Source organism: Dermacentor silvarum, chromosome 1, assembly GCF_013339745.2.
Source record: "Dermacentor silvarum isolate Dsil-2018 chromosome 1, BIME_Dsil_1.4, whole genome shotgun sequence".
In the NCBI taxonomy this organism is placed as follows: domain Eukaryota; kingdom Metazoa; phylum Arthropoda; class Arachnida; order Ixodida; family Ixodidae; genus Dermacentor; species Dermacentor silvarum.
In genome coordinates, this window is record NC_051154.1 from 58,873,939 (window position 1) to 58,982,635 (window position 108,697).

The window sequence follows — 108,697 nt, forward strand, 5'->3', positions numbered from 1 at the left end:
TTTGCGAAATTCGAGGCTGGATTTCGTGGCACCGCCCATGCACCTGGAGTCACATAACGTAAGGAGCCCCAGCCGAGCACAAAGTTTCAAGGGCTTTCGATAGCGAGCGGGCGCGTCGCGGCATCTCGCAGCGGCACCGAAATCTACGGAGCGCATGGATTTCAATTCCGAAACTTGATGGGTATAAAGTTTCATACACTTTGACGCGAAAAGTGCACTGACATTTCCAAAGGCGTGCTTCTGATTTTTAATTCTGGAGCTTTCTGGGTTTAATGTTTTTATAAACTTGGGCCAACATGCACGCACTCGAACGCGCGTGTCCAAGCCGTTCCAGAAATGGAAGCACGCGCTCGCAATCTTCCACACACACGAAAATATTAAATATCACCGTGACTGTCAGCTGGCATCTGATAATTTTCTCCAAACATTTTCAGGAAGCGCGCCAAATATGATCGATCAGCTGGACCAGGGCAGGCAAAGTAAAGTAAGAGAAAACAGAAGAAAGTTAACGGCCTATTATTGAGGCAGTTCTTTTTGCGGGCGAAACGATCTGGCTCTCCGTGGCCATATAGGGACAGTGGTACTATGGATTGAAGCCAAGCCCCCGCTTAAAATATGGGTATTCTCAGAGCGATTCTTCGCATGCGAGCTGATTGTGGACATACCTAATCTGAAGAACCATTTGGAAGTTGCCCCAATAATGCCTCGTATTTACAACCAGACGCTACAAAACCAAATTATAGAAATTTTGGTGAAATTATCAAGAAGCCTAGATGCAAAAGTGAACGCTGCAGGCTTGCTTCTCCGTACTTGCTGACGAAACGACCGGATATTTCTGGAATCGAACGAGCTTACTGTTTGTGCAAGTACGTAAAAAGGATGTCAACGATATCGAAGGAAGGAGGACAGAAAATAAGAGGTGAAAGGCAGAGAGGTTAACCAGGTTAAGTGTCCGGTTGGCTACTCTGCACAGGGGGATGGGGTAGGGCAGAAAAGATTAGGAAAACAAGAGAAGATTAAAAAGAAGAAAAAAAAAACCATCATCCGCACATTCTATAGTTTTTCACTAAGTCCTGTTTCTTTTAAAAAGCGTACTAGCGCTTTTAAGCAGTTCGTTCCGACGTCGGCTGGGACCAGGGACCAAGACTTGTGGATTCCGTAAGAGGACGGCTGTCTACCTTGTCGAGCGTGGTGCTGAGGAAACGATATCGAAGTTGTTTTGTAGGTTTTAGCACAGGAATAGATGCCCTCTCTCATGGAGACTGCCGGTTATATGTACATTGTACGAACTGCTGCAGATTCTAGTCACCCTTCCAGTGCCACTGGCCAGGCAGAAAGATTTTCAAACATGAGATTACTAAAAAAACCACTTGCCCTTTACAATGTCTGAGAACGCATGGTTATGATGGCGCTTCTATACACCCACAGAGACGTCGCCATCACGTGTCCGAAGTTATTGAACGCTTCGCTAAACCTCACCGATGAGTGAAGTTTATCGTTTAGATAGCGAAGCAGCAAAAATCAATGCCTGTAAAATGTTTGTTCCTTCACGTCCTATATAAGCTCGTAATTATGAAAACGTATGACTGTTCATTAGCTTTTAAACCACAGAAGTTATCACGTTATGTAACAGTTAGCATGATGATCAAAATTATCCTGGGAATACAAAAATTACGGGGACATCAATAACCAATTTTGACAACCTTGCTCATTGCAAGGCCCGGCACACGCGGCGTTTCCCCAAAACGCACTCGGATGTTGGGTAAATCAACTTGCCGCATCATCGGTGGCTTTCGTTTGTCACTTTCTTTCCTTTTATCTCCCGCTACATGTTCTTACTTACTGTTTTTGAAACGAAGCAATACCCTCTCTTTAAATTTGGGGGTGCAGACTAATTGTTTGCCGCTTTGCAGGAAGTGTTTAAATGCAACAGTTTTCGTATTGATTTCTGCATTCTTTCTGCATTTCTGCATCTTCGTCATTTATGCATTTCTGCATTTCGATTTCTGCATTTCGTACGCCACATGGTGCTGTTGCGATCGCAGCATGGCCCAAATGCATATCACGATTCTGAGATCATAGTTTGTTCTTGCCTGGATCGTCTGTCCTTTATACTAGTATGCGTGAAGTTTACTATCTGTGACTGCACAAACATGTTTTATTGGTCCCTTGTTGACGCATTATATACAGTGACGTTTCCTTAGATACGTAGGTTTGTTGCAAACTTATACGTATATTTAAATATGTTGTTGCGAGGTTTTGTGTACACAAGCAGTGAACTTGGTTTCACGCGACACTTTCTTGCCGTTTATCTTGGCATTTGTATATTCCATTCTATCTTCGCATTTCTAATGTATATTTTGCGGAACTTCTGCTTTTTATATTACTCACTGTTGCGACTATAATTTCGGTGCAGTTACAATATACGACCGGTAACATCTGCTCCTACGCAGTCCATTGCAACGAGGACAGCGTACATTGAGTTTTTTCCCTGGTCGTTGGATATGCTACAAAATGTAAACAAGTTGTTGAATGACAAACGATTCATCAAAATATTTTTCCTCAACTTGTTCATTTTATGGCCTTTACGTTTTTCATATCAGCTGCATGCACTGCTTTGCTGGTTTCGAACTGATATAGTTCTAATGTTCGCGTGATATTTTCTTTACTTATAGATAGACCAAAAAAAAAAAAAGAACTCGGAAGCATTGATATCAGCTATTTCTGCCCCCAATTTTTGGGACATACGAAGCTATTCTTTTATAAAACAAACATCATAATTTACTAGTCGTGACAGTGCGTAGCGTTCAATAATTCGTTTTCAGCATCTAATATACAATGGCATTGGCAATGGCAATGCAGTTATTATTCATGTATTGATGCCTCGACAACTTTTACAAGGAGGAAGCCGCGTTGCAACTTGAGCCCCCCCCCCCCCCCCCCCGCCCCCCGAACAAATTCTGGCTACGCCACTGGCGCTGGTGTTTCTATTCTTGCGAGAGCTTCCTTTGAAACATTTAAGCCTGTAGGTTTGCGGTGTGTTGAGTTTGTGGATGGGAATAAGACATTTTTTTTGTTCCTGAGAGAACACAATACTACTGCAGGCTAGGTATAAGTATTGTCCGGAAAAGCAGCCCGTTGCCCTGACGAAGACAAGTCTCCTCGTCGAAACGTGGCTGCAGCGTCGGCCCCTTGTTCGACCAGTGTTGATCATTTGGAGTACTTCATACAGTAACCGCGGCTATAGGAAGACAGATACGGTGCATGTACGCTCATGCGGTTGCGCTGCAGTCGAAGCTGGATGCTGGTTGCCCGTCGTAGGATGATGTGACCTTTGCGCGACAGGCGCATCGTGTTTCTGCATAATCACGGTAAGAAGACGTTTATGCGCGCAGGTTGCGTGGTCCGCGTGATCTGGTGCATGGCCTTCTCTTAAGTTATACACGTACGCAAGACCGGTAATCAGAAAATTGTAATCGCATTCTGTAACTGAGAGGAATAGGAAGCCACGCCAATAAAGATTACCCGTATTCCAATTCGTTTCTGAATTCGCATGCGGGAGAGAGAGAGAGAGAGAGAGAAATAAGCGAAAAAAAAAGGAACGGTATAGGAAAGTCGGATAGATTCGAGAGCTCCCGTTGAAACATTATGCCTGTTGCAGTCATGGGGACAAGGGAATATAAAGAGGAAAATGTGGAGAGAGTGAACACTGCGCGCACAGCAGAAGGATGCACAACATGAGACGGTCACTCAGGCAGGTGCACATGAAAAGCTGCAGTAGCGTGCGCATTAGCACGTATTCCTTCCTTGCACAAGCGACCGGATGTGGGCAAGGTTCCGAATCTTCGCCTCTTGAAACGTTTTGGAGTCCAGGTTTAAGGCGGTCTGTGGAGAGAAGTGTTGGGCGTCATTGCACAGCAGATGCTTGATGCCTGGAGTCGTGTTTCCTAGCGATTATTTTCATTTTCCTCAGACAAAACCACGACCCTGCTAGCGCCGGTATCGGCAACTCTGTAGGACGGATGATATGAAATGAATGAAATCAGAGGAAAAGAATACTTACAAAATACGCCCCTCGGCATCCACAACAGGACTGGTCCAGTGGTCATTGCAATACGGAAGGAAAGAAGAAGCCTTCGTCTAATCATGGTTACGTAGTTGTACATTACCCAGAAAAGCCACGAACCACGCTTAGAGGCAGTTGCAATGAAGAAATGGCGATAGAAAGAGAGAGAGAGAAGGCAGGAGAGCATGGAATTGCATTCGATATGATAGCATTGGCGGGGATGATGCACTGGAAAGGCTTGCGACATTTTATACGCAATGTCCCATGACTTCAATTGTACCAGCTGCAGACACTTGGAAGAATCCAAACATGATGTTAATCTATAAAGAATGACGTTAAATAAATCAGGAATTATATGGTAATTATATGAAGCTTTTGGTATTGTACAAACTATTCACTGAGATCATTTCGAATAGAATCACGGCAACACTTGAATCATCGTTGAACAGCCGGCTTTATACAGGGTGTCCCGGCCAGCTATCACGCAGCCCGTTAAAAAAAAAAAAAAAAGAGGAACAGCGTTACGGCGAAGCAAATCTAGTGCGTATTGATTCCAGTGCAGGGGAGTAGCCGCCAGCAATTTTTTGGTTACTGAGATTAAATTAGGTAATTGTAATTAATTATTTAACTAGAGAAGTACTGTCCTAATTATCAAAGTGTGAATGAGAAAGTTGTAGAACAACATGAAAAACTCCCGATACAGCTTTCTGTTGCTCATATGTGCTACATAAGTGGTTTTCCGAGCGTGAAAGAAGCCCGCGAATACACGCAAAGTGCCTCGAGCGGCCAGTCGCGCGGCAATTCTGCGTGTATTTGCGAGGTTCTTTCACGCTCGGAAAACCACTTATGTAGCACATAATGAGCAACAGAAAGCTGTATCGGAGTTTTTCATGTTGTTCTACAACTTTCTCATTCACACTTTGATAATTAGGACAGTACTTCTCTAGTTAAATAATTAATTACAATTACCTAATTTAATCTCAGTAACGAAAAAATTACTGGCGGCTACTCCACTGTATTGGAAACAATACGCACTAGGTTTGCTTCGCGTAACGCCCTTCCTCTTTTTTAAAATCGTGCTGCGTGATAGCTGGGACACACTGTGTAAGGATATACAACAATGGATCACATCCATGTCATCAATAAGGCAATTGAGAAGTCTGCAGAATATAACGAACATCTCAATAGGGCCTATGGATTATGAAAATGCGTTTGATTCAATAGAGACAGCAGCAGTCATGGAGGCAGTGAGTAGTCAAGGAGTAGCTGAAGCATACGTGAACATCTTGGGAAATATATCTAACGTGATTTCACAGCTACCGTAATTTTTCCCGAGAAAAGGAGGGAAATACATATTAAGAAGGATGTCAGGCAAGAAGGCACAATCTCTACCATGCAATTCACTGCGTGCTGGGAAAAAAATCTTCAACATGCTAGATTGGGAGAGATTAGGTGTGAGGATCAACGGGGGATTTCTGAGTAACCTGCGGTTTGCAGGCCTCCAAGCGTTGTTGAACAACAGTGGAGGTGACTTGCAACCAATGAGCGAGAGACTTAACCAGCAAATTCTAAAGGCAGGTTTGAAGATTCATTTGCAAATACTAAGGTAATGTTCAATAGCCTGGCAAGGGACAAAAGAGCTCGTGATTGTAAGTCAACCTGTTCAAGCTGTGCAAGAACATATACTTATCTGGGCCAAGGAGTCATATAGGAACCCGGATCATGAGAAGGAAACTTCAAGACAAATAAAAATAGGTTGCAGCGCGTATGACAGGCGCTGCCAGGTCATGACCAACAACTTACCGATATCTCTGAAAAGAACCCGCCGCGGTAGCACACTAGCTATTGGCGTTGCGCTGCTGAGCTCAAGGTCGCGGGTTTGATTCTGGCCGCTGCGACCGCATTCGACGGAGGCGGGATGCAAAAACGCTCCTCCTGTGCTTAGATTTATATGCACCTTAATAGAACCCCAGGTGGTCAGAATAAATTCGGAACTCCCCACTACGGCGTGCCTCATAATCAGATCGTGGCTTTGGCACGTAAAACCCCAGAATTTAATATTTTCTTAATCCCTGAAACGCTACGTACACAATCATCCATTTTACAACGCGGATGAAGTATGGAGAATAACGAAGAAGCTTGAGTAGAAGCTAAGGAACTTGGGAGCCTCTCCTCTGGGACATTATCATAGGGATGGTGGTGCAGCTGTTGTAACGTATATTACTGAATCAGGATGATTTCCTTGCTAAATTCTTAAATTTTATCTGACTTCATTCTTTTAACTATTCAAAATTTCTCAATAGTGCCTCTTTTAAGACTCGTGTAATTTTTTTCTTAAATCACCCGATTCTTGGCCTATCCCCCATGAGCCACTCTCGGAGGCAGGCAGGCAAGCAAGCAAGCAAGCAAGCAAGCAAGCAAGCAAGCAAGCAAGCAAGCAAGCAAGCAAGCAAGCAAGCAACGGACCGTGCAAGGAGCAAAAGAAAGGCCACAACAGCAACAACTAAAATTATGGGTGTTAGGTTTAGATACGGGAAGACATGTATAAGTTGGAGAGCGAGCAGGTCATGTAACGCGTATGAGCACATAACCGGCGGCCTATAAGAGAAACAGAATGGGCGCCAACTTTCAAGGAAAGGGAAACGCAGTCGAGAACGGCAGAAGGTTTGCTCGCACAAGATAGAGCCGGCAGACGCAAGACAGGGGTTAGTGGGTATTTTTTATTTTATTTATTTCGAACTGCCAGCTTGATTATCAGGCCTTTGGCATGCGTGGGTAGTACAAAAAATAAGTAACGGGTAGTACAATGGTACAAAAACAGTAGGTATACAATACAAAAATATGTAGGAAAAATAACAGCTTGTGACAACTGAAAAAAAAAAAAGCTATATCTCAATAAAGAAAGTAGGATATCGCAAGTAGAAATAACAGAAAATTAAAAAGCCCAAGCCGAAACAACGCCATGGTAGAAAGCACCACGGTACGTATAAACACCATGGCAAATAGAAAACACTTCATCACATGAGCACAAAGCGCTAAAAGCACAAAGAGCGTCTCAGGCGAAGTACAGATGCATGTCTGTATTGTTTATCTATATCGTACACTATCTAGTATGTAGCAGATACCCCGGTAAACCGTTTAGGTCATAGCTTTGCGAGTGCGTGCACGAATTAAGATGTGGTTTAGTGGGCTTTCAAGTATACAGTTTCAGGCAGGGCGGGCGGTCCATTCATGAATGAATCGGGGAAAACGATTGTTTGAATAAGTTAGTTCGGCGCGAATACTAGTTTAGCCTCAATAAATGAGATGAACGGGTTGGGCGCCGGTTACACGGTTTTTATCACACATGTTTTTATCTGTTTTTACGTGTTCGCGATTAATTAAGCGTAACATTTTAAGCTTCTCGCGATACCGCCATATGCCTCTATAGAGTTTCGAGGCTCACACCCTGTAGAAGAGCGCTAACTGATGTGCGCCGGCGATAAGAATTAAAAATTCACCGTCGACTGCGATACTCCCTAATGCGAAATTCGAGCGCAGCTCTATACATGTTTTCATTTCGCAGTATATTGGCTGGTGCGGACATTCTGTCTCGTGCGGCACGTTGCAGCCGGAGCGACGTGTGAGGCACGACTTCCTTGTTAATCGGGAGATCGCGAGAAGCAGCGCGCGGGTGACGCGTGGGCGCGATTCACAGCAGTCGCCGCAGACAGACCTCCATCCATGCAGCGCTTTGTTTTGACGCGCTCGCCGCATGCCTTATCGATGGCGTCATCGGTGAACAGACGACGCGCGCTACTCTGGCGCCATACTCTCCGCCTCATGCTTCCGCTGCACCCTCCTCCACTGTCTTTCTCCTCGCCGTCTTTTCTATATTCGCGTGTTTCTCCTCGCGCTCCGCGTTCGCTCTTTCATCTTTCGCTGTGCTCGTGCGCTCGGTTACGCCGAGGTAGGACGAGGGACGCCGACGCTCAACGTAGGAACGGGTGCCTAGATAGCTGCGCTCTAAAATGAATCTAACAGATTTCCGCGGCATGTTTTCGATTATGCTTATGTTTGATAGCGTGTAAGGGTCCCAGAAAGGAGTAGCATATTCGAATAATAGTCTTATAAATGTCATATATACTAATAATTTAATGTCGCTGGTAGATTTAGCCAAAGTTCTCCTTAAGTATCCAAGTTACCTCATGGCCTTTTTTAATAATGTAACCTATATGGTTACTCGACCTAAGATCTGACGCGATCACTAATCCGAGGTACTTATCTTCACTAACAGACGGCAGGTCATGACCACTAATGCTGTATACAAAAGATAACGGCTTCTTTTTGCGTATTATGCCATTGATACTGTTTTCATTAGATTAATAGCCATTTTACATTCTAAGCAAATTGTTTCTATAGCGGATAACGATGAGTTCAGAATAGCCTGATCTGCCTTAGTGTGGATTTCTCGATATATTATGCAGTCATCTGCGAACAGCGGAATTTTAACTGGCATATACTTCACAATGTCATTAATGAAAACTAGAAAAAACAGGGGGCCCAAGACGGATCCTTGCGGGATTCCAGACTGAAGACAACGACTGTCTGTCGCCTGCCCGTAGGGTACGTGCGCCTCTATCCACTGAAACTGCCGGTCGTTTTTGAGAATAGGTTTTCATTTTGATAGCAATTTCTGGTGGGATACGCGGTCGAACTCCTTCTCGAAATCTAAGAATATCATGTCTTTGTCTAGTGCGGCCGCAATTTCATGTGCAGTTTGTAATAGTTGTGTTAGCGTCGACTTTCCGCAGAGGAAGCCATGTTGGCGCGTGTTGCAGAGATCGGTGTTTTCAAAGAAGGCTGATATGTTCTTAAATATTACATTTTCTAGCAGTTCTGATGCCGTATAAAGTAGGGAAATAGGACGGTAAGAGGAGAGTAGTGAGGTGGTCTTCTGATTTAAGGATAGGATAGGAATACTATGTACCAAATAGTAGGCTGATGGTGATGAAGAGCTTGTAAAAGCCATCCCCAGACGGTACAACAACGTTGCATTTTGGCGGGAGAGGCTAGTTGGCGCTGGCAACTGTAACAAAGGGTCTAGGTATATAGATGCACTCGGAAAACTGCAGAAATGAGTCTATGAAAACGTAATGAGTCTATGAGGCGCAGAAAGCCTCATTCCGACAGTCATTAAAGTGGGTTAGTTCCGTGCACCATCACCATAATTGGTGCTGTCTGGGCGATCAAAGAAGCATTGTCGTGCAGACGTTCGTCGTTTTCAACAGCAAAACATTTATAGCTATATCGGTGCTGTTCTGGAGAAGCGTTGCGTGTCATGCTTTTTGGTTAAATGCGTCTGTGGCGAAATGCGTATTTTTCGTTAATAAGTTAATAACAGAGTTTAAGTTAGCATCATAGCCGCTTGTTTTAAAGGATTAGTTTATAAAACCTGACATTAAAAGAACAGTTGTGTTGTGCACACAGGTCATTATTATTTATGTGTTTTCTTTCTATTTCTTTTTGGGGAGGTAACAAGGGAAGGATAACCGCAATATCCACGTGTTGGGATGATGAACCCTTCAACTTTGGTTTGGCGAAAACAGGCAAGTTTGACTGCGATGGGACAGTTTTCGTTGTCCTGAAATCGGCCTAAGGCCGTCAAGTTAGCTCGATTCTTTCTTTGCCTACCTTCCCCGGCTTTGACGTACGTCTCTCACCAAGTAAACTGGGCCGTTCCCGGAGACCGCGTAATCAAAGGTGGGTGGGAACCTGGTGGGCCGATCCTGACACTGCGATTCTTACATGAGTGTGCGCAAAAGTTAGTGATCACCGTTAGCGTCTGGTACCTTATTCGGACTATAAAAAGCCATCTGTTCAATCAAGAAAACTTTGGACAAGTAGGACTGAAAAGCAAAATGAAGATATCAAGTGATGTTAACTTACGTTAATTTTTTTTTTCACTTTCTTCTGCCCGCTTTCTTTTAGGGCCTTTTTTCTTCCTTCTCCTCTTCCCTTGCAGAGTAGTATGTAGGCGAACAATTCTACATCGGCAAACCTGTCTGTTTTTCAATAAGGAGCTCTCTCTCTCTGGCGCCTCGATGCAGATTAGGTTACAACGTAAAATGCGATTGTCTCAATCATTGCACTTTGCAGTGTGTACCACGTCGACAGTTCACAACGGCTGAAATCGTATTAGCGTAAACAAGATGGTTAAAAAAAAAAAAACAAAAAAAAAAAAAACCTTCAACACATGCCAGCAGCCAGAGAGGCGACTGCCTGTTCCGCTTGTTAGAATTTGACTTTGTCGCCGAGCCGCTTGTAATAAAAATACGCAATCGTTTGTAGCGAGTTTTTGGGTGTTTCTGCATTCCGACCCAATCGGAATGCGGCCACCGCAGCCGGGGTACACGCCTGCCACCTCGTGCTGTGTAGGCTGTGTAGCAAAACAGCTTATAGCCATTTAGCAAACATGGCAGGTCGCCATCATGGGACTTGCCCACACGGTCAACTTTTATTACAGGTTAGAGCACTGCACGGGCCGGATTTTTCGGCCCGAGCCCGGATCGGGCCCGCTTTACGAGGCCCGAGCGCAGCCCGGGCCCGTAATACAAAGCCCGAGCCCGGCCCGGGCCCGGGCGTACGTGACCGAGACCAGCCCGGGCCCGGCCCGGGCCTTCATTACTAAGCTTAGCTAGGGCCCGCGTGTGCATGACAAGGCCCGGCCTGTAAGAAAAAAAATTTTTTTTTTTTACTTACAGATTGTACCGTATCTGTCAGCATCACCGAGGTTTAATCAGCTGCAGTATATAAGCAATAAAATGCCGAAATCTTTGTTTCTCCCACAGGAACATCAATAATCCGGCCCATTGCCTGTGATACTATTTTTATGGTGGTGGGCATGCAGTTACCTTGATTTGTACGATATGGTTCTATGATGTCATTTAGCATGCAAATATACAGGGCGTTTCATTTTAGCTGAACCAAAATTTTAAAGATTGCCTGTGGCAGCTAGCACAGTTATAATCCTTGACCGAAACTACTCGATGAGGCGGCCATTACTTCCACGAGAAATCAAAACGCCTAATTGAAGAATTAACATAATTACTCTAATTAACTTTTTCATTAAATATTTTACGGCACATCTTTCAATCTACGAATTATAGCTGCCGAGTTCGCAAGGCGTATCCACTTGGAACGAATTCTCAGCACTAAACCAGTTTCGAGATAATAATTTTTAAAGTGTCCGACGAAATGCATGGGCGTTCCAGTTAACTTTTTGAGGAAAACGCTGTTTTATGCATTGAAGCACAAAAGTAACTGGCCTTAGCGCCAATATAATGCCATAGTATCGACACTGGTAATAGTGCGATCGCAAAAGCGGTAACATGGAAATGGTTTCAGGAGTGGTTCTTTGTATAATTTCTTTTTCCTTACGCGGAAACAATGTTCGTTTTTGCGGAAAAGAAAAAAAAAATTAGCGTAGCTTGCACTGGCGGCGCAATGCTAAAGAGACAGCGGAGATGATAGGCACCTAGCTAGTCCTGGCTTTTGGGATAGACTAAGCACTACCAAATCATCCCCAGCATTTCCCGGAATTTATTTATTGTTGATTGATTATCGATCAGCTATTTTGGCTGTCGATTGGCTATCGTAAGGTATTGGCCACGTATTTGGGCTAGGCTAAGCACTACTAAGTCATCCCCAGCATTTTCGGGAATTTATTGATTATTGATTGATTATGGACTAGCTATTGATTGGCTATCAATTACCTATCGATAGGCAATTAGTCCCCACAATTATTAGCTAGACTTATCCAGGCTCAGCTTCGCTAGTTCACAGGTGTATGTGCCATTGCGCTTGGACCCTTTCTGCATTGCTGCCAGGATCGGCCCGCATTTTTGGACTCAGCGGACACATTAGGCGCGGCTGAAACAGCTCCGCTGTTAAAAATGAGAACTTCATCTGTTTTACTATTTTCTTTGATAAGATATAGTCATCTGATAAGATATACAGTCAAGAGAGCGGTGTGGATCTGAGAACAAATGGGGATAACCGATATTCTAGTTGACATTAAGCGGAAAAAATGAAGCTGGGCAGGCCGTGTAATGCGTAGGATGGATAACCGATGGATCATTAGAGCTACAGAATGGATACCAAGAGAAGGGAAGCGCAGTCCAGGACGGCAGAAAACTAGCTGGGGTGATGAAGTTAGGAAATTCGCAGGCGCAAATTGGAATCAGCTAGCGCAAGACAGGGTTAATTGGAGATCGCAGGGAGAGGCCTTTGTCCTGCAGTGGGCATAAATATAGGCTGATGATGATGACAGTCATCTTGCACGTGTCACTTCAGCTTGGCACAGAATGCATTGAACCATGCCATGCATAACGGTCGCGTGTGCTCGAAGGCCTACTTAGGCCCTTCAATGAGATGGCCCGAGTCTAGCCCGGGCCCGTGGCTTCAAGCCCGAGTCCGGCCCGGGCCCGCGGCCTCAAGCCCGAGCCCGGCCCGGGGCCGCGGCTTTAAGCCCGGGCCCGGCCCGAGCCCGCCGAAAAACGCTTCGGACGGCCCGGCCCGGCCCGGGCCCGTGCAGTGCTCTATTACAGGTAGCCTGGACAAAATGTCACAGTTTCGCCCTAAGGGCGAAGCAATGAATGCGATAGCAACACAGCTATGTCATACGATGTAAGGTGAGCGGCTTTGGTAGCAATATAAATTGTAGTAAACATGAGCTGATTAAGTAAGCAGGTGTGCTGCGGCGTGACATGAAGAGAGACTCGATGACCACGAGAAGGCGCGTGTGAAACGGTGGTGTTGATGAGAAGCGCTTCCCGTGGGCAGCGCGTGCGAAGGGACACACATGTAGCGCTGAACTGCCGATCCGGGCAGCATTACATGTGAAGCGTGCGTTGGAAAATGTGGCCCGACTATTACTAACTGAATGAACAAGCGTGGTGTGAGCGCGCACAAACAAACATGAATAGATCACACTGAATGACTGCAGACAACGACTGTCAAAACGCTGGCAGCAAGCGCATATATACGCCGCAGCAGCGGGCGAAGGTACGTGCGGTCTATCGCTTCAACGGAAACTGAGCGGCGAATGCACAGTGCATAAAGGTCAGAGCCGTGTGGAGATAAGAGACGGTGCGGTCGAGCGACGAGCGCGGTTGTTGGCTGAGTAGAAGTGCGCCCCCCCCCCCCCCCCCCCGCTCCCTCCGGCGCTGGCTTCCCGCTTCTTTACTTGCGCGTGGGAGAGATAAGAGACTGCGGACGAGCGACGAGCGCGGTTGTTGGCAGAGAAGTGCCCCCCCTGCTCCCTCCGGCGCTGGCTTTCCGCTTCCTTGCTTGCGCGTGGGAGATTGAGTGCGTTCGCTCTCCGTGATAGCGCGCGTCCCCGCACGCTTCCGCTGGGGCATACGGCGCGCGGCAAAGATTTTATCTATACGGAACCTCACGGCGACGGCGACGCCGACGGCAGAAATCCGGTTGAAGTGTCCATATAATTGCTATCGCAATAAAAAGCGCAAACCAAAATCATTGTTGTTTAGGGTTCAGGGCAGGCTCCATGGGGGGGGGGGGGGGGGGCAGGTAGTTTAGTATAGTTATAGTAAAGCGTAGTTTATTCGGCGAATGGACCATAATGCACTTAGTGTGTCAGTATTTAATAAACGTTGATTGTCATAAAACCACTTCGAACAGCGAGTAGTTTGTTGGACACGGTGTCGTGTAAGAATTGAAGTGTACTCTGTAAATAATATCGTAGTATCATCTGCATACATTAAAGCTTTTGATGACTGCGCAACACTCGCGAAAAACCATTCCCATATAATGACAACAGAATAGGGCCTAATACAGACCCCTTATAGCTCGCCACATGTGGCGTTTCTAGATATATGGACTGATACCCATCTGATACTGATGGGTACAAATACTGATACCCAGTATTTGTACTTTTTTGCTTTAGCAACTTCATATAACCAGCAATGAATTCGTGAAAGCTACCAACGAAAAGTTACGAAACCATAGCATTTCCTCCGGCTACCCCAGCTACTACCCAAGTTTACTGAGCTTGACTGGGCCGCACGGTGAGAGGAGGTAGTGGAGATAGAATCTCGAACCTCACGGGAAAAAAAAAAACTAATTTGAAATAAGGTACGTTTTCACACACGCAGCCCCTCTCCTTTGCCGAGTAAGAATATATTTGATTAAAACGTCATAGTAAGTTGCCTGAAGAATACTTCTGTAGGTGCGGAAAGCAAGAACATATTACGGCAGGTCCAAAGCACATGTTGGAATCTACGTTACGCCAAGCTTTCTTTAATCATTTCAATGAAATAATACGCAAAGATACGCACAATGCGGGCAATTGTATTTTATTTCCAACTTGTGTAATTGTTTACCCCCGCCGCAGCTGCATGGGAGAACCCCCGGCAAGTCTACCATGAGAGAGATCCACCTTAAACTCGTGACAGAGGCAGAGAAGCAAAGGAATTTAAGCGCCCCCAATGACTGATTCGTTCCTTAACAACGAGCGCACGTAGCGATGCCGCTGCCCTTCGTAGCCGCCACTAAGCCGCTATAAGCTGTGATGCGAATAGGGGAGCATCGGTTGACGCCATAACAAAGACCGCGCGGGAGGGGCCGGACTGCAGTGGCTATAACGTAGTAGTGACTTTTATAACGAAGGATTTGGGAGATCCCAATCGCTCCGTTGTAAAGTAGTTTGATTATAGCTCTTAACTGCGGTCGCAGTTCCCCGCTACTCCTCTGCTCATAGTGAATGCATCACCTCGTCGATCAGTAGTATTTAGGCGTGTCTGATTTTTTAAAAAGAAGTTTGCATGTAATTATAGGACCCGGCCCTGCACTCCGAGGGAGGAGGAGGAGGAGGAGAGAAAGAGAAGGCAGGGATGTTAACCAGAAATGCGTCTGGTTGGCTACCCTACTCTGGGGGACGGGAAAGAGGGAATAGAAAGATGAGGTAGAGAGAGGAGGGGGGAGGAAGGACACGGTAAGCTCGCGCACACTCGCGGAGGGCCTGAGCAATTCAAAGGCGTTCACATAGGCCAGTTGTCTTCAAGTAAGACAACAGTGCCTTCACAGCTTTGTGGGCTGACGAGCGATGGGGACGGTCTTCAAGGAGCACCTGCATGGACAACGGTCGATCGTCAAGTCATCGCAATGCGTTCGATAAAGTTTGTCTTTCCGACTGAAATCGATCGCAGTGACACAATAGATGTTCTATGTTCTCTTCGCTGCCGCAGACGTCGCACGTGGCACTTTCGGTCATTCCAATCAAAGCACAGTACGCCTTCGTGAAAGCCACTCCCAACCACAGCCGGTATAGAAGCGATGCTTCACGTCGGTGAATCCCGGGTGGAGGTCGGAGTTGGAGCGAAGGGTTCAGTTCGTGTAGCCTCGTGCGCCTTATATTTGGGGTGTTCCACTCTGTTAAAGAGAGTTTGCGTGCCAGGTGACGAAGCTGCCTTCCAGCGTCTGTCCTGGAAAGAGGAATGGGAACGCTGTGTTGTTATTGATGTGACTCTCGGGCAGCTTTGTCAGCGAGATCGTTTCCACTGATGCCGCAATGGCCAGGTAGCCATTGGAAAATAATTTCGTGGCCTTTCTGTTTGACGTCGTGGTGAAGTTTGACAATTTCATACGTTAGTTGTTCGTGAGCTCCACGTCGGAGAACTGCCTGCATACTTTGTAATGCACTCCGAGAAGCACATAAAGACATATAGAGGTGAATGAACAGATCGAAAGTTTTGATGTCTACACGGTAACGACAATGTTTCCACTAATGGGTGTGTTCAGATAAGAAGAGGGGGGGGGGGGGGGGGGAATGTCTCTAGAAAGAATCAAAACTAGCACGGATTTCCCGGAAAAAAATTCTTATTTCACTAAAGGTGGAAAATAGCGTTTTAATGACTTGCAGATTTTACAAATCCGAAGGCCTAAACTCTAAAATGAACGCATTGTACACCCCGACACATTTTTTTTCAGTAAATTTACACCGCTGGTACTATTGGCCCAAGGAGGTTAAAATAAAACTTGCTGGAGCGGAGGAGGCGCCCCTGAGCTGAAGCCGCACAGCGCCATCTTGCCATAGACAGAAAGCGCACCTTCTGCCACGGCAGCCGCAGTGCGTAGTCAGCGCGGTGGCGTCCCGACGTTGTAATTAATGGTTGCATCGTGCGTTGCGTAGCGAAAAAGGACTCTGGGATTACGTTTCACTTGTAAGTAGCACATTTTGAGCTTCATGAAAACTTCTCTGCCTGTCACAACGCATGCTGACAACTCGCGATCTGTCTCCAATTTCACATCTAACGGTCATTGTTTTTTTCCAAACAGCTTTCCTAAGGACCCAAATGTGCGAAGCACGTGGGAGCGGGCTGTTCGGCGGAAAGGCTGGAAGCCGAAAGACGGCGTTCACATATGGTCGCGGCACTTCACGCCGTATTGTTTCGACCGGACCGGGCAGACGATACGGCTGCGACCGGGAAGTTGTCCGACCGTGTTTGACGCATTTCCAAAGCACCTGCAAAAGCCGGTGAGTACACATTCTTGAGCTAGTTGATATCGCCGGTGCGGAGCGCGAATAGCAAAAGAACGCACCGTGTGCTATTCGCTGTAATTAGACGACTCCCTAGATTGCGTCTTCGCTCGGTATGTTGTCTTAATTAAAAGGGTTGCTCGCAACTACGAGGCGTTAAGTAGCGTCGTTTGGGCAATATACGAGCAGCTATTTTGTCTTACTTTTGTGCCTTTTCTGTTCTTATATTTTTGTTTGCTTTACGCAGTGCAGCGAGTAAAGCCAGTAGTTTTGACCTGTGCAATTCCCGTTCCAGCTGAAAAGAAAGCGACCACCGCCGAGTTCCCGAGTACTCCAGCCGACAGAGGTGTTGAATTTGACAAAGTTGTTGAAGATGTGGCAGTTGCATCACCTACAAAGCAGTATTACAAAGAAATGCTTCATGTTTATTAAGAGGAGATAACACAGCACAAGATCAAAATTCTGCAGCATAGCAAGCGAAAATTGACCAAAAAGACGCTGCACTTATATTCTGCATCAGCTTATGAGTTTGTGTAGCACTGTCGATCAGCAGAGCGCACTATACGAAAATGCTACAGTTCCATCAAGGGGATCCTGGCTTCACAGCTAAGTCACTGTATTTCAGGAAAAAGTTTGTCCAATGCCGCACGGAGATTCTGTACTGTACTTTGACTGCCGATGACATGCGAATCAGGAAACATATTGAGCTTGTGGGCGACAAAGTGGTTGGATGTGTGGGCTTTGGGACGGGAATGCATGATGACAGTCTGCCTGAAGCCAAGAATGCTTGTATGCACATGCTCGTTGGCTTGAACTTGCGACTGAAGTTGCAAGTTCAAGAAATGGTTCTCGAGCCTTGACTCCTTGACTGTGTGATATCCTTGACTGTGATGCTTTGGACAACCACATTTATATTCTGGGCAAGAAAGGGCCAAGGTGGCTGAACTTACATAAACATCAGACTCTATCACACGACGAAAGAAAGAAACAGGGAAATGAGTGCCGAAAAAGTGAGGTCTGCTAGCTATTACCGAGGCTGATTATTTTTTAAAAACCAGTCATACAGACCCTTCAACGGTATTCATGCTTGCAAGGAGAACGCCCAAAGAAACTAAATAAAGTTGATTGCATTGTTATATGCCACTCGACTTCTTATTATTGACTGCTCTCCTTAGTGCCCGCCATAACCGTTTAAAACCACGGCGGGGAGACGCAGTCAGCGCGGCGGGTGCGCTGCGGGTGCGCTGCGGCTCCCATTTCTTGCCTATGGCAAGATGGCCGCCGCGCGCACTGCGCGGCTTCACCGCCGCCCATTGGTACCGCTCCAGCAGTTTTATTTAAACCTCCTTGTATTGGTCCACTGGATGTCCCCCCACAGTATGTTTTTCAAAAAATTGCCACACTTTTGTTTTTGAGCAGCTTCCTCTGACTTATACCCGAAATCGGGGTTTCCTTTTAGGCCATTTTAGCTAAGGCGATGAAGCTGAAAAAGGTTTCTGACAGATCTTCAAAAGGCTTTTCGCAAACTAAAGAACAAGTATGCAACTACATCACGTATTTATTTCGTTATAAAATCCCCAAAATGCCAGAATGGCAAAAATAGCAAGCATTGGAACATTTTAGAGACGTTTAAAAAATAAATCATCGCCGACGTTCATGAAAATTTTATAGAATACCCACACCGCGGGACTGGTAAATATAGTACTACAAAAGCATGTTGCATTATTTTATTTTAAGTGAGAAAATTGAGCCTATTTTAGGGCCCATGTATGGTCATCCCAACGATGTTGTCTCGTTCTAATAATAAAATAAAGATCACACTCACATTGAATTCTGAACTCATTCTTTTTGTTGTAGTAAAGAAGGGTGACTCAGATTGTGTCTTTTTTTTCCCTCTTTTTAGCCATGAAATTGAGCTTGAGTTTTCAGGGCTCCTGCATCCGCGCCATTTCTACTACGGTACGCTGAGGTAACAAGTACGCGAGAGAGCGTACAGCAAGTTTCTTAAGACTAGTCGCGGGAAAATATTTCTGGCATTGATCTCTAATTACATCCGCACTCTGAAATGCTCCCCGTGTACATGAACGATGCACTAGCTTATAGTGGGAAAGCACGATGACGCCACTGCAGTGGATGAACCAGCTGGGTATGTTCAGATGAGGACAGCCGCAAAAGGCATCCGAAATATTTTTCATTTTCACTTAAATTTTTGCATTAGGCATAAAAATCCTTCCACATTGCGGAACTGCGACTACTTTTTCAACCCACCCCCCATCTTTCTTTCACATACAGGAAATTTTAACTGAGAGAAGGTGCAAAAATCTCGTTATCGAGTCGCAAGACGTTGTAAACTTTAAGAACGCTTGGTATGGAGAACACAGTTTTCAACACGCTAACCGTTTTACTCTAAATCTATACCACCTCTCACACGAAATTAAGGCGAACTGATGTTCATTAATCTTTGCCTGACAATACGCGATTAAGTTAGAGACTTATTTGGACGTTTCTTTAAGGCGCCTTGGATTAAAGGTTCAGCTTCAATTTTTTTTTTCACTCAGTTGTTCGTTAAGTGCTACGTAATTCACAAAATAGCGCGTTCACCAATATCTTGCTTGTGCTTGAAGCTGGATGGCAAACTAGAAAGAGAGGGCATGAAAAGTAAGGTTTGTGCCTATTGTTTTGTTTTTTTCTCTGAATAAAAAATTTCCAACTTCTGTAAAATTACTTGAGGACCATCTCTTGATGAACTTCCTGGAAACTGTGTTATTATATTTCATTCATAATAAAATTATTCGATGTAAACTAGGAATTTTATGCGCTTCACTGTTCAATGCCGTAAATGGCGTACTTAATTATCCTGATTTTGTTTATAAAGCAACGGACTTCACAGTGGCTGGACTTGATTACAATAATGCACAGGCAGCCCGAGCATTATCGTAATACGGGGTTATTTAGAAGCTATCACGAGGCTAATAGAGATTGACCAATTTATCATTCGCAACGTGGGTTGAAAGGGAGCGTGTGAGGAAGTCATACGAAAGTGCTAGAACTATGCTTGAAGTTTAGCATTTCTGAAAGAGTTTATTTGCGTTATCCACAGCCATTATAATAACCATTTAGGCAAGCAAGTTTTGTAAATTGCAGATTCACAGATTCTTCCATTCTGTGTTTGCGCACCGCACAAAGAATTTCCTCTGTCATATTTTACGTTGTTTCACATGTGGGTTGTCTGAATTCCTGGCACCTACCTGACACCTTTACATTCGTTTTTCTTCCGTTCTCTGAAGGATTCTACATCATCCTTCTTCATGTGCAGTAAGAAAACATTTTTAAGTTTAGGAGCTGCAATCTTCACAATATCACTTGCGCATTGAATGACCTTGATGACTGGCGATTGTATAGTTTATGTAATGCGGCTTGGTGTTTGACAAGCACACCGACTATCGCAGGCATTTTTACTATGTCCTGTAGCGGTGAAAAGCCACTTAGTCCTCTTAAGCTCACTGCATTGAAACTCGTGCAGTTGGAAGCGATTCCTAAAGTGGGCGGCTGCTCCATTGCTCATGTGTGTTAGTTGGATGTAAATTGGAGCATAATCCTCAATGTGCGCCTTGATTTTTCGCAGAGCCATGCAAGCGTGTGCGAACTCGTGGCAGACGTCGTCGCTAATCAGGGCGTAGTTCCATGTCGACTTTCTTGGCGATACAACGCAAGTGAAGATGCTAATTTGCGCGCTTTGCCAGTGATATGATTGTACTTCATCCGGAAGTACGATGGACCAATTTTCCGCAAAGTCGAAGTGAAAAACAATGGAACCCCTTTCACAACACTGCTTTTCTTCGTGTTTCGCATTTAATTGCTTGCGTCTTATGTGGTTATGAGGGATCCATTTCATGGTGACATTTTTAAATGCCTTTGGGAATGCTAGACGCATCATCATCAGCAGCAGCCTATTTTAATGTCCACTGCAGTTGAAGGCCTTTCCCTGCGATCTCCAGTTACCCCTGTCTTGCGCTAGCTGGTTCCAATTTCTACCTGCAAATTTCCTAATTGTCCAACTCAAGAGACCAGATAGAACTCGCTGAACCGTCAAAACTGATCAGCAAGATAAACATAAGGGATATTCGAAATTATAACATGGGAAAGTTCGAGGAAGCAGTAAAATATGGACGCAGCATGAAATCAGTGGGAAGAAAACTTGGCATAAGGCAAGGCAAGGAGTATGCACTGAAAGATAAGCAGGGTAATATCATCAGCGATGTAGATTATAAAGTAAAAGCAGTGGAAGAATTCTACACCGACCTTTACAGTACCCAGAGCAGCCACGCTACCTTCATTCGAAATAGTAATGAACAGGATACAGAGGCTCCTTCTATAACTAACGATGACGTTAGAAGGGCCTTGCAAGACATGACCCGAGGAAAAGCGGCAGGAGAACATGCAATAACATTCAATTTAAACAAAGATGAACAAGATATCGTGCTTGAAAAGCTTGCGGTTCTTTATACGCAATGCCTCACGACTTCAAGTACCAGAGAACTGGTAAAATGCCAAACTCATCCACAAGAAGGGAGACGTTAAAGAATTGAAGAATTATAGATCCATTAGCTTGCTCTCAGTATTGTATAAAATATTCACCAAGGTAATTTCAAATAGAATCAGGGCAACACTTGACTTCAGCCAACCAAGAGAACAGGCTGGCTTCAGGAAGGGATATTCTACGATGGATCACATCCATGTTATCAACCAGGTAATAGAGAAACCTGCGGAGTACAATAAATCTCTCTATATGGCTTTCATAGATTATGAAAAAGCATTTGATTCAGTAGAGATACCAGCAGTCATAGAGGCATTACGTAACCAAGGAGTACAGGATGCATGCGTGAATATATTGGCAAATATCTACAAGGACTGCACAGCAACCTTGGTTCTCCACAAGAAAAGTAGAAAGTTACCTATCAAGAAAGGGGTCAGGCAAGGAGACACAATCTCTCCAATGCTATTCACTGCATGCTTAGAAGAAGTATTCAAGCTGTTAGACTGGGAAGGCTTAGGAGTGAGAATCAACGGCGAATATCTCAGCAACCTTCGGTTTGCAGATGACATTGTCCTATTCAGCAACAATGGGGACGAATTACAGCAAATGATTGAGGACCTTAACCGAAAAAGTGTAAGAGTGGGGTTGAAGATTAATATGCAGAAGACAAAGATAACGTTCAATAGCCCGGCAAGGGAACAAGAATTCAGGATCGCCAGTCAGCCTCTAGAGTCTGTAAAGGAGTACGTTTGCCGTAGAATTGCCGCGCGACTGGACGCTCGAGGCACTTTGCGTGTATTCGCGGGCTCCTTTCACGCTCGGAAAAACACATTTATGTGGCACGTATTGAGCAACAGAAAGCTGTATCGGTAGTTTTTCATGTCGCTCTACAATTTTCTCATTGACACTTTGATAATTAGGGCAGTACTTCTCGAGTTAGATAATTAATTACAAGTAGCTAATTAAATCTAAGCAACTAAATATTACTGGCGGCTACTCCACTGCACTGGAAACAATGCGCATTAGGTTTGCTTCGCGTAACGCCGTTCCTCTTTTTTTTAACCGTGCTGCGTGATAGCTGGCACACCCTGTATATATATATATATATATATATATATATATATATATATATATATATGCAGTAAGGAAGAGAAAGCGCACTTACGGGTATACAGGACCAGGGAATGGAAGACGACACGGATGAAATGTTGTTTGCCATCGCTTGAAGATGCTCAGATTATTTTTTGCATTCTAACTAATCACATAATTAGTCTTAATTAGTTAACTTCTCAAATATTATAATTAGATGAAAAGCGTCAATGAGAAAATGATCAATATCAATGAAACGTCAATGATCTGAGTAACTCCAAGCGACGGCAAAGAACACTACCTATACCTTGGTTCTGTCCACCTACGTGGCATTTGCATATTTTCAAATCTTGGTGCATGATAGTTGGTGCACCCTGTATATTGCTTATACAGTGTGTTTCAGTGAACACTTTCAAATTTTAGAAAATTGTCTGTGGCAGATAGCACAATTCTAGTCCATGTGCTGGTCTACTCGAAGAGGTGTACATTCAGAACGCTGGCGTGATGATGAGCGGCAACAGCGGCGAGCGAATTTCCCTTCATGATGCCTCTCGCTTCTATACGAACCAGGCGTGCGAGAACAGATCGCACACGAAGCCATAAGATATCTCGGGTCGCCTAGCCTTCGAAATCACGGCAGATGACCTCCATGATCGAGCGCGTGCGGCTGCACTCAACCGCCACAGCCGGAGTAGAAGACGAGATGCGCACTAACCTGCCCCCCTTCCTCCCCGCTTCTGGTACTTCTAGCGCGCACCCTCCCGCCTTCCTCCCTTGCACGCGCGAGAAGACGCTTCCGCATGAAGCCATCATCCTTCTCGGCTCACCCTCGCACCTACAGCATACAGCGCGCTGCCGCGATGTTGTCGCGCTGACGGTGGAAATTCTCCCGGAGTGTCCGTATAACTGCTATCGCAATAAAGAATAATCCCAAATATCCATTCAATGCTATTCACTGCATTCTTAGAAGAAGTATTCAAGCTGTTAGATTAGGAGGAATTAGGGGTGAGTATTGACATTGAACATTTGAGCAACTGCGGTTTGCAGATGACATTGTCTTGTTCCGCAAGACTTGAGATGACTTGCAACAAATGATTGAGGACCTTAGTTGGCGAAGTGTAAGAGTAGGTCTGAAGATTAATATGCGGAATACCAAGGTAATGTTCAATAGCCTAGCAGGAGAACAAGAATTCTTGATTGGCAGTCAGCCTCTAGAATTGGTGACAGAGTACGTTTATCTATAGACCAATTGCTCGCAGGGGACCTTGATTGTGAAAAGGGGATTTACAAAAGAAAGAAAAAAAAAAACTGTCAGCCCTTCCACTGGGGTGGAGATGGAATCCCAGCGAAGCTGTACTACGGTGGGAATTATGTATTTCCAATTATGACCACCTATTAAGATGTGATGATGTAATTGGTTATTTGCACTATATTGGTTATTTGCACTGTAATTGGTTATTTGCAATATATATGATCCGGTGGTTTTCATTTATTTAGTGCCCACAGGGACCATGGCCTTATGGTCGCTACGGTACACCACCATAGGGTGTACGGCAAAGGTTGGCACGTTCTTCATAAACACATCACCAACGCCGCCCGCGTTGTTTGTGTGACCGCACACAACCGCTGTCAAAACGATGGCGTGAGCAAGCGCGCCAGCAGCAGCGAGCGAAGGTTCATGCGGTCTATCGATTCAACGGAAACTGAGCGGCGAAAGCACAGCGCATACAAAGGTAGAAGCCGTGTCGCAGATCGCTTTCAAGATACGGTGCGCGCGACCGCCCGGTGCCGCGCAAAGTACAAGTTGCTCGCAGAGCAGAAGCCGAAACTACGGAGGAACCATACCGCAACCCCCCCCTTCCCGCGCTGCCTTCCCGCTGTCCTCCTTTCGCGTGGGAGATTGAGTCGCCAGTTCCCCTTGCGCCCGGTCGCAAGATACGAATTAAGGTGCCGCAGCTAAACGTCGGCTCTCCTCCCTCCCATCCCCCCACGGCCTTTCGCGCGACGGAAGAAGTGGCGTTTGCTTTCCGCCGTGCGTTCGCTCCCCGTGAAAGCGCGAGTCCCTCGCGCGCTTTCACTCGCACATACAAGATACGGCCAATGAGAGTTTTTTTCTACATCCGGACGCGATCATCGAAGACCGAGCCCTTAACAGCTTCGCTGTAAAATGACTATATTTGGCTACGAAATTTTTTGCTCTTTTTTGTGTTTGACTACATTTGGGCTACAATTTCTTTATAGCTTTGGCCTACGCCGCCTCATCCGACCTGGCAACACTGCCTCCGGGTTGCATGACCACTACAGTGTACTAGAATATGGTCGAGTGGGACGAGCGGCTGGGGCGGCGCATGCTTTGCAGTGAGGCGCCCGACGTGGAAAAATACTGGGGCGGCGCTGCGGTCGAAGTGGATTGGGCCGCATCAAGGTCGCGCTGTTGGAAACTGCTGGCGATACTGCTCGACAGGGTCATTCGTACTACTTCGCGCGCTGGTATTTGCGTTCAGACCGATCAAATTCGGTTCATGATTGCATATGACATGTATTTATGCCTTAAGAATAAATTGCTTTTCTTTCTCTTCTTTATTTATTTTTTATTATTTTCTAATGCCGCTCGGTGATTGCGCGTGCATTGCGGCCGCAGTGTCGGATTTCATTCTACTCTGTTTATTGTACGGTTCCCTTTGGAGAAAAAATATTTTTCTCGTTCTTCAAGCAGCATATATCTCTTGTGAATTGTTGCGCATATAGTTTTCCATCAGTAGGTCTCGTGAAACGCAGACGGAGAAACACATGTAACCTTCCTGCTTGCCGCTTCAAACAAGTAAAGCATATCTGCCTCATCCGGCGCCTTGCACTCAGATTTACGGGAAGCATTGTTATAGATTTAAAAAAAAAGAGTAAACTGCAGCGCAACATTCCATTCAAGTTTCCGCCTTCCTCGCGTAACAGAGTGCGGAGTAATAGGTACGGGTCATTTATTGCGGTAGGACCTCGAGCGCCGAAAACAGTTTTTGTTAGTCATTCTGTATGCTCATGTTTGACCATATAAGCCGTACGCGGAAATTGTTTCCCCTGTCAATACTTCAAAAAAGAAAAGAAAGAGAAGGAAAGAAAGAAAGCGGAGTGATTGGTACGGGGTTATTTATTGCAGTCGGACCTCGAGCGCCGAAAACAGTTTTAGTTAGCCATTCTATATGCTAACCTTTGGCCGTAAGCCGTACATGGAATTTTTTTCCAGTCGATACTTCAAAAAAAAAAGAAAAAAAAAGAAAGAAAAGACCTGCGCGGTAGCCTAATTAGTGCCTATATCGTGGATACGGCGTTGCGCTGCTAAAGTGGAGCTCGCGGGTTCAATCCAGGTCGCGGAATTCGATGGGAACGAAATGTAAAAAGACTCGTGCACTTTTATTTAGGTGCACGTTAAAGAACCCCAGGTGGCAAAAACTAAACCGGGTGCCTCATAATCATATCGTCGTGGTTTTGCCACGTAAAACCGAAGAATTTGCTTACATTAAAAAAAGAAAAAAGCAGGTGACTGCGTTCTTCGGCTTATTTCTGGGGGTGTAAACAACATAAATTACTCTCGAGTCTTATTTCCGAGAAAAAACATGTTACGCTTATCCTATATTTCATGCATAGATGTATAGATGTAATGCCGTTCCCAAATGTATGACCGCTCATCTCTGCAGCTTGTATATTATAAACGGCTGCGTTCAGTTTATATATATATATATATATATATATATATATATATATATATATGTGTGTGTGTGTGTGTGTGTGTGTGTGTGTGTGTGTGTGTGTGTGTGTGTGTGTGTGTGTGTGTGTGTGTGTGTGTGTGTGTGTGTGTGTGTGTGTGTGTGTGTGTGTGTGTGTGTGTGCAAGTGTCATTGATATACTGTACGACGACGAATAGTAATTTCCGTTCGAATGTAACGCATAGCAGCACTATCGAAATCTCAAAGGTGTGTGACTGCATGCAAGTGAGGACTGTTATTCCGAATGATTTTGCTGCCGGAGAGTCGTGGCTGTTGCGCAGAGGCGCAGTTCCTGAGAGAATTAACGGACGGGTGTAATGAGTCCTGCTTAACAAGTTCGTAGCTCTCATTCAATATAATCGCCCATTTTTTGGGCCAGCCTGTAAATCTGCTAACTTGATTCCGACAAGGAAAACTTTTTTTTTTTTTTTTTTGACAGTCTCACCATGTTTGCAACCCATTAAAACTGGGTGCCCCATGTGGTACGTACTTCTTCAACGAACGCAACAGATCTGCACATATCTCTGCGTGTATGTGAGACATGCCGTTCCTTTGTTTCATTATGGTCGATATGATAGTGCACCGGATAACTGAACGCAGCCGTTCAGTTATCCGGTGTTCAGTTATCCGGTGGTTATATATATATATATATATATATATATATATATATATATATAAGATGGTTTTGCCTGCTATGAATATTATTGCTGCGAATGAGAGTTTTATTTCCAGTATTCACTAATAAGTGTGTTTGTCACTGCAAACACGTGCGCTTATTGCGGTCGGGAGTTCTCACTTTTTAAATTATTGCATTTATAATATTTGTTATTTTTCCCCTTACACACTATATATATATATATATATATATATATATATATACATGTCTATGTACCCTTTGATTTAATTACCTAGAAATACATTGGTCATTCTTGGCGCCACGCAGTTAATAAACCTGATTTATTTCACTCTAATATTGTTTTCTTCGATCATTGTCCCTGATCAATATCCACCAAGAAGAAGCGCGTGTAAAATGACACGATATCAATAATAAAGTTTTCTTACGTAGCCTTCATGGTGCGGATATACCATTTACATTTAGAAGACAGTGGTAAAAACAGCAGTTTACCTAGCTAAAACTACATTTGGCACAGGCCGTCAAGAGTCATGGGCGCACTGAAGCAACTAAACCATTAAAAAAATGTACTGCACAGAGGTTCTGCGAGAAAAACTGGGCGTCCGCCAGCGTCCGCGTAGCGAACGTGCGCTCGCTAGCAGACGACGCGCTTGACAGCGACAGCAAAATTGAAGACGTCGCGTTGTATAATCTATGCCTGAAATATATATGTTTGGAAAAATGGTGTAAACATAAATTTGCAGTTGAAATAAAGCGCTATTTTAAGAGCGTACTATGCGCAATCGGCCTCAGCGCCCGCAGCGAAAGTACGTTGAATATGCCGCGGAGCGCGTCTCCGCCCCAATCCAGTTCGCTCGCAGCGCCCTCGCACTATTTTTCCACACGCGGCGCCTCAGCGGCAGAGCGCCGTTCGGCCCACTCGACCATTGTCTAGTACACTCTAATGACCACCACGCTGATTCAGCCACTGTCGGTTCATCATACGCGCCCTTTAAAGCGGGGTTTTATATTCATGAATAGACGCCCGCAGCTGGCGCGCGCGATCATGCCATACCCCCAGCCCACCGTGCCCCAGCCAATCACAGGCGTCCTCTCCCTCCGGAGAAGGTAAAGGGTGTGATCGCGTGTTCGCTCGCCTCGCACCCGCCGTTTCCCGCCAGTTCACACGTTCAGGCCCGGCAGTCAGATGAGGAGGCAACGTTTGGTTCGTTCTGCCGAAGAGCAGGTTGCGTTTAAGGAACGGCAGCGGCAGCGGGCCCGTGAACATCTCAAACCCTCAAAAAACTAACCAACCCCTCCCCTATGGTTGGACAGGCTTCGCGTGCACCCCTGTTCCCGGTAGCGTATTTCTATTTGCGCCCCCGTACAGCGCTCGACCGCTGGCGCCACGCTGCGCCGCTCGCGCGTACCGCGTTTCTAGGTGGTTGCTTTCGCCGAGGGCGCTCGAACGCAATCATATGGTTTGCATGCTTGCTGTCTATGCAAGTGTGGCTGTATGGCTGAGTGGTTACGGCGCTCGCTTCGGGATAGTGCGTACGCTGGTTCGTTTCCCGCCCTGGCTCAAGCTTTTCTTCTTTCTTTTTTTTTATTCTATCACGCTTTTTCTTTTTTTCCTGTCTGTTTGCCAGCGCGGTCGTTTGAACCCCGGCGCCACGGCGGAAGCCGTGGTGCCGGGCGCCGACGCGAAGCGGCGGTCGTTGGGGTGTTGCGGAGCGCAGCGTAGCAACACCCCAAATAAAAAAATACTGCTCCAGTCAGGTAGACTGCTCCCTCCCTGATAGTGAGATTATATTTGGATCATCAAAAGAGTGATGCGTTTATTTAGGAATACCACCGATCCCCTAACAGCAGGCTAGTCAGCCCCAACCCAGCGTGTTCTCCGTCAACGCCTCCTCCGTTCCAACGGCGGCGGCTAGAAACATGGTACGCGCGAGCGGCGCAGCGCGGCGCCAGCGGTCGAGCGCTGTACGGGGGCTGAAATAGAAATACGCTTCCCGGTAGGGGTGGGGTTATAAGTTTTTTATTGAGCCCCAACAGCCAAACCTATGAAGAGAGCGCCGCGTTATCCCTCATACTACGCAAGCGAGACGCTCCCGACAGATGGCGACTCCGTAAGTCCTCGCTCTCACTACGCAAGCAAGGCGCTTCCGACAGATGGCGACTCTGTAAGTCCTCGCCCCCAATATGCAATGCGGTCGAAAAGGTCAATTTAGGCATTTATGAGTTATTTTTATAAAAACTTTTGAATTAACCGCATTTGTTTTGCTAATTATTCCTGGCAGTCTTGTGTCCAAATAATTGGCTAAAATAATTTGGCATGATATATTGGAGAAAAAGTTGCTGAAATTGCATTTGTTTCACGTTATTATTAGCTGTGAAATCTACATTGAGATGGTCCACCTAAAAATATGAAAGGTTGCGGACTTCATAGGACAATTAACATTTTGTTTCATAAAGTTTAATCGGAGCAATTCTTGTTTTAGGCTAGATTTTTTTTAAAGTTTAATCCCTACTTCATACGGCGTCGTTGACTAGCAGTGCATCTTCGCTGCAGTGCGCGCCTCGGGGTGGCTGAAAACTCAAGTTCTGGCCACGTTTTTTTCACGAGGGCATTGTAGAAGTACTTGAGACTGCCTATGTCTCCGTTTATTTAGCCACCTTCATTCAACTCCTGTGTCGATGAATAGCAATTCAGTCAGCCAGCATATGAAAATTCATCATTTCATAAACACACAGCAAACAAAATAAATTGCAGGAGCTGAAATTTATTACCAAGGAGAAGCCATTCTCATTATGGATATTGCAGAAAATCGCCACTTCAATGTTCAGGACAGGATACCGAACCGGAACTGAATCGAAAACCGTAATTTTTGCTCGAAGTGGAACTGAACTGGAGCGTTACGATTTTTTTCCCTCCGGGGCGAAACCGAAAAGAAAAAAATAACGGTTTTCGGTTCAAGCTGGCCACCTTTTCTAGAACTTTTCATCCATGCATTGCCTGCACTTGTGTGTAAATACGAACCATATGTTCCCCTGATTTTAGAAGTTGCAGCACCATTACGGCTTTCAACGTATTGCGTCGGGAGGAAGATATGTTATTTTTTCAGTGGGCTCCCTCTTTCCCTCCCTCTCTTTCTATATAAAGGATATTTTCGGATTATCATTGCTTTACAAGAGGCTGAATAATTCCTCAGTGAGAGTTATAGTTGTCATTGACAGACATGATTATCAATCATGATTATCAAGACTATCCAGTGCTCAAAAAATTTTTTGAAGCGTGTTGCTGAAATGAGATAAAAATCACTTAAGTTTCCACTTTAACTGTCGAGTGAATTTTATACAACGCAAACGTTTTGGAACCCTAATTTAAGCTAACGTGAAGTAAATTAGTTACCTAGACCTAATTCACGTTTGTCTAATAGCGCCCGCAGCAGCGAGCGAATTCACCTTCGCGCTGCCTCTCACTTCAGCGCCAACTAAGCGGCGAGAACACAGCGCGCACGAAGCTATCAGCACGCGCCGCACTGTGTCCCCATCGCACATCGCTTTCAAGATATGAGTTCGCGCAGCCGCGCCATTCGCAGCCGCCGCCAGAGAACCGCTGGTCACGTTTGATGGTTCGACGCGGATGGATAAGGCGCTGAAGAGCGATACTGGCTTTTAATGACCGGAACGTCATCAGCGCTGGCGCCGCCACCTGCAGTAGTTTACTTGCCTCATCAATTCACCTTGTGCGCCGTCTGGAGCAGTTCGTGTCGCCGCAGTGCTGTCGTTTATACTAAAATCCCTATATAGTAAAAGTACCGCCAACTATGCTCTCTCCTCCGCCGTCTCCTCTCCTAAAACGCATTTTTTTCTTTACTTTTTGCTTGCGAAAGCAAGTCGACGGTGGCGCCCCTCGAAAGCCCCTGTTGAAGTTTTCAGGCCGGGCGCGCAGCGCCTCATGCCGCCGACGACGGTGGCTGCGCAGAGGGACATTCGGCATGGCGCTGCGGCGGAAAAAAACAAAAACAACATATAAACAAGTGAAAGCGCGCGCTATCATCGTCCAATCGGAGATACAGGAGAGAGAGAAGCGGCGCGCGCAGCGCCTCATGCCGCCGACGACGGTGGCTGCGCAGAGGGACATTCGGCATGGCGCTGCGGCGGAAAAAAACAAAAACAACATATAAACAAGTGAAAGCGCGCGCTATCATCGTCCAATCGGAGATACAGGAGAGAGAGAAGCGGCGTTGTTCAAAGGATGGCGGTACTTTTCCGAAGGTATAGGGACTTTAGTTTATACTAGTCGGATCAAGTTTCATAACATTGATAATGACAACAGGCTGCGTGGATGTGAGCAAGTGGCACAATGCTTACGCATACTTAGACAATTCCCAGAGGAGTTTCTGCGTGAATTTATTTATTTATTTATTTATCTAAAATGGGGAGTTTGGCAGGGGAGGGGGTTATAATTAGGGCTCCGTGTTTTCGAAGTTTATTTTTTCTTGAAATTCGGAGGGTGTTTTTCGGAGTTTACTTGCTGGTGCAAATTTGGAGTTTATAAGAGTTTATTTCTCGTAAATCCTCAATTCTCCGAAATTCAGAGTTAAATTTTTCATTATTCTCAATACTCCAAAATCTTAGATGAAATGATATCTGAACATGAAAACATCAGAACACACGAAGCGTATTTTTGTTGTCTGGAAGGTCTGAATGCACTAACACATATACACACAAGCACAAATACTTGAATACAAAATACCTACGTTTGTGCGTATTACAACCTCAAAGGTTGCTGTAATACACGCAATCATACTTTACGAGGTTGCTGTCACTGATGGAAGCACGGTACTTTCGATTGATGATTCTCAGCTTTGAAAATGCCCTTTCAACATTTGCGCTAGAAAACTCAGCGCGCAGCGAGAAAGCACTGGCCACTGGACAGCGTGAAGTCTCCAAAGCAACAGGGGTTCAACAGTTACTGATCAATTAGTTCTGATAGTTCGCAAAATCACCCATGAGTTGGCTCATGTCGTCAGTTTCAAGAGACACTAACTTAAAAATCGGCGCATAGGTTTCGAACGCGCGGGGTTCACATATAGATTCACAATTTAGATTCACACTGGTGTACTGGAGTGCATCGAAAAGGTTCCTCTCGACTGTCTGTCTCCACTTTTCAGCGACAGCAGCTTAGTATCCATGAAGGTCTGCGACAGTCGTTGAGCGGTCATACGTCTCTCGCTCTAAAGGGTTAAAGGGAAACTGAGACAACCACCCAAATGTAGAAATTTGCTACAATGGAAACCAAACCGGGTTCCTCGAAAGAAAGCCTCGCAGTTGAAGAAAAATTCGTCCTGGTCCGGGACTCGAACCCGGGACCACCGCCTTTCCGGGGCAGCCGCTCTACCATCTGAGCTAACCAGGCGGCTAGCAGATGGCAGGGCGAAGTCGAATTTGTCGACAACTCGAAGCAAAGGCAAGTGTATGATGTAATAGTTCAGCGGAAATCCGCTAGGTGGAGATAAGTGATTAAAGGGAAACTGAGACAACCACCCAAATGTAGCAATTTGCTACAATGGAAACCCAACCGGGTTCCTCGAAAGAAAGCCTCGCAGTTGAAGAAAAATTCGTCCTGGTCCGGGACTCGAATCCGGGACCACCGCCTTTCCGGGGCAGCCGCTCTACCATCTGAGCTAACCAGGCGGCTAGCAGATGGCAGGGCGAAGTCGAATTTGTCGACAACTCGAAGCAAAGGCAAGTGTATGATGTAATAGTTCAGCGGAAATCCGCTAGGTGGAGATAAGTGATTAGAGGGAAACTGAGACAACCACCCAAATGTAGCAATTTGCTACTGTGTGCGACAAGCCCTTTGTTAAATGTGTGAGGGGTGTGGTCTACGAGATATTGTTGACGTGAGGTAAAGTTTATATTGTTACGGTGAAGGGAAAGAAGAAGGTGACGCGAACGAGAGGAAGACGAAGTCTCTGGCCGTTGCCTGAACGCCATATTTCTTCGCTTGTAAATATACATCCTTCTACACTCATGGGCCTGCTTTCTTCCTGCAACATTTTGGTGGAGGTGCTGGGTACAATCACGGAACTTCGCAGTGGACGTCATCTACCTGCCGCCACAATGGCAGATCAACCGACACAACCGACAACGCCTCAGCAGTCCACGCCAACGGTCATCCTCACTCATCTGCGGGACCCGGGGACATTTTGTGGCACGGACAACACCGACGTCGAGGACTGGCTTGCGATGTACGAACGAGTGTGCGACAACAACAGGTGGGGTCCAACAATGATGCTAGCAAACCTCATGTTTTATCTGAAAGGAACTGCGAAGCAATGGTACGATACGCATGAAGCTGACCTAACAAGCTGGGATGTCTGCAAAGAAAAAATGCGTGACCTGTTTGGCAGACCTGTCGGTCGTCAGTTGGCAGCAAAAAAAGAACTTGCATGCCGCACTCAGACGTCCACAGAATCCTATGTCGTGTACATACAGGATGTGCTGGCTCTCTGCCGCAAGGCTGATAACACCATGACCGAGGCGGACAAGATTGGTCACATACTAAAAGGTATTGCAGACGACGCCTTCAATCTCCTGATGTGTAAGGATTGTGCCACTGTGGATGCAATTATAAAGAAGTGCCGGCGCTTCGAACAAGCGAAAGGCCGCCGCGTCCCTCAACATTTCGACAGGCTGCCCAATACCGCCGCGACATCTTCGTGCGCAGACCCGCCGCGGTTCGTTCAGCCGACAGGATCAGAAGATCTAACACGTATCGTTCGCCGTGAGCTTGAGGCCATGGCTCCGGCTCCAATTCGTTCCGACTGTCGGGAAAGTGTGCCCGCTATCTCGCTTATACAAGCGGTCGTTCGGGAAGAAATAGCGAGTTTGGGCATTCCATCTCTCTGCTCGGTCCGCCATACGAACACCTACCAGATTTCTCCGGCCCCTCGCTCCCAGACGCAAAGCTTCCCGCCACTCCGCCACAACCCCGCTGACTGGCGCACACCGGATGACAGACCCATCTGTTTTAATTGTTCCGGTATTGGACACATCGCCCGTCATTGCCGTAATCGCTGGTCGTCATCTCCTCGGTGGTCGTCTCCGAGTCACTACCGCCAAGTACCAGACAATCGCACTTTCTCGCCCTACACGCCGCCTCGGAACATCAACGCCAAGATCCAGCCAGATCCAGCCTTGCGGAGACGGGGAGCGGCTGGATCTTGGTGCTCCACCAAGATCCAGCCGCTCCCCGTCTCCGCAAGGCCGTCGGTCCCGTTCGCCTCTCGTTCACCGCTCTTCGTCCCCATCTGCAACCGGTCGCTTCCCTTCGGGAAACTAGGCGGTGCAGCTCCCGGAGGTGAAGCTGCAACTCCGACCCGGCCCACAAATCCTCTGTTGACCCTGCCTACACGTGGAAACCTACTGGACATTGAAGTTGATGGTGTTCCTGTCACATCTCTCGTTGACACAGGAGCGCAGCTTTCAGTTATGAGCGCTGCTCTCTGCCGAAGGCTCAAAAAGGTTCTGACTCCCGCCGTACCGTGCACTGTGCGAGTCGCCGATGGGAGTACTTCACCTGTTCTTATAATGTGCACAGCACGTGTGACCATTGCGGGCCATTATAGCGTTGTTTTATTTATCGTCCTCGAGCACTGTCCACACGACCTAATTCTCGGCCTCGACTTCCTTTCGAAACACTCTGCCCAAATTGACTGCTCCGCAGGTGTTGTACAGCTGGATCTGCCGCTTCCTGCCGACGCAGACGCAACAACTTGTGCTTCACCCCGCTTATGTTCTGCTGAGTTTGCACGGCTGTCTCCACAGGCGGCTACCAATGTCCTCCTGACGCCCTGTCCTCCCGTACCTGATGGCGAGTACGTCGTGTCTCCGCTTACTGACGTGGTTTTGTCACGAAATATTGCCCTACCGAGCACCTTAACCTGGATCTTCGAAAACTGCGCTCGGGTGCCCATCCTCAATTTTGGATTTTCGACGCATGTGCTGCCACACGGCATTGCCGTCGCACTTATCACTCCTTTGGATGAATTTGAGATTTCTTCTTTGGCCTCCGAATCCTTCCCGAGTACCAACGCACCTGTAGGAAGAACGTGACGGCGGCGAACGAGCCATGCCGTCGTTCCTACTGAAAAGGCGGCCAGCCGAGCGGAGGCCGCCACGACCAGCGTCTCAAGCTCCTGGAACAACACTGCGCGTGCCGAGCTTGCGCTTCGAGCACGCGCTGCGCTTCTTTTTATTGTTTACTTCCTTGACAGTCGGCGCGAAGGCACCGGTTGGGAGTGCCGACCAAAGCGCCCCGCGTTGCAGCGTCGGTGGGCGCTACACACCTTTGTCACCCATTCCTTCGTGCTCGACGCCTGCGGACGATGTTTGTAAGATGATCGCCCCTGACCTTCCTTCTGAGCAAAGAACAGCTCTTCGTCACCTCCTGTCATCTTATCGGGATATCTTCGATTTGGACGACCGTCCACTTGGTCAGACATCTGTTGTCACGCATCGCATCAACACCGGTGACGCCAGCCCCATTCATAGGCGGCCATATCGTGTCTCCATAACAGAAAGGGCCATAATCCAGAAAGAGGTCGACAAGCTGATGGACAAGGACATCATTGAACCTTCCAGTAGCCCGTGGGCATCACTGGTTGTCTTAGTAAAGAAAAAAGACAACTCGTGGCGCTTCTGCGTTGACTACCGTCACCTCAACAAGATAACAAAGAAGGATGTTTATCCTCTGCCTCGCATTGACGACGCTCTTGACTGCCTTCACGGATCCCAATACTTTTCATCAATTGACCTCCGCTCCGGCTATTGGCAGATTAGCGTCGACGAGATGGACCACGAGAAAACCGCCTTCGTCACACCGGACGGTCTGTACCAATTTAAAGTCATGCCCTTTGGATTATGCAATGCGCCAGCTACATTCGAGCGCATGATGGACTCTCTGCTGCGCGGCTTGAAGTGGTCTACATGCCTCTGTTACCTCGACGATGTGATTGTGTTTTCGTCGAACTTTGAGAGCCACCTGAGGCGCCTCACGACCATACTCTCCGTGTTTCGCAGGGCTGGCCTTCAGCTAAACTCCTCCAAGTGCCATTTCGGTCACCGTGAAATTACCATGCTCGGCCATCTCGTAAACGCCGCCGGAATCCAACCTGATCCACAGAAAGTCCACGCTGTGCGCAATTTTCCTGTACCTTGTTCAACAAACGATGTCCGTAGTTTTCTGGGCTTATGCTCTTATTTCCGGCGATTTGTGAAACAATTTGCCGACATCGCTCGCCCTCTCACTGACCTTCTTAAGAAAGATGCCTCTTTCTCTTGGGGACCACTGCAGCAGCAAGCCTTCTCTACCCTGATCGAGCGGCTTACAACCTCCCCGATTCTGTCACACTTTGACCCTTCTGCGCCTACTGAAGTACGAACTGACGCGAGTGGTTATGGGCGAGCTGTCCTCGCTCAACGTCAACAGGGCCACGACAGTGTCATCGCTTACGCCAGCCGCCTTCTTTCCACGCCCGAGCGAAATTACTCCATCACTGAGAGGGAATGCCTCGCGCTCGTATGGGCGGTCGCGAAATTTCGGCCGTACCTTTTCGGTCGGAGCTTCTGCGTCGTAACCGATCATCACGCCCTCTGCTGGCTCTCCTCTTTGAAGGACCCAACTGGACGACTTGCACGTTGGGCATTGCGTCTACAAGAATATACATTCTCTATTACGTATAAGTCAGGGCGCCTGCATAAAGACGCTGACTGCCTGTCCCGCAATCCCGTGGATCAACCGGACGATACCGATGCAGACTCGGACATAGTATTCTGTCTCTCTCCGGCTTTCTCCATATTGGCGACGAGCAACGCCAAGATCCTGTTCTTCGAACACTTATGGAACGCCTAAGCTCCTCGCCTAATGACCCGTCTCTGCGGATGTTCACCTTGCGCGATGGAACTTTATACCGTCGTAGTGTTCGTCCTGATGGCCCGGAGCTGCTCCTAGTCGTTCCAAAGCACCTTCGACTGGCCGTGCTCCAGCAACTTCACGACGCTCCTACTGCTGGACATCTGGGCATCACTCGTACTTACGACCGCCTGCGGCGCCGCTTCTTCTGGCCCAGCATTTATCGCTCTGTGCGCCGTTATGTCACTTCTTGCGACCTGTGTCAGCGCCGCAAGACGCCTGCTATGCCTCCCGCTGGTTTGCTTCAACCAATTGCTATCCCTACAGAGCCCTTCTTCCGTGTGGGCCTCGACCTCCTTGGCCCCTTTCCTATTTCTATGAAAGGAAACAAATGGATTGCTGTAGCAACAGATTATGCCACGAGATATGCCATTACACGAGCGATGCCAACCAGCTGCGCTACAGATGTCGCCGACTTCCTACTATACGACGTCATCCTGCACCACGGCGCCCCTCGCCAGTTACTCACGGATCGCGGCCGCTACTTTCTCTCGAAGGTCGTCGATGATCTGCTCCGCTCCTGTTCTACAGAACACCAGCTCGCTACCGCATACCACCCTCAAACGAACGGCCTCACCGAACGACTCAACCGCACACTAACCGAAATGCTGGCCCTGTACGTTTCCGACGATCACCGCGACTGGGACGTCGCTTTACCGTACATCACTTTCGCATACAACTTGTCCCGTCACGATACTGCTGGATTCTCCCCATTTTACCTTTTGTATGGCCGCGACCCCACCTTGCCCTTCGACACGTTGTTACCTTCCGCAGTACAATCACCCAGCACTGGTTACGCTCGCGATGCTATTGCCTTAGCCGCCCAGACCCTAGAGGTCGCCCGTCATCGCCTCACAGTCTCGCAAGCTTCTCAAAAACGACGCTACGACCTTCGGCACCGAGACCACTATTTTTCACCTGGTTCCCTTGTCCTTCTCTGGACGCCTTCACGTCGAGTCGGCTTGTCGGAAAAACTCCTTTCCCGTTATTCTGGCCCATACCAGATCTTACGACAACTGTCCGACATGACATACGAGATCGCCCCAGTCGGTCAGCCTTCAGTGTCTCCCAACGTCACCAGCGATGTTGTTCACGTCGCCAGGCTCAAGCCCTGTCTCCCCATTAAGCGACGCTCCATAACCTGCACCGGGACTGAGCTAACCCCACCGGGGGGGGTGATGTTACGGTGAAGGGAAAGAAGAAAGTGACGCGAACGAGAGGAAGACGAAGTCTCTGGCGGTTGCCTGAACGCCATATTTCTTCGCTTGTAAATATACATCCTTCTACACTCGTGGGCCTGCTTTCTTCCTGCAACAATATCGACCAAACCAGCCGATGTAACAATGACTGCTTAGAACATGCCCTTTCGATATAGAAGGGAACAGGGTCATATTGGCCGTTAAAATCGGAGTTTATCGGATAAATCCGAATTGTCAAAAATTTTACCGGCGAGTGTTTATAGGATTTTTTCGGATTTATCCAAAAACACGGAGCCCTAGTTATAATACAGAACTGATTACAAGATTTGCAATAAATGTAACAACAAATTTAACAAATACCAGGCCTGCCAACCTTAATATGTAAAAAATGCTACCGCCAAAGCCAAGAAATACCAAAATCTTGTGAAAAATACTAAACGTTATTTCACTAGTCAACACGCATACAGTTTATCAAAAAATACCTGACATTGTTTTGTAGGGGTCCTTCAAAAATGCATAAAGAATTCGCATAAAAAATAATTTGCATCACAGAAAACCCAAAATGTTCATGATGTGTATGCTTTTAAATATCCATATAATGACGGCCAAGATTTCACCTGTCATTTTAGTGGTGGCACTGCCGCCGATAGGTCATAATAATCTAGTGAGTCCAAAAAGTAAGGTTCTGAAACATCGCTCGACGATTATATATTTGCATTCTGTTGAGATCAGATCACCCTTAATAAGGACGCAAATGAAAAGTAAAATTATTGGCGTCAATACAACAATCGTAAACAAGCTCTAGAAATCGGGCATTTTAAGGCAATATCGTAAAAGTTGGCAGATATGAAATACAGATACAAATTACAGCATACAAAAAGAAAGAAAGATAGGAAAAAGAGGAAAAAGAACACAGATTCCATCACACTAGTTTCGAAACAAAAGAGTCAACACTTGGTTGAAGAACTGCATCCTTAGTTAGACTGTTCCACTCCTTAAACACTCTCGGAAAGAAGGAGTACTTGAAGAAATTAACACGTGAGAAAGGGAGCAACTGTTAAATTATGCCTTTATTGGAGGCATATCCGGATGACAGAGATTACTTCTGATGTATCAGTGCTGTAGTGTCCATAAAATAGCTGGTAACAAAAATTAAGAAGGGAACAGAGATTCCTCTGGGACAAGGTAGGTAAATTAGGCTTGGCCAAAAGAGCTGTTATAGAAGAGCGCCCAAAACATATATGTTAAGTGGACAGCATTTTTTTTTCTCTATCTTGTCAATATCAGTTTTAGCTAAAGGGACCCAGACTGTAGAAGCATGGTCTACTAGTGGTAAGCCAACAGTTTTATAGGCTGGAAATCGAACAGCATGGGGTTGATAATTTTAAAGCTTTTCGAAGAAGAGTTTCAGATTTGTTTTAGCTGTCACGTGGTCAATGTGCTTTGACCAATGAAGGATGTTGCTGATCCGATGTCCTAAGTATTTCATGTGAGTTGTTTCAGCAAGAGGCGAATTTTCTGGGCAGAAGCTAAATTTTAAAGGCTTTCATTTCAGAGTAATAGTCAAAAAATGTATTTGCAAAATTGATTTCCATTTGCCAGAATTGGTACAATTTAATCATCTTCCGGAAGTCCTGATTCAGCTTGTATCAGTCAGAACATTTGATCTGTGAGTAAATAATACAATCATCAGCATACAATTTAATTTTAACTGAAATATTGGTTACTATGTCATTAATGAATATGAGAATTTATATCAGCCCTAGCACAGATCCTTCTGGGATGCCAGAGCCCACTGAAAGTCATTCTGAAGAGTGGCCTTTGTAAACAACTGGCTGCCGGTTTCTTAGGAAGGCTGACACCCATGTTATCAATTGTGTGTTTCTGAGGACATAATTTAATTTATAATATAACTTTTTGCGGGAAACATTGTCAAATGCTCTGTTAAAATCAATAAAAATTACGTCAATTTGGTTACCATTATTAATTGCTACAGCAAAATCACGAACGATTTCAATTAGTAGCTGAGTATATGCAGAATAACCTTTCCACCCGTGTATCATACTAATATACTTACATGACGGATGATGACAGGTTAAATTCTGTGTATACTTTCAGATTGTAAGATTGCAAATACAGCACGAATCAAAAGAACACAAATAACCAAGGTTACCTATAGGAAGCATGAAGAGGCACTATAGTCTACATTATCCCTAAATATTTGTGCTTTTCGATGTTCGTAATAGGAGAACTAAATTCTTCGCCGAATATTGTTAACACAGCGATGACAATTACCCCAGCATTATACACGTCAAATACTACGCTTCCACCCTTTGACATAAAAGCCACCGTGAAGTATGGACTAGCCTGAAAGCCGTGAGAAACGGAAGCAATTTGGTCAGATTCGCGTGAGCGAGCTCAGCCACTCTGAGATCTACGGTTCTCTATACGGTCGATCCGAGCATAAAATTTGTTCCAATTGGTTTTGGTAAATTATTTACTGCGACACTTGTGAACGTCCTCCAGACTAATGCATTTAGTGATGCCGCCAAACTGGCAGCGTTTCAACCCATTAAAATCGATTTTGTAGAGAAAAAAATGTCGCAATTTCGCCTGAAAGGCGCAGCATGGATTGCGATAGCAAATTAGTAGACAACTATACGAACTAAGGATACTAGTTTTATTGGCCGTATAAGCTTGTGAACATTTGCTTACTAACTAAATTAACAAGCACGGTGTAACGCGTGCACAGGTAAACATAAACACATCTCGCTTGATTACCGCGGAAACTCTCTGTCAAAACGCTCGAGTGAGGAGGCGCGGCAATAGCACCGAGCGAATTGACCTTCGTGCCGTCTCTCGCTTCAAAGCGAACTAAACGTCGCTTTGAAGCGACTTTTCCACGTCGCAGATCGCTTTCAAGATGCAGCGCCCGCGCAGCCGCCGCCGGAGTAAAACGCCCCCCTTTTCCGCCTGCCCGACTCCGTGCCTCGCGCGCGACAGAAGAAGCGCGCTTCCGCCCTGCCTTTCTCCCTCGCGCGCGCAAGATGAGCCGCATTCGTCGGCTGACCCTTGCAAGCTTTCACTCGCACATATAGCATACTGCGCGCGGCGACGATGTTACCGTGTTTGTACTTTATACGGAACCTCACAGCAACATCCACGACCACGGCAGAAATGCGCTTGGAGTGTCCATATCGCAATAAAAAGACCAATTATGTGAGCAGAGTGTGAAGTCTGTGATTGACCATTGTGCCGTGAAGCATAATTACAATGTGAAGACTACCAATGTGAAGGCAACCGTTGCTTCATCATGGTCATGGAGCCTATGCGTCGTACAGCAAGTTTCGGCCGTTCACATGTAGCTTTTGAATAATGAACTGCATTCTAGAAGGCCACTTTTTAAGTGACTTTCCTAGTTTAAGTCGCTAAAATGTCACCAATTGTTCATTCAAGTCAGCCAAAAATGTAATCGGTTGCTAAATAGAAAACTTTGTCACTAAAGAGACAAGAAAATCGATAAAATGGTATCACTAATTACAGACCATTAAATTACAAAAAGCAAAGCTTACCATCTTGTCAAAGATGGTAAGGTTAGACAGCCCCAACAAGCACTGGAGTGATGCAAGTGGCAGAAGATGAAAATTCTTTTGGACTGCGCGCGACAGGCCTCCTCAGCAATGCAGGTGGCTCGCACCGCGAAGAACCGTACCCTGCTTAGTGTGGCCGGCCGAGCGTCATCTACAAGGCCCGAAAGACAATCCTCACTGCCTAAGCAGAGAATATGGCGTAAAAAAAGCATACTTGCGAGGGCGCTATCTTGAAAGACAACTGGGCCTCTGTTATTGTTTTGTTGGATTTTCCAGTGTGCAGCCGACAGTGACCGCTTTCGAAAGTGCGTGTATATGTGTTTGAGGGAGAGGGGGGGGAGGCAAAAAGTGCTCGCGGTGATGTTGGCACGATTGAGAGCAAGCCTTCTACTATAAGGCCCTACAGAGACCACATCACGACCCCCGTATACCAGCTCTTTGAATAGTCGAAAGAAAAAGTGAGAGGGATCCTGATCTTTTCATCTTGAATGAAAGAATTTAGAAAGTCAATTTAGCACCTCACTTTCAAAGAGCTGTATCAGTCACAGGTACACGACAATTCCACCACTGCCCTCCATCGTCAGTATCTGTGATCTTCGCAAGCCTGACTTTCTGTTCATCGACACAGGATTTGGAGGTGATTAAATAAATTGAGGCATGAATGGAAGCCTCAAGCACCTTGGCAATGCACTGGTGAGAAAAACCCAAACAGCACATAAACTCTCCCGCCACCCCCGAGGTGTGCATTGCAGTGAAAATGCACTGCTGGTCAACGGCACTGTGTACAGTAGGGACGAAACTTCGAAAAAATGTTTCTTGCCTAAAACAAAAATTACTGTAATTAAAATTCCCACAACAAATTTTTAGGCGGCCTTCTATGAAATATGCAACCTTTCATATTTTAAAGTTATCATTAAGTGGCCCACCTCAGTGCGGACTTTGTAGTTGGAAACATGACACAAATGCAATTTTTGCAACTTTGGGATCATTTTTCTTCATTATTTCGAAGTTGCTGCATGTCAAAATATTTTAGCCAATTATCTGGACACAAGAATGCCAGGAGCAGTAAACAAGACAACTGCGGCAAAACCTAGTTTTTATAAAAAATCTAGAGAATGTCTTAAATTGGCCTTTTTGCTCGCATGATAAATATATTAAAAATAATATTGGGGCCTACAAAGGAGAGTGCATAGTAAAGCACAATCTTTGTAAGGTATTTGAGATGAAATTTCCGCTTTCTAAGAATTAAGACAAATTTTTTAATATGCTTTTTTGTTACATCATGTTTTGGTTTGAAGAGTAGAATTCAAATAGAACTCAGCAGCCGAAAAATTTCTTTCAGATAAAATATATTGGGAATCCATTTTTTTTTTCAGACCTAATAAATGGCCACAATTTTTTAAAAAGGAATCGGAGAGGGTCGAGTTTGTGGCTGGTCCATTGGGCATGGAAGACCCATATGTGTGCAGCCGATGTATCGGATCTTGCCATGCGGGCATTTTGCCCATTGCATCTGTCACACAGCGTGCAGCTGCTGTGAAGTTAATATTCATTATAGCGATTAAACATTGTGCAAAAGGGCCTGACATGTCTGTGCAATGAACCTAATATGTCCCCATGATGTCCCTTATGCACATGCAAGGGATGTCCAAAGTACGCGGAAATTGCGATCAAACGATCAAGAAAGGGGCATCCACTGGACAAATTTGGCACATCTCAGGATATCCAGATCCCTACCGGGGATGTCCAAAGGATATCCACTAGGTTGGTGCTTGACATCTGAGTCTGCACCCTTCAAATAAAGACAGGACAGGAATGTTTCAGCATGCAAACATTACTTTTTATTTGACGCTGGTGCCGTGCTGTTACACAACATTAGTGAAGCGCAGAGAGGCAATAAATGGCATCCAAAAATATGGCTACCCACATTGGCTCAAAACTAAGACCAGATATTCATCAAAGGCAGCTTACCTTTCCTTCATGAACAATAACTAAAAAATATCACAATCTATACACAAAAATATATTTATGTGCTATGTGTAAGTAAATGTCACTAAACAACACAGCACTGTCACAAATCACAATGATTAAAAGACCTTAAACTAAAGTGATTGAAAAGAAATGTCATTTAAGAATGGGCAGTTGTGCTTGTAAAGCTTGTAAATATATTGTAGCACTGGCATGCCTGAGCAGACAAAAGCACTTTTATATATTTTCTATATATTTCTCATGTCTCTGATAAATTATGTTAGCCTGAGAACCAGTTTCCAGCAAAATAGAGCTATGAGAATAAGCTGTATGACTCCAACAGTGGACACATTCTATATGCACACCCACTATGAATAGAAAACAACAAGATCAACAATATTCACCGCGCCTATTGATGAACACGTTTGTTCTGAGCAAGTCTAACATTTCAGCATGTGAAAGGCATGGCATACGTCTGAATATATGCAGTACACATGCAGTCCATCAAAACGAGACTTAGCTCACATGCAGACAGACAGAGAGAGACGTCTTACAAGAGACTTGAAACAGTGAGACACCATTAGTGTGAATGCAGTACAATGGAAAAAAAATATGTTGGGCCACTGTCCTCAGCACATATATACTATATATGTACAACTGGTCGTGTATCTATTATCCATGACTAGAGGGAGCATTGCTTATGCAGAGTTAAACTGCAGTTACATAGAGTATACATAACTTGAATCGGAGCTGATCACATGAATCCTGGGGAGATGCTGGCATCAATAGAATCACAAGTGTACCAATTGCAAACAATAAATACAATGCTTCAGATTCATTGCCAAGAAAATATGTACTATTGCGAACAAAAGTTTACAGACCATGACATCCTGTGAAAATTTCTTCGCAGTGTAAGAGTGAAGCCTTGAATTAATAAGCGCTGTTGTCTTCAGTTGCTTTTGGGACCACCAGTATGTACAGTTGAATTCTGGGCTGTGTGTAGATTTTGCGTAAATATATATATATATATATATATATATATATATTTTAATCCCAAGGTCTGCAAACTTTTGTCTGTTCAAACATTCTACACGAACGATGAACTTGGTGTTTTGCATATCATTTCGAACCAGAACCAAGAGCTGATATTTACTATGCCAGCTCAACTTTTTAAAATTAACAAACCAATCAATTCAGCACTTCTAAATAAACTCCAAAAGGAAAATGTAAAACTGAACCACGACTGAAAAAATTATCTGCATTGAAATGACACGTTTATTATGGGAAATACAGCAATTTGCACAGCCATGGAGGTCCAAAGAACATACATACTGCTGGCATACTTTAGCTAAAATTTAACTAAATAAAGGTAACTGCTTAATATTTGAGTAAACAAAATATTTTAGCTTCTTTATTGAAAAGAAGTCAAACATTGTTAAATTTGAATTAACTTTGGGATTTTACGGGCCAAAATCACAATCTGATTATGAGGCATGCCGTAGTGAGGAACTCTGGATGAATTTGACCACCTGGGGTACTTTAACGTGCACCGAAATTTAAGTACACAAGAGTTTCTGCATTTTGCCTCCATCAGAATGTGGGTGTCGCAGCCAGGATTGAACCCGCGACCTCGAGCACAGCAGCGCAACGGCATAGCCACTGCACTATCACGGCGGGTATCAAACATTGTCACTGTGCTCTACATTTACAGCTTCAATAGCTCAGATAACAAATGCTAGCTGGCTTTCAGAGCAACATTTCTTTTTTTAATGCAAACATAAAATGCATGCCACTATGACTTTTATGCAGCACTTTTTAAGTTAAAACCATTCTCAGACACTACAAAACACTTGGAATAAGTTAAAATGATGGAAGATATATGTTGCTTACTGCAACTTCTATTTACCTGTAGTGATGCTGGCACAAAATGTATGGTGAACATGAGCAGAGAGCTTGATATGCACAGTAAAAAATATAAATTCATAGCACAGGTTAAAAGGGGAATGTTTCCCTAACAGCACACCAAGAACAACTTGCCTGAGAGAGTTACTATGCAAAACAGCATGTGGTGATTCACAAAAGAAAGGACATAAAAACTTTGCAAGTCCATTGTGTCAAAACTAGTTACTCTATTATGTCACTACTTGAGGGCACATAGTATAAAATGCATTTTTATGCATTGTGCTCTACCTTTGACACATGTACAATAATGCGTATGGTTTATAAAAACACACACATATCAATAAAGTAATATATGCAACAAGTGCTGCAGTAAAACATGTTCCTTTGAACCACAGTTGGGCATGTTGTTCTTCTATAGTTAAGTATTTCAGAAGGTTCAACTGCAGGTGCACCTTTTGGACTCCAGCACAGATTAGCCTTACAGATCACTGCTCTATAATACTAATTGTACTTAATGCCTTGAAACTTCACTTAACAGGCTTCACAAATCTACAAACTTCAACTGTCTAAACATACAAGGCATGCAGTAAGAAAATTTATTTCAATGAATGTAAGTTACATCCTTAAACCCCACATCAACAATGCCACTTAAACAACCTTATAAATGTGAACTGAACAACAGGATCCTTTTGAGGTAACACAATTATGGATTAATCTAATCTTTTTAAAATAAAGTAACTATGCATTATGTGATGCATCCTGTATGTAGCATTGCTGCCCCTACACCTGGGTACAAGTATTTTAAGTAGCCGATGAGAACAGACGCAAGTTTGTGAAATGTAAGGCGAAACAAATTACATGTGCCAATGGCACTTTTCAGTGAATTGCAAATGCTTGTTCAAGTGAGGTTTCAGTGCAAGGAAAAAGAACAAAAATAAAATCGAATAGCTATGGCTACTTTAACTGTAGAAAATGAATAAGGTAAACACGGCAGTGTTCACACGTCTGTTTCATTCAAAATGTTTACGGATTATTGTGATGGAAGCTAATATCGCTATAAGTCACACATAGTGGCATAAAATGATTCTGTCATTCTCAGCCTAAAGTGACAATGCTGACTCCAGCAAGGACTATTGTATGATCTGATGATGAATGAGCTTGATGCTGATACTATCAATTTGGCATTTTAACAAATAAGACTGAATCAACAAAGACAGATTTACCTTGTACATATTTTAAAACATTGCCCATAATTTACTTTCTGTGCGTGCAACAATATACAAGAACATGAAATCCAGACAAACACACACACAAATACATATACGCATGTCCAAAGGAAGTTCCACATGTAAAGTATCCACAGACATTAAAATGACCATCCTTGTACAGGGTTTAATACCATGAAACAAACAGCAATTGTGCACACAGTAATTGCAATGCAAAGTAGGTGAACAGGAACAAATTAATTTGCGTAAGCCAGTTTACACATTCGGTGTTGTACAATACAATAGATTAAAAACATTACAATTTTGTGGAAGGTGTACAACAATGCTAGCCTTTAGACCAGACTGAATGCAACATGTGCCTCTTCAGCTATTCCAGTTCAAAGAAGCAGCTGACGAGAATGCAAACAAGAGAGTGACAGCAACCCTTTAGCTTTTTCCTGAGTGACCTAATATCACCGGGGCTCTGTAACGATATCAGCAGACACTTCAAATGTCTTACCACAAGGAATGGAAGCTGACCTGACAGCCCAGCGCTGGGGATCACCATCCGGCGTTTCAGGCAATCGAGATGACAGGGTGAACACTTCACCCTCCGCATCAGCGCTGGACACTGTTGTAGCAGCAGCAGCAGGTGGAGCTACTACGCGTTTGGCAAGGGGTGGCAAGGCCCTGACATGCGGCCGAGCTTCCCGTGGGCTCTCCTTGTACGAATCTGAGTGGTGCTCTATGAGCAACTCTCCAGGTGTGGATGCTGGCAACACAGCATTTTCAGAAAAGAGCAAGTTGCTAAGGCTTCCTCCACAGGCAGAAGTGCCCAGGCTTAAGGCTGCATTGGCCGCCACGGGAACCTGGACTGCATCATCAGTGTCCAAGGATGACTGGGAGACCGAGCGGCTGGCTGAGGTGATGCCAGCCAGGCTGATGGAATCGAGCTTAGTTCGGAGATCAGGGGCCCTTGCAGGTGATGTTGTCATCCCTAAGTGCATGAGAGAGCACAGAACTTTGACGCTGTGGCCACTTGAAGTAGCATCACCAAAATGAAGGCACATGGAGAAAGCACACACAATGCTTAACCTCTTCCCTGCCCAGTACAACCAAACAAACTTTTAATGAAACACAAAACAAAGACTACAGGTCTATGACCCATGGATGCTTTTGAAGGTCAAACCAAAAATGGAGGGAAAAATAATTAAAACAAGAGAGTTTCCTTTGTACTATACCATTTGTAGCTAATATTTGATTGTGCGTTAGTACTATACTGCTTGGGGACGTGTTAGTAGCACTAATCATTTTGAAGAAGAAACCTAACTTTGTACACAAGTACCACACTACCATGAAAAAAATTTGGTTCCTGCAAAAAACAAACAATACAATAAAAATCCCATCTTACTCATTCTAGAAGACTATAAATAATTTATGCTAAACAATTTGTTATTCTAAAGATACCTGTACCATGCCCAGCGCAAAGTTTTCTTCAGCTGCTCCTATGAGCAAAGCTTTTCTTTTTCTTTGTGCTTGAACATTCTACGACTTGTGGCTGTCACTAAATGCCAACTGATGCACATTTATTTTGAATGAGGAATATTTCACCTGTTTTAGCAAACCAAAAATGAAACCAAGGCAGGTGCTTCAGAGCCATAAGTGCATCCAACTGCTGTACCTTAGCCTCAAGTAGTGAAGTTTCTTATATCAAACAGTGCAATAAGCATTTAAAGCACACCTTTGCTTCAAACCATGAAGCTTAGCTGTGTGGGAATGCGCGACTCTCGCGTGTCCCCTGATGTTGTTTTTCCTGCATAGCTCGCGTCTAGCATCGGGGGTGGTCGTAGTGGTTGCGGCGCATTGCTAGAGATGGCGCGAGTGTTGCGCTGCTAACGCCACCTGACGGCGGGGGGTTAGGCAGGCGCAAAACAGAGAACGCGGTTGCTCTTCGGGTTGTGATCGGTACTGCAAATGGAATGAACCCCAGCACAGCAGCGTCTAGATGAGCCAGGGAAGGGAGAATACTGTGCTGTGCACTCACAGCATATGCACACCACATAGCCAATCAGTGCAGCACAGTGCCTCAGGTTTATCTTATGTTCACTCATGTTCGTTCTTTAGGCTCGTGGATGTGCTGCCATTGTAGTGGCATCACACAAGCAATCACAGCTGTGTGGTTCCTTGCATTTTCCCCCTTGCATACTGTTGGCGCTCCAACAAAAAGATATTTCTGGGGTTTTACATGCCAAAACCACTATCTGATTATGAGGCACGCCATAGTAAGGGACTACGGGTGAATTTTGACAACCTGTTCTTTTTTATAAATTATGGGGCTTTGCCAAAACCACGATCTGATTATGAAGCACGCTGTAGTGGGGGACTCCAGAATAATTCGGACTACCTGGGGATCTTTAACGTGCACCTAAGTACACGGGTGTTTTTGCCTTTGAGCCCTACTAAAATGTGGCCACCGTGGCAGGGATTTGATCCCGTGACCTCGTGCTCAGCAGTCCAACACTACAGTCCCTAAGAAACCACGACGGGTAACCTGGGGTTCTTTAACGTTCACCTAAATTTAAGTACACGAGTGTTTTTGCATTTTGCCCCCATCGGAATGTGGCTACTGCGGCCAGGATCGAACACACGACCTTGAGCTCAGCAGCGCAATGCCACAGCCACTGGACTACAGTGGCAAGTGCGTTGACGCTCCTTAACAGTACGTGGAGCAATGCTTTTTTTTTTTTCTGCAGGGGTTTCAAACTCACTTGAAGGCACCGTTACCGCCAGCAGTGCAGCACTTGAATTCTTCATTCGCACATGGTTTGCAATGTCAGAAGGAGCCTCAACATCAATGAAGTGAAAAGTGATTGACATCAGCACTAGAAATGCTACTCTTCAAGAGTTTGCCAATGGTACTAAGAATGGAGATTTGTAATGTGGATTGTTGAAGTCTGCAAACTCAACCATTCTGAAGGTCAGGGTTCTCCCCACGGTGGGCGGCGGTGGTTTTGCTGCCCACCACTCACCACTCCGGCTGACCGCCCACCCCTATAACCACCCGCCCACCTCTCGGGTTTCAAGTTTGCTGTACTCGGGGACAACTTTCCATGCCTATGCAGTGGAAGCTACGAGCGCAAAGGGCCGGCTTCCATAAGTGCACTGTTACAGCCAAGCATGGACGCCGGCGGGAAGCAGCCACACATGCTCACGAGCCAGAAACAGAGGCTGGGAAGCTGGCGATAAACGCGGACGAAGTAGTACCAGACCTCGGAAAGTGCCACCGTGTGGCATCCCCGAGAGCACGCAGGTTACATTTACAGCGTGTAGGTGGTACGGCCGTGGAAAGAAGCGCAAAGGAAAGAAGGGGCGTACGCAGAAAGAAGGGCAAAAGAAGGAAGAAACGCACCTCCATTGCTAGGCAACACTTCACTGGGTGGAGCAGGCGCTTGCAAAACTTGATGCGCCGTCGCCTTCGCAATAAAGTAAATAATAATAAAAAAAAAAGAGATGAAGTCCCCCTCCAGCGCCGTGTCGGGTTTTCTGAACTCATGCGCGGGGGCGTCCACTTTCTTGTCTGCTAACCTACTATACCGACTGCCGTAAATTATACACGGAAATCTAAGAATCTCCAGATGTCGGAATATTAGTTCGTAGTACTGAGGCGTTACAATGACACCCCCCCGGTCCTCAAATGTCCACCTCTCAAAGTTTTCTGGGGAGAACCCTGCTGAAGGAGAAAGGGAAGGTAAGAAGTGCAATAAATAAAGACAGCGAGTGCAAAGCTCAGAATCAGCTACATCAAGCCACATACAAAGATGTTGAAGATGCCCTCTCCAAACACTTGAATGCCAGGACGTTGAATGTTCTCATCAGTAGTACTGTAATACTTGCTAAAGTGAAGGACTTGGCTTCTTTTCTGGGTTCTCTGGAGGATGACTGGATTCATCGCTTTAAAGAGTGTCATGGCATTGTTTACAAGTCTGAAAGTGCACTGTGTGCTTCTGCGGATGCGAAAAAAGCAGAGCAGTGAAATAAACATAACTTGCAAGCAGTTCACCATTACGAGAAAAAATATGATTACAAAGTGGATGAAACTGCTTTATTCTACCAAATAAGACCATCCGAAATACATGCACTGAAAGGTGACAAATGCGTCAGCAGTAAACACAAAAAAGTCAGGATCACCATACTTCTGTGCTGCAACGTGGACAGGACTGCCATCAGTTACAAATGTAATGCCAATGGATGACAAGAGAACTATTTGCAGAGTGGCTTTCTAAGTTCGAGAGTATTGTGGCTTCGCATTTCTGATCCTGCATAACTGCTTGGTGCATCATAAATGCCAAAGGCTTCATGGAAGGAGGTTAAAAATGGAGGAATAAAAAGCTGCTTTCACAAAGCCGACATTTCCTTCTGCTTCAACTATTTCTACTAAGACGAAGTGCGGAACGTCAGCTCAGGCTTGTGGACAGAAGCCGTCGATGCAGGCTTTGCCAACAGTGGGCAGACATTGAAAGACCTTGTTGCTGCAGCTGGTGGCGTTGATGTGTCAGAGAGCATGATGAAGGAATCGTTCTGGTGACAAGTTCATGACAAGGGGAGGCCTTCAATGATGATGAAGCTGACCACAAAACCAGAGAGCCTTCAATTGTGCCTCTAGTGGTCTCTAAAAGTGCCTTAAGCTTAGAACGACTGAAAATTGAGCAAGTTGGTAGGGATTCATGTTACTCAAAGGCAGGTGTGCGAACATGCACACAAGTGTAGGAACGAACAGGACAACACAAATGCTGACTATCAACTGAAAGGCCACACAGCGGTGGAAGCTTCATAGCCTTGCTCAAGCATCTTGTATATGCCAGCCCAGTAAAAAAAAAACAATTGACCACAATTAGCTTTTCCAATAGGAATCAACTGGGACCAATAGGAACCAATTGGAAAATCCTTACTTCCAACCGGTCACGATTGTGTCAGAGGAGAAACCAATTGGAGTTGCCAATTGAAATGAACTGGACCCAATTGGAACTGATTGGAAAATCCCTAGTTCCAACTGGTTACGATTAAGTCAAAGTGAAACCAATTGAGTTCGATTGGACTGGCCAATTGGAATCAACTGGGCCCATTTGGAAATCCTTACCTCCAATTGGTTATGATTGAGTCAGGGATGCAACCAATTCAGTCCAATTGGACTTGCCAGTTTGAACCAGCTAGGCCCACCTTACATTCCCAACTGAGTCTAATTGGACTACCAATAGGAATAAACTAGCTAGAACGTAACCAACAGGGAAATGATACTTTCAGTTTATGAACCCATTCAAGGAAACTGGAATGAGTTATAGCTATATATGCATGTAGTACTAAGGCTATAGCAAACCTGTTTCTGACAGCTGGAATCCTATTTAGGTTTGCTTTGTGGGGTATATATGTGTATTGGTATTGCCCATTGGTGCAATTGGTCATTCCAACCAATTGGTTTCAAACCAATTGGCACCCATTGGGTACAATTGGTCACTCCAATAAAAACCAATTGGTCACGTTCCAGTTGGTTCAATTGGTCCAGTTATGTACTAATTTATGACTGGAAATTTTCCAATTGGTACCAATTGGAAATTTCCCAATTGGAGTTTTTTTGACAGGGAGTTGCTTGACCTATGACTATGAAAACAGCCTGACAAATTTGGAGAGCGCTATTATCGGGTCAACACAACTGAAACAGACCTCAACCACCAATGAGTAAGTGCAGTATGCACAATTTTTTGGAAGAAATTGTCTTTTCTGCATATTGCTCAGTTCTTTGTAAGCAGTTTTGAGTTCAAGTACAATTATAACAAACTTCTGATATAGCAAAGGCCTAAATCCTAAATTGGAATCTACAGGACCTTTTCAGAATTTATTGGTAAATGCCGAAAACTCCAATCTCTAAAAATAAGGTTAGTATCATTCAGCTTCCCTCTGACTTTTTCTGCATACTCTCTCTTTTTTTTTTACGAATTATTTAGCACTCAACTCAACATATGAAGCCTGTCTTTCCAAACACTAGAATTTTACAAAAATATTCTACTGCTTGAACGCTCTCATATCACCATGTAATGTGGAAAAATAAATATACTTCGTAATGGAATGCATCTTTCCAGGAACAAGGACAACTAGTCATAACAACAGTGTAAGCTAACTTTAAACTAAGTCTAGTGAAAACAAAACTGCCTGTTTCTATAACCATAAACACACAGTGATAGTACAGCACATAAGGTCCTGAAAGAAACACGAGAGCCGCACCAACAAGTGCAGAATATACACAACTTACAGATCACACACCTTTTTATCACCCATCAAAATGTATGAAATGTGCATAACTGCTTTATGTAAAAGAATGCGAGGCAAGAAGCTTATGCGGCTTGCAACTACTGCAGTGAAAAAGGCATAGAAAACAATAAAAGTCAAATGATATTTACAGCTTTCAAGCTTGGGGAAAAAAATAAATGGTGCAGCTTCAGCAGTGCAGATTGAACTACACAAAAATAATTAAACAATGCCACCAAGGAATGGCATTGGCAAAAAGAAAGTAAAAAAAGAACACACACTAGATGGTTTCACTAGTATATAAAAAAAATTACAGGGGGCAAATTACAGTCTGACAAATGTAGCTTCTACTCAATGACAGGAAGTGTGACGGCTCATCTAGTCCCAGGGCCAGTATTTTGTAGCGATGCCTTTCCGAGGCTAATGCCTTTTCGCGCTTTTCGCGCTTGGTCAGTGGTCAGAGCAACGGTCCGCTCACGTTATCAACGGGATCAGCCGGCCGTGAGCGGTGGATGATAAGACTAGTATAGAATAAGGCATAAGGCATCACTGCAAAATACCGGCCCTGCACACAATAAATGAGGCAAACAGAGCCATCAATGTGTCTACTGACTAAGCTTTACGGTGACATTAGCAATCATGAAGTCTCTATACTGAAAGCTTTTTTTTTTGTAGTTGCCACCTGTTGTCATAGGCTTCAAGAATGGCAATTTTCCAGCTTACACTGCCTCCACGAAAGCTAATGTTTCTTAAGTGTGTTGACAACAGTGTGGCAAGTGGCAACAGTGTACAGTTTTAAATGTGCACTTCGTATTTTGGCACTATATGGACTTGACTGCAAACAATATTTAGCTGGCAGTTTGTCAAACACTAGAAATAGTCCTCTGCTCTCGTGAATCTCAAAAACTAGGGCCTCATAGTTCTCAAACACCAGAAGCTTATCTGCTCTATCATGCAGGAGAATTGCTGCATCCACAGTTTCCCAGAGCTCAACTGCACTTTACCAGGCACTGCAGTCAGCTTTGCACCCACTGTTTGCTACTCAGGAATTGAGGAGCAGTGTGCTTATGCTTGCCTTTGGCAATTTCTTCAGCTACCTTGACACGCTCTGGAAGAACGGCAACTTACGCTACCACTATAGAGAGAGAGAGAGCCTTGTTAGTAGACACAAATGTGGAGTGGCAACATGCATATTTTCTGCACATGTAGCTTTTCTGCACTTGAGTTTCATGATTGCAGAAACTGCCAATTTCTTGAGATAGTACACCATTGGGATTGAGGAGGAAGGAGAGTGCTGCTGCAGAATTGCCTAACAAACAGTCACTATAAAACCTCCGAGTGCCAAGAAAGAGCACCAGTGAGTGTATTGTAGTCTTACGACAACTTTTTAAGTGAATCACATTCGAGTGCTGTCAGCCCAAAGACAAAGCGGTGTCGATCATGCAGTCAGATTTTGTGGCTCTACCAGTGTAACCGATTCATAGGCGTCTTTCCTTGATTTGCTGCATATTTAGAGATGAGCACCAAAGCAAGCTTCTCATAAACGGATGATGCGGTAAAATGTTAATACTATTCAGTCAAGCTTTCTTTTTTTCTCGAAAACAGAATGCGGGGAACTAGGTGCCTCACATCTGATAAAATTGTCAACCTTGTAATATTGTCCAGTGAGATCCCGAGTTCATGTTGCTTGACAGGGACTCTGAAAGTAACAGCAGTGAAAACGAAAGAAAAGTTTTACATAATCCTGTTTCCTATCTTCAAGAGTGTCCCTCGAGACTGATTCATCTGTATGTAGTCCCCATAAAGTCCATCAAGTCTGCTGTTTACAGGAAATAAAATATTAATCTTGTTTGTTTAAATTACAAGACAATTGCAGTGCTTCACATGTTAGTAAAATTGTTGCTAATTAAGCTCACCTTTCACCCAGTATGTTCACATTAGCAAAGTCAAATTCGTGTATTTGGCACACGAAAAGCTTTTAATTCCAATTTCGACAACCGACTAGGGCCAATGGTAATTATAATAATTAATAAGGTCTTAAATGTCCTGGAATGAAACCTCATGAGAAATTCTGCAGTCACACTGTAGTAGTGAAACTCAAGCAATTTATTGAGGTCAACAAATCTTGATCAAATTTGTGTTGTAAATACTCCCCCCCCCCCCCCCCCCCTTGCACTCATTATTAAAAATATTTTCTATATTTAACCTAAAGCTGAAACGCTGCATCACAAACCATGACCCACCTGTCACCCTGCAATTATGCACAATACAGCAGTCATTCATATTGATTTCAGTGAACAGCCAGTTGCATGGCTACAACTTACATCTAAGTATGCACATTAATAAACTGGAGAAGCACAATAGTATTATAAAAAGAAGTATCAGAGTGCTGAAGCAGATCTGCTGATTTTTGGAGCAGTATTGCGTGAGCGTAAGATAAAGAAAGAAATAAAGGAAAAAACGAACTTCATGGGAGGATTGTGCAGAGCAGTCCATGAGCCTAAGGAAACTGCATTCTCTCAGCTGGGTTTTGAGAATGGCACTAAAGCAACAGCTGGAACTGTGATTACAAGGGGAAGAGGTTTGTGGGAAACAAAGGGCCAGGAGGTGTGAGGAGAAAGCACAAGAAGCCAGTACCTGCAGAGCAGCCAAGGCAGGTGCAGTGTAGTAGGACATGCACGCTCACAGCCTCACAGCGTCTGTGCGGTGACCCCAAGAACCACTACCTTGCTGATTGGCGAGCCCCACAACTGGAGCGGCATGGCTGCCATGCTCTGACACTTCCATCAGCTTGCCGCCCCGGTTCTTGCGAGCCACCTAAAATAATTTTAAAGGTCTCATCACAATGGAACAAGACCGTTATGCATTCTGTTAAATGTGCGACATTCTTCATTGGAGAGCTAAACACACTGTAATTTTGCACATAAACCCACAAAATTTTTTTTTTAAACTGAGCATGAGACTTATATGCGAATTTTGCTTACAGTTATGGCTTCATGGCCGTGCATTCTCAATTGCTGTGCAGCTGCCTATGAAGGCAAAACTCGCATTTAAGTGTGCACATTAACCAACATCAGCCTACAAACAAATCGCTTGGCAGAAAAGTGGGACTATCTCAAAACTAGAAAGCACTTCGATTACCTCCAAAATGAGTGGAAAGAAGCCCGCGAATTCCAGCTACGGCTACAGTTCATGTTCTGTCCTTCTACATTTCTGTCCAGCTAGATGGCATTTGCGTATTTTAAAATCTTGGGGCATGATAGTTGGGACACCCTCTATATATGTGTACACGAGTGAAGAAGGTACACCGAGGGGCTCCATCTTTGTTAATTATGATTATATAAAGCCAACAGACAATGAAGCCAAGGAAGCCATCGAGAAAATTAGTTGTGCTTGAAATTGAAATGCAGAAAATAATAAAGAAAAGGGGCATAAACGCAGACAAAAGGATAACTTGGCATCGCTGGGAGCCGAACCCACAACCTCCGCATTATGCGTGCATTATACTACCCATTCTCATTGTCTGTTGGCTTTATTATGCGTGCGTTATACTACCACTTCTTATTGACTCATTGTCTGTTGGCTTTATATATATATATATATAAAGCTGAATGCAGTCATCTTATAGTAATGAACCACTTGAATAAGTCTGGACTTTGGCTGTACTACAATGCTCTTACTAAAGCCTGTTGTCCACAGATAATGTTGTAACTTCTAGCGCAGAAGGCTCAGCTGGAATGGGAGACTTCAAGCATTAAAATTATATACGCATATATTAGAGGTGCGCAAAATTTCAAACGCAAATTGAATAGCTCCTGCTATAAGATTCATATACAATGTAAGAGTTTGCTATTTGAAATTGTTGAATATATAAGAAATAAGAAAACTTATTGCACTTCTGAGAGAGACAAAACAGAGGACTGTTGCGAATTCTTATTCTGCTGCAAGGTAGTTGTGCAAGGTAGACTCGCTGAAGGCCACCATTGCTGACTCAATGGCCAACATCTCTACGGATCACCTGATCCGTGCATGCAGCCGTTTCCGAAGCCAAATTGAATCGGTTATTGCTGCGGATGGCAAATTCATTGAATAATTGTGGAAATAAACTGTAAGAGAAGTATTTCCCAAAGTTTGGTGAAAATATGTCTATTTTTGCTGGATATATTCTTCTCTGCCTGAAGCCAACATTGTGTTCTAAAATACCTCGCACACCCAGTATATAAGCCTGATTCCTTTTTTTTTACCAAATGAACTCTGCGCAAACTTTATACTATGTTGCTTTACAAATGAAAAAATATTGAATATTCGATTCTACATTTGGTGACCGTTTTTCTCCATATTCGTATTTGATTCAATTCAAGAATTTCACAATTTAAACACCCCTTATATATATATATATATATATATATATATATATATATATACTGTGGAACTCTCTTGATATGTTCCTGGCTGTTTCATTTTCCCCACTGCTATGTCGCGTTTTCATGGTCCTGACCATGAGGTGTAGACAGAACTGATGTATTCTGGCGGTAATGTGGCATCTGTGGCGAATAGGAAAAAGCAAAGTCAGCGGTCAGACATCATCAGTATTATGTTCCCATTTAATACGTCGCCATTCTGTAATGTTCCTGCATCTTACGTTGCGTTTGAATGTGGCAGTCACGTAAGTTTAGCGCTGCAGGGGCAAATTTGCTCTCGCACGTTGATAAATATATACTCGCACTTAAGCTCGTCAAGCCCTGCCCATGGCCCCACTTCGATATGCCGGAAGTCCGTAATTAACAGTCCTGACAAGCGAAGTCCCGACAGTCTCGGCATGATGAAAGTTTCTTTCAGTTCCCTAAAGTCAGCTTCGCCGCCATACAGCCGTGTTATGTCGCGAAGCATATTAAGAGTGAAAAGGGGTTACTGTCGCTGAACTAGGGTGGCTAGAACTGGGAGGTGTGAAGATCGGGGAGCACATCTCTTGCCTAGAAGTGCCACCTTGCGCGATCCCTCCGCTAGGTCGAAATAGGGTGCTGGTGTTTTGCGCCTCAATGTATTTGAGGGTACAAATCATCACCAGAAAAAGTGGTCCTTTTCCATGTGCCGGAATGCAAAGAGCAATTTACGAGTTGCGAGCGGGCTATCCTAAGGGCTGACAGAGCTCTACAGGAGAATTCCGCTGTGTGTGCACAGTAGAAGATGTCCTACAGCAAAATGAGGCTTGAAAGGAAGGTCTAATGCTACAGTTCTCATGGAGGCAGCAGAAGTGGCCGTGAAACATATGTCAACTACACAAAGCAACACAGCAGCGATGGTCGCTTTGTGTAATATTATATTGCAGTCAATATGACAAGAAAGTGGGCTCTGCCAACAAACTGAATTGTGATAAATTCCAACAAGCTGATATAGGAAGGCTTCTGTGTTCTGTAGCCATCAGCGTTACTGTACAAATTGATTCATTGCTGTCAAGAGCAATCCGCGGATGTTTAGCACAATATGCACGCATTCAAAGATTGTAAGCAGCCTAAGTACTGCAGGCAGCAGTGAGCCACAAATTGGCTGCTAAGCATTGCACAAAACTAACCTGATTAGTTGTTAGATTTTATTTTTCTGTTATCAGAAGAATTAATTCCCTTTTAAAGGGGTGCAACCAAGCAGCAAGTGAAAAAAAATCCCAAAATCAAAAGTCTGAAGCCATGCGTAGCTTCAGGACAAATCCACCGAAGACTAGCAGATAACTAAACTGTTGCTCATAAAATTGTGTTATAAAGCTATGAACCAATTTTCAGTCTCAATTTCTCTACGACACTGAGCGTATATACATAATGGCTTTGCGATTTCATGACATTAAGCGCCCCTCAAAGGTGCATTGAGAGTGAGTGAGTGAGTACGAACTTTATTGAGGTCCTGAGGAGAAAGAATTAAAGCGGGGCCGGAGGCCCCGCCAATTAATCCGGTGGCTTAACCAGAAAGAGAATACATAAATGGACACAATCATTCGCACTAATCAGATAAATGTAAGTGACTGCCGCAGTAAGAGCCATACCTAATAACATCTCGCATGTTAATGCACGCTAATTTCAGAGCAATGAAATAATGAAATATTGGCGAAACTCCCACTGGAACAACCTCGAGCTACTCTCCTTAACTATGTTAATAGTCATATAAAGATTTGTAGAGATCATTTTGGCATTTGCAACAATTGCAGTAGAAAATGCAGCACCTTCAAAATATGCTTTATCAAAGAATGGTTGCATTATGGCTGGATTATTTTGCTGGTGCAAGGTTCGTGCTGATGCCACATTCGGAGCTTGTCCAATGCTATAGGTACACATTGCGAAAGGGCAATATAGTTGTTGAATGCTAACGTAACTTACGCCTGCAAAAAAGCAAGGAACACACTGTGCGAGTGCAATGCCACAGAAGCCGCGAGCAGCTACTGCGCCAAGGTGACAATGCCACTATGACTGGAACACGCATCCCGGCAAGCTTGGAGCGGCTGGTTTTCACACCTCCCAGTTCTAGTTACTCTAACGAAACAGGGTACGTGTCCCTTGATTACACACACACGCATGCGCTGTCTCCGGTCACAGTATGAGCACCGCAATGTCTAATAACTGTACTGGCAACCATTCAGTGCTGTTACGATTCACTTAGAGCTGCGATGCCCGGACGACGTGTAGTAAATTCCGATTCACGTTGAGCGACCATGCTCGGACTCCGTGCAAACGCATGGTAATGGGCGTGGCTAACGATCGCGCTCGTCAGCATGAATACATGTATCAGTCGTGAGGGTCAGAGACGAAACCTGTCATCCAGCCCTCAACCTTGCTTCCCCGCTGAGGACATTCACCCCGTTCTGGTCACCTACCATCTTTGCTTCCTTTGGATTTCCCTATCCTGCCGTAGGGGAGAGGAGAGGGAGAAAGTGCCCGGATGGTGGAGGGTATAAGAAAGCCAGCCAGCAGCCACGTGGAAGAACACTTTTGCTTTGCCCTAGCGTGCAGGTGCAGGCACGCTGAACTTTTCTTGAATGTTTTCTTTGGAGCACACCGCTCACTCATAACCATGTATTAAACTCTGTTTTTACGTCGCCTCGTCTTCCCTGTCGGACCCTCTCCGATGGTCAGCCTGGTTCGAGCTCCAAGCAGACGCTGTTGAAGGTACCCACAAACCTTGGCCTGCAACAGCGCTGTTTCTGACGTTGCTATGGCGATTTGGAGCCTTCCTCACTGTTATGTTTCCCCCGCAGTATGTATTTTTTTAGCGTTCCCTTGAAAAACGTATCAACAGGGCTTTACTCTCTCTCTCTCTGTGTGTGTGCACATGTGTGGAGAGAGAGAGAGAGAGAATAAACGCAGCAGTGAGCCTGCAGATGAGATTTTGTTCAGCAGAATTTTCAGAGCAGGCAGTTGAACATTTTTGTCCAGCCTCACCTTAAGCCTTGACTTGTGTATCTCTCGGAGGACGTAGCGCTGTCGTGATGGGCTGTTGGATTGCTGCCCATCTCGTGAGTGCAATGAGCCACCACGGGTACTTTTTTCATGACCATTGGGAACGTCGATTCTGTTTTTGCGCAGATAACAACAAAATGCAAAAAAAAAAAAAAACAGGAGGCAGTTGGATTATGCAAGCATGTAATGGCAATTGAACTATATGCAACCAGTTAAAAACCAAGAAACAATGGACATAACCTGTCACACAGAGGACAACATATGCTATAGCAAGAAATTGGATCGAAGGTGACAGTTCATTTAAATATAAAGTAGTACTAAGTCAAGCTACAAAGTGTTTGCTTTTATCTTCAAATGAGTAATTAGTAAGATGCACGCATGCCCACTTGTATAACATGCAGAAATACAACACACTTCTAGTAATGCTACATTTCTTTGTAGAACTCCTACAAAGATATGTGTTGCAAGTTCTTGTGATTCAACTGTTTGGTTTAATAATTGATAGCAGCTTGTAGTGACTCGCATATTCTAAAAACAAAAGGCTTTGCTCATGTTTAGCCCTTGTCATTGCTCCTCATGCCACTGAACGTCATACATGGTGACTTGATGGCAATGGCGTACCAACTATTTCTCGATGGGGGGCAAACCATTTCTCTCTCTCTACTATATATATATATATATATATATATATATATATATATATATATTGTTACGAGCACGGGGAAAGGGTTTATTTAGGCATTGAACAGCAGGAACAGCTACGAGCAGCAGGAATGGCCGCTGCTCAGCCGTCATTCTTTTCTTCCTTTTTTTCCAATCTCCACGTCCTATTTACGCACTTGCACACAACATACCTCGCCCCGCAGACAAAGCCCACTGGGCGAGTCAACTAACTTCTCGCGGCGTGTATGATGTCAACCTGGCGACATGCGTGACTTGTGTCCTAGCAGAGCGTCTACCAGTACTATTCGTGAAGCGCGAGAGAATAGTTCACTTCGCTGATTTTGTTAATGACAACATACGGTCCATCGTAGTTTGCCAGCAGCTTTTGGCACAAACTGCGCTTCCTTGTGGGAGTCCAAAGCCAAACGAGATCACCAGGGTGATATGTAAAAGGCCGATGTCATGCGGCGTAGCGTGCTTTGAAGCTTTCTTGCGACGACAAAGTCCGCAGACGAGCAAGTCGCCGAGCCTCTCCAGCGAGGCATAGTGTATCGGTGAACGTAGGATTGTCGTGGTGGTAAAAAGGGAGGACAGTGTCAAGCGTATACCAGGGCGAGTGAGCATATAGAAGGAAGAAGGGGCTGCAGCCGGTTGTCTCATGTTTGGCGATGTTGTATGCGTACGTAATAAACAATACAACTTCATTCCGATTCTTGTGATCGGACGCAACATACATGGAAAGAATATTGGTGATCATTCGATTAGTGCGCTCAATGAGGCGTTCGTTTGTGGATGATATGGCGTCGAGTGCCATAGGTGTGAGTTACATAAACGTAGAAGCTCTTCCACGATATCTGCTGTGAATTGATGTCCCCGGTCCATTATAATAACACAAGGAGGTCCATGTCGCAGAACAATAACATGAAGTAAGAAGAGCGACACTTCGGTGGCAGTGATTGATGGTATAGCTGCCGTCTCGCAGTAGCATGTGAAGTAATCAGCGCAGACAATTATCCAGCAGTTCCCCTTGGATGACTGAGGAAAAGAGCCTAAGAGATCAATTCCGACTTGCCGAAAGGGCAAGCTGGGAGGTGGCACAGGTTGAAGGAGACCAGATGGGGCAGTGGTTTGACGTTTCTGACGTTGGCACTGTGTGCAGCTGGCCGCATACAACCCAACAGAATGTCACATCCGGGGCCAGTAAAAGCGTTCTTGAATGCGATAAAGGGTCCGCAGAGTGCCTAAGTGACCGGAGGTAGAGTCATCGTGCATAGCCCGAAGAATTGGACGCCGGAGACGCTCCGGCATCACTAGAAGGAAGCGTGCACCCGTGCTTGAGTAGTTCCTTTTATACAGGAGCCCGTCATGTTCACAGTAGCTGCTTGTCGCAATACAACAAGCTGAAGTTAAGAGTCGCTCCAATTTGGTGTCTGTCCGTTGTTCGGCTTTGAGCACATCGATATCAGGAAAATCAGATGACACAGAGGCAACGAGATGATCAAAATCATTTGCGTCACAGTCCGTCATGGTAAGGGGCATACGGGAAAGACAGTCTGCGTCAGCATGTTTTCGGCCACTATTGTAGGAAACAGTGAAGTTATATTCCTGCAACCTCAAAGCCTACCCAAGCAACCACGGATATCCGTGGGACATCCGCCACAAGTCCGAACGTCCATCCTTTTAAATATCCATCACGGACGTCCATAGGACATACAAGAAATGGCGGCGAAGCGCCGGCGCAGTATCGGTTCGTTTGCCATCTTCAGAGCCTGCCCGTAGTCACCTGCTCAGCTGTTGAGTGACAGCTACATCTACCTCTATTTGAGCCATTGAAGTATCTGTACGTGTTTTGTTCACAGGTGCCATCAAGCCCTAAAGTGAGGGGAAAGCCATACACACCAAAGACTTCGGATCTCGGCCGGCAGTTAGCAGTCAATAGCTGGAAAAATCGCAAATCCAGAATGGTGCAGCGGTGCATGTACATGTACGTTACATACATGCGTTAACATGTGTTGTTCCCCTATCCGTGCGAATGTTTGTGTGCCTTGTGATGTTAGCCATTGTACAGAGGCAGCATCAGAATTTAATGCGGATTGTAGCATGACGCGAACCCCAACCTTGGGCTCGGCAGCAATATGCTCTAGCCACTCACTAGCGTAGCGGGTATTAAAGATCCTTATAGCATTAAATTAAATGTATTTATGTTTAAAGAGGTCAAAATCATTTACTATTCTGCTGTTGCTAAGTGCAAGTACTGGCTATACTGTCATAAAAATTCATTTGAGGTGGACGTTTCCGCACACAATTATGGGTATGTGTAATGGCTCTCCCGATATATCGTTCTTGTAGTGAAAGCATGAAACATTCGCAGTTCCAAGTGTCATGCATGTAATGTTTTTCTTTCCAAGCTGCTGAGTGAAAAAAAAAAAAAAAATGCTCCTCGTATGCAAACTCAACTTCCGACTCCGACTTTCCGGCACTATCCGAATCAAGCAGTACCTCACTACAGAGTCCACGAAGATCCAGAAGTGACTCCAAATCAACAGGCGGTCAAGCAGACGAAAGAACCCGGTCAAGATCACGGTCCGGATCACGTACCCGCAACCCACAAAAGCGAGTTACGTATGCAGACGCTGCAGGGGGAAACACACGAGCACAAGAACCCACGGAAACCGAACGAGATCTGCGAGCACAACTCCAAAATCAACAAGCCCTCATTGACAAGCTCATGCGAAGGTGCAAAGAACAAGACACCGCCAATCAAGCCTCGAAACCTCAAGGAATGCCCAACATGCCACCGCCCCTTACGGAAGAACGAATCAAGGAAATTGTAACAATGGAGGTCCGGAAGCAGATACAGGAGGCCATGACCACTTTTGCAAAGGAAATAACCCAACAGCTACAGCAACACATCACCACTCAGCTTGCCCCTATCCATGCTACCCTCCAAGACCTCAGCAACTTCATGTCCTATGCCAAGCAGAACCACGTAACGAAAGCCACAGTAGAAAAGTTGCTCAACAACACCGACACGGCTCGCAAGAAAGCACGTAAAGACCTCCATAATGCTGCCAGACCGGAATCCATGGCCTGGGGCGATAACACCGATATTGATCAAGATGGCGAGTAATCCCAAGAAGAGATTCCCACAACTTCCAATGAAGTTGTGGCAATGGAACTGTCGCTCTATACGAACCAAAAGAACAAACCTCCAGGAACTGACCAAACAGGAACAACCAGATATCATCGCTATCCAAGAAACTTATCAGACCAATCTACGCATACAGGGATATGATACACACACCGGATCTCAGAGAACAGCCATCCTGACGAAGAAAAATCTCACCACGCAAGATCACACAATCCAGGGAACAACCGTGGAACACACCCTAGTGGAAGTGCTACCTGAGAAGAAGACACACCAAAGTCTATATGTCCTATGCTTATATAGTCAACCCAGGGATCCGTTATCTGACTTTGTAAAGTTCATCACGGAAGCCAGAAGGCTATCTAAAGGCCATAAACTTGTAATTATGGGGGATTTTAATGCCCCCCACACAGTATGGGGTTACCAGCACACGACCAAGAAAGGAGCGCGAGTGCACGATTCGGCACAACAGAATCACCTCACACTCTGGAATGATCCTAAACTAAAGACTCGAATAGGCAACAGTGTATCCAGGGATACAAATCCCGACCTCACCTTTACAATAGGTATCTCCAAGGCCGAATGGACCCGACTGGAAGAAAATCTCGGCAGCGATCACCACATCCTTCAGCTAGAAATCCTGCACCATAAGAAGCCGAGCAGAACCGGAACGGCAAGGCACCACCTCGAAGACTCAGGACTCATGCCTGACACAATGTTTGGCTTCCGACAGCTCCTCTCAGCCCAAGATATACTTTTACAGCTCAAGGAAGACCTCTTGGACTACCTAGAACGCCACAAAAAGTTCTATATTTTAGCAATAGATGTAAAAGGAGCCTTCGATAATGTGAAGCATGATGCAATCCTCCAGAATCTCCAAGACACAAACTGCGGAATCCAGACCTACCAATACGTACAGGACTTTCTCAAGGATCGCACGGCTATGGTGGGCATCGGCAACATCCGAAGCGACAAATTCGAAATGCCCAACAAAGGCACTCCAGAAGGGTCAGTCATTTCACCTTTGCTATTCAACCTCGCTATGATTAAGCTCCCGCAACAACTCGATGACATCGAAGGTTTAAGCCATGCAATATACGCCGACGATATAACATTATGGACAAAAGCGTCGACAACCGGCCGACAGCAAACTACCCTCCAAGAGGCAATCGATCTGATAGAACAGTACCTATCAAGATGCGGTCTCCAGTGCGTCCCCGAAAAATCAGAGCTACTTATACTCAAGGCAAGGACACGGGGAAGACCACCAGCCTACATCGACCCAGATCCCAACGTCACACTCAATGGAATCGATATACCTCAAGTTGACTCCCTCCGCGTCCTTGGCCTCACCCTACATAAAGATGGTTCTGGCGCAGCTACACTTCCGAAGCTTCAGAAGACCCTAACACAAGTAACTCATCTCATTAGGCGTATAACCACTCAAAGAAGAGGACTTAAAGAGCAAGAAACCGTCCAAATTATCCAAGCACTCCTTATAAGCCGGATAACATATGGCACCCCGTATCTACTCCTCAAGAAAGCTGAAATTGAAAAACTCAACATCGTCATCAGAAAGGCAATCAAGAGCGCACTAGGACTTCCCAGTACGACCTCAACCACGACAATACTCAAACTTGGCCTCCATAACACCTGGGAAGAAATGAGTGAAGCACACAGGGCCAGCCAGCTGGAACGCCTTAAGCTGACTCAAACAGGAAGAGCAGTACTTCGCAAACTCGCATACAGCGAAAACTTTATAGCAGACTCAGACGTGAAAGCCCGATTGCCACCACTTCTCCGTGACTCTATTTCAGTCGCTCCAATACCTCGAAACATGCATGCAACACACCACAAAGACAGAAGACAAGCAAGAGTTCGAGCGCTAAGCAAGAAATACTCAAGGAACCCCAACACGAGATATACAGATGCGGCAAAATACCCAGGTAAAAGAGCCTACGCAATTACCGTGACCAACAACAAAGGGAATGAGCTAGTCGCTGCCACCATACCGGCCAGAAATCCAGAAACGGTGGAGGAAGTGGCCATCATCCTCGGCATCGCCACATGCAAGGGCACCGCAATCATCTTGAGCGACTCGCAAACGGCATGTAGAAACTTACAAAAAGGCCGAATCTCTGCCGCAGCCGTGAAAATTCTAAAAGAGCTATCAAGACGCCAAGAACTACCCGAAACCTACGTCGTATGGACCCCAGGCCACGAACACCTGGCAGGAAACGAAGCAGCACATGCTGTCTCCCGAGAACATACCAGCCGGGATTTCCTGCCGCACGGGATCCGGAAATCGACGAGGGTGGAGGACATTCCCATCAACTACGCCATAATACTGCAACATTACCGACTCGAAAGAAGAGAATATCCTTTACCACATCCAAAATTAAGCAAGGAAGAAGCCACCGCCCTCCGCAGACTACAAACTAATACATATGTCCATGGAATTATCATGCACCGGATGCATCCCACTAAATTCTCATACCTATGCCGATATTGTGATGTACCAGACACCCTACAACACATGGTGTTGGTGTGCCCACACCGCGAGAAAAACAGTCAAGACGATGCCTCAGAAACGATACAAGCCACTGAAGAAACGTGGGAGGCAATGTTAACGGCACAGAGCCTGGATGATCAGCGAAGTCTGGTGGACCGGGCCCGGGCTGCGGCATTAGCCAACGGCTTTCTGGACTGAGAGAGCCGCCCACCTAGGGTGAAGAAAGAACACTTTCTCGCTGTTTCTAGCAATAAACGTTCATTCCTCCTCCTCCTCCTCCTCGTATGCAAATAATAAATTTAATTACTGGTAAACAATACATATATTACTCGAACTAGCAGAAGTGGCAGGGCTTTTTGTGTTGAAACTTCCCATTCCAATGAGTTTGCAGGTGCACCCCATTTTACGTTTTTCATTTCTTTGAAAATGCGTTCTATTCCTGACATGTTATACATAACTGTGCTTGAGTGATATCTTACATTATTCTGTGTAGACTTGTTTATGTCTGTATTAAGTAATCCTGTTTAATCAGTGCAAAATGAAACAAAGGACGACAAAGAAGGTGGGACGAAGACAGCGTTTGTCTTTCTCCCACCTTTTTTGCCGTCCTTTGTCTAGCCCATTCTCATACCCTACTGAATTAGGTAAGCCTTGATGCTTCCACTTCTACTACACATTGTGCTGTCTTTTTGTGGTTTCCGCCACACGTTTATTCTTGCTTGAGAGTTTTTTTCTTTATTCTAAAGCCTATAATGAATCCTCCTAGGGTTTGACAGTACGGAAAACTAAATTAGTATGATAATCACATGAGACTTCATTTAGTTGTCTTTCCCACATTTGTTACACTGTTTAACATGTTGAAAGGAGTTTCTATTTTGTTTTCTATGTCTTCGCACTGTTCTAACTTCAGTCATGCTATCTAGGTCTGTAAATTTCCTTTATACTATCAGCATGTATACTTATGCTATGAACAGTATTCATGCGTACTTTGTGGACTTTTTAACATAAGGTGGCAGTAAATTATTTGTATTTTGAAGCTGGTGTGGGCGCATTTTTTTGGTTTATTTGCAGCATAGCGGCAACAGTGGAATGCATTGAAGCACCTGACCGGTTAATATATAATATTGGTTGGGTGCCTGAATGCATTCCACTATCGCAGCTTCAAGATGTGTGTGTGTGCACACACACACACACACACATACATGTATACACGACACACATATATTATCCGAAATACATCCGCCACAGGATCCCATTTCGGATGTCCAATGGGTGTACAAATTTGTTTTTTTTTTGGATGTCCACTGGACATCTGATGGACGTCTGTTGGAGATTTGCGGACGTCCATCGGAGGTCCGTTATATCAGAAAGGGATATCCATAGGACGTCCGACGGATATCCGTGGTTGCTTGAGCAGCACGCAAGGTGACCACAAGGGTCACGAAGGATCACGAGCCAGCACAGGGAATGGTTGTCTGTGACGACTATGAATCGGCATCCGTACAAGTAAGGGCGAAATCGCTGAACCACAAAGATTACAGTGAGACATTCTTGCTCTGTCACCGTGTAATTGTGTTCAGGTTTGCTTAATGAGCGGCTTGCATAAGCAATCACGTGCTGACGGTCGTCATAGCGTTGAACCAAGACGACACCCTGACCAATGCCACTAGGATTTGTGTGGATTTCTGTCGGTGCTGTAAAGTTGAAGAGGCGAAGGATAGGTCGGGAGGTCAGCAGGAACTTCAACTGACAAAATGCAGAATCGCACTCAGGTGTCCACTCAAACTGTGCGTCTTTATGCAGAAGACTTGTCAGAGGATAGGCGACATCAGCAAAATCAGGAATAAATCTGGAAAAGTAAGAGCAAAGGCCCAGAAAACTACGAAGTTGCTTCAAAGACTGCGGTGCACTGAATGCCTCAACAGCTGCCGTCTTGAGGGGGTCAGGCCGGATATTGCCCTTGTCAGCAAGATGACCCAGCACAAGGGTTTGATGGTCACCAATGTGACATTTCTTGGAGTTAAGAACCAGGCCAGTGTTTTTTGATGCAGTCTAGGATAATATCCAGGCACATATTGTGTTCATTGAACGTGTGCCTGAATATAACAATGTCGTCGAGGTAGCACATACAGATGTTCCACTTTAACCCATGCAGAATGGTGTCCATGAACCTTTCAAAGGTTGCTGGAGTGTTGCACAACCCAAATGGCATTACATTGAATTTGAATAATCCATCTCCTCCTTGTCTGCCGGGTGCATTGGGATTTGCCAATATCCTGAGCATAGGTCCACTGACGAAAAATAAGAGGCCAAATGAAGGCAATCAATTGCATCATCAATCCGGGGCAGCGGATAGACATCTTTCTTAGTCACGGCAGTTAATCAACGATAATCGACGCAGAATCTCCAGTTACCATCTTTCTTTCTGACGAGTATGACTGGAGCTGCCCAAAGACTCGAGGACTCTTGTATAATTTTATTTTTCACCTTGTCACTCACTTGTTCCCTGATTATCTTGCACTCGTTAGGCAAGACGTGATAAGGCTTTTGTCTGATAGGGTGCGCAGATCCTGTATCGATAGTATGGTGTGTTCGAGACTCAGGAATCGAGAATGTTTTGTCTGGCTGCACAAATTCAAACAATGACAGATGCTTAGAAAGCGTATCTAACAAGGTATGGTGCTCCCTTGTGCTGAGCGACTTGTTTATCATAAGACAGAAGCTTGGTATCTGCATGACGAAGGTCAGCCGGTTCACATGGGGATTCTGTTAGTATGGCTACGGACGAAGATGCGTATTCTGTAAAGTAGGCGAGTTTCAAGCCATCTGGAAGCAAGAAGGGTTCTGCGGAGCAGTTAGCCGTCCACAAGCCAGCACGCCCGTTGCCGACAGGTACACACACACGCACTGGCCACACACACACACACTGCATACTGGCCGAAAAGCAGACTATATGTATATACAGTAAAACCTCATTCATTCGACCCTCGTTAATTCGGAAAATTGAATAATTCGGACTCGCCCTCTGGTCCCGGCAGGCATATGCATTATTCAATGTAATCAAACTCTCGTTAATTCGGACGTATTTGGACGCACATCGGTTAATTCGGACAACTTTCAGTGCTCAGCGAGCAAGGAGCACCACAAATGTGCGACGCAAAAGAGCAAGAACGGCGCTAGCGTCCAACCGAAACGAAGCGGCAGAGTCCACATTGCCACAGTCATCAGCGGAAATCGTACGTGAATGACAGCATTGCTGGAACGCTTCGTGCCTATTTGTGCCTTTAAAGCCTTTATTCTTGCATGTACCGCCACACATAACACGGCGTTGGCTGCGGGCTTTCATAATTGCGTAGTCACCATCCATGATTGCGTCGATAGTGGCTGCGGTTTCTTCCGCAGCGGTTGCGGCAAACAGCAATTTCATTTTGACTCGGTACGTGCATCGACCGCATGGCTCAAGGCTGCCCCACATTCAGCATTTTCCCAGCATTTTCTGGCCCCGGCGTCGCTCAGCGTTGTCGCTGAGGGAGGCAGCAAGCCGAAACGCCGTGCTCAACACACACTAGATTTCGCTGCCACCGCCGGAATTGCGGCTCGATGAGCGCCGACCAATCATCGCGTGGCCGCGGCCGCACTGCAGGCAACTTTTGTAAGCGACTTCCGCAGCAACCACTTCGCGTGCGTGCCACCATGGGGCACCAGCCTCGTCGGCGAGGCCGCGCCGTCTGAGAAAGCAGCCGCTCGTACCTTCGTGCGTGCTACCGTGAATATTATTTTTTGTCTGCCGTAAAACTATAAATAAGGCATAAAAACCTTAATCAGAAACATTTCTCATAGTACACTTGAATGACATTGCACACTGCTTCTAGTTAAATCTGTCTGGTCACATTGTGCGAAACTGGGCTGGAGCTGTTTGCGTGCTTCTCATGTGGCTGGGTGACCTCTCCGGCACCGTTGATGCAACGACGCTGAGAGATGCAACGGCAGGAGACGTTGGTAAAAACGCTGAATGTGAGGCGGGCTTAAAAAACTGCGTAGTTGCCATTCACGATTGCATCAGTTGTTGCAGCGAATGGTAGTTTCAATCTGACTTGGTGCATGCGGCGGCCGTGTGCCTTCAGCACCGCAAAGTTGCCGTTCATAATCGCGTCGATACCGGAAACGGTTTCCTCCACAGCGGTTGCGGCAAACAGTTGTTCCGTTTTGACTCGGTGCAAAGCTGTCGAGGACGAAGAGCACTGGCTACATCGTGATTGACGGACGATCTGTTAGTGATCAGATCACTGGCAAAAAAATAATCGGGATGTACGCGCGGTAGTGCAAAGCATGTCGCGAATGAAGATGCACGCCGCGGCCGTCCTGCGAAGGAAGTTGTGAGGCCTCGATCGCCGCTGAGAGCCATTAAGTTATGAGATGATGAGAATTGCAGCTTCCACATTGCTTTTGTGCAAAATAGCAACAGAGTTTGCTCATTCATTCACTAAATAAAAGCGTGTTAGTGTAGTAAGGATTTGCTTATTGTTTTCTAGATACCCTCGATAATTTGACATCGGGTCAATTCGGACATTTCTTGCGGTCCCATGAAATCTGAATTATCGAGGTTTTACTGTACATACATATACATATTGCATTAAGAGAAGCGCCTGGAAATGCACCTGTCATTTACATTTATAATTAACAGGAACACACCTGATTATCAATCACATATGGTGAACCATGGGGGATCAAAAATGTACTTGAATTTGAATTTATTCCATGAAATTATATAATATCACAGATGATGCCGGGACAAAAGGCAATGAGTGCCTGGCAGAGGTCCCCGAACCCACACAGTAGCAGCAGCACAGCGCATACAAAAAATACACATTTGCAACAAACAATTTTAATAATTAAACAAATAATAGTACTTGATGTCTAAATCTACAGCACAAGTTTATCGCTAGTTAAGGCAACAGTATTGTGGAGGTTATACACAACAAAGTGCAATCAACATAAAAGACTTGCAATATTCACACACAAAAAAAGAAAAAAACTACAGCAGATGTGACATGGCAGAATTACAACCCAACTTCCAGAGAAGCTGTTTCTTTCGAGCAATTGTAATAAGAGTTTCAGTTTCCTGTAATTATATTGCATACGTACTTTAAAATTTGCCAGCATATGACTGTGCCATTTGAAACCTTGCCCACATGTAATCTTTTCGCGCACTTATTGGTGGGGTTCCCTAGGAGCTAACGAAACTTTGAATGGCGGAGAACCTTGCCTTGAAATGTGGCTTCACGGTAGCGCGGTGCGCGCTGACATCACACCTCAAGGTAAAATTCGCATTATCTTGCACCCCAACTTTACTGTTAAATTTAAAAAATTTGGGGGGCGGGTTATACGCGCGAAAATACAGTATTTCGAGTAAATAATAAGGACATTCACACACTAAAAGATCAGTCTGCTAGTGAAGGTGGTTGCAGTCGAGGGCCTGACGAAATCTTGTTTGCTCGGAAAGAATCATGGTGAAAAACAGAACCGATGCCGACCAAAGAGAAACAAATTCTTCAAAAATTTGACGTTTTGACCGCCACAAGGTGCCTTGTTCACAATCATGAACAAGGTTCCCATGTTTACAGGACATCCATATAAATCATATATAATCATGGAAGTGTTACAGGACATCCATATAATTTAAGTGGGCCGCAGCACTTCTGGTAAGTAAGCAGCAGCTTGCACACTCTACCTGAAGAAACTATAAAACAATAAACAGGGACATTAAAAACCTTAAAGCTTGCAATAAAAGTAGCAAGGCCCTGAAATGTTTTAAATTATTATTCCAAAATGTGTGACGGAGGCAAAATTATTGAGAAGTCAAAGGCACCGTCTATATAAGAAATTATGCCCCACCTTTTTAAAGGATAAAAGTATTAATTTAAACATCACAGGTACAGTAATAACTACAGCATGACTACGTACTTGACACTTGTTCTTCCAGCAACGTCAACAGCATCACTTTTTTGAGCTGCGGAAGCTTTCTGCTGCACGGGTGAAACCTGGTTGACCTGTGCAACCAACATAAAATAGTCACGCAGGTAATCACCGAAATAATGCTCTGCCTATAAAAGACACAAAAACTTTACAAAATATCTAATCGGAAGGCTGATGCAACAAATGTTGGCACCCTATGAGAATGGAAGGGATGGTTAATAATTTATCTGCAAGCATTATAGTTACAAGTGCTCATGCGAGCCATAGGCTATGTGCCAATGGTTTCCATGAGTGTTTACATATACAGGGTTATCTATTTTGATGAAAACAGACTATTAAAGATCTCGTGTAGGAGATATCGCAATTCTGTCACATTGGCAGATTGCTTGAAGGTGGACACTACTTGCAAGACAAATTGCAAAGTTATGTTAGCTTTTTAACCCTTTAAGTGTTTTGTTAAGGTGAAAGCCTTAAGTGGCTTGTAGAAAACAAACACTGCAATAAACGCGCCCCTCCAGCTACCATCTATGGCTGCCATCTATGTTGTAGATCATGAAGACTGAATTAACACAGCCTTCAAACGCTGAAAAAGTGATGGCATCTATGCAGTATAACAAAAAAGAGTGAAATTACTGCAGATTTCAAACATTGGCGCTGTAGCTGTCTAGCAGTAGAAGAAAACCTAAGTGGACATGCCGAGTTCGTCCAAATCACTTTGAAAACCGGATTATTGTCGTTGATGAGCTGAGCTCACCCAAAACACTTAAGGGCTTAAGAATATTTCGCTAATTAGCATTGTAATTATTAACTTCAATGCACATGTCTCAAATGCGGAACTGAGGCCAAGCAGTAATATAATAGAAATCCTGTGTTTAGCACCAGTCTCAATAAATACATCCTCAAACTCTGTAGCAAAATGCATTGATGTTTCAGTTAACATTTATCAGCACTCTGGAAAATGGAGCGCTGGTATAAGTTAGCTTGAACATGATGGCACTTTAGACAAGCCTGGGATTATCAGTCAGCTGAGGCTCAAGGAGTTAGCAGTTGAAACAAAATATTTTTGGTGCATACAATTATTGCACGTGCACTTGAGAAACATATCCCCTTCAGGTGCCCATTAATTCTGTCTATATAAAATTTAGCTTCACCACATTTATTTCACCTTGAGAATCATGGAAGACATAGAGCCACAGAATTGACTGAGAATTTACAATTCTTCTGCGACTTTTGTCTTTTGGAAAGTTTACAGAGACTGGACTCTATGCGAGAACTTTCTACACGGACGTCAGATATGAGAACAACTACAGTTAAACCTCGATATAACGAACTTCAACATAACGAAATTCATGATATAACAAAGTATTGAACTTTTCATAACCTCTTGTCCATAGATGATGTCAATGTATTTAGAACCTCAATATAATGGAGTATGTTTGCACGCAATTTCAATATAATGAAATTTCACTGCCACCGCAAAGGAATACCGAGACAATAAATGGAAACTTCCACGGCCGCAGATGGTAAAATCACTGAATTGCAAGCGGCTGTTTCCGAACACACCTCTCAAATCGCGCGCCGTGTGACAAGAGCAACCGCCGAAGTTCCATATGAAGCCCAACTGCAATAAGATTCTATCACGCTCGCAACACTGAGAGCAAACACGAACAAACAAATGATACTGAGAGCAAGCACCAAGCCATCTCCCTTCCAACTTGTTTTACTAAAACACTTTAAACATATTTAAACTTTCAGCACAAGTCCAATCAGAAGTGTTTTCAAGACGCATCTGAAAAGTTTTAGATATAATTATTTCCATAAGTGCTTTTGTGTTTGATGCACTATTTTGCTCTACACACTTGTGAACACAGCACCTGAAGGTGTGGGATAAGCTACAGTTTAGACAACCATAAAAATTTGTTTTACTGATGCTTTACCTCAGTAATTTTGTGCTTCTCTCAATTTCAATAGACTGAGGTTTATTTGTATTACCATAATGAAAGGTGACAATGTAGATATGAAGTTAGATCTGTAATTACAAATTATATCATTCTAAGTGAACCACAGAAACAGGACACTGCTGTGGTTCTTTGACCCAGATTGTGCACATGAAGTTTGTGTCCTGTACTTTATAAACTACATCATAAGCTTACCTTGTGCTTGCACCACTTCAAGAAGAAGTTTCTTTTTTCTGCTTGCGTGCCTCCGTGGAACGATGCATTACGCTTGAGAACAATATAATCATAGGTTGATAGCCCTTTGAATGCTGCAACAAGCCACGAAAAATAAGTTCATGGAGATTCCATAAAACCTTCTCCCAACAATACTCACTGATAACATTTGAATTATATGTTAGCACATGCAATAAAGAAACAAAAAGAAACTAATGAAAACACCTACATACATGACTTATTTCAGCCCTATATGCATAAAACATGACCTTATTTAGTGGTAACCACTATAACTTGAGATTTCAAAACACCTCACATAGAAGAAAAACATTCAGCATTAACACATAGAGTGAAGTCCACTTTGAGCAGAACTGCTCACAAGGATGGGCTAATTTACTACAGGGTGCAGTAAAAGTATATACACCGTTTTTAATGCATTAGAATTAAGAGTGTCAAAGTGAAAAAAAGTCATTTTGTGAGAAGCCGGTCTCTTGGCAGAGGTGTGTGTGTGTGTATGTATGTATGTGTATATATACATATATAGAGAGAGGTGTGTGTATGCCTGTATGTATGTGTATATATATATACACATACATACATACACACACACACACACACCTCGGCTCCCACCGGCAACAAGTTATCTTTTCATCCACTTTCATTTCTCTTTCCTTTAACCACCGCTAATTTCCCCAATGCTTTCCTTTGCTTCATTGTCTGTTGGCTTTATATGGTCATGATTAACAAAATCAAGCCCCTCGATAACCCTTCTCGCGCGCACGCGCACGTGCGTGTGTGTGTGTGCAGTTCCCGCAATAAACTGGACTAACCTGACATCAGCAACTTCGCAACACAGTACCGAAAGCGATTTTGTTAACTCATGCCTAACCTTTGGATTAACGCAACTTGTCACCTGAACCTACACGCCAAAGTTTTAATTCTTCTAACATACTCAACCTCATTTTTGCTTCTGATCCTGACAAAGTATATGCAATGACACATCTGCCTGGTCTCAGTGATCATCTCATAATCCATGCATCGTACTCCTGTCAGCTTACACAACCTACAAAGATAACCAAAGTGACCAGACTGTATGACAAAGGAAATCACTCGCCAATTAACTCGGAACTCGCACATTTTGCTGCTTCATTTCACACCAGTTTTTTTCATGCGTTCTGTCGACACAAACTGGCTGCTTTTTAAAAACAAAATGCCCGATGTGTTTGCAAGATACGTACCCGTTATCACCCTAACCGAAAAACAGTCATCCCCGTGGTTTAACATCACACTAAAGCGTCTTAACAATAAAAAGAAAAGGCCTTTTTCGCTCGGCTAAACGGTTCAACAATGCAAGCACATGGAATAAATACCTTGCAGAAAAAGAATTCGAAGCTCTAGCCAATAAAGAAAAATGCACTTTTTTTTCGCAAACGCTGCCTACTATGTTAAAGATAACCCCCGAAAATTCTGGAAGGTTATTAACCCTAATAACTCCCAGCATTAGCTCTGTTTGATAAACAAAGCCATCGTATTCCCGATCGCGAAACTGCTGAACAACTTAACCGTACTTTTTCTTCCGTCTTCACAACTGAACCTGTTAACATATTACCTCGCTTCCCTTATTTGGATCATGCAGTCATGCCTGATATTACCTTTTGTCCTTACGGCAATGAGAAACTAAATGATTCATTAAAACTTACATCATCGTCTGATGTCGATGAAATAAATGCTAAAATGCTGAAAAACACCAAAACAAATGTAAGCGCCATTTTATGTGCTATTTTTCAGCAGTCATTGTCATCAGGAGTGGTGCCGGAAGACTGGAGAGTAGGCAAGATTGTTCCAGTCCCCAAAAAAGGTCCTCTATCGTTGTGCACTAGTTATCGTCCCATTTCACTCACCAGTGTTTGTTGCAAACTAATGGAACATGTTATTTACTCTCAGATCGTAAACTTTTCAGTATCCAATAACCTATTTCATCCTGCTCAACATGGCTTCCATAAAGGTCTTTCATGTGACACTCAACTAGCTTTATTTCTTCATGATCTAAGTTCTAACCCCAACTTGAACGTACCTGTAGATGCCATTTTCTTAGACTTTTAAAAGGCATTTGACAAAGTTCCACACCAACGGCTACTCCTAAAATTTTCCCGTCTCAACATTAATCCATTTGTACTAGAGTGGATACGTAGATTCCTCCCTAACCGGCAGCAGTTTGTATTGCTAACATGCTGTCATCTAAACGACCTCCTGTCCTTTCGGACGTACCACAAGGCACAGTTCTCGGACCACTACTCTTTCCAATTTACTTAATGACCTCCCTACTGAGATCTCTTCTAATATTCGATTGTTCGCAGACGATTGTGTAGTTTATCGACGCATAACTAAGACTTTAGACATGGATTTGCTTCAAAATGACCTAAAATGCATTGAATGATGGTGTAATGAATGGTTGATGTCTTTAAATACTAAAAAAACCTGACTAGTTTTTTTTCCATCGCAGACAGCATCACCAATCAGGGAAACACACCATATACGGCTCCAAAAATATCATCCGTTGACTCATATAAATACCTCGGCATAACCTTTTCAACTACCCTAACTTGGTCACATCATGTCATTAACATAGCCAATGCCGCAAATCAAACCCTTGGTTCTCTCCGCCAGAACCTAAGACTTGCTCCCCCATCAGTAAAATTATTAGCTTATGTTGCATATGTCCGCCCTAAGTTAGAATATGCATGCTCTGTTTGGGATCCTCATGAACATAACCTATCTAATACACTTGAATAAGTTCAGACCCATGCAGCCTGGTTTATTCATGCAAGCGTGTCTGAACTAAAAACCCATGCCGGTCTTACTAATCTAGAATCATGGCGTCATATTTCTAGACTGTGTCTTTTTCACAAAATTGTATCATTCACCACTCCAGATTACAGCTATATTACCAGCTCATCGTCAGTCCAGCCGCATTAAACACAGAAAAGCCGTGTATCCTCCCCCAGTGCAGACTACCTCCCATCTACGATCATTCTTTGTGAAAACTGCAAGGGACTGGAACGGTCTGTCTGGCGACGTCACGCACCACTCCGACGCACATCACTTCAAGGCTGCTCTCGAATCACTGTTTTGTTAAACTAAGCCCATCCCTCATGTAATACCCCATCTCTGGGTCCTTTGAGGTATAATGAATAAATAAATAAATAAATAAATAAATAAATAAATAAATAAATAAAAAAGCTGGCAGATCCCACTCCCTGTAGGAATCGATGTTATGCAAAGCAGTGTCTGTGGAGCCTACAAAGTTAACGAAAACGACTAAGGGAGCACCGAGGAGTAGGCAGCTGTTTCATGACCTACATGGCACGCATGTCATGACACACATGTCATGACCTATCATTTACGTTCGAACCCATTTCAGTGGTTTTTGAGTGTTAATCTTTTTTTGCTGAGTCATTGTCATTTTCGCTGAGTCATGCTTAAGACTATTACTTCTACCATCATCCTTTAGTGTTTCCTTCAATTAGTGCCCACGCCTGAGCCCATTCTAGAGGTTTTTGAGTGTTAATCTTTTGTCGCTGAGCCATTGTTGCTGAGTCATGCTCATAACTATAGGTTTCTACCACTATCCTTTAGTGTTTCCTTCACTTAGTACCCATGTCCGAACCCATTTCAGTGGTTTTTTAGTGTTCATTTTTTTTCCGGAGTCATTGTCATTTTTCCTGAGTCATGCTTATGACAATGACTTCTACCATCATCCTTTACTGTTTCGTTCACTTAGTGCCCACGTCCGAACCCATTTCAGTGTTTTTTTAGAGTTCATTTTTTTCGCTGAGTCATTGTCATTTTTGTAGAGTCATGTGCATGACTATGACTTCTACCATCATCATTTAGTGTTTCCTTCCCTTAGTACACACGTCTGAACCCATTTCAGTGGTTTTTGAGTGTTTATGTTTTTTTGGCAGGGTTATTGTCATTTTAGGCGGCTGCTTCATGACCCTATATGACACGCATGTCATGTAATTCACGGTATGACATATCATTTATGTTCTTCATACACTGTTGTCATATTATGCCAATTTTGGTAACTACCAAGTTAACGGAACGACCATGAGAGCACAAAGACGTAGGCAGCTGTTTCATGACCTACATGACACTCATGTCATGATATTCAGGTCATAACCTATCATTTATGTTCGTCATACACTCTTGTCATACTATGCCAATTTTGGTAATTACAAAGTTAACAATACGATTATGAGACGTAGGCGGCTAGATGGATAGATGCAGTCAAAGCAGCAAATGTTCGCCAAGAAATGCTTCGCATTTAATAGTGCAACTGACAGTGGTCTTCTCCGGACCACCGTCAGTTGCACTTGGCTCCTCTAAGAGGCAGGACGTGTGTTTAGTGAGAACCTAAACAAAACTTTGCAATGTAGTGAATGGGGGCGGTTTAAATCATAGATCTGGAAACTCAAAAAGATGTGACTTAATGCCCCCCTCTCCCAGGCATTTCTCTTGCATCTACTACTAAATCGCCACTGATTTTTTTTTTACTTATATGCACTTATGCTGCAATCTTAATGCAATAAATTACAGTGAATGGACAGGAAAAGCCTACAAACTGAAAAATTTCTATGCAGACAAATGCAAACACAGAAATAACATCAATTTTATTGTTCTGCAATCAGTTTTCACAGGGGTGCTGCAATCATGTGTAAGTGGCATCACCTAGTGTCTCGCTGGTTCTGGCCCCCATGCTGTAATGTGTGGCTGGCAGCAGCAGCATTTGATTGTGCGAAAACAGCTGTCACTCTTTTCTGCATCTTTTGCATACTTTTGTGCTTCACTGCTGGTTGTATTAACAAAAACAAAAGTGGTCCTGCAACATCTTTCATGAAAGGCATGGAATGTGCCTGGCATTAAAGGGCATTTCCTCACGAATCTTTTCAAACAAAAAAGCTTTTTAGTGTGCTTCAGTAAACGGAGTTATCAGCAGTCAGAAGCTGCCGCTGCCACGCTCTAGCTGCTTCCACCTCCTTTTCGTCATTACAGTTGTACTCAAAGCTGTGCCACTGTGCTCATGCAGCCCAATGTGTTGGTGTTAGCATGGCCTATCAGACCGTGTCAGTGACACTAACACAGCACTGAACTCTGCCACTAGCCACTGCCTCATGTGATCAGATGCTGATTTTGCTGGAGCCCATGAAACACAAAACTTCTTAAAGGCATCTAGAAATGGCTAAATACAGCTAAGGAATTCTTGGTCTATATAAGACCTTTAATAAATGATGGTGATGACGTGCTGCTTTCAAGCTTTAATTATGAGTGCTCATTGAAAAGAAGTTATTTGGGACACCTTCATGACGACACAATCCTTCAAAGTCATGACATTACTGGCTGCTGTGTAAACCAGCGTGCTTGAAGCAATGTTTCAGCTTTTTTAATGGGTGTCTGAATAAAAAGCACTCATATATCACTGCTAAAGATGCATAATCATTCATGTGGGCATATTGTAGCTCCTCACTTGTCAACCCGTATAAAGTCAACCCGTATGCATGACATATGCTTATAACTAGGAGTGTGTGAATATTACAAATTTGGAGAATCAAACATTTTTGCTACTCAATTCAAAGTAATTTTGAGAATTCACAATGGAAATTTTTAGAATATCCGTTTCTATTTGAATCATAAGGAACAACAACGTTTAATGGAGTCTTCAAGAAGTAGGATAGATGCATATGGAGACTGATTTAACTGTTTCTGCTGCAAAGAAACCGCAGTAGCTGTACAGAGGCACCAGTTCCTGAGAAAACATGTGGAGCAGCTAACTATTGCACAATAATTCCTGGTCATTCAATAAAGGTGCCTTCAGTTTCAGTTTATTATCCATTCAATACAATGATTATGTAAACGATACTATACAGACGAGGGTCCCAAAGTCAAAGACTGCAACAGGACCCTCGGTGCTTCTAGTCTGCCTGCGAATTAGCTGTTTCAATCCAGGCAGAGTAATCTTATTTGGCCAATCTCACCACGTTTGATTTCCATTCTTTTAAACCAATGTGTGGTGCAGTAGCGCTTAGCCCCTTCAATGAACACAACACTCTACGTGCATTATTTTCTTAAAGTCACTGTTATAATGTATCAGGTGTAATCACCTTTCAGCACTCAAATAACCGAACACCCTATTTTGAACAGCATTACATGTAGTACCAGAAGCATACGTGAATATATTAGCAAATATTAGAGAGCTTTAGATTAGGGGGACGCAAGCGTCGGGGCCCGCTAGCGCTTGGGGCCGCGGTACTGCGCACGCGCAGACCGGTGCGCAGTACCGCGGCCCCAAGCGCTAGCGGGCCCCAACGCTTGCGTCCCCCTAATCTAAAACTCTCTATTTATAAAGATTCGACAGCTACCTTAATTCTTCACAGGAAAAGCAGAAAAATACTGCTCAAGAAAGGGATCCCAGGCAAGGAGACACAATCTCTCCAATGCTATTCACTGCATGCTTAGAAGTATTCAAGCTCTTAGACTGGGAAGGCTTAGGACTGAGGATCAACGGCGAACATCTCAGCAACCTTCGGTTTGCAGATGACATTGTGCTATTCAGCAACAATGGGGACAAATTACAACAAATGATTGAAGACCTTAACCGACAAAGTGTAAGAGTGAGGTTGAAGATCAATATGCAAAAGATCAAGGTAATGTTGAACAGCCCGGCACAAAAATTTGTGATTGACAGTCGGCCTCTAGATTCTGTGCAAGAGTATGTTTATGTAGGCCACCTATACACATGGGATCCTAAACATGAGAAGAAAATTTAAAGAATAAAAAAAAAAAATCGGGGTAGCTTGCACTAGTGGCGCAAGGCTAAAGACACAGCGGAGCTGGTCGGTTCCTAGCTGGTCCTGGCTATACGAAGTGATGCTAAGTTAAACAAAGTAATGCCCAATGATGCTAAGTTATACGAAGTGTATAAGCATTTCCTCGTGGTCCGTGGTATCGGGGAACGCCTCGTGAAGCACTTGCAGTCCGAGCACACGTAGGGGAAGTGGGGCGAAAGCTATGCACAGTGTACGGGCGGCACGCAGAAGATGACACGCCGGGATGACGTCACAGCACATGTGCAGTAGCGTGCAACTGGTGGGAGCTCGGCCGAGCCGCCGCCAACAGTGCCTACTGCAGTCACGGACACCGCGAGCATTCGGCACTAATGCGGGGAAACGGAGAAGTGCAGATGGTGTCGGGAGCACCTCTGCGCATTGCCTCGTTGGTGCTGCTACAATTTGTTTCTCTCTCTCTCTCTCTCATTTTCTCTTTCTCTCTCCCGAGCATAGCGAGCAACGCACGCACTCTCATTTTCTCTTTCTCTCTCCCAAGCATAGTGCGTGATGCTCCGCGAGGTGGTTGCTAGGCAACGTAGTGGCAGGCGGCACACATTACGGCCAGCATAAACAGCTCCGCTGTTAAAATGTGTTGAAGCGCAGATGGCAGGCATTACCAAGTCATGACTGGCTGCTTACCGCCTATTCTTGAAAAGAGTGTACAATCATTGCATTCTATCGATGCTAATTAACATATGGGACAGAAACTTGGAAGTTCATTAAACGCTTGACAAGAAACTAAGGACCATGCAATGAGCTATGGAACTAAAAAAGGATAGGCGAACTTTAAGAGATAGGAAGACAGTGGTATGGATTAGAGAGCGAATGGGGGTAGCCGATATTCTAGTTGACATATAGAGGAAGGAATGGAGTTGGGCAGGCCATGTGATGCATAGGGCAGATAACCTGCAGTCTATTGGAGTTACAGAATGGGTGCCAAGAGAAGGGAAGTGCAGTCAAGAACAGCAGAGAACTAGGTGCCGTGATCGAATTAGGAAATTCACAGGCATAGGATGAGGTAGCACAAGACAGGGGCAATTAGAGATTGCTGGTCGAGGTCTTCATCCTGCACTGGCCATAAGTAGGCTTATGATAATTTTGTTAACATCAATATAAACAGACCGCAGTGTATTTCTTCCTTAGTTTACAGCATCAAAAAGAAAATTTAACACAAGATACACAAATGTTTTAACCCCATAGTGCAAAAAGTAGAAATGTGTGCAGGCAACTCATGGCATCAGTACCGATAGGAAGCACTGTAATGTGGGGTGTAGGAAGAAAAAAAAAAAAAGTATACTGCACTGTGATGTGTAGGCAAGAAAAGCTGACAATACAATGGCTCTCTGATTATTCTTCGATATCCACCACTCCGAGTGACAACAACTGGCAGAAAACTTTAGGAAACTTCCCCAAAGTACCAACTTTTTTTAGAGAGAATTCTAATGACACAAAATTAGTCATCATTTCACTAATTATGCTAAAATTTCATTTGTACATGTGTAATTGGGAGCGTAATGTCCTTTGCTTACACTGAACAGACAGACTGATTTTTCAGACACTTTTGCAGTTCCCGGCAGGTCCGAAAAATCAGTCAGCTGATGTATACCAAGTGATTTTAAGTGCTGTGTCACTGCAAGGTCCCCTTTCCCTCAGCACTTCTGCTCACTGGGATGCACGCAATTGACACAAAGTCACAAGGTGACTGCCTCAACCTTCTCTATCTTTTTTTTCCTTATGCCCTCTCCTAAAGGGCGCTGAGCCGTGCCCCCTAATGGGTTGCAGAAAATAGAACCTCTTCCTCTTCACAATCCCTTTCTGTCTCTCTCTCTAACCACTTCTTGCACACGGAGACGTGCGAGAAGTGTTTTACAGTTGATCTACCTGGCCTACTGTTTCTGGAAGTAATTGAAAATTGCTTTCAACTGGGGTGTAAATGTGAGACCTACCTGTGTCACATCTACTGTCACATCAAGTTACTGTCATGTGCACATTGCTGTATACATGACACAGACAGCGTACAGTGTGTGCAGAAAATATTTATGTGACAACCTGTTTGTACAACATGTCATGCACAATCCACAGTGTATAATCAAGCGGTAAGCAGGTAGAAGTAGGCAGCGAACCTGACTTGTGGTTGGCAACACCACCACCACACTCTGTGGAAGGAACCCTGGCGTCTAGCCTAAGTATGTAATTTAAAGGGACGAAATGGTGTGATAATCCAGCTGACCAGCCATAAATGAAACATCCTATGTAAAATTTGAAGGTGAAGACTACATTCACTATATTTTAGATTACTTTAACAGCTCAATTAAGTTATCCCCACACAACAAAAGTTACATGCATCGTGTATGTAGACAGAAACTCTCAATAGCGGCAATGAAGACAAATACTTACCAAGAAACAAGTGAAAACCGAGCAAGTGGCTTAGAAGGGCAATAGCAAGGAGTGAGAGTGCTGCACATATTTCCACCATGAGGAGCCAGATGGTCTTATCTACTGGCACAAACACATAAAATAAACCTGTAAAAGCAAGCATAAGTTGTCCTTACTGCACATACAGGAGCTTGCAAAATTCACCTCACTCTATGGACTCTGCGTGTAAAAAAGATGTGATTAAGTCTATGTACACATGCAGGCCAAGCAGTCCCCCCATATTTTAACCTCATATGACTTCACTTTCCTTTTCACCATTCTTCGTTTCGTAACTAACATTCAAATTTCACATTGCCATCTATATATGCCTTGCTCTCCAATCAAAAGGAGTACCATTACTCGAATTCCCATTGCTATCCAGTCTTAAGCCATGTGAAAGCTTCGCCTACAGCCTGTGTGTGTGTGCCTGGGGCACCAATCTAAATCACATTAGCCATGTTATTCCTTCGTATATGTTTCCTGCAATGCACACAGTAATCTGTGCACAAAGATTAAAAAAAGAAAGAAAGTGACATTTTAGTGGCACAAACGGCACCAATCATGAGTACGTTGCAGCATCAAAACCATCACAGCAGTACACACTGCATAATACATCTGAGAAAGTCACACCTAAGGCAAATAGGTCACTTCAGATACTGCATGTCAATGGACATGTCGTATATGGCAATTCATAGTGGCTGGAACACAAGTGCGCAAAGGAAGGAACTACACCAGATATGCGAAGGGCATTACAATAAAGCTTCACACTATGACAGGCAGTAAGGTTTAATGGTAGCTTTTGAAACCATTCTTAGGACACTGATGCACTGCAAATATAAGAATTCACACTATTAATTAGATGAACAACACAAAAACAGGTGAGAGCGTGTTGCTCATCGTCTTGAATTTCCATCTCCCGCATTCCCTGCGTTTTCCCTGCACTATTAATTGGAACACTCAATAAAAAGTCTTCACAGGTTCAGTTCAATTTTCATTTGAAACCACCATGGTAGTTCAGTGGCTATGGCATTCTGCTGCTGAGCACTAGGTTGCAGTTATGACTCGTGGCCGTGGCTGCCAATGGGGGTGGAATGCAAAAATGTCCATGTATGTAGGTTCTAGGCACATATTAAGATACCTCCAGGTGGTCAAAATTAATTCAGTCCTCCACAATAGTATCCCTCATAGCCCACTGTGCACCTCTGTGACACCTAACCTAACCATAGATCAGAGAATTCACTCATGAGCCGATTCACTCAGACTCAGACCAACCTATGAGTCTGAGCCCCTAGTGAGCCGAGCCCTAAGCAAAAAATGTACTTTGTAAGTGAGTCAGAGTAAGCTCCCTTTACTTTGCCGACCTATGCAACTAACCCCATCTTTAAGCTGACTTTGTTCATTCAATACTGCATGCAGTAAGAAATGAGATCCAGCGTAGTGAGTCTATGTAGAGGTTGGAATGCGCAACATTTTAGACAAGACACACACATGAGGAACACACACGACAGAGCGCTCTGTTGTGTGTGTTCCTCATCTGTGTGTCTCGTCTAAAATGTTGCGCATTCCAACCTGTAGTATGCTATACCAACACACCCAGTCTTCAACCTTGGCGAGTCTATGTAGCCACAAAAAAAAGCAGGTAGGCCGAATTTTTTTAACAAGATCGACATTTATGGTCTTGGTTTGAAAAACGACATTTATGAGGCTTGGCGGGCTTGCCATCATAACACGCTAGCCAGAACACTCACAGGAACTTAATACCAGTTCAGCTAAACTAAAAGGGGGCTCTGAAACACTTTTCGAACATAGTAAGAAAATGTTGCCGATCTGCAGACAAGGCTCCTGTGAATATGTGAGTCAAATTTTACTGCATTGAGTGCACCTTAGAATTTACAATCTCCCATATCAAAAACAGTAAAAAATCCCTTGTGCTCTTTTTTGTAATGTCGTCAGCAGCCATGTAGACCATAGGAGTAAGTAGCTGAAGATGTGCTGGCGAATTTTGTGATTGCGAGAAAATCCTCAGTATAATACTATTATTGGTAATTTTCAGTTAAATAAATGAAAAATACACATCTGTGATATCAAAAAGACCCAAAAAGTACTTCATTCTTGCTCTTCCGGTCTAAATCGACAGTCGCCTGCTTAATGTTGCATTTTCTCTACCAATCATGTGAGGTGGCACCGGATGTACATACTACATGCGTGCTCTTTCAAACATTGCGCGCCTGAGTTGGTCTGTTGCCTCGCACGGAATCTACTACGACAGTAGTCACCAATGCATATCATCATCTCCCAGACCACACGTATGCTTGTCTGCATGCGCTAGCTCGCTTCTACATGCCTTGCACCTTCCGTGCTTCATGAGCAACAGCGCGTGCTCACTCCTAACTAGACGCCCTGGTAGGCATCACTTCATATTGAGTTATTGACAGTGCTCGAAATTGCGCAATCTGGATTTGGCTACTATCCGTTGGTCAAGCTGGTGCAGGACAAAGCCGGTACACACAATGTTGCACGGCCAGACTAAAGCACGCGAGCATGAGTGTGCACTCCAGCCCTGTCATGCACATAGCAAACATTCCGCCTTCCGCTATAAGCATGACAGTTGCGCACAGCTGTGTCTACTTTGTAGCATAGATACTGCATCCGCGAAAAAGGGTTGCGATGAGCCCTCTCGCTGGTGAAATGTTCTGACAACTGCATGCCTCAATTGGTCCTCTGCAGTCTATATAACAATAACTGCACTCCCAACTTTAGCCCCGTGGATTTCCACAAAATAGTGGACGTGTATATTTACTGCAAAACTAAGTTATCAAACACTTTTTTTTTAAACATTACCATCTTGCTCTTCAATTTTTGCTCTTTTGAAAAAGGTCCCATAGAATTTACACCACATATTTTACAACTCCCACCCTAACTGAAAAAAAAAAGTGCGTTTATAATGCAAGTAAATAGAGTACAAATTTCTCAGTACATTCGGCTTTTTAAAGCCATGGTATATGTTGGGCATGAGGTCAAGCTCTGTGAGAGAATCAGTGGTGCCTATTATGTGCAGACATACTAATTCCTCCACCTTAGAAATGACATGAAGCCTGTTATAACATGCAATAACTATGTCAAAAGGGTGCACGCTGTGATTCATGGAAACCATCCTTTGACTATCTGAAATGTTTTTGATGGAGCCTCATGCATAACTCATTTCGACAGAGGCCATAAAAAAATTGGGGAGCCTGTGTGGACTATGTGATAAAATTCTGAGAAATTTAGGAACACTGAGCCAGTGAGACATCATCTGGGTTTTATCTGTGCCTTGTCTGTTAAGTGACAACCAGAAAGAGCCCCATGTCAAAAACAATCACACGCTGCTTTTCACTGAAAATGGTAACAAAATATTTTTGGAAGGAAATTAAAATAGGAAAAGAGACATGGGTTTACAGCTACAAATGTTGTGGTACATGGAGAAAGGATCTCCACATTAAAAAAAGAAAAAAAAAAGAAAAAGGAAAAGGAAAGAAAATTATGGATGAGGGGGTGGCATATTGAAGTGACAGAAGGCATTGTCTGTCTTGAATATGTACCAAGGGATCAGACTGTAAAGAGTGTTCTACAAGGAAGTTGTGCATTTAAAAAAATGCTGTATGCTGCAATGGGCCTGAACTGTGAAGACTGGACCTGGATGTTGCAGTTACCTCTCAAAATGTCATCCCAACCATTGTTACCTACTGATCATGCTCACTGGATATATCTCCCTTGACTTTTCTTAGTTTCCCAGAGTTCAAAGGACTTTGAAATGACATACAGTCCAAAGCACATAAAACACTCCATAAAAATGTGATGAGAGAAGTACAAGCTATAAGATCATTTTCAGCCACCACAGGCCCATATTTTGCGATGATCCATTTCATTTTCCATTCTTTTCACCTTTGTAATTGGCTCAGACGCTGCTGTATTGCTGTTATAACCAGGATTGGTCTCATATATGACAGGACAGTTAGTAAACAAAGAGGAATGGAGAATGAAATGGATCATTACAAAATTTACTTCAGAGGGGACTGCATTAAAAGAACGGTGTCAAAATATTGAAAAAATAAACAGCAAATTTCATATAAAGAAAATTTTCTTTAACAGCCTGATAGTACGTAAGGGCCATGAGGTCCCCTTACACACCAGGCTGTTCTGTTGCCATATACAGTTAAACCTGGATATAACGAAATTGACAAATTCCCGAAAAACTTCGTTATAAAGAGGATTTTGTTCTATGCAGGTTCGGCACGAAAATTCGAAAAAGAAACGCTTACCGTATTTACTCAATTTTAACGCGCCCTCGATTGTAATGCGCACCTGTTTTCCGTTTTTGTCAAAGCACTCATCCTTGGAATGTCACACCAGGCACTGGATGTCGTTTCACACAAGCGCAAGGCATAGGAAACGAAGAGCGAGCGACACGATGGTGTCATAGCGTCGTATAGTGTCACCTAGTGTCAGGTTAGTGAAGTGAAGTGCAGAGACTTGCGCAGTAACCAAAGAGTGGCGCTGCCAGCGCGTTGAAAAAAAAATGTTTTTTTTTTCTTCGGCAACATCAACTGGAAAAGGAGAGTGCCGGCTTGGCGGGCTAGGCCAGCTGCAGCAAGCGGCGGGATCAGGTTTGAATGAATGGAGGGGGAAAGGTCGCGACTTTACAATTGCTACCAGGCACAGCGGGGGCATGGCACTGCGGGTCACATGACTTCCGCTTAACACGTGTTGTCATGACAATCGTGGAGCTCCTAGGTGCCTAGGGACATAATCGCTTATGGACTTTTGAGGCACTGGTCTGCGTGGCCGCTCGTCGGCTGCTAGTTACTGAGCGTGGCTCTCATCTCCGGGACCGGGCGCAGCCGACCTTGCCGAGCGCAGCTCCTACATGCGTAGGGAGCGCATCGTTTAAGGCGTGTTGAATGTCTGGCGGTGTCTGGCCCACGGCGGCCGCACTTTATTATTGTAGCGTTTGTTCTAGTGGCAGAAATCCTTGCAGCAGTGGTGGTGTGGCACGACGGCTTTTGATCTCAGTGAACTGTGGTGGTGTAAACAAGCAGATACTGCTCGCGTTTGTGCCCCGGTGCCGCGGCGGAAGCCGCGGTGCCGGGCGCCGATACGAAGCGACAGTCTTTGGGGTGTTGCGGAGGGCAGCGTAGCAACACCCCAAATAAAAAAATACTGCTCCAGTCAGGTAGACTGCTCCCTCCCTGATAGTGAGATTATATTTGGATCATCAAAACAGTGATGCGTTTATTTAGGAATACCATGGTTTCTCTCTCGCAGGCGTGAGGACAAGCAGATGCGAGATAGAAACGATGGTATTCCTAAATAAACGCATCACTGTTTTGATGATTCCAATATAATCTCACTATCAGGGAGGGAGCAGTCTACCTGATTGGAGCAGTATTTTTTTTATTTGGGGTGTTGCTACTCTGCACTCCGCAACACCCCAACGACCACCGCTTCACGTCGGCGCCCGGCACCGTGGCTTCTGTCGCAGCACCAGTGTACAAACGCGAGCAGTATCTGCTTGCGCAAGAGCGGATGCAATTTTCTCTCTTGCACCCGCTTGTCCTCGCGCCTGCGGACAAACGACTGGCGGTCCCTCCAAAGGGATGTAGGTCCGCCTCGCGCACGCTCACACGCACGCACACGTGCACTCGCTCTTGCCTCACAGTCGCCGTGAATTCAAGCGCACTTGTCGAGCGTGCCAAGCGCGCTGCCGCCGCTTTGCATTTCGTCGCGGCGGAGAAGGTGCTTCCAGTTGCTGCTCGCGCAAAAATGACAAAATTTGGAGCGAAATCTCGTTATTTCGAGGGGGTCTCCCGCTGCCACTTCATTATGTAGAGGTCTCAAACACATGTGCTTCTATGGAGTAATGGCGGGAAATAGAAAAACTTCAGTATATCCAGGAATTCGTTATGTGGAGGTTCGTTATAAGCAGGTTTAGCTGTATACCATATGGTCACAGCATTTAAGATCCTGCAAAAGAACAAGTTATGCTGACATGCAACCATACTAGTATATTCCCGCCCAGTAACGGAGAATAGCTTGATTGCATAGGCTTGCCTTTATAAGGGATACATTTGTGATTATGCCATGGTATATCCATTAGTGTAGCGGCCCTGTAGCCCAAGGCTCAATCTCTCTGCAAAACCACATCAGCTTACCATGATGACTAGCAATATTAATGGCAGTGCCACAAAGCATTCGTTTGGGCTTACAGGACTATTTTTTAACATATCTGAGAGAAGAATATGACAAGAGCTGTTTTAGGAATGATCGACTGTCACCTGTCATAACAAATGGCAATGGCAGTGGCCCCCCTACACAGCACAATTGCTCACCAAAACCCAGAACAGTGATCACCACTGCAAATCAAATCAATTTTTACCCAATTTATCTGAATGTCTCAGCAGCAGAAAGACATAGAAAAGATTCCTGAAGGACTTTGAAAAAAGAAAAATGTGCTTGGCGGGTATAACCAAAATAAATCACCTAGTGCAAGAATAAGAAAACGAACTGCTAACCTGCATAGTCATCCCCTGAGCCAATTGCAGAGACAGTTGAATTTCCTTGTTGAACTACAGTGACAATTATGACTTCAGTCAGCAAATGCCACATTTCACAGCTGTCTAAGAAATTGCAATTTTTTTGTATATATGACAATAAATTTGTTTACTGGCAAAGAAGCACTCTCAGAAAGTCTGGTTATCTTTATAAGTGTGAAGACAAAAGACACCTCTGAAGTACCTGAATTTTAACACTTTTCCAAGAACTGCGATTACCGAGCTAAAGAGCCATGAGGGGCCTTTGATAGCCAATAATGCAGCTTTTGCTGTTTGCACATGCATGCTTTGTTGCACATGCACATTTTGTTCAATATGACTTTTTGGCACAACTTCAGATATGAACTCAGTCGCCTTATTCAAGAGCACAATCCAATTAACAACCGATTTTTCGGACATGCCTATAATTCATCCACGTTCGCAGCACTGCCACGTACCCCTAGAGCCAATGTACCAGGACATCTGTCATTTCGGACGCTGAAATCCTTCGCCATTCAATTTTTCGGCCTTTTTGCCATGACTGCAGGCCCAAATCAACATTAATTGAAGCCACCACCGCTGCCATTTTGATTATCTCGTAGCCTCGAATCGGCACTCTCACACGCTGATCCACTGGCAGTGGTAGTAGTAGTAGTATTATTGTGCTGTCGTTGGCCCCGCTGCTTTGACGTTCACTACCAAGCTTCCTACTGTTCGGTGCTGTGTTTTTCATATTTAAAGAATTTGCTGCTGTTGGCAATGGAGCTGACTCCGCCTTCGTCATCCTTGCAATTGACGTCGAAGCACTGAAAGCACCTAGGATCTAAAGCGTTGCATAATGACGGTTCACAAAAGTCAGCTTCACCGCAATACAGTGGTGTCACGCGGTCAAGCCTACCAAGAGTGCAAAGGAGCCACTGTAACGTGACACAAAATGTGATGCTTAATTATTCATGCATGCACCCATTGTTTCCTGTCACAGTATGAGCACCAAGACGCCTAATAATTGTACTGGCAAGCCTTTAAAGCTATTTCGGATGTGAATGTGGCAACTTGAGCCCTTGAGGGAAGTTAAAGGCATGCATTTACTTTTTCGAACTGCCCGATTTTTCGGACATTTTCGCAGTTTCTAGGGAGTCCGAGAAGTCGGACGTTGACTGTATAGTAATCTGCTCCAACTGTCGTGTACTTAAAAAAACTGCACATCACTCACACTTTGCACTGAGTGCCACTACTAAAATGCAACTAAGAAAACAGTCCTGTTGAAAGTGATAAATCTGAGGTCCATTTCACTCTGACTAACAAAAATGTGAAGTACTGTCCACTCTCTTCATTCAAAATGAACATATACTGTCCACACTAACCCTACCAGAATGATCGAGATTGCGTTGTCAAAAAGGGTGCACAGAGCATTACTACTCCTTGCTAGCTTATGAACACTACACGTTAGTGCGCATTTTCTCTGCTTAAATGGTGTTCACACTCACCACTAGAAAAATATGTGCCGTGTACTTCGGATAAAACGCTGTTAAATGTAATCCTATTTACGACTTCTACAGAAAAAATTTGTCGGCCCTTCCACTCTGTTAAGACGGTTAACCAGCAAAGGTGAAACGTGCGGCCCCGGTGTCTATCACTGGGTTAATCCCGAGGGTTCATTAAAGTATTTCTAAATTATAAGGTTACACACATGTTCGGCTGCGACAGAGAGAACGACGTCATTGACAGTATGACCGCAGTCCGCCGTTGTCGCTTGTGTTCGATGTCTCGAGTTTGCTCGGCGGCGTGGTTAGCAACATTCGCCAGCCCATTGCCGCTTGCAATTCTTCGAAATTAAATTGCTGCAAAATTAAATCTGTCTGTTACATAAGACGATGAATGGCTCATACCCCCTTAAGCAATGGCTCATACCCCCGTAAACGCGGCCTCCCCATTACGACGACAGAAGAAAAGTGAAATTCTACGCTGGAATGATGAGCAGCAATGCAGCCAGCTGTGGAAGATGACAACTACAAACACGGGAGCAGTGGCATGAGCACAACCCGAGGGGCGTCAATGAGCCAGCTGCGGAAGAAAACGACGATGCTCGAGCCAATGCTGATGATGATAGTTTGCTGTACACAGGCGATTTTGCCTAGCCATATACGATTTGGCCTAGACATATAAAGCTTCGCTATAATATAAAACACTTCATGTAAAGCTTGGCTTTAATATAAAACACTTTTGAAAGCTTGCCAAGTGCATTTCTGGAGCTGCTGTTAGATTTACAGGCACAAAAAGACTCTGTCATAATTTTTTATTCATCAGACATTTCGCTTTCAACTAAGATGCATCATGATACCTATAACATGACAATGCATTTCAAAAACATCATATTCTTGCCACAACTGGAGGATGGTGGCACTGCATGTATGGCTCAAATATGCAGTGCATAAGGCCCATAGCGCTTAATATGAGACAAGGGACTAGAGAGTAATGACAAACACATGCTTCCCTTGTCCTGTGTTCAGTGGTATAAGATGAAATGAATCGTAACCATCAACTCGTTCAATGTATCGCATTATTTGGTTTGTGAAGTTTAATTTCCTTGCAGACTGTCTTTCTTATGAATCAAGGTTGCTATAGCATGATTACAAAAGAAGCTATGCAGTAGCACTAAAATTCTGCACCAGGAACCATAAAAGATGAATTTCCATGGTTTTAACAATGTTGCTGCTGTGGTTTATACACAAGTAAAATTGCAAATAAGTATTTTAATTTCGATACCAACTTTCTCTTTTTTTTTGCTAAACAAAACTAAAAGCGCTCTAAAAGGGTGATGTACAAGTTTAGCCTCTATTACACTTTCCATTACATCCCTTTACCTTTTCTACATAAGATACAAAACATAATTTGCACAAATAGAGCTTAAAAAGAAGGCACTGCAATAGAAGAACAAATATGGAATGGCCATTTCTGAAAATTTTACCTATTTGCAACTCAAAAATTATTTTTTCACGCAAGAAAACCACAACCATATAAAGACAACAAATACTGAAGCCAAGAATATCTACTGGCTTCATATGGTGGTGGCTAAAAAAATTGAGCCCCTCAGTTCTTTTCGTCCAGAAGAAAATCAGTTACTTGAACACTAGACACACTTCAATATGACAGACACTCAAAAGACTGACAAATGAATGTAGGCTACCTTAGTTTCTAATTCTTGCCCACATTGTCACAAGTTGCCCAATTGCACTAGATATGTGCACTTCACTTTTCTGGTTCGTTATAAATTCTGAACTTTCTGAGCCTTTAGACAGCCCGTGCCTGCCACCTATGCAGATTTGGCCAACACATTGAACATCCACCTGACCTTCACCAATGAATGCATGGTTGTTTGTACCGGCCGCTCCTGGATTTCATCCAGGAAACAGGCTTTTACATCTTCATTTGAATAATGCCACAAGGCGCAGTTGTGGGGAAAAAAAGAAAAAAGCTTGCATAATAAGGCTACATTTGGTAGTCTCTGCTCACATTTAATTTTGTTTACTGTCCTTTTGTACTTTGTTATAATCTGCAAGTTAGCACACCAACATAATTATGTTATTCCTTGGCTTGTATTCCAAACTCATATACTTTCAGAATGTCCTGGCTTCATTAATGACACCACAATAAGCCAGCTATTTCCTGCAGTGGTGTCTTTGGCCATGTTTGTTTCCCACAGCATGACAAAGGCCACTGTAAATACCCTGGTCAACACTCCTGCTGAATGGTTGATGTTTCCAGAGATTGCCTAAATGTACTGCGATTCCAGGAGAAGTAACCTAAAGAGGTTTGCCTCAAATTTGACAATGCAGAAATCCCCAAAATAAATGTAACAATCATGCACTTGGCTGGCAGTCAAACATTCTTATGCCATTGTTGTGTTGCCATTGCCTTTCAGGGACGTTTTACTCAAGTTCTCAGTCTTTATATGTGTAAGTTAATTACCAACCAGACATATTTCTGTCAGACGTCTCCATTCATGCAGGGTTCGTACAGGTTATGAAGGAAAAAATTCAAGGGTTTTCAAGGACTTTCAAGCCCCTATCAGAAGATTTTCAAGGCCCTTTTTGAGAGGTTCATTTCTTTTTTCTTCTGTGCTGAAGATATTCAAAAAATGCTCACGAAAGGTCTCGTGCATTAATTGCACAAATAAAAAACATATCACAACGCAAATTTGCTTGTATTGCACACAAAAAATAATAAAGATAGCTTTACCAAATATCACAATGCAAATTTTTTTGTATCACACAGAATAGAAAATAGTTCTATTGTCCAAAATTGCTTCTAGTGCACAAAGCACAGAAGATTCTTAGGAAGCAGCTCCTCATAGCCATCCACTTCGGAGGAGCTCCAGTAGCTTTTGCTGCATTTGGAGCTTGATAGAGTGCAGCTCACCAGTCTTGTCCTTTACGGTCTTTCTAAGGCTATTCGACTTGACAATGTTTGCCAAATCATTTTCTGCCTCTGCTTTTTCAGCATAGGCATCTGCACAAGCCATCAGATCATCAATTTAGCATAGGCATCTGCAGAAGCCATCAGATCATCAATTGTCGATTCCAGCTTTTTCTTCTTTCTTTTCATTGCATCAAGCTCTTCCTCTATGCAGTGCTTTTTTCTGTGCTTTGAAGCTTCAAGGTCCTGCTTTTTCTGCGCTTCCAAGTATGCTCCATACTTTTGCCTAGCGGTCGACACAGCAATCTGCAGCTCCCTGGTGATTGGAATTTGTAGAATACCACCTGCCTTCTGAACCGCATCACACACAACCCATTGTGAAGCATATGAAAGGCCCTTCAGATTTTCTACACACACCTGTCAGTTCACACTGGACCCACGTTCAACTGTTGCCTGGCCATGACTCAAGACAAGCAGAAGCTTCACAATGAGCCACAACTCGGAGTAGCTTGAATTGAATTTAAGGAGATCGATGTAGAAGTCATCCAGTCTATCAGCAATCTTGTCAAATTGCTTAAGTTTATGCTTCTGCTCATTCAAGAGCTCTGTGTACTCTCAGCCAACACCGTGTCTCGAAGGTGATTGGCCATTCTACCTGCAGTGATGAGGGTATCTAACACTTTTCTGAAACATGCAACGCATTCATCTTGCTTGGAACACATCTGTCGTGGGTCCCAGTGAAGAAAGACCCCTAACAAATACAAACTTTGAGGGGCTACTCTCTAGAATTTTGTTAGTAGCATTGATTAAAAACTGTTTACATTTCATCCGGAACTGAAACCCATCCTTCGTGTTTACTCGAGAATTCTTAATAATTTGCTCTGCTTCGTAAAGCTCTGATGTCCACCTTCTCAAGTGAAACGTGGTTGTCAGGATTATCAATTTCAACCTTTAGCAGGCTCACAATTCATTTGGCAGAAAGGATAGAATACTTCAAAAACTTCATGAGCAGCTTCCTACAGTTTCTAAATCCTTAGCAAGAAAAAAGCCATTGCTTCGTCTGTCTGGTAACTCTACCAGAAAAGGCTTCAGTGCCATTGCTACACGTAACGCAAAATTCGACTTTGCTGACAGCAAAACATCACAACTGTACTCCCACAACTTGTTAAATGAGGCACATTTCGACAGGTTCACAACTTTTTTTCTAGCAGCCTCAATGTACTTTTTGATGTCAGGCCACACCAACAACGCTCTGTCAATTACAGGGACATTCTCCAACCCCCAGTGAGCGACAAACTTGAGAGGAAAGGTGTATTGGACTGAGACTGCCGAAAAGTCCTCTCTCCGTGCTGGAGCATCTTCAAAAAGTGCACTCTGACTGTGGAAAACAGGCAATCAAGTCCCCATTTAGTCGCTGCAACTCCCGCCCTATAAGCGATGTGTGAAGTCCACAAGTGCCTAAATCCACACATTGCACTTGATAATTTTGTTGCAAGTGCTCTTGGAGGCCCCTGAAGAACTTCAGATTAACATTGGGACCATCCATAGATATCTGAATAATCTTTGCAGGCTCAAGGGTGCTTAGCAACTTTTCCTCAATGTCATCAGCTATAGAATGCCCCATAAAAACGGAGGTATAATACCTGGCCGTCACTTTGTGAGCGGAGTCCCAACACTTCACATGCACATCCATTTGATTACTTTGCAGACAGTCATTTGCCAACTCATCGAAAAGTACAACAAAATTCACACTGTTCTATCTCTTGCTGCAAGGCCGAAAGAAAGAAAAGCCTGAGACCATGACATGTCACGTAGGCACATTTCTTCTCACCACAAGAAAACGCCTGTGCCACTTCACTGTCTGGGAACATGCGCTGGATTAACTCCCCTGCTTGGGATGAAGGGCAGTACGAGATGTGGGATGTGACAAATTTCAGAGTCCAAAGAATTTCGGCGTCAACATGCTCGTGCGTTTTATAAGCATCGTTTATAGGCTTGGTGGCTGCAACGGAGACGCGGTACTTAACTGCTGTCACGACAGGAGTCAGGTAACGTTTCAACGTGCTCCCTTGCACTATATTCATTGCACCAATATGCTTGGCACTTTTCATGTGACTTTTCAAAGCTGATTCACCCATGGCAGTCACATCAAAGGTTTTGCCGCAAAGCTTGCACTTAGCCCGATGCAGACTCGTTGTGTCGGGTGCAATCCACTCCTTGTAGTCATCATGGTGGAGCCATGTAGTCTGAAACTTGCTTTTCCAGGGCATTGTTTGTCAGCACATCACTTTGTAGAAGACACGATTATTCCAAAAAGTGTCGACAGCACGGAGGCACGACTACGGTAAAGCCAGCGCACAGACATGACCGCGTGGCTTGGTTAGGCTCATTGAGTGATCGCACGGCACGACCAGTGTTGCCAGCTGCCTAACGAGAATGGTCTAAATAGGTATGAAAACCTATACTTTTTGTTCGCTGCAGTTCAGAACTCAAACAAAAACAAAAGTTCACCAACAAAAGCCGTCTTTCTGTTGATAAATACAAATTAAAATTTACTAGTCCAGAAATGCAAGGTTTTTCAAGAACTGATCAGAAATTCAAGATTTTTAAGGGCCTTGAATACAGACTTTCGAAATTCAAAGGTATTCAGTTGTTTCAAGGAACTGTGCGCACCCTGTCATGGCTTTATTTGATTTATCTGTGGCCAACTCGCTGTTATCAGTCACATAAGCCAAATGACATAAGCATAAGTGCTCACTGTTCACTTACTTGCAGGATGGTTAAATAGGCTACCTTTTGCAAAGTATGCCACAATAAGCCCAGCAGACACCAGGAAAGTCAGAAGGCAGGCCATCAGAGCGCTGGCTACACACACGGCAAAGTATCTGAAGAAAAGAAAAATAAGTCAATGAGCACCCACTCACACACATCAACAAAGCAGTCTAGCATCCACTTATAGCAATATCCACAAAACTCAGAACTTTCATTTATACATCTTGGAGCACTGCACGGGTATGGGCCGACCCAAAAGCCCAAGCTGTCTGAAGCGTTTGGGTCTGGGCCGACCCAAAAGCCCGAGCCGTCTGAAGCATTTTGTGGCGGGCCCGAGCCAGACACGGGCCTGCTCATTAAAGGGTCTAAGTCGAGCCTTCGAGCACATGCGAATGTTATGCATTGCATGATTCAAGGCATCCTATGCCAAGTTGAAGTGGCACGTGCAAAAAGCTAGCTTAGTATACCTTAGCACAGAAAATAGGATAACAGATGAAGTTCGAATTTCTTTTTCACAAAAATGCACATTGTTTCTGTGTCAGGCAAAATAAATTATGCAAAAGACCACCTTCCAAACCAATTCCCTGTTACCGCTTTTGCGATTGCAATATTACCCCTCTCAACACTATTATATTACTTTAGCGCTAATGCAAGGGATGTCTCTGTCTACATGTGCATTTATTTTATGCTGTAAGCTCATGAATTTGCCTGTCTATATATATATATTCGCATGCTAAATGACCTCACAGGACCAAGTCGCACAATCAAGGTAAATGCAAGCGCACCAGTGGAAAAATAACAGCACAGACAATAATGTTCCCATGGGAGAAACAAAGATTTCGGTCTTTTATTGCTTACACACTGTAGACCTGAATTTTGTGTGTGTGTGTGTGTGTTTTGAAAATCATACAAGACTATTAATTGTTTCCGCAGCATGCCCTCCCATTTAGAAGGTGAAAAAAAAAAAAAGTAATGCTGCAATGCATTAGATTCTTCACATAAAAAGTTCACCATGCATAAAGCTAGTGAACTAAAACGTGTGGCCAATTTTATGAAGCATGTATTTCAACGGTTTACCCACTTGTAGTTTCTTGATCCAACACAGTTGTTCAGCCATTTGCAATGATGATCAAATTTCTTGATGCACTTGTTACAACTGCTGCAGTGTTTTGATCGGTTTTCCCTGAAATAAGGAGGAGGAAGGACTTAGTTATCAGAAAAATGTGATTTTGGCAACTCTACAGTAAGAAAAATATAAATTGGAATGAAAGACATAGTACAGGGATGCCAGTGGTAAGGAAGTTGTTTGTAAACTCTGTGATAGTGGAGGTGCCAATGATTCCGTAATATATGGAATATTTTTTCACACATCTCCAGATTGCAGTATATGAGCATTTCACAAGACAAAAGCAAACACTGCTGTGCGGGCACTTCCAGAGCTGTCTCCAGCTCTGCAGCTAGAGACTTCATCGCCCACGGGGACATGTGATAGCCCTTCGGGACAATTCAATCTTTTTTTGTTTCGGAAATTTTTTTTGTCTCATTATTTATAATAGCTAAGCTGCAAACCACAGGGTGGCTAATGCTTCCCTGGAGTTGCTAAAAACTTTAATTCTCAGCGTGCTCCCCTACTTCTGACGTGGCCATCTCGCCAGCTGTGCCACCGTGATCCCTCATGACACGTCACGCCAACTACAACACCAGTCTTTCCAGCTGTGGCTCTCACCCTCAATACAGTGTCAGAATCATTATACTATTACATTTACTTGTTATATACATGTATGCATGACTTCCATTTTTCAGCAGCTTGACAAATTACCCATAAGGGATCACATTATAATCTTGCTACTATAGCTTTTCATATAGTAACTAATCCCTTTATAGTTCATTATTGGTCAGAATAGTCTAATCAACACAAATAACAAAATATTTGCTTTAGAATATAACATTTTAATGTCTATAACTTATGGCAATTATGCGCAACAGACTGTTGGGTTTGTCCATCTAAAGTTATGGAACTCACTCCCTGTGCATATATCGTGTGTCACCTGTCATTTTTCAAGAGTTGTCATTATAATATATAAAGCATAGGTAATGCACTTTCATAAAACGATTATCTGCAACTTTTTTTTTTCATAACACTTATCTGTTACTTATTTTACGACTGCTGTAAATGTTTTTATGATGGCAACTGCCTTGAACGGCACTAATATATCTGAACCAGTTTAGTGCTATAAATATACCAGCTTCATGCTATTAATAAGAGGTCCCACTTCACTATTATACTGTGGAACGTCTTTCTGTATACTACTCTACAATTCCATGTAATATGTATAAAAGTTGTGGGGTGCCCGCCTCGGCTGCGGGTTCGACTACCACCACCGCCGGGGACCCACTGGTTCAAATGGGCACAAGTGTACCCCGGTCTGGCATTCGGCTTCCTTCAGGGGTTAAATGCTTAGGAAAGGAGCCTGTGCCCTAAATTTCCGTCAACACCCTCATAAGCACAAAAAAAAGGAGGTTTGGGCTGCTCCCATGGCAACCATTTCCCGAATGTGGCGCCCCAAATGAACCTATTGAGGTGGTAATGCCTTCGGGTTGGGATCACACACCCCTTTCCAAGCGTTGAGGTCCCATAACAGCCGAGCATTAGGCCGGGAGCTCGCTTGTACTTATTTTACCGGTGGGTACCCGGCAGCAGCCACTTGCCTCCCACAGCTGCGGCAGATGCTCTTCAACAAGGCCGTCTGTGGCTGGACATAAAGCGCCCAGAGACAACTTGTGAAATCTCTATTGGGCCCTCTTTCGAGATGTGAACCCCCACGAGAGCCAAGCACCAGGCCAGGGGACATGTCTACCCATTGCAAAAAGCCAGTCGGTTTCCAGTGACACCGGGATTTGAACTCGGTACCTCCTACATACAAGGCGGATCCTCTATCGCTAGGCCACCACCGCAGTGGCGTGTCCGTCTTTCCTTCTGTACTTCTACAGAAGGAAAGGGATACCATTCTAGAGGTGCGGTGCTCCAGTACATTAAAAAAATTTTGGGCCACAGGGCAGGCACAGTTAAAAAATGGTACAAGTATCTTATCTTGATGGCACTTTTAATAAAGTGTAAATTAATGAAAAAGACAGCATGATGAAATGAACAACAAACATTATGAACATCTTATATGGCTAAAATTGACAGGTTCAATGCTACATAATAAATAATTAAGAGGCATCCTCAATCTTTGAAGACTGAGGTGTGCATTGCACAGATTTGAACACAGCCATTTCACCTCATTTTGAAGACACACAAGAGCTTAAGTATAACTGAACACTATAAATCATCACAGCCACCAAACTTAATACACCATTTCAAAAATCACTTACACTCTCCAAGTAAAGAAATAATGATGTGTTCATAACAGTAACAAAAAGCAACTTGATAGTATTACTAGCAACACACAGGAACACACTATAGAAATTTAAGGTGCATAACAAGTTGGTGCATACTTTAACTACATGAACAAGCCTGCAGATGATTCGTAACAGCAGTTAGGGCCTCGATTTTGTAGCGACGCCATTTCACGATGCTAATGCCTATCAGTGCTTTTCGCATTCGTGAGTGATCAAGTGACACTCCACCCCACGCAGAGCATCGAACGCGGCCACTCAGTAACACGAAAAGCACCGAAAGGCATTAGCATCGAAAAAGGCATCGCTACAGAATAGCGGCCCAGGTCTGTTGGACTCACTAGCTTAAATCACGTAGCTGAAATATGGAATAGCAACAAAATGTTTAAGCTTTTTGTTTCTATGGTGATCAAGGTGGGTCAGTGAATGAAAATACATGTGGTGCCACACGTTTTTACACTCGATCACTTCATTATTGCATCCAGAAAGAGGTAAGCAATATGCAGAACTAATTATCCCGATGCAGAAGAAACAACAGTATTTATAAATAAAGGTACCATCTAGTGTGTAGGTATTGTAGTTATAGTAAAGGTATAGCACAGTGGCACTAATACACCAGTGTAGACATTTGGGCTTGTTGGTGTAACATGTTTGCAGATTTTCTTCTTGTAGCGCAAAAACACATGGACGTAGAAGAAGAACAGAGACACACACAGGTTGTTGGAAGTTAGTGCCTCTGTGTGTCTTCGTTCTTCTTCTACGCCCGTGTGTTTTTGCGCTACAAGGAGAAAAGCTGCAAACTAATACACCGAGTACATGTTTGAAACCACAGCACCACGCAGAATATAAAGTGCCAGCTGAGCACATAGCAGTGGAACCATGCCAAGCTACACATTGCACTGAAACCAGATTCCCAGCCTGCTCTTGCTCTCTATGGCAGCTGTGTGTCACAACCTCATTATGTACGGCAGTCTTTCCAGTTACAAGCAGTTTAGACACAGCCATTTGAATTACCTGCATGTCTATCATTCCTAGCTACTGGAGTAAAAAAATAAAGTGTGATGCACTAAGAAATGATGTTCATGCAACTAGCTATCTCTCTTTCTTTTTTACCACAAAGGCAAATAATGTGCTAAAGCTAGCAGAAAACATGTTTGCTGCTAAAAAGTAAGAATAAGGCTGACTTTGAACATAAATGCATTATAAATTAGATCACTGTCAAATCAAACAATGCAAGTAATGACATTCTGGAAGTCATCATGCCCCAGAAACAGTCACACAGAACCAACATTAAGCTATTCACAATTTAATGCTACTGTGCCTGCAATGAATTAACAGAAGTAAGCTCTAAATGTAACACCGTTTACTCAAGCGGCAAGTTCATCTTTCATGAAAGGTTGATTGTGACTGAACATGAAGAAAGATGAATACCTAATACTTACACTTTTACTTCACAGATGTAGCAGAACTGATTCTCAATCACGTGAGCATGCTTGCTTCGATCAAATTGAGGAAGTGGACCTTTAATATTTTTAGCCCGCACATTGGCATCTGCTGGGTCGATGGTAACACTCAAAATGTGGGACACTACATGAACAATGCCAACAGCTGCATTCACCTGGCATAAATGTCAAGGAATAACAATGGAAAACAATGTTGCAGTACACTGATTGCGAGAAATGAATCATAGTTAAGTAAAGAAATTAATAAAACAGCACACTATTGAATTGAACAAGCAGCTCCAGTACATAAATTGCACATTCAATAACGAATGTAGAGCCATTTTTCATGTGAACATGTTCCATGCATTTCTAAATACACCAGGAGAATTACCCCTTAAAGGATACAAGTGATAGGCCAATCTGCCAGCCTCCGGTTGGACAGCTGGGCACGAGAACAGCAAAATACATGACCAAAAAGTATGCGAGAAAAAACCAGGCCACAAGCTGCAGCGGATGCAGAGGCAGACTCCATCCATTTTGGCGACTCCATTCACCACCTTTCGTGGTCTTCACACCACAGTCGACAAGTACCTGAAAACATTCGCACAAGCGCAATTAGTGAGGCACGCGGCTGCTCTGCGCCGCCCCGCAAAATCAGCCGAGGGAAAGAGGGCCTCGGATGTTTGTAAAAGACGCTCCTACAGAAACCGATCGTGCGTGCTTCGCAGCGGACTCCAGCCGCCAAGAGTAAGCACAAATACATTGGAAAATACGGTTTAGAAATGTGAAAAACGGTAACACACTTTCGCTTATAAACACCAGGCGTAAACAATTGATCTCACTAGTAAACTCAGTTTCTTAGCATAATTAAAGGTCCATTTGATCTGAGGTCGTAACGCTATAACCTACCAAAATGAGCGAGTTGGTGTAGGAAGTACAAACCTGGCATACTCCCAAAAAGTGAGCACAGCGGGTCTGCAGGATGTCTCTCTTCATAGCAGCCCTCGAAGCGCTTCAAGGCTACAGCCAAGCGCTAGGCAGAGGTGACTGACGCACGTCTATGCGCAGTAAAACGTGCACAACATGGCTATGAAACAAATCATAACTATTAACTACGAGGTCAGTGCCTTAAGTCAACAGGCTACCGCTTTAGGCGTAAACGAAGAACCAGCCAAGGCACCCTAGCATATTGATGAGATCAAACAAGAGGAGAGCTTCGTGCGCGGTGCCCTTCGGAGTTGAGTAGCCGGGCAAAAACGAATCAAACAGAAAGTCAAAGCCTACAGCCAACATTTGCACTCGTAGGTTGCTCCCACCAGCATCAGTCGCATCTTCCCTATTTTGACACCGTATCTTTAGATGCGAGCACGCACGGATACATGGCCGCGCATGGCTGTGACCCTGGTTGCCTTGGTTGCAGGCAGGGAAGGGAGGGAGAGGCCGGGAAGGCCCGGGAAATGCTTCGGGAGAAGCCGCTAGGGGCGACACCGGCGCTGCAGGCGCTGCCGTTTTCATTTTTTGCTGATTTCTCGGAATTCGCTCGCGCGACGCGGAATTCCAGTCTGGCGCACAGAAACGCTGGAAAGTACAGAGTGACGTTGTATAGGATCGACGCATAGCAATCATCGGACTCCAAACGAATTAACACAGAAAACACATTTCTAGCGGTTTAACTAGGACACACACTGCTTGAAAGGACCAAAAATTAAGTGTTTTGGAAAGAATAAGCATTAAGCTGGGAAATGCAAGGCAACCTATCCAGAAACCATGCACTAGCACCTCCCGCAGCAAAATTGAAATGGCGCTTGAGGGGCGTTCGGGGTAAGTCTGATGGCGGAAAAACTTATTAGGCTGTGTTTGCGTTAAATGGAGGTTCTAGTTGTACACTCAGTACTCAGAGAGGAACCGTGGCTCTTATTCGCAAGGAAGCCCGAACGGCCGGCCAATGGCGTAAGAGTTCTTATATACGAACGAGACGCTTTGGGAATTCAACCCCTTGTTATAATAATAATAATAATAATAATAATAATAATAATAATAATAATAATAATAATAATAATAATAATAATAATAATAATAATAATAATAATAATAATAATTTTTAAAAAGAGGATCATATGTATCGTCTGTTATTAAGGATGAACGGATGGATTTTATCAGCACCCCTTTTCAACCGGGGTGGTGGCTGGTGGCATCAGGCTTATTATTTTAGCGTTTCTTCTGCATCTATTATCGAATCTTAAAGAGAGAGAGAAACAACTTTATTGAGCACAAGGATGGCTTGATTTGCAGGAGTGGTTCCAACTTCACGGGAATCATGCGCCGTCTTGGCTGCGACCGCCCTCTCAACCAACATGAAATATTTCCCTAAGTAAGCCATGTACATACTTTCAAAATCACACAGGGTGTTTTATTTTAGCTGCACCAAATTCTTAAAATTGCCTGTGGCAGGTAGCACAATTCTAATACTTCATCTGAACTACTCGATGAGACGGCCATTACTTCCACGAGAAATTTGTCTAACTGAATACTTAACATAATTATGCTAATTAACAGATGGCACAATTCTAATCCTTCATCTGAACTACTCGATGAGACGGCCCTTACTTCCACGAGAAATCCAAGTGTCTAATTGAATACTTAACATAATTATGCTAATTAACTTTCTAATTATTTATTTTACGGCGCACATCTTAATCTTCAAACTGGTGCAAGTGAGTTTCCAAGGTGTATCCACTGAATAGTAAAAACCAGTCAAAAGACGAAGGACAGAGAAGAGACGTGGCACACACGTCCAGTCGTCGTGTGTGCCACGTCTCTTCTCTGTCCTTCGTCTTTTGACTGGTTTTTACTATTCAGTATGTACCAACTGACCCAGACTGCTACTCTAGTGTATCCACTTCGAACGAATTTTCAGGGCGGCGCTAGTTTTGAGGTATTAATTTTCAAAATGTCCAACGAAATGCATTGGTGTTCCAGTTAATTTTGTGCTTCAATGCATAAAACAGCGTTTTCTTCAAAAAGGTAACTGGAACGCCAGTGCATTTCGTCGGACACTTTCAAAATTAATATCTCGAAACTGGTTCAGTGCTGAGAATTCGTTCCAAGTGGATATATCGCCTTGCGAACTCACCGGCTATAATATATAGATTGAAATATGTGCTGCAATGAAATTCATTAAAAAGTTAATTAGCATAATTATATTAATTATTCAATTAGGCGCTTTGATTTCTCGTGGAAGTAATGGCCGCCTCATCGAGTAGTTTAAATCAAGGATTAGAATTGTGCTATCTGCCACAGGCAATTTTTAAAAATTTGGTGCAGCTAAAATAAAACACCCTGTATGTTCTCTATGTCTTTACGCCACCGTCCACCCAGCCGTCTTATATTATTCTCCACCTCAGATTTATCACCTTTCCTCATAATTATCTTTAAAGCCCAGGGTCTCGGGCAAGGTAATTATACGGCCGCATTTACCTAGGGATGGATACTGCCACATGCTAATAAAAAATTCAGAGTCCTTCCCCGGTCGAGAAAATGGGGGTAAGCGAAGCTTGTGGCAAGACGACGCTGTCGCAGGCGTTCCGCTTCGTTTGCCCTAAACTCAGGGTCGGCGGCTCTTCGCTGACGTTTGGACTCAACATCGCGGGAGCGCGATGTTGATTTCTTTTGATTTCTGATTGATTTCGTGATTTCCTTTTTTCTTCTCTCTCTCTTTCTGCCCTCTTTTCTTTCTTTCTTCCTTTCTTTGTTTCTTTCCTTCCTTCCTTCTTTCTTTCTTTCGTGTCCCTGGCTCATACCCGCATATCCAAACCGGGTATGCACCACACGTGATTTTATTATCGTTAATCGTGACGTAACTGATGAGCATGTGACGTTATTGATGTCATGACCTATCAATCATGTTAGTCATACATTCGTACCCGTCCATGCCAATTCTGGTATATTCCAAGTGAACGAGACGCGAGTTTCCGACAGGTTTTCGATAGGGTTTTAGCGTGACACCATCATCACCACCACCATCACCACCACCATCACCACCACCACCACCACCGCCACCAGCACCACCACTTGTGAGGCAATGCAAGCTTCGCTTGAAAAATGTCGCAGTTTCGCCCGAAAGGCGAAGCATCGATTGCGATAGCAATTTATTAGACAGCTATACGAATTAAGGATAGTAGTTTTATCAGCCGTATAAACTTGTAAACATTCGCTTACTAGTTAAATTAACAAGCATTGTGTCAAGCGCGCTCAGGCAAACATGAACATATCTTACTCGATGACCGTGGACACTCGCTGTCAAAACGCTGGCGTGAAGAAGGGCTGCAGCAACAGCGTGCTGCCTCTCGCTTCAGTGCGAACGAAGTGGCGAGAGCACAGCTCACACGAAGCCATCAGCCCTCGACGCGCCTAAACTCTATATCCACCGCAGGTCGCTTTCAAGATAGGGCCCGCAGACGGAGTAGAACGTCCCCCTGTCATGCTGCCTTGCGCGCGATGGAAGACAGCGCGCTTCATCCCCGCCTTCCTCCCGAGGCGCGCGAATCCAGCTACCATCCTTCTCGGCTCACCTTTGCACGCTTTCACTCTCACCCACAGCATACGGCGCGCGGCCGCGCTTTTACAGCACTTGGACATTATACGGAACATCACGGCGACTGCCGACGGCGGAAGTTCGTCTGAAATGTCCATATAATTGCTATCGTAAAAAGATACTCGATGGTTCCTGTGCTATTTCCGCACGCTTACGCACGATTACGTGGCAAATCACGGCTCTCCTATAACGCAGCGTTCTCAGCCATCCTACTTGACTTGAACAACTGTTACAGTAGTGGGAATGCTGCGCCAATCTGCGCCATTTAGCTAAAGCTGCTACATCGATGCTACAAATGAGAGAAACTACGCCAGAGCTGTGCAGAGGAGCGCGGTCAACGCAGGGGGCAGGAGGATATGCGAAGGATGTTATCGTGGTGTCTATTTTCGCCATGCATATGCCAAACGGTTCTCGACTTACATGTTTATAAACGCACTTTTGTATCTACAGATTACTCGCCGCGGTAGCTCCGCAGCTATGGCGTAGCGCTACTGAGCTCGAGGTCACGCGATCAAATCCTGGCCACGGCGGCTGCTTTTCGATGGGGGCGAAATGCAAAAACGCCAGTGTAGCGTGCATTGGGTGCACGTTAAAGAACCCCAGGTGGTCAAAATTAGTCCAGAGTTCCCCACTACGGCGTGTCTCATAATGAAATCGTGGTTTTGGCATGTAAACCCCCACATTAATTTTAATTATTTTTAAAATAAATTTAGAGAACCGCTAATTCTCGACAAGATTCACGACAGCGGTTCCCATTGCGGCGCCTATTGCGCATGTGCCAACGAGCAAGCTGAGGAATGAGCTCGTCAACGTGAAATAGCCTTTATACACCGCTCAAAGTATCTGGGGATACAATTCTAGACATATGCGAATTCCGCCATATTGTCAAATTCTGTAATGGCGGCATTTTGAGCCAACTAGAGGGCCGTAGCATCCGCAAGTCGTATAGCTGGCAGGATGGCGAATTCGACAATATGGCGGAATTCGATCGCGTAAGCCCAAAATCGCACCACGAGATTGGTTTACAAAATTGCCTGTGCAGATTGCCGAATCTGTCTACATCGGAGAAATGGGAAACTTCCGAAGGCGTCCGAAACAACACAAACGCGATGTTGCCAAGAAGTTAGAACCATCGTGACATCAAATGCCGTCGAGGGGCGCGTTCAAAACACGCGCCGTTCGATAAACTGGGACGAGGCAAAGGCTACTATCACGGAAAGGAACGTATCAACGAGGCTATGTCTGAAATCGCTGGTCATTCAAACGACAGATAACACGTTAAACAGGACGCAAGATAATCTGGACAACGTCCACATTCGAACCTTGTCGACGAGCGCTCAAGCATATAAACACTAACCTTGCAGTGATTGGCTCAATGTGAACAAGAGATCTGTACAGATCCCGAAACATCAATATTTGTTTTTCGACATTGATCAGTGACCTGTTGTATTAATGAGATATGTAAAGTTGATCGAAATTTAGGAAGCCGTACTATGTCTTGTTGGATTTTTATAGATGATCCAGGCGCGTCATGT

At 44.3% G+C, this 108,697-nt stretch overlaps 1 protein-coding gene across 2 annotated transcripts; it reads right to left on the reverse strand.

Annotated features, from left to right (window-relative positions):
- Positions 1-42,935: 42,935 nt before the first annotated feature.
- LOC119464029 (palmitoyltransferase ZDHHC11-like) lies at positions 42,936-104,094 on the reverse strand. Of its 2 annotated transcripts, none has more exons than XM_049668581.1 (12): positions 103,511-104,094; positions 102,974-103,159; positions 102,569-102,744; positions 98,809-98,910; positions 97,725-97,840; positions 90,522-90,575; positions 83,953-84,051; positions 74,651-74,763; positions 72,486-72,571; positions 60,181-60,310; positions 55,483-55,573; positions 42,936-47,453 (listed from the first exon to the last, which is right to left on the reverse strand). In XM_049668581.1, the coding sequence occupies exons 1-12, from the start codon at positions 103,562-103,564 to the stop codon at positions 46,930-46,932; spliced, it is 1,731 nt and encodes a 576-aa protein (XP_049524538.1). In that variant the 5' UTR covers positions 103,565-104,094; the 3' UTR covers positions 42,936-46,929. The 2 variants fall into 2 exon arrangements, with proteins under 2 accessions (XP_049524538.1, XP_049524539.1); XM_049668582.1 differs by having other exon boundaries at positions 47,330-47,453; positions 55,394-55,573.
- Positions 104,095-108,697: the final 4,603 nt, after the last annotated feature.

Excerpts from the sequence above, each read along its gene's own strand:
- LOC119464029 (XM_049668581.1), bottom strand. The coding sequence starts at position 103,564 with ATGAAGAGAGACATCCTGCAGACCCGCTGTGCTCACTTTTTGGGAGTA. Across the intron at positions 98,911-102,568 it reads TACATCTGTGAAGTAAAAGT|GGAAAACCGATCAAAACACT; the intron begins GTAAGTATTAGG and ends TCCTTATTTCAG. Across the intron at positions 60,311-72,485 it reads GCTGGAAGAACAAGTGTCAA|AATCGACGTTCCCAATGGTC; the intron begins GTACGTAGTCAT and ends GCGCAAAAACAG.